General features: G+C 41.0%; 3 protein-coding genes across 4 annotated transcripts; 1 reads left to right on the top strand and 2 right to left on the bottom strand.

The window, feature by feature from the left end:
* Positions 1–18,094: 18,094 nt before the first annotated feature.
* Positions 18,095–88,782, bottom strand: USP45 (ubiquitin specific peptidase 45). 2 transcript variants are annotated; one of them, XM_063124857.1, is made up of 18 exons: positions 88,721–88,782; positions 80,004–80,113; positions 78,779–78,948; positions 76,599–76,702; positions 76,054–76,154; positions 66,775–66,926; positions 64,263–64,358; positions 63,218–63,348; positions 47,771–47,858; positions 41,253–41,334; positions 38,878–38,969; positions 35,796–35,852; positions 34,425–34,568; positions 26,015–26,708; positions 23,333–23,430; positions 21,008–21,094; positions 20,125–20,278; positions 18,095–18,942 (listed from the first exon to the last, which is right to left on the bottom strand). In XM_063124857.1, exons 2-18 carry the CDS (start codon positions 80,101–80,103, stop codon positions 18,812–18,814), a joined length of 2,481 nt encoding a protein of 826 aa, XP_062980927.1. In that variant the 5' UTR covers positions 80,104–80,113; positions 88,721–88,782; the 3' UTR covers positions 18,095–18,811. The 2 variants fall into 2 exon arrangements, with proteins under 2 accessions (XP_062980927.1, XP_062980928.1); XM_063124858.1 differs by lacking the exons at positions 78,779–78,948; positions 88,721–88,782 and having other exon boundaries at positions 80,004–80,108.
* An 11,050-nt stretch (positions 88,783–99,832) lies between these two features.
* Positions 99,833–106,868, top strand: TSTD3 (thiosulfate sulfurtransferase like domain containing 3). The gene is made up of 4 exons (XM_063125462.1): positions 99,833–100,010; positions 103,468–103,641; positions 103,911–104,070; positions 106,409–106,868. The coding sequence occupies exons 1-4, from the start codon at positions 99,833–99,835 to the stop codon at positions 106,470–106,472; spliced, it is 576 nt and encodes a 191-aa protein (XP_062981532.1). The 3' UTR covers positions 106,473–106,868.
* Positions 106,869–107,520: 652 nt separating this feature from the next.
* CCNC (cyclin C) lies at positions 107,521–126,816 on the bottom strand. Its single transcript, XM_063124860.1, has 12 exons — positions 126,698–126,816; positions 124,550–124,656; positions 121,140–121,224; positions 120,923–120,992; positions 119,644–119,695; positions 118,088–118,143; positions 116,383–116,418; positions 113,035–113,126; positions 112,372–112,439; positions 111,892–111,971; positions 109,804–109,922; positions 107,521–109,209 (listed from the first exon to the last, which is right to left on the bottom strand). Exons 1-12 carry the CDS (start codon positions 126,727–126,729, stop codon positions 109,155–109,157), a joined length of 852 nt encoding a protein of 283 aa, XP_062980930.1. The 5' UTR covers positions 126,730–126,816; the 3' UTR covers positions 107,521–109,154.
* Between the last annotated feature and the right edge of the window lie 2,024 nt (positions 126,817–128,840).

Here is a 128,840-nt window from a genome sequence, read left to right as displayed (position 1 = left end):
ACTTCCACCCCTAAATTAGTTGGAAACCTTTCCATCATTGCCACTGGGGTGAGTGGAGAGTCGACCGGCATCAACTCCTTTTTATATTTCGTCCAAATCTCCAACACGTTCCTCAAAAATGGGTTTTCTATCTTTTCTACCCAATTCTTTAAAAAAAAGAATCTTTAAAAAAAAATAATCTAATTTGCTTTCCATTTCTTGTGAATCCAGTTCCATCCATTCTAAATCACCATGCCCCACTGTTGCCTCTATAATATACCTTATCTGATTTGCTATGTAATATAGTTTGATATTGGGCAGACCCAGTCCTCCCTTTTTTTGAGATCTGTACCACCTTTTTTATTTATTCTGGTTTTCCTATCTCCATTACAATAATTATTCAATGCTCTTTGCCAATCCCTTAATACTGCCTCTGAAATTTTAACTGGTAACATCCTAAACAACAGATTAATCTTAGGCAGTATCTTCATTTTAACTGTGATGGATTTTGCATTGGTGTCATTCACCCTCATTTTGAGGGTGGGAGGAAATGTAGGATAACCCACTGGAGGCAAACCAGTGGTGGCGAGTCCTCTTTGTGATGTATCTTTCTCTGTCAGTAAAGACAAGCTGTGAAATGGCACATGTCATTGTGAGCTGTGCTGTGCAGGTCACAGTGGAATTTCCTAGGGCTGAGCTGGGCACTTGAGAAACTAGTTGAAAACTGGGACTGCTCGGGACTGCTGGCTTTCTTGTCAGCTCTCTGTCTCTTTAAAAAAACCCACCCCTTTTGATTCTACAGAAGTGATCCAGGGAGTTACATAGACAACACAGAAGAGTGCTGAAATCCTGCCTCTCCAGGTATCTCCTTTCAAGAAAGTTGAGAGACAGCAACTCGCCAATCCATCTCCAAGTCCCCAAGGCATTTCCCTTAGGACCCCCACCTGTCAAGAGTTCTCTTGCAATTTCAGGGAACCTCGATGTAGATGATCTGGGCAACAGAAAGGAACCATGAAGTTTCTTCCCTGTCAAGGAGTTCCTTGAAATCGCCTCCCTGCGCCAGGGACCGAGAAAGACAGACGTCAACAAGGGCCCTGGAACACGTGAAGGGAGCCTGAGAAGCAAAAGGCACAATAGACAAGAAGACTACCACCAGCCTGTCTGCCTGTTTCTCCTGCCTCCAGCTCCTTGCTCTATCCATCTGTCAAGAGATTCCCGACTATTTCAAGACATCTCACCTCAACAGAGAAGGCCGCAGTGAGCTCAAGGTGCCCTGGGATTTCTCAAAGGCCTCAAGCTGCCCATGTTAAAACTCCACCATCAACCCTGGCTCTAGGGAGACCTGTGCATGCTTTGAGCTAAGCCCTAAAAGTCCCCTTAAGAACATCAGAAGAGCCCTGCTGGAGCAGACCGAGGGTCCATCTAGTCCAGCTCTCTGTTCACACAGTGGCCAACCAGGTGTCGACCAGGAATCCACAAGCAGGACATGGTGCAACAGCACCCTCCCACCCATGTTCCCCAGCAACTGGTGTGCATCAGCTTTGTGCCTCTAATGCTGGATCAGAACATCAGAAGAGCCATGCTGGATCAGGCCAAGGGTCTATCTACCAGATATGAACCTAAGATCTATGTTGCTTTTTTCACCAACCAAGAACATTGCTCCATTCGCCCCTGGTTCTACTCTCCCAGTGGAGCAGTTTTACTGCCAGTTTTCAGGATCAATCCCTCCCTCCCCCATTCTCCTTGCTGTCCTGGATCTTGGACTCCCCTGCAGGTGATGTCACACAACACTGCTTTGTTTCCCAGCATCTCTCTAGCACTTGGTGCCTTGTGGCCTTGAATAGGAGGGAGACACCCACCAGAGCAGCAGCCATGGGCCAGGGCCTGGATTCGCTGCATGTGGTCAAGTGGGGACAGACATATAGCTGGAACTCCACAGCAGAGGTGATAGGATCCCTTCATTCTTCAGTCGGGCTGAGAGTTCGAAGCTCCCACTCACCAAATCTTCCGTGGCAGGTGTTCCGGGGGGCGGCAGTCCTTGGCACAGCTCCTGACACATTTCCACAGCAAACTCCACAGGCCTCTGTCCCTATGCTGACTGTAGACCCTCGTGATGATATGCACAGTCCCAGTTCCTGCATGTGTCAGCTCCGCATCATGAAACGAAGTCACCTGTTGAAGCCCTGAGTGTACAAGAGATCCAGCCAGTGACACAATGGCCAACAGTTTTCTTTGGCTGCAAAGGATGTTTCCTTTGATTAGGCCTCCCTGGTTTTCAGGCTCCACAGTACCTTGAGAAGGACTCCGGTTCAGACAGGTCACAGGTAACCAGACGTCAGTGGGAGTCCTCAGCACCCTTTCCCATCTTTTCCTGCTCGGCCCGAGACTGTTGGTCTCTCATTGTCAGATTCTGGGGACGACCTCGCTGCAGTTTCCCCTGTCCCTCAGCCATGCAGGAGGATGGGACTACAGGAACTGGCGCCGGCCCTTTCACACCTGGAGTCGGTTTCGAGCAGCAGTGGAGCCATGTGGCCAGAGAACATTTGCAGTGTGCTGCAGTGGGGCCAGTGAAAAAGTTTGGGGAATTGGAGGATGGCAAAATCCGTAAGCTGCACTGTGATGGACCCCACAGCAGTTGGATCAACGTTTAAGAAGCCACCAATCCACAAGGAAGAGTCCCATCTTGGTGCAGCCACTTTTTAAACTTTTAAAAAAAAAATTTGTGAAATTTCAACAAAAGGAAAAGAAAAAAGAAGAAAAAGGGGGGGGGGGAAACTACATACGTAATACAGAAAGCAGACCAGATATCCAAATAGGAATCCATTTGAAGGCTGTGTCTATAGGTCACCCGTTCAAATACTGGAAGTGTTGGAAGGTTCTCAGTCCATTTATCCTTCTACTGCCACAATACCAGTCTTTTCACTGATCCCCTGTCAGGCCACTTTGGACTCTTTAAAACACTCCACCGAATAACCAGAGATTTCTGGTGGTTAGACACATGAAGAAAGACGCACTATGTTATATTACCTCGTGTGAATTGTGTGTCCATGTGAAGGATCATGGTGGGAAAGCAGAGGGCCTGGTACTTCCTGTGACAACTCCAGATGGGTCCTGGGAAACAGTTCATACAGAGCTACCTAAGCCTCAATAACACACAGTCAACCTAGTGGTAGTTGATAACTTTACCTTATTTTGTACCATGCACAGGCTCTTCTACACTAGAGGGAAAAGAACAACTCTATTTCCAACTAGTATTTTCACAAGACATCCTGGACCATCTGGTGGATCTTTCAGCCATTGGATTTAGGACAGCTCTTCTCTGCTCATCAGCCTCCAACAGATAGGCAGATGGAATAGACAAATCAACCTCTGGAACCACATCTGCATTGATATACGACTGATCCACATGACAACTGAGCCTCACCAACTCATTTAACCCATGACTAAGTTGGCCTACAACAATGGTGTTCATGCGTCTATGCAGTGAAGCTCATTCTTCTCAAATGATGACTTGTATATATACTCTAATTAGCTGAATGATGATGCATTACACCTTTTTGATTGCAATTTGTATGTCTGGTTATACATAAGGTTTTTAAAGTTTTTTTAATTAGATATTAGATATATTTTTTAAGGTACAGAAACTTGTAAAATGCCTCTAATTGTAAATATTAAGATACAAAGGACTTCTTTGTTTTTTAGATAACAGCCCTGAGGAAGAGCGCAGTTGCATTCGTAACGCGTAGGTGGCACCTTGGCACTTTAAATAAACTTTTGCAAATATTTGTTTTTGAAGATTGCTTGGTTCTACCCTTGGCTTTTTTTACACATCCTACTGGACCAGCAGATGACCAATTCCTAGAAGAGTTGCACGTGTCCAGAAGGGCCATAGAGAAGAATGGGAACAAGCAGAATAGTCATATAAGGCCCAGGCTGATAAGAAGCAACCACCAGACCAACCCTGAAAAATCAGAGATAAAGTTTGCCTCTCCACCAAGTATCCCAAAATTGTTCATCCCTGTTGAAAGCTGGATCTTCACATTCTGGGACTTACTCTCATAATCCAGATCATCATTCCTGTGACTTTCGATCTCCACCTTCCCAGCTCCTTCACATTCATCCAGTGTTCCATCTTTCCTTATTCCCTTCACAGCTGACTCAGACCCACATCAGTATCAAGCCCTCCAATACAAATCAATAGAGAAGAAGAGTTTGAGATCCAGGATATTCTTGACTCCTGGGTACAGTGGACTGACTCCAATATCTGGTTGACTGCAAAGGTTATGGATTAGAAGCACGCTCGTGTGAGCCTCCCTGTATTTCCAAGGAAATCAACGCATCCAGAAATTTCATGAATGATATCATCAAAGCCTGGATGAAGTCAATCCAGATGGGGTCTGCCTAGAAGGAAGTGACTGGTCCCCTACTTTTGAGGCTCAACAACACCCTGAGGATGACACAGATTAAGACAGACTGCATGCAATTCCAGCTTGGGGGGAATCCTCATCACCTGCCTTCTATATCTGTTCTTCAGCCACCAAGAGCACGAGAACATATAAATTGAATCTGACCCGTTAAAAACTGCAGTTAGTATGCAAACTGGCTGCAGCCATTGAAAGATCTGCCTCAGCCAGTTTTCTTAAGGCCCATCTTGACTGCAGGCCTTCATCCAGTTCATGGGAACACCTCCATCCTCCCCCCTCAACTCTATGTCCAAGTGGCACAAAGACAGGTGCTTGGACTAGGAATCTGCTGAGCCTGCAACATGAGACGGAGAGGGGAGGTCAAGTGAGTATTGAAAAAGGCCATCTCACATCAAACTCATTCTCCTCTGCACAAGGCTCCTCCAACATTCTTCTAGCTTCTCTTGATTGCAGACCTTTGCCTGAAGAACAGCTCAGAGAGGAACGTCCAGCCAGCACTTCCTGATCTCCAAGGCCCTGCCCCACCTTGAGCCTGAGCTTATGTGGATGCTGCCTTGCTCAAAGTAACCCAGAAGAGACAGGGGTCACTGGGTGATGACCTCTTCCCTGGGGCCTGGACTGGAGCTTCAGGGGAAGGATTCAAGGCAAATGCCCCCCTCCCATTCATCCAGTTCATGGGAACACCTCCATCCCCCTCAGTCAACTCTGTGTCCAAGTGGCACAAAGACAGCTGCTTGGACTGGGAATCTGGTGAGCCAGCAATGGGAGACGGAGGGTCGAGGTCAAGTGAATATTGAAAAAGGCCACCTCACATCAAACTCAAAACCCACCATGCACCCATCTTATAGTCAGGTGGTTTAGCCCCGCCTCTGCCAGAAGCCCCACCCCATCCCTGGAAGCCCCACCCACATGGAGGCATCTCAAGACGGGGGCCATGTGCCTCTTCTAACAGATTTGTCCCTTTAGCCCCCTGCCATACATGTGGGGGGCTGGAAGCAGTTCGATAAAGAGGGTTAGGGATGTCTGCCACGACACAGGCTCTGAACACCAGACCTCACGTCTGCCACCACTTATTATGGGGCGACACAGGCTCTGAACAACAGACCCGGCCGAGGCTACTCCCTGCTCAAGCCAAGCACCACCACTTGATACGCCTGAGGCAAGGGATAAAGCCCACCTTCCTCTAAACTATGTGGAGAAAGGGGTTTAAAATGGAGAATGGATTTTAATATATATATATAATAATGCGCTGTGAGTTATATCTGCTTAGGTGAATGACTGTCAGAGTGGGTGTTAAATGTGTAAACTTAAGATGATAAATGCCAAACAGACACGTGGGATTTTTGTGGTAGTTTTAAAACAAACAATCAAAATTTATTTTAAAAAGTTCATAAGCTTTGTTTCAAATAACAACATTTAAAAACCTTTTTGAAACCTTCCATACAATCCGGTCACTCTCACATTCGTGCTTTCCTTTTTCTCACACAATCACTCTTGAACTTTCTTTATTATCAGTATTGATTAATATACTTCCCCTACGTGCACACCACACTCTAAAGACACCACTCACTACACTGACTCTCAAATTTCCCAGAACTTAAGTACCATAAATACAGAGAGCACTACAGACTCTAAGAGTACCTAACAAGTCTCCCTGAAAAGGTTCTCCTGAAAAGAACAAGAACAAGAACAAGCAATCCCCTCAGTCATTCCCTTATATATATCACTCCTCCCCCCTCCCAAGACATTCTAACTCCGCCCACTCAGGCCAACATTCTAAAAACCACAGACTTACACACTGCAGACATACATTTGGAATTGACTTGTGGGGTGTAACGCCACAATCTCCAAGTCATGATTTGTGTGAATTGCACATCTTTGCATAAAATTGGCAGAAATGCTTTGTGCACCAAAAAAAGCAAAATTGCAGAAATTCTGCCAGCTGGCCTGTCTTCTTGCCACAGCTGGGGGATCAGGGAGCAGAGTCTGGGGGGCGGAGCTGACAAGAACGTGTGGAGCTCCACCTCCCAACGGGATCCCTCCAACATCCGTAACGGGTTCAAGCTAAGGCAGGAGGGGTCGACACAGCAGTCAGAGGGCAAAACACAGCCAGGCAGTCACACACATTACACAGCCCGGAAGCAGAGTCACAAAGGTGTTCAAGGGCCAGTAGAAATTAGCAAAAGCCACAGGGCAAGATCTGGGAGGGAAGGCAGCAGGCCCTGGATCATCCCCCACCCCATTCCAAGATGTCCCAGATACAAAAGTCCTTCCCTGCATGGATGGCGTCCCCGATGGGATGACGTGACCCCTCTGTGAACTCCTCATGCTCTTCTGGCTGAGGAGGAAGAGGCTGCATGATGGGTTTGTAGACAGGTCACCTGACCTCATCAAGTGATCTCTCCCTCCAGAGTAGGGCTTCTTGGCATGGGGTTGGAAATGACCCATATGGGGTCACTTCCAGTCCCCCACATGTACAGCAGGGGTCTATGGCCTCATCCTATTGGTCCATGGGGTCATGATGAGTTCCTTGAGGAGTCACATGACCCCCATCTGGTGATTCCTCCTTCCGGGGCAGGACTCCGGATGTGGGACTTGCGGGGATGGGATCAGACTTCTGGCAGGGACAGAGTTAACCACCTCTCACATTAAAATAAAGTGCAGGGTTTCCAGTTTGATGTGACGTCACCTTTTTACCTCCTCTCATGTGTTTGGTGTCCAATGTGTGGGGAAGATGAGACTTCTCTCTGCCCCATTGCAGGCTCAACCGGCCACAGTGATAGTGCCCCTATAACACAGTTCAATGGGGCAAAGCAGAGAAAACACCATGGGAGTCCAACTCCTGGGATGCCCAGGCCCTCTGAGCCATCTCTTCTAGGATTGGAAAGAGGTACTGGGCTCAGCAAGGCAGCCATTTCTGCAAAAGGCGCAGTCTGACATGGAAGAGTCCTCACCGCCGATGCTCCAGACCAGACAGGGAATAAGATTTGATGATCTTCCAATTCCAAATCTTCTGCAACAATGGAGAAAACAATTTTTGATTATATCAATGGAAGTATATTTCCAAAAACATGCAAGAAAAGAGCTACATTCTCCTCTGCACAAGGCTCCTCCAGCCTTCGTCTGGCTTCTCCTGACTGCAGACCTTTGCCTGAACAACAGCTCCTTAGAGAGGAACATCCAGCCAGCACTTCTGGCTCTTCAAGGCCCTGCCCCGCCACCAGCCTGAGCTGATGTGGCTGCTGCCTTGCTCAGCATAACCCAGAAGAGACAGGGGTCGCTGCGTGACGACCTCGTCCCTGGGGTCTGGACTGGAGTGAGGAAAGCCATCCCTAACACTTCAGGGGAAGGATTCGAAGCAAATGCCTCCTCCCTTTCATACAAGTGGGGGGCTGAAAGCAGTTCGATATAGGGGTTAGGGATGTCCAAGTTGAGATTTTTGCGAATTCGGCTATGAATTGCACATATTTGCATAAAACTGGCAGAAATGCTATGTGCACCAAAAACAAAATTGCAGAACTTCTGCCAGCTGGCCTGTCTTCTTGCCACAGCTGGTGGAAGAGGGAACAGAGTCTGGGGGGTGGAGCTGACAAGAACGTGTGGAGCTCCACCCCCCAACTGGATCCCTCCAACATCCCTAATGGGTTCAGGCTAAGGCAGGAGGGGTCAACACAGCAGTCAGAGGGCAAAACACAGCCAGGCAGTCACACATGTTACACAGCCCAGAAGCAGAGTCACAAAGGTGTCCAAGGGCCAGTAGAAATTAGCAATAGCCACAGGGAAAGATCCGGGAGGGAAGGCAGCAGACCCTGGATCATCCCACACCCCATCCCAAGATGTTCCAGAAAGTCCTTCCCTGGATGGACAGCGTCCCTGATGGGGTGACGTGACCCCTCTGTGACCTCCTCATGCTCTTCTGGATGAAGAGGAAGAGGCTGCATGATGGGTTTGTAGACAGGTCACCTGACCTCATTGGGTGATCCCTCCCTCCAGAGTAAGACTTCTTGGCATGGAGTTGGAAATGACCCATATGGGGTCACTTCCAGTCCTCCACATGTACAGCAGGGGTCTACAGCCTCATCCTATTGGTCCATGGTGTCATGATGAGTTCATTGAGGAGTCACATGACCCCCATCTGGTGATCCCTCCTTCCGGGGCAAGACTCTGGACGTGGGACTTGCAGGGATGGGATCAGACTTCCTGCAGGGGCGGAGTTAACCACCTCTCACACTAAAATAAAGCGCAGGGTTTCCAGTTTGATGGGATGTCGCCTTTTTCCCTCGTCTCATGTGTTTGGTGCCCAATGTGTGGGGGAGATGAGACCTTTCCATTGCAGGCTCAACTGGCCACAGAGATGGTGCCACGATAGGGGAGAAAATACCACAGGGGTGCAACTCCTGGGATGCCCAAGCCCTCTGAGCCATTTCTTCTAGGACTGGAGGAAGGTTTGGAGCCTGGGAAGGCAGCCGGTGCTGGAAGAGGCAGTCTGTTATGGAGGAGTCTTCAGAGGCTGATGCTCCAGAGAAGGCAGAGAGGAAGCTTTGGTGATCCAGCAATTCCAAATCTTTTGCCAAAAGTGCAACAATGATTTATTTATTTATTACATTTATATACCGCCCCACAGCCAAAGCTCTCTGGGCAGTTTACAACAGTTAAAAACAATAAAAAATGTTTTAAAAAGTATACAAAATTTAAAAAACCATCAGAAACATAAAGACAACAATATAAAAACATCCATTTAAAAACAACAGTTCTGGGGTCGGTTAAAAACAAATTTAGCGTTGTTAACTGCTATTAAGTGCCTGTGAGAAAAGAAAAATCTTGAGCTGGTGCCAGGCGAACATCATCGAGGAGATCATTCCACAGTCGGGCCCTCTCCCTTGTTGCCACCCTCCGAACTTCTGATTATATCAATAGAAGTTCCATTCTCCTCTGCGCAAATCAGACTTCACTTTAGAAACTGTCCATATTTGGCATCACACTTGAAGAAGGCTTGAGATAAATTGGAATGAGTTCAGAGAAGGACAACAAAGAGGATCAGGGACTGGAACCTGAGTCCTACAAGGAAAGATGGAAAGAACGGGAAATATTTAGCCTCCCGAAGGTGGATATGGTGGCACTTTCCAAGTATCTAAAGGGTTGTCTTGCAGAAGAGGGCTGCAACCTGTGCTTTTCTCATCCAAGACAAGAAATAACAGGCTTAAGTTAGAAGAAGGCAGACTTCGGTTGAACCTCAGGAAAACATCCTAAATGGTCACAGCCATCGGACAACGGAACGAGATGCCTATGGAGGTGCTGGGCTCTTCATCACTGAAAGTATTCAAGGAGAGACTGGACATCTGTCTGTCATGGATGCTTGAAACCACATTCCTGCGTTAAGCAGGGAGTTGGCCTCAACGGCCCCTTCCTGGTCTATGATGCTAATTCTTGATTCTATCATCAAGGCACGGAAGAATTTTACTCGCAAAATGGCCATGGCTGGGTCTGGCAGTGTCTGAATGTCAGAAGGGATGGCCATTATACGGGGGTTTCGTGGGGACTGTAGACCTGCCCCAGTTCCCAAGATCCATTGGAGAGTGGCATCAGTGGCACGCAGACTCCCATCTTGCCATGACAGGAGAAGAAACAGAATGACCTCCTCCAACACAAACAGTTGTTGATCTACCTACTTTGGGGTTTTTTTTTTTGGATATTTTATTGATTTTCTTGTTTTAATAATTTCATGTGAACTGCTTTGTGAGGTCAGTCTGTAAAGCAATGAATAAACACCCTTCATAACGTAAACTGCCCAGAGAGCTTCAACTGTGGGGCGGTATATAAATGTAATAAATAAATAAATATCCAGTTGTTCATTGCGTGAATGATGTCATGGCTAGTTTTGCCCTTAGATAGAGTGTTTCTGGAAGGCCCTTGTAGCTGCAATAAGTCTAATCACTGGGTTTTCTCTCTAATGTAATCTCACTTTCCCTACCTACAGTCCTGTGAGGTGGTGGAAGTTATGGGACCTCCATTCATATAGGGGTGAAATGGGTGAGGGAGAAAATTGCTGACCCCAAACCAGACTGAGCAGCCCCTCTAGAGGAAGAAACATTAGAGGACTGTCCTCTGAGGGACCTTCAAATAGAGGACTATCTTCAGTAAAGTAGCACTTGACCGAGCATTTGGAGGTGTTTAAGAAAGCTTTGAAAACCTTTCTTTTCGAATTTTTAATTTTTTTTTTTTTAGAATAGAGGAGGTTGGCTGGTTGTTCCTGAGATAAAGCATGCCGATGGTTTTTATGGTGGCCGCTACCCATTTTATGCTTTTTTAAAGGTTTTATTGTTCTTTTAATTTCATTTAAGGCCTTTTATTAGAATTATCGTATTTATTCCGTTTTTGTAAAGTCCTGACCTATTTCATCTCATGTACAGCACTGCATTAGAAAGCGCTATATAAATACTTGTTTTCTTCACACTTTTGAACCAATATGCAAAACGAAACTCACTTAACCTTTGAAATTTACATTTCTCCTGATTTTGCAATGGGGTTCTCCAATCAAACAACGCATAGAAAAATGCTCAAAAGGTATGAACAATAGCATTTTAGATTTTAGTTGGGACTGTTGTGTTTAATATAAGGATTTTATGCATTGTATCGATACTGTATGTTTTTATTGTTTTGTTATACTGGTCTGTGGCTGAAATAAACTATTCATTCATACACACCTACAAAAATGAATATATTAGGAGAAAGTGCTCACAAAAATGCATATATTACTGAAAATAATGTTTTAAATGCATTATGTTGGAAAACCTACTTGAAAAAAATGTGAACTTTGGGCCAATCTGCATAGAAAATGTGCCTGTACTGGGAGAATTGTGCACATGAAATGCAAACGAATGTTCATCAATTTTATTTTATTTTTAATGTCAATGTTTGGGGTGAACCAACTTTAAGATTGGAAAAATTCTCAAAGTTCAGGATGAACTGTACCTAAGACAGGAAAAGTGAGAAAATGAGAACAGCTAAAATTGGGAGTTTCATCCATCCCAATCTGCCATAAACATATCTTGACCTTATAGGCCCCTTCCAACTCTACTATTCTATGATCTGTACTTCAAGCCTTTTTTTTTTTAACTGCCACTCTCTGAGACTCTTTGACATGGTTCAGACGGACACGCTAAGCCATGGTGGTTAAGCTGCGTATCATGTGAACTTAGCGTGTTGTGTGAACCATTCCTAACCATGGTGGCAACATAACCATGGTTTAAACATGTTCACTAACCATTTGCTGCAATAGGGTTAGCAGCCTAACTATGGCTTAGCGTGTTGTCTTTATGATCAGAGCATCCATTTCTAGCAGGGATTATTCCCAAAGGGCTTGCTTTGAGACTGAATTCAAATGGGCTAGCTTCAAATTGATAAACATGATCCCACACACTAAAATTGTAGTCCATTTATGAAAGTGTCTAAAACTATAATGTAAGATTGATTATTGGTCTGTACCAAAATCATCTAAGAAATCTCCTGGCATATTTCTATTAACTTACCACCGAGATCCTTGCTTTCCAGACCTTATCTGCATATTACAACTGAAGCTTCCCAGCTGTTGGAGAATCTCCACATCTTTAGTGTACTAATAAAACCAAAGCCAAAAGGAAGAGATTAGTTGAAAAGGAAAGTCTGGAGGATCAAATTATATAGGACACTTACAGGCCATTTAAAAAGCTATAAAAGAACTAAAGTATAATGTATACTAGAGATTGAAACTATACTTCTATTGTTGCAATCTAAAACTGCATGTGTGTTGACATTCTCAAAGGACTGTCACGATGAGGCAGGACTTCCTTTGCAGAAGTTGTGCTGATTCTTCTTTAGGAAGATAGGCAGAGCAATCCTATGTTGGTGGTGGTGGTAGTGGCAGTGGTAAGATTCTGTGATAGAGCAACAGCCACATCCAAAGGAAAGCTGGGGGAGAGTTTTCTGCTTTGATTTTCTTCTGTCTGTATTTTCCATTCATTTAATATAATGGGAAAGAATTAAGGGTTGGTATTTGGGGGGGGGCTGTTTGAGGGCCTGTTAGGGCAATAAGGATCCTCATCCTAAACTAGGACACCATATCTATATAGCCTGGACAAATAACAGTTAAGAAATGGGGGGGGGGGGAATCAATGAAATATTTTTAATAAATAAATCTAAACAGAACACTTTCCTGAACATGTGCAACGACTTGATACTTTATTTTGAAAATCAAAAATAGACAGCATGTTTTGTATTTGTATCCACAATGGAATATATTTAGCAGTCATTTTCATAGGTTGTCTCAATTCCAGTAAGTACATATTCCTACAGAAAAATTTCTATACATTTTATACATACTATATGTAAAAATACAGTAACAAGTTTGTTTATTGCACATATGAAGTAAATACTGCTTGCATTTTTCTTTGCTAATCATTATACAAAGATAATTACCATTTGCAATCCATTACCATTTACCATCTGCCTATAAATTACCTTATCAAATATAGTCCAAGTCTACTAGTACTGAAATGCAATAGAAAATACAACTTTTTCTTAGTGCATTTTAAGCTCTTTTTAGTATCATCTGCCTCACAAAGTCCCATAGATTAGCTTTCATATGTCAAAAGTGCGGGGGGGGGGGAATTAAATATTTAGTTTTGTTATAAATGGAATAGAAATTAAATATGTAACTACAAATTAATAAACTATTTAAATAATAAAAGCTGAAAAAACTAAATACCTCGATTTGAACATGTCCCTATCACATTGACAAGCCAATGTGGGTTGTTGGGGTTTTTTTACAAGCCAGAGCCACAAATCTAGAATTACTTTTCAGAAAAGCCATTTTAGTAAAAAGTGGCATTTGTTATTAAAGGCTGCTACCTTAAAAGTATCAGCCAAGCACCTCAAATCTGGCAAGAATGACCCAGTACGATGGGAAACTCATGCAACTACATCCCTACATTCTACAACTAAGGTTGTACATATGGATATCAGCCTTCCCCAATCTGGAGCATTACAGATGTTGGACTGCAACTCCCATCAGCCCCAGCCACAGGGCCAGGGCCAGACTATTTTGCGCCCTAGGCAGGTGAGCTGCTTTCACCACCCACCCCAGCGTCCCTACCCCACCCCAACATACCCCACCCCCACCACAATGTACCTGGGCGTGGGGCGCCATCTCACCCACCCAGCCGAAGCGAAGTCAAGACACTGGGGTGGGGGGACGGCCGGCCAGCTTCAGAAAGGCGTGCCCAGAAGCCACTCTCCCAGAGCGGCTTTTGGCCAGGTGCGCCATTCCGAAGCCGCCCGTCCACTCTCCCACCCCAGCGTCCTGGCTTCAAAGCCAGCACCCAGCTGGAAGCCGCTCCTGGCTTTGAAGCCAGGATGCTACGGTGTGGGGGCGGGAGGCTGGCCGGCTTCAGAAAGGCGCGTCCTCCGACCGGGCACGCCGTTCCGAAGCCGCCCGCCCACTCCCCCACCCAGCATCCTGGCTTTGAAGCCAGCACCTGGCCGGAAGCCGTTCCTGGCTTCGAAGCCAGGACACTGGGGTTGTGGGGCGGCTTCGGAACAGCCCCCATTACCTTGGCGCTCTAGGCCGCCGCCTGAGCTGCCTCTATGGCAGCGCCAGCCCTGCCCAGCCAGCATGCCAGTGGTAGTGGGAATTCTAGTCCAAAACATCTGGAGGGACCAGAGTGGGGAAAGCCGCCTTAAGTGGATTGGGAGTGCTCACACAGCACTGCTCACCTATCACTTATTAGCAATGGAGACAACATCTAGGCTTCTTTTCACCTTCCTCTTTTTCTCAAGTACTTAAAACACTGTCTTTGCAATAATTGCTAATGCTCCTGTTTTAGTAAGTACTCTCCAGATACTCACTTTGTAGCCCATGCCCCAATAATATGAGATTCTAAGGTATGCAGTTCTAAGACAGAAGGTGGTGCTACCTGAACTGTTGTCCAATTAGTGATGATCTATCAGTTTCTATCTTGTGGTCCTATTTAACTGTGGTGGCTTTTTACAGTCATAGTGCTGGAAGCACTACAGGTTGAACCATGCTATTTGCAGGCATGTTACAGAGAGAAAAAGGTCCAAAGATAGGGAGCCATTTATGAAAATGTTGGTTCTGTGAGAATGTAAGTATGGGAGAGTGAGGTAAAATGGCCATTTTATTAAAGGGGAGTGGAGATGTGTATGGTATTGGTGCAGGGAATTCTAATAATGCGACTGAATTTAAAGAAGGGCGAGGTGGGATTCTCAGAGGTACTACTAAATATCAAAGAAGACAGGAAAAAAGACTCCTTTTCCATAATTGCAGAACTCACTATGATAGCTCCATCTAGAAGCAGTAAGCTCATTAGGCAGCACAACTAGTGAAACAGGACACATGTATGTCTATTTGGTATCTTAGACCATGATCCCAGCAAAGTGAAGTACATTTAAATCCTGATTTAAATATATGATCAAAGAATGCAATTCATTCTTTCCCCTTTAAACTGATGGGATTTAACTTCAGTTGGATTCTGCAAATGGTTTTGTTTTACGCTTTTGTTTTATGTCATTTCTTAGAAAGGCACTGCTGAAATTCAATGAAATCATCTCTCTGATATAAAACCACCAAAACCCCATTCCACTGCCATATGTATACAGGTGTATGTACTCAGACTTCCTATACTAATGGGTGTGAGAAGCTCTGTGTAACTCCCTTTGTGTGCATAGCATTGTCCCCACTATTGAAATGGATGAAACCCCCATAAAGGCACAGGAGTCTTCAGGTTCTACCCCCCAAAATGCTGGAAAGAAGTCTCCTAAATGAATTATCCAAAGAGATAACGACAAGCCACTACTCGTGTACATGAATGAGGAATCTTGTGACACCTTAAAAACTAACAAATTTATTTTGGCATCAGATGCAATGGACAGTGTTCAAGAAAGCTTATTCCGAAATAAATTTGTTCATCTTTAAGGTGCCACAAGACTCTTTGTTGGTTTTGTTGCAACAGACTAATGTGGCTACCCCTTTGGAAATTGTACATAAAGTGTACTATTGAGTAATGTGCATTGCTGTAAATATGCATTAATGAGTAATGAAACCACTGGAATTAGTACACATGTAGAAATAATTTAAATTGATTACTTGTGTCATTTTTTTTAATTATCAGCTTTATGCTGCAATCCTATAGTCATTTACCTGCAGTAAACTCCAATGAATTTAATGGGGCTTACTTCTGAGAAGACACATATAAGATTAAAGTGTGGATTATCATGGATTACTACAGGTCACAATAACCTCTTGATAGTTTTATCTCCATTGCTGGCATTATGGATGTTCCAATGCCTGGCCCCAAGCCCCAAACTCATTCCCTAGAACCCTGAGTCTCCTTATTTCTAAGCACTTAACTGATAATTTAAAAATAAGACTAAAGTAAATCAAAGTAATCAATTCAAGTGACTGGTCATTTTCACACGTGTACCAATTCCAGCACACCCTGGCATATTGTGCCCAGAATCTACACATGGATGCACATAAGCAAGACACACTCGTACATACCTCATACCAATTTAAAAAACTAAACAAAAAAGAGGTCTATTGTAACCACTCATTCACAATGAGCTGGATCCATCCCATAGATAAGAGAGAAGTGAAATTTCCTGCCCCTTCCTCCTTCATCAGCACCCAACACTCCCCCGCCCAGCAAGAACACATTGAATTGGAATGGCTATGGAAAAGGGAACCAGAAGGGAAATCATGGAGAGCCACCTTTCATGCTCCCCTTTGTAGAAATTGTTTCTGCCCAATTTTCAGGGACCTTCTCCCGTGGCCCACTCCTTTCAACAGGGGCCCTGACCGTAGTGTGGTGGAGCCAGGGCTCTGAAGGTCAAAGTGCTGGGCCTTTTTGATTACCATGGATGAGGGGGGTCTGTCTGTCGCCGCCATCCCAGAGTTCAAGGAGCATAGCTGCAATTCTCACAGTGGCTGGGGGATCATTGATTTTCACAGTAACAATATATTGTTACCAGCTATCTTTGTGGTAATAGAAAGTATTTTGGGGTGGCTTAATGGGAAATTAAGACCCTATTGGCTTTACAAAAAACCTCTCCAGATGGAGATAAAAATTGGCTAGGACTGGTTTGTTGACTTTGAGATCAAATGTTTCTCCCTGGTGCTGGGAAGAGAAACTCTTAGAAACTCTTGAGCTGGTGGGGAGATCAAAGGCAGAAAGCCTATATACCCCAGTTGTTGGGGAACATGGGTAGGAGGGTGCTGTTGTATCGTGTCCTGCTTGTGGGTCCCTGGTCGACAGCTGGTTGGCCACGGTGTGAACAGAGTGCTGAACTAGGTAGACCCTTGGTCTGATTGAACAGGGCTCTTCTTATGTTTTTATGAGACGTTGCGTCCCTCTCTTTCCCTTTCTCATTGCATGGAGAGGCCTGAGACTGCATAAGTCCAACACGCTAATCACCACTAGCTCACTAATCTATGACTGTCAGCTGATCAATTGCATGTTATGCTATGTACAGCTGCTCTGTGTGTGTGTGGATATACATGTGTAATGCTTGCACACACATAATGCACATACACACACAAATATATAGGTCAATGCAGCTGCCTGCATTCTGGACTCTTCTTCAGGCATGGCTATAAGGACTGTCATGAGTGCCTGCGCTTAAAAATTTATCACAACACCATTGGTGCCTGGACTATGGGAAAGAGTTCGGGGGATTTGGGGGCTGCTGGCGGAGAGACAAACAAAAACCCACTTCTACCAGCTCCCTTTGGGGTGCTTATCTCTCCATACAACACAATGGATGCAACTCAAAGAACCCCTTTGCATATAATGGCTTCAGTGCTAAGTGAAGCCTTTGGTCCTCCTTGCCCTGAACAACAGCACCTTAGAAAGCAGCTTCACATGGGGCACAGTGCCTGTTCTTCAAGTCAAAAGCCACATTAGACATGGGAAGTTAGCCTAACCATTCAGTACTGTACACATAAATGCATATATATTGGGAATAGTAATGAAGTAGACCTGATTTTTATAAGACACTGATTACAGCCATTTGTACAAGCCCCACTCCTATTTTTAATACAAAAGCAATCAACTACAATAGGTAATGCATATTGTGTAACCATACAAAGGCTGAGTTCGTTACGAAAATGTAGAATTATTTGAAGGTATCTAGTAGTCAGCCCCAAACATTGGGTGTGAAGTAAACCAGCATACTTGCAATAATTTGGAATTAGCTCTGCAAATACATTCCATAAATGGCAGTGAATATCATGTACCAGTAGAAACCATGCATTGATTTGAAAAGTATGCCACATTGTCCTCCAAGGGTGCAGGTGAGAGAGTTTGCATGTTTGAATACACCCCTTAAGCCAAGAACTCCATGAATGTGAAAATTGAACATATGAGGAAGAATTCTAGGTAGCTCTCTGATGAGCTAAAGCAGAGTGGGGAACATATGGCCCTCCAGACGTTTTGGCCTACAACTCCCATCAGCCATGGCCAGCAGAGCCAATGGTGAGGGGCCAGGGGAGTCACAGGCAGAACATCTGAAATACCACAAATTGCCCAGCCCTGAACTAAAGTTTCCACAAACAGCAACATTTGATCTGGAAGCATATTCAAATATGTAAAACCCACATGCATTCTGAAGCGGATCAGTTCTGGAAGAACAGTGCTATATGCCTTTTTTGAATGTATTTATTGTTTAATGCATAGTAGTATATCTTAGCATTTTCTCATGATGATTTTGTTTCTTGAAATAGCTTCTTTCCATTTATTGAGTTTGTAACTTATCATACAGCAGTATTTTCAAGAAAATTCAAGTACCAAATATGCTACCCAGCCATAGTTATGAGCCAGTAAACTTGCATTAAGGAAAATCCAAGCACTACTCAGTCTTACCAATATAATTTCTCCAATGAATGTTTTTAAAAAGCATACTGATGTTGCTGACCAACACTGAAATATAAATTTTCAGTTTCAGAATGCATTATTACAAATTATTTTGGGGGAATTTAAATAATAAACACGTGGGCTTCAGATCAGAGAAGCACGATGTTCATTCCCTCCCTTCTAATGGCAACCCTACACAATCTTCAGAAAAGCACCAAATACTTAGGGACCTACTGAAGCAGCATCCTCTATGGTAAGATAGGTGGCTGCCAGACAGCAAAGTTGGCCATCACACCTGTGTAGGCCTGAAAGTGCTTTGACCCAGCTCATACAACACACAGGCTTTTCTGGATCCAAGCCATAGTTATAAGAGTAAGAAATCATAGTGAATTTTATATTACAGAAGAGAAAAAGGCACAACATTTAGGTGTACTGTAATTTTCTGATGCATTTGACTAAGCCTAAATAACAGGTATCATTTTCATGTTTTCAGTCTTGATTTAACTACAGCATTCTTTCATAGAAAAGCAAGTAAGCTTGTGAATTTAATACTCTGGATTCTGGAACCACTTGTACATGGGTATCACTGACGTATACCCACTGTCCTACAGATGCTCCTACAGATTCTTTTACACCTGTAAAGCAAAGAACATAGTTATTATTTATTAATTACAATGAAAAAGCAGGAGAGAATACAATGTGTCCAAGTATACAATCAGGATTCAGAAGCAGTTCAATTCATTTGAACTTTGCATGCTTCCAGATAAAGAGGTCCTGTTGCTAACAACCAAAAGCCCTTGTGCAACTATTCTGTTTTTTGTTTTGTTTTCTTCTTAATGGATTTTGAAAATTAGAGAAATTGTTTATGGTGGTAATTCCCAAGCTGTGTGATGGAGCAGACGAGTGTACTGTGAAAAAGGGCTGAAGTGTGCCTTGAAAAATGAATCCACTTTGTTAGATACCTCCATTGCTCTATGCTTGGGCCAAGAAGCCAGTAGCTGAATGCAGGGGAGGGAGGGAGATGGACAAAAGTATATAAGACACCTCATCCCTCCCCTACATACACACTGTGAACTTCCCCTCATTTATGGCCTCTGAGTTTTCATGAGAAATGTGCTCACATTACAAGTGCATCTCTGCAATTTTACACAAGGCTAGCACATTTGATACTTTCAAAAACAACACTTTGTTTCTCAGGGTGCCCATTTCTATGCCGGATTCATGCATAATACAGAGTCCTGAACAACATTACATATTACAAGCAATGGGAAAGAAACTAATTTTCAGCAGTGATTACCATTTGCAACTATAGTTGGGAAAACTGGAATGGGATGCATAAGAAACGAATCATAAAAAAGTTAAAGGCCCAGTTTGCACAACACATCAGGCTCATCAGGGGTTGTTTATCCTTTGATGAGCCATGGTGCATGCCGAGCAACATTTTAAATATGCAACCTCCCATTGAGGGGTTGCTGTGTTGTGTGAGCCCAGCCACTATGGAACCCTCTCCCCCAATCACCCTAATTGGGGGATGAATATTCAAAATGTCACTCGACACACACCTCGGCTAATTGTGGATTAAACAACCCCCAATGAGCCTGGTGTGTTGTATGAGCTGGGTCAATGTCATGTCCATCCTTTTGTTGAAAAAAGGTGGGGTAGAAGTCTTTTAAATAATGCTTTGTTGTATGGTGTTCATGCATTGAAATTGTAAAACCTACCGTGTCATATTGAAAAAGTAATAATTTACTGTACACAGAGTAACTAGATGTGTTTGACCCAATAATATATATATATATATATTCTTAGGTACATACCTTGAACATTTTTGTTGCTAGAAATGTGCTCCAAAACCTTTTTGGATGGTGATCTGACTTTCACATATGCTGCATAATGACCTCCTCGCATTGACCCGCTATGCTCCACTATACCATAAAGAGCATAGAAAACTTTCCCACTATCCATCACGTTCTTATTTGCAAACCGAGAAAAACAAAAAGGGGGAAGAGAAATGTCATTTCTGCACAATGCATTTTTCAAAAGTATTCAGGCTCAAAACACAACTAGTCAAACCAGCAACAAGACTTAACTAGATTCAGTTTGGTGTGATGCAGTCCAGTTGATTATATTTTCAATTAGAGGGAGAGATTCTTGGCTATTATTCAATCAAAATTACTGTCTTGACTCAACTGAGTGATTAGGCTGTATCACCTGGTTCGCATGTAATGACAACCCATTGGTTAAAAACCACAGGTTGTCGTACACAAGTGGGAGACCGCTACCTGCAGCATACTTGCTACTTCTGTTTTTACGGCTCCTTCACAGGGTGTTGAGCGTGATGTCCAACCCTGGTCTAGTAGTTAACCCATGGTTTTCTGTTGGGTTAACTGCTGGGTTGTTTAGCCCCTAAGCAACCCAATAGTCCAAGTTTGGACATCACATTCAACAACCTACAAAAGAGCTGATCATAGGTAGTTGAGTAAAATTGGAAGTGGAGGATGTGCCGACAGCCCATGGTTTATTTAAACCATGAGCAGTCATTATGGGCGAACAGCCAACACACACACATTTAAAATATTTATTCTCTTTAAAGGGTAAACATTGTGGCTCATTTAAAAATAGCAACAGGTATTAAAAACTTCATCCTGACAGAATCATCTTTAAAGTATAATCTGAAATTGTGCTTCTAATATGCCATACCTTGCAGGACACAGAACAAAATGGAGCCAAGTCCAAAACTAGTGGGAAATCCACATGTCGGTTTACTTTCCTAAGACTCACACCAGCCTTAAAAAGGAATGAAAAATATGTAATATTTCTCCATAGGTGCCATTTGAATCCTGAACTGAAAAAGCATAGTACTAACAATTTTAAATACAAAAAAATCACCATTTACTGTAGCAGCAGAATACACACACTTACAGAACATACATACAATTCTTTTACATATAAGTAGAGTTGTTAAATTCTGCTATACACAAAAAGGCATTACAGAAGGGTAAATTGCATCTCTCCACCTGCTGAAATTGTGTCTTGTACATAACCAATTCAGGCATGATGGGCTTTTCTTCTTTGGTAAATGTGGCAACTACAGTAAAGTGCAAGAAGAATTATAGTGTACTTTAAAAAAAAAAGCAGCACAATGACTGAATTCTAAAGATCCGTGATAAAAAATGGCTTTCTCAGTTCTAAAGACAAACATCCTTCTCTTCCTATGTATAACAGGACCAAGTATGATCCAGAATGATAATTCTCTTTCTGCAGTCAAAATGCAGCAGGGGTGGTGGATAATTTTCATCAATCATTTGTCATTCTGAAGTAATTCAGCCTATATTTAGCAGGATCAAAACAAGTATCAGTTATATGTGTGAAGGAGGCGGTCAGTTAGACTGCTCCTGCAGCGGTGTGTTAGAGGTTAAGGGGTTTGGGGTAGTTTTAGCATGACACTTTTTAATGCATGCCTCGTGTGGCGCAGAGTGGTAAAGCAGCAGGTTCTGCAGCTGAAACTCTCCCCATGGCCTGAGTTCGATCCCAGCGGAAGCTGGTTTCAGGCAGCCGGCTCTGGTCGACTCAGCCTTCCATCCTCCCGAGGTCGGTAAAATGAGTACCCAGTTAGCTGGGGATAAGGTAATAACGGCCAGGGAAGGCAACAGCAAACCACCCTGCTATAAGGCCTGCCAAGAAAATGTCAGCGAAAGCTGGCGTCCCTCCAAGAGTCAGTAATGACTCAGTGCTTGCACGAGAGGTTCCTTTCCTTTCACTTTTAGAAAGAAGGGCACCGAGCTGCAGATTTATAGCAGGACACCTGGGGATGGGAACGGACCTGGTAGGAAGACCTTGGCGCTAGCCAAGAAACTCCATATCAGTCCTCAAAGACAGAAACCATCAAGGATGGAAGGAAGGTGGTTTGCAGCTGGCGAGGTGTGAAACTAGGCCTCCAGGGTGTGCCAAAGGGAGGAGGGAGACTGGGAGAGGAATGAGAGCTGAAGGGTATAAAGTTGGGGGGCTTTTCCCCAGCCTATTGTCTCACCCCTCCTCATGGTGGGCGTGGAGGTGTTCGTGGTAGCGGCAGTGGTGGTAAGGCCCTACTTTGGAGTAAATAGTCTCGTTAGGTTTTATTATTTTTCATGGTTACTGGGTTTCTATGCTATCCATGCCTGTGTGTGTGTGTGTGTGTTTTATTCAGCGTTCTTCCCTTTAGACCCCTACCCCTACCATTACTTGTAAATAAGCTCCTCCTACCTCAACTATTCATGCTGTTATCTTGTTGCCTGGGTGAGTGCTAAATGTAGGGGCCAGTATTCTGGTGTCCTTCCCCAGAGGCTTCGGGTGCTAGGGAGCCTCTGGGAAGGTGGTCACAGCGCAATGAAGGGGGCAGGTGCCAGCTCTCTATAGACCACCTTTACAAATACTTACCCAGAAGCAGAGATGGGTGAACATCTTCTGATGCTCTCCTTGGATTTTTCCAAGTTTTTCCCCAGCAAAACAAGACAAGTTTGGAAAATTTCCTGAGCTAATTTGAGTGGCTGGGAAGGTCCGCCACTCTTTCCCCTTTCTCAACCATCTCCCTGCCCCTTCCACTATCCCCATCACCCTCAACAGAGGAGCAGCAACAGGAGAGACCCTTTTCCTCTCCGTCTGCCTTTCTCCTTCGACTCCATCACCCTTTGTGTACCATGAGAAAAGCAGTTCCTTCGGCAAGCTCCTCTAAAAGAACTACCATTCTTCCGACAGTGCACCACATCCTCTTGTTTAAATGGAATCATGGAGCGGAAGGGGAGGCAGGCAGAAAGAGATTTACATTTGAAAAAAGTTGGGTATTTCTGATATTAAGCATCATTATTTGCAAAGTTCTTCTGAAAGCAATGGGATTTAATTCCATTAAGTGTATTTAGAATCCAGTTACAAAGTCTCTTTTCTGTGCTGTTCCCAATAACATAGCAAATCTGCCATTGGAATAATGTTATTCAACTTTAGATATTGACGCTCCATATAACCCTCTACCCCCAACCTGGTGGGCTTCACCTGATGGAATCTTTTCAGATGCAGAACAAGAACGGCTGGAATAGAAGAAATTAGTAGCTGCTTCCTGGCGTTTGTATATATACCTTCTATCTTCTTTTCTGTACAGAGAAAATACACCAATTTAAAAGGCACAACATAGTATTTCTGTAGCACATTATTATGCAGTACAATTCCCCACAAAAATCCAAGAAGATTAATAGAGGCATCACCAGAAATGGCGGCTTCCATAGCACTTGCACTGTTCTGTCCTTTCCTCCTTCCTGCCTATATCTGCTACCTATTAATATTCCCTCTCCTGGAAGAAGTGAGAGAATGGGCCTTCTGCAGGGGTCAGTTTTTATATATAATGGCTGCGATGATAGTTTTCATCTCCAAGATGAATCCTGTGACTGGTAGGGCTACTTCTTGGAATAAACCCCCCCCCCATATATATATCAATAGCTTGAGATTTCATCTCATTATTCCATTGGATTAAGATATAACTGCTTTCTCCAACTCCTGGTGCCCTCCAGATGTTTTGGATTACAAACCCCATCAGCCTCAGACATCATGGCTATTAGGTTAGGGGAGTTGTGGCCCAAAACATCTGGAGGGCACCAGATTGGGGAAGGCTGGGATGCAAGGTGACAGCCTAACCACATGACTACGAACTCAGATGGCTTTAAAAATAGATCAGAGCAGGGGTGGGGAAGCTTTTTCCTGCTGAATTCTGCATTCCCCCACCCCAAAACCTGCCAGGGTCCGCATTCCAGCAGTGGGATGGCCAAAGCCACAAGTGGGCAGAGTTACAGATGCAACCTTTACCTTGGTTCAATACACAGGAGGGAGAGAGTTATTTATATCCAGGTATTCTCCTTTCCCAACTCATATAAGGTCCCCTCCATCAGCTTTATAGCTGGGAGGCAAAGTGAGATGGAATACATGATATCAATGATTCAGATGGGGGCAATGAGTGGGTGTGACCTGGAAATAGGCCACAAGTCTGCACTGAGGCTTGGACAAAGTCCACCTTTGGCCCAAGCTCTAGAGGTTCCCCATCCCCAGATTAGACAAACCCATGGAACAAAGGTCCATCAATGACTACTAGCCATGAAAGCTAAAATAGTAGCTCCATGTACTGTGGCAATACGCTAACAGCATACAATAAAGAGAACCCTGAATTAGAGAGAGCTTGGTCTGATCCAGTAAAGCAATTCCAGGTTCCTATGCTACGTTTTTCATAGAGAATTATTCTGGCAGACACAAATGCAGCCAAACATTACCTCTTGGCCCCTACCCGGCTGCATGGATAATGAATGAGACAGCTCTGGTGCTGCTGAAAATGGTTAAAATCTTTATTAATTCTTATTCGTATGCAAAATGCATAGGAATAAGAATTATTAAAGATTTTAACCATTTTCAGCAGCACCAGAGCTATCTCATTCATTATCCATTCAGTGGTGCTTCTTTTCCCTGCCAGCCACACACACACACCCTACCTGACTGCACCACTTCACATTTTACAAATCAGCCTCATTATCTTCCAGATAATGTTACGAGAAGGAAGTAGCACATGTTAGTTGTAAAGGAAGTTTGCAACTAACAAATTTCTTGTGCGTATTTTGGCCACAAGAGGGCATTGATACAATACGAAATGACAGGGACAAACATAGCAAACATTGTATTATTTAGAATACTTCAATAACAAAGCAAAACAAAAACAAAAAATCCAAAATAACACAATTGTAATAAATGATATAATTGGTGAAACTGCATATATATCATCAATCTAAAAGCTTTGGACTATCTGTCAATTTGGTTTAAGGATATATATATATATATATATATATATATATATATATATATTTATTTTAAAAAGGAATTTGGAACACATTGCCAATATTAGCAATGAGTGAATAATTTCACAGTGGATTCAGGTAGAGGTGTTTCCAGTGGTGCTACATGGGAACACATGGGAGGATTACAAGTGGAAGACAATGGCATCTGGATGCCTTATTTGGCGGGTTGGTGGTTGGGGACCCATGAGTGCCAATACCAGGGGTTGCAGAACCTCAGGTCCAGGGGCAAATCCAGCCCTCGTGGGGGAGGGGGCAATCTAGTCCTCCCTCCATGAATCCCCAAAGCTTGTCCCTTCCCCTGGTTCTACCCCATTCCCTGGGTTTTGTGCAGTTTCCCCTCATTCCATAAAGCTGAAATGCCTCTCCTAAAGCTCTAGTTACTGCCAGTAAGAGCGTGAAGCTAAAATATGTGGGCATTTTTGGACCGGCCCCCTTTTGCCTTTGGCCCCACCCACCACTGGTATGTGGCCCTCGAGAGCTTCTCCAAAATGGAAGACACGACCATCCACACACAAGAGCGAGGTATCAGCGCAGTCACAGGAACCCCCAAAGTTTGCAGAAGTGTAAAAATAGAATCAGAACCCCTGGGTTATATGAACCCCAATCCAAAGAACTACTTTAGGCCTGACCAATAGGAGTTTTGCCTTTTATCTTTGACCAGCTGACTCCCATGCCAGAGGCCTCTGAAATTTCCGCAAATTCCAAAAGTAACTCACCCATGCAGCAGAGAGGGGAGAGGATGCTTTTTGAGGCACACACCCATATCAACACCCCCTCCTTGAGTGTGCCATTGGGTTGAAAAGGTAAGCGAAACGAATCATATAGTCAATCGCCAGCACGTTACCTGCGGAATTCACTTTCTTCTGGTGCTTCTGTTTCCATTCCGTACATTTTTCACACAAAAGCTTGTTGTTTCCCATTAACAGCTCCACCGACGTGAACTGGTAGAGGCACGACTGAACGGAACATTCTTTAGAACTAGTTATATAACTCTGGGAAAGGGTCTGGAAAGCATTTTGAGGGCTTTGCAACAACAGGGGCTTCTCTTCTGAAAAGGCGACGCCGTTGTTTGACAAGCTGCACAGCGAATCCCGACCGAGGGGCCCTTCAGCCTCACTGGCTGCGCTGCCAAGGCGGAGTTTCGCTAAGGCACTAGCAAGCGCCTCTGTCTTGCCCTCGCTTGATCTGCCGTATTGCAATTTAAGATTTGCAGGTAAGTGTGGATGCCCGTCGGCGCACAAGGCAGGTGTGCCACCTGTTCTGTTGGAAGCGGTTTGTTGAGAAGCACTTTCGCTTTCAGAGGCCTCGCTGTCTGCATCGATGCTGCTTTCCGAACGGCTGGCTTCTTTTTCACTGCCTTCAGTCTGGCTTCCGTTTGCTGCAGCTTCCGTTACCGCCTTGCCATCTCTAGCCCATGAAGCACTCGCTCTGCCTTCAGCTGCAGCGTTTCTGATTTGGTCACGCATAATAAGAGGGCTTGTTCCTTCTTCACCGGAGGAGGATTTCTTGGCAAGTCTTCTTTCATGATTGACCTGGTTCTACCAATCGCCATGTCACCAAAGTATCGAAGGAAGGAAAAAGAAAGACAAATCTGTTGAAAACCCATAAAAACATTGCAATAAACACTCACTTTGACATTCGGGCATGATAGAAATCCACTATGTGAGCAGGAATGGGGCTACGGTGAGTATTCCTGCCCTGATGTCACATTATAGCCCCACCCACTGGTGTCCACATTTACAGTGCAAATGCCTGCAGCAGGGAGGCCCTTGCACATACAGCTGTACATACATAGGTTTCCATGTGATTCAGAACCCTAATCATGCCAGGTTCTGAACAGCATAGAAGCCTACATGTGCACAGTTGTATGCATGAAGGCCTTTGTGTTGTATACATAGACACCAATGAGCAGGGCAATGATGTAACGTGACATTGCGGGCGGGGCTGTTCAACACGGTGAGTTTCACCCTTTTTTTATAACACCTGAATAGGGCTGCTGTGTCTCTCGTTTGTGTGTGTGTGTGTGTGTAAGACACAGTCAAAACAAGCATGCAAACACCACATTCTCCTGAAGAAAATCTAGTACGTTTAACTTTAATACATTCAGGACGCCCCCTTTAGAGCAGATCCAGAGATGGTCATTGTTGGGACCCTACCTGCTCACATTGTGGCGCCAGCATTTCTGAAGGAGAAAGTGGTCTGGCCCTCCCAGAAGAACTTGAATCTAGGCCACAATGAGCCTAATCGTTACTGGCCAATACTGAATGAACCTGCTGTTAGATGGCATGTTATTCAAGGGTGTGGTGGCATCTCAACTCTAGATACTTTTGAATGCAACTGATTATATGGAACTTCTGAGCCTGGATTTAAGCCTGGCTCTGACAAGTGCTCCTCCAGAGCAGGCAACTTGCCTGCTTCTGCCCTAATTTCTTCCAAGCTGGATTACAGAAACACTCTCTACATGGGGCGGCTTTTAAAGACAGTCCAGAAACTTCAATTTGTGCAAAATGCACTTTGCACCAATTGGCACTCAACAATTAAGTTGCCCATTGGTTTCCAAGTGGTGATATTGATCTTTTAAAATGATAAATGGTTTATACATGCTCCTGGATGAACCTGCCTGCCCTTTACAATTGGCTTTAGAGACCCCACTCTCTGCCCGTTTTACAGATGAGCTCAGGACGGTGGTGGTGCCACAATTGTGGGACTCCGTCCAGGATTTTTCTCTTCTTAACTTTTGATGGATTTTAAAGTATTTTTGTTCTTAAACTAGTTTTTCTTCTTCTATTTGATCTTTTATTCATTTATTAACTTCCATCGTACATTGATTCGTAAATACAAATAACAAAGAGATAAACATAATCAAACTCATACCAGTTAAATTGCCCATAACAATACATAAGGTTCTACTGAACTTTGTTCCAACAGAAAATGAAGAGACTCAATTTTTCTATTTAAAAAATTATTTACTATCGTCCCTCTCTGACCGTAATCATATTAGTTAATTTCATCATCGAAACCATGTCCCAAACCCTCATACACCAACTATCAGTTATTGGAGGAGGGTTAACTCTCTTCCACCTGTACCGCCATATGGGCAGCTGTCAGTAAGTGAATAGTCATTCCCACATCATCAACTGGGGCTATTATCTTTAACATATCTAAATAAAAATATCAACGGGTCCAAAGAAAGCTCAACACTAACAATTTTCATAATGTCATCCTTTACCATCCTCTAAAATCTTACTTTTTGGTGGAAGTACCAAAAAAATGGCATATATTCAATACTCAAGTAGCCTTTAATCACTGACCTGATTGTTTTATATTGCTGCCTATTGTCTTAGCTATTGTTGTTGTAATTACTATTTTCATGAATATATAATTCTAAGGTTCTGCTTTATTATGTTGTATTGTATACTATATTTATTTCAAACAGCTAAGGTTATTATTTTAATAGAAAAGTGGAGAATATATATAAGGCTGTGCTGAGAACGATGAGAAGGAGAGCAGGGCCATTCCACCAGACTTACACTTCCCTCATTTCTTTTTCCTTTTGAATTGTGTATTTTAGGATGTAAGGTTGTAGGCAGGTATTGTCTTCTTTTATAGATTATTTGTGTGCCACTCCAGGAGCCTTTTTGGCTGAGGAGCAGGATAAACACACTCTAAAGAAATAAACAAATGAACAAAACTGGTATCACCTGATTTAAGCCAAGAAACAAAAATCTGTGCCGATTGGTCTTTGTGTGTGCCTTATCAATGGCAGAGCCTCGTGTGGCGCAGAGCGGTAAAGCAGCTGTTTCTGCAGCTGAAACTCTCCCCACGGCCTGAGTTTGATCCCAGCGGAAGCTGGTTTCAGGCAGCCGGATCGGGTCGACTCAGCCTTCCATCCTCCCGAGGTCGGTAAAATGAGTACCCAGCTAGCTGGGGGAAAGGTAATAATGGCCGGGGAAGGCAACGGCAAACCACCCCGCTATAAGGCCTGCCAAGAAAACGTCAGCGAAAGCTGGCGTCCCTCCAAGAGTCAGTAATGACTCAGTGCTTGCACAAGAGGTTCCTTTCCCTTTCCTTTCTATCAATAGCAGGAGATCAGTTTCATACCACCTGCCCCCTTTCAGGTTCCTGATATGTATGCATTGGAGCCGTGGTTGAATAGGGGCCTGTTCACATTGGTCCTAACCCCCAATGCTCAAAGTTAATGGTCACATGAGTAAAGTTTAGACATGTTTAACTCTATGTACATAGACAACCATAGACTCAAATGCATGAATATCTGAGCAGGCCAGTGGACAAGATGGGCACAGCAGGGGATAAGATAGGGGCAGGAACGGGGACATTATTACCCTGACCCCTAACATGTTTGGATTACAAAATGCTTGCATAAGGGTCAAGTGTTCCAGTAAATTTAAATATATTTTTAGAGTATGGTGGATGTCTGAAGCAATTATATAAACTTTAATTTAGGGTTTCAAAATATTTAGAATATTTAGAATGTAAATCTTAGATTAATAATAAAACTGAATGCTTAATTCACAGTTTCGTTCCCGTCCTGAAATCTCCTATATTTTCAAAATCCATCTATTGCAAGGGCTTGTACATTTCCACAATTAAAAAACAAACAGTGGCAGCTGCTCCTTCTCACGACTCCAATTCCACAATCTTTCACGGATGGATTATTCTTAAGGGAAGGCAATTGTGGCTGCGTTGGATATGGGCAGTAAATGGGATTTGAAACCATTATGAAAATTAACGTGTACAAATCTGTTAATTTTAAAAAAATTAAAAATAAAAATAGTGTTATTAGTTCCTGTTAGAACTCTACCAATCATTTCTTGCCACTGTGAAGTTTAACTCTGGTCAACAAAAGCATTAGGCTTGGCAACAAAAATTTAAAAGCCTCCCTTCCAACTGAGTGTGGATTTTTTCCAAATGCCCTTGGATATTCAGATAGAGCTAGCTTTCTAGCTGGCTAGGGACGCAGCATCCCAACACATGGTGTTTGGAACTGGCATCCCTCCTTCAAGCAAACCTTTCCTATAAAATATAAAGATGGTAAAAATTGCTTAGGTATTACTCCAAAACTATCTCAATTAGAATTAAGGTCCACTGAAATCAGTGTGACATACATAGAATTTCATGTGAATTGTTATGGAGACAAACACAAACTTCCCACTCAAGGAACTATCCACATACAGATATGGGTTGTGAACCAGCCAGAGAGCTTCAGCTATTGGGCAGTAAAGAAATGTAATTAATTAATTAATAATAAAATAAAATGAATAAAATAAAAATACAGACTTCTTTGGGCCATTTACATCTACTTCCTCAGCGAATATATATGTATTTCCTATTGTCTTAATCTTGATCTTTAAATAATAATTTTAAATTCATCAGCCTCTCTACCTTATTAGAACATTTCTAAATTGGTCTAGAAGAAAAAACGGCTTCTAATTTTGATGCTGCTATTCACAACTTTGTTATTATGTGCTGAATAGAAAACATATAAAACACAGTAATATCCTAGAAGTGTTAGTATTTTTTTAACCAATGTTTCTTATTTAACTCCAAAAAAGTTGCCTACTGCAGCTGTAGTAGGCAAACACAGTGCCCATGTTATCTCACTTACAATAAACCAGCAAAGAACAGCTACAAATTAAACATGGAACTTTAACATGGAAGACACAAGTCTTAGAAGTGCTTTCAATATTATGATTTCCATTTAGAAAGTTTATGCAAATCTCCCATAAATGTCATCTTAGAATAGAAAGGATATCTAACTTGCAATCAATCAAGGGTCTAAACATTACCAAAATAATAATCTGTATTATGGGAGGAATTTACTTTGAATAAAAGTTATAATGTGGAAAGCTATTTATATCAAATTGTATTAAGAGTGAGATCCTCATCCCATTGAAAATGGGAAGAATTTCCACTGATTGCAATGGTTCAGAGATTCTTTCTTTCTTTTTATCTATTTACAACAGTGGTTCCCAATTACCTAAGTACTGCGGACCCCTTGTTTTTCAAATGCCAAGCCATGGACCCCCTACTTTTGAATTTTTTGTTATCTCTATGGTAGGTACCTGTGCGAAGCAATTTTTTGGAGAAAATAAGGGGTAGCCCCTAATAAGCAAAGAATTTTAGGTATACTAAAAAACAGACCATAAAATTTGTGATACTTGTGATATTACCATGCAAAAATGACAATGATTTAGTAAGGATTCTAAAGACGAATTTAATTTTACTAATGTCTAGTTTACAATTGAACAAATTATGACATGTCTTGCAGCTACTAAACCTAAACGTGATGGGAGAAATCATGCCTCTTTTTGTCCCAAACAATCCCTTCCACATCCGGTTCAATATTTCCTACTTTTAATCTCAAATCTGGATCAACACTGAGCGTATTTTCTTTTATTAAAATGCAGACCTTGCAGAGCTAATATTTGAATGGTGCCGCGGACCCCCTGGATGGGTTACGCAGACCCCCTGGGGTCCACGGACCCCCAATTGGGAACCACTGATTTACAATATTTGTATACCGCTCCACGTCCAAGATTTTGGAGCAGTGAACAGTAGCAGACAGGAATAACAATAACAACAACAACAACAACAACATGTTAAAATTACTATTTTAAAAAGAAGCACCCTTATGCTAAACAATCAGTTAATACTTGGGGAGGGAGTTCTGTTATTTCACATTTGTTGTATGGGATCCTAACATCTTTCCTTAAGGAAACACTTCTATTTTAGCTATATCACATTTTACTAGTGCTCAAATCTCAAGATATTATTGCTTGAAAAATACTTTCTTTCCCCAGCAAACAAACCCATTGGATTGAAAGTACTGTTTGGAATGTGGCTGAGTGGGTGTCATGGGGACCTACTGCAGGGCCAGCATCAGGGACTGGCATTGTTGGGCACCTGTTGAGACCCAGATCCCAATAAAGGGATGACAGTCAATCCCCTGAGCCACCTGCCCTTGCTGCTTTTCCTTCTTGTGGTTGCTTCCTGTTTAATTGCCATCTCTGAGTGAGGAAGCAGTGAGAGGAGCAATGAGAAGGAGCAGTAAACTCCACACACCTTGTTGTGTATCTGGGAAGTAGTGCTGATTGGATCCATTGGGAGAGACAAGCAAAAGAGCAACAGCAACAGTAGCAGAGGCAAAGGAGGTGGTGGGCCTACATGGAGGGGAAGGCACCTCAAACCAGCACCTGGAACCAGCACTGATACTTCTGATGACATCACTGATCATGACCACCACCACCATCTCATGACTTGCTTTGTTGATCAGCCTTCTTCAGGCAACACACAGAGAAGCCCCTTGTCATGCTGGCCTCTAGCACCAAACCTTCAAACTTTGTCTTGGCACTTTTGATGAACTTACTCCTCCTCAAAGGAGGAATCAGGAATTCCCTGGAATTCTGTTGCCCTAGGCAGCTGCCTCCAGGGGTTGTTATGTTAGGCGTACTCTGGAGTCATCTACATGCAGGCTGAGCACTTTCGTATGTCCTGCCTTTTAAATTTGGAGGCAGGAAGAATAACTACTATTCCCCATCTTTTGTACACAGACTTCATATACTACCTTACCACCACCTTGAATAACGATGGAGACGTTTCCCATAAAGGCTAAAACATTGTATGGGCAAACTATGGATTAACGTTTCCCACTATTCCTTAATGAACTTTGCCACTATGCAATTTGTGGCTGGAGTTTGAGGGAGGCTTTATGTGCCCGTTATTCCAAACTGCTCTTCAGGGATGCTCTATTTTTCAGATGAGGTCTGGAAACATAACTAAGGGCAGTGTACAACAGTGACATTCTGCAAAGTCAAACAGTGCTAGTGGAGCTCTGCTGGATCTTTCTGTTGCACAAGCAGTTGCCCATTATGCTTGCCCAACCAGTTGTGTAAGCAGTTGCACAATGCATTGCACAAGAGTTATGCAAAATTGCTTCTGCAACCGTGCTTGCAAAAAAATGTAACTTTAGTTGAATTCTTTTCTTACGCCTAGTTCAGAACATAGTTTCTGCTAGCACAATGTTCTCTGCACTAACAAAATGACAGAGTTGACTACTGCCCCATAAGAATTCTCCAGACTTGCATGAATGCATAGAAACAGGAAGTAGGAGATGTGCTAAAAAAATTTTGAAACACACACAAACAACAACATATATTTCCAGAAAGGAACAAAGAGGAGAGAAAGAGAGAGAAGGAACAATGGTAGGGAGTGAAAAATCAAATTTCACACACCACAATGGAAACTATAATGATTAATGCCATCCAACTATAAGGATATGCTTCTAGACTGCAAGCAACAGTATTTTTTAAAGTTAATAGAATTTTTTTGGGTGGGGGTAGGGAATGAAGAGGAGATAAGAAATACTGCCAGACTGCCCTAGAGGCAGTATGCTCACTACTCAGCTGCTTAGCAAGACACTCTTTCATCTGTTAAATGCTAAAGGATATAGGTTACCAAAGTTCAATAATATAAAATGGCCGAAGGTATTACATTTTCTCAATAAATGACGTAAACATAAAAAAATGTCTTCCTTGTAAAATAACATGGAATAGAATATTTGCAGCAGGTATATCTCAGCATCTCACCTACTATTAGCCCAGCATATCTGCAGCATGCTGTGCCACCATTGGGAAGAACCATGTTAAGAAACTGAACTATAGCTCCCAGGCCCTTGGGCCACTGGAAGCTGAGCGCTTCATGGAACTCACGCTCCCAAGTCTCCAGGGAGACCGTGCTGGCTGTACTTCTCCTGAAGCACACCCTGCCAACTGATCCACCAAATGGCACTAATGCTGACTTGTCTGCTCTCTTGGCCAGCTCTGCCCTGCCTGCAACTGCAGCCAGAAGCAAACTTGGACAACAGTGGAGGAAAGGGGGAAGGAGGGTAGACAGAAAGGAACATAGATTTTAAAATATTTTTTTAAAAAAGCCAAGATCATTTTAAAGATTTTTTTAATAATGAAGCCCATTCCACATATGCATAACTACACACACACACACACACACACACACACACACACACACTTTAAAACCATGCTCATTATCAATGTGATATTATGAGCCCTGGAAGAGTAAGGTTTACATATTTCAAAAAAAAAATTAAAATGTGCTACAGATTCAAAGAGTGCTGTCCAAACTGAGCCAGCTACGACAGATTCTCCCAGAGGACTGTGAGATTTGTCTTAGGAATATTTGAAATAATGCACAGAACCACCATTTTGCTACATCCATACCTTGTCCTTTGTTAATGAATGTTTTCTAGATCGTTTTGATTGTTGATTATTCAGGGCAGTAATAGAACAGCTGTATTGATCAAGATCTGCTTCTTGTATATGTTTACTTTTACTTGTCCTTCCAAAAGGAACAGGTTTTGAGATCTGGAAAATAAGTGTAGTTTTCAAGGTACAATATACTGTGTCTATACATTTCTATATAATGAATCCTTCCTCCCATCCACTCTAAACTGGGCTGTGTTGGTTTATATTAAGGGAGGGCAACTTGTCGCTATCCAGATTTTTTTGGCCTACAGTTCCCATCAGGCCTAGCCAGCATAGCTAATAGTGGGGAATAATGGGAGTTGTAAGGCAAGACGTTTGGAGGGACACAAGTTGCCCACCCCTGAGCTAAAGAATGCATTTAAAATTGTTCTCTTCACATTATAAAAAAATGATAAATATATCTGTGTATACATATATCTACCAGATATCATCCAATCCAAATCTGTCCAGTGGCCACTAGCCTATGGGACAATCATGGTGGTGAAAAGCAGGACAACCTCAGCTCTACAGGTTATACTCAGGCATCTGACAATGCTCGAGATGTACAGAATATCAACAGAAGTTGATTTGGATTTAGGTTATTTCCAATGTCAGGAAGCTGTTCAGATCTCTAGCTAGCTGGGGACCTGTATCTATTAGAAATAGCTCTACTATCATGTTTGTCTAAAGTACCACAACATCAATATCATGCACTTCCCAATAAAACTGATTGTTAAATTACCCGATAATCTGAACAAAGTATATATTCAAAGGCCAACATAATATCTGAGTACTTCCACTAATTTCTTTAGCTCATTTAGCATAGGAAACCTGTTGCCCTCCAGATGTTGTTGGGCTCCAACTCCCATGAATCCCAGCCAGCTTGGGAGTTGTAGACCACAAACATTTGTAGGCCACAGATTCCCCACCTCTGCTTTAAGATGGAACAGATGTGGATGAACATTTCCCCCCCCCCCTTTTCCAACATGGAACAATGTCAGGATGCTGAAACTTGAATCTATGAGAATGATGCCTCTCTCAGTAATGCAGTTCAGCTACACCGTACAAGTTTACTGTGGTTAACTGCTTTCTACCAGAGAATCACTGAGAACTATTTGCCAAGCATGGCAACAAGTCAGTACAGTGGTCAAGTGAAGGCAGTTTTAACCGTACTGATAGATAGATTTAAGGCAGGCAATGGGTTGCTTGCCAATGGGTCCCAGATACAATCTCGTGGTCAACTGCTCCAAAGATCAGTTCAGTGAAAGTTCTGTGATCCTCAAACACAGCAAATTCATGAAGTAAAACTAGCAATTGTGGCTATTAATTAAATATGTTGTTGCTTACCCTCTCTTCGATTATAGGGAGTGAAAGATCAATGAAAGGTTCCTTTACTGTGGAAATCTTAGAAAGGAATAAAAAAAATCAAGTGGAATATTCAGCTTTTTTGGATCCCATAATATATTGAAAGTAGTATCCAGTTAATTAAAGTATAGAACACATTTTAAGCTTTTTCTTTATACAACCAAGAACTTCACGAAAATATTGTTTTAGCAATGGAGCAACTGTGATTTCATTTTTTTAATTTAAAAACAAACAAACAGTGAAACAGAAGTATGAATACTATGCATGGATTGATTGATTGATTTTTGGCTTGAGAACTAATTGTCAGGCATTTGGAACATTTTCTCTGTGTATTAAAAATAGTCAGACACTTAAGATTGTACACAATGGGTTTTATCCAATGTTAGTCTAGCTTAAGTCCCTTTCATTTCAATTGTTCCATTCTCAGTAGGACTGACATTGAATACAACCCTTAATTTAAACATATAAATCTACATATATTTGTTTATTGGATCCTCCTCCTCCAACCCACCAGCATCTGTCTAGGCCTCACCAACACAAAATCTCTGGCTATGGGACTATGTTAATAAGAGAACTTCAACTATTGGGAGGTATAGATGTGTAATAAATAAATAAATAAATAAATAAGCAAGCAAGCAAACATGGAAGGTGGAATGAAATGTTCATGTTTCTAGGTCAGACTCAAACATTAAAGTGTGAAGGTGGGCATTGTTTCTTTCAAAGAGATTTGAGTTTGGGGAAGCTCTGATAAATTATTTCCAGATACTGAGGGTCAGGGTGAGGGGCGGGGGCGGGGGGGAATCAAAATCAAAAGTCCAGCTACAGCTGTGCAAGTGTGGTGACTGCCAGCAGGATTCTAGAATTGTTGCCCATGGACAGGGACTCTGCATGTCCAAAATGCAAGCCAAATTCTGCAGTTCAGGGCACCGGCTTCCAGTAACTAGTCCCTGCCAGTGCTGGCAAGGGTCTCTGAGCTGGAAACTTGCTTACCAGGACTGTAGCTAGCAAATGCCTGACACCAGCACGAACAGGATTAAAAGGATGAGGCCATAATGAAACAAAATAAACTGCTAATCTTTCTGGCACCCCCAATCCTAGCCATATGCATGGATCAAGCTGTTTGGAAGACTCTGGCTTAATGACATGTTCTGCAACATTTTGTTGATGAAGTATTCAATGCACATCAGACTCAGTCATTTCAAGTATAATAAGTCTTAGGATGCATTTTATTATTTATTATTTATTTTTAATTACATTTCTATACCGCCCAATAGCCGGAGCATTTGCCACAGTTGTTGTCCTAGGAGATATCCTGGGAACAATGGTGCAGTAGTTTACTCAGTCGTTGCAGGAAGGTTAAACTCCCATTAAGAACAATTCATTTTCCAGTGATGTTTCAACATTTCAAGGAAAGTTGCCCAATTCTGTGGGAGTAGACCTGGCTCTGGTCTTGTCATTGTGTGTAGCAGGCTAGCAGCCTCCTATGCCAACAGTCATAGTCATGACTATCCTGCCTCGACATGGCAGACTGGAGTGCACGTTCACAAATAATTCTTATACTGCTCTTCGATGGTGCAGCATAAGAATATTCCAAAAAGAGGCAGAGGGGCAATGATCAAAATTCTCCCTCATCATGCTGGAAAGGAACTTGGTTGTGTGAACAAGTTTGCAGGTTAGGGACAAAAGCTATAGAAAGGGGGAAGTTCTTCATTGGTATCAAATGATGTATTTAAAATTGATATTATACATAAAACATGAGGCCTACTCAAAATTGTAATTAAGTATCTACACTGGGAATATAACATATATCTAAAACACTGTATCATCCAATTGATGCCACTCCACTGATGGAAGGCTCTTTGATCCATCAGAGGCATCCATCATATTCCTCCTCTTCCTGAGCCCCTTTCAAATCTGTTCCAGAGGATTGGGGGGATACTTTGGAACTGCATTGGAGATGGTGCTGCCTCCCTCCCTCCCATTCTGCTGACAGAAGCCTCCACAGGATCAAGGAGCCTTCAGTCAGCAGGGGATCACCAATTGGATACAACCCAAAATATGCAGCAAGGGGGAATGTGCTGGCTGGTAAACTAGGGAGGCCATTCAACAGAGCTATCTATCTATCTATCTATCTATCTATCCATCCATCCATCCATCTATCACCCAAAGCCAGAGTCAGAGGCCAACATAATTGGACAATGACAGAGGCCTATGGCCAATCCTAGAGCCGCTTGGCCCTGTTGCTACCTATTCATCTGCCCACTTCAAATAAGAAAAAAAATGAGGGGAGCAAGTAGAAGGAACAGTAACCAGTGCATGCCTCGTCCCCCTTCCTTGTCCACTCCCTGGGAAGTGATGTAAATAGGCCAGAGGCAGTAGCTACGGTCAGTCCACTTAGTGAGAAGGGCCTACTCAGAGCACCTTACTCAAGGACCCGGAAAGCCAAGAACCAGCACTGCCATCACCATATCAGCTTTTGAAATATGGCCTGATATGGTAAACCTACATACACTCATGAATCTTTCAAAGGAAACTTTGCTCCCCACTCCTGCTCTTTACATATTGGAGCTTGGCAGAGCTAGTAACCTTAGTTCCAAGTTATACAAGGAGGAACTAGACAAGCAACTAGGAAGAGCACACACAAAAAGATCTGTCAATCTTTGTAGATAATGTGTCAAAGCTTCAACAGGATTGATGAGAATAACATTTATTTAAGCAAGGAAGCAGCAGAATGGAAGTAAGGGACAACTGGGATGATAAGCTATGTTTAATGCACCAGTTTCCAAATTTTAAGTAAGTTTTTAATCTATACTTTCTTACAGTGTCAGGATACAGATCTCTAGTCTAAAACCATCCAGGTCAAGTATTTTGTTCTTTTGTATTCAATTCCCTACTATGTAACAGGAGCGGGGCGGGGCAGGGAGGAATATACACTTTGAAATAATCTGTTTTCCTATATTTCCCTATAAAGGCAAGAATGAAAGACAGTTCTGATTTTAACGCAAAACACAATACATTCAAAGCATTAAGTGATCATTTTTTAAAAAAAATCCAGAATACCTACGTTTTCACATTCCTCACACATGATAGTGCTAGTCAATTCACCAACAAAGATCCTATCTATGAAGTTCATCTTCACACCTTCTTTTCCATAGGCTGAAAAAACATTGCCTTTTTTAAAATGTGGAAACACATATATCCATTCTAAATATAACACAATTCATTCTAGGATTTCCCCCCTGAAAACATTCAGTCTATTGTAGGTGAAAATCTGTTATACTATCAGTAAATAATGAAGTTATAGTTTGCATTCACCAGTGCTTAGTAAAATTATTGAGAGTTATTCATGGATGAAGTCATTTTTATTTCTGTTTCTGCTAGTTAGGTAAGGTATATCTGTCAAAACATGAGAGTAAATTACATAATATGAATACATCTCCATTTACCCTTAATACAATGGATATTTTAGTATGTGATACAACACATCAACAGCACTACTGTACTCCCTCCGCCCCCAAAGTACTGTACTCCCCTCAATCCTCCCATCCTTAACTGCTCTAGAAATATCACAAGACTATTCCAGGAAAAAAAAGTTCTGGATTTCAGTATCCCAATCTTAAGATTTTTTAGTAATCTATATGTATAAATCGCTACAGCTGAGCTATAAGAACTTTGTGTTGTGTTGCAATACAATAAACACAGCTGATCCAGCTGGCATTGAAACATATCACTGCCAAAGCAGCCGAACCGATTCGGGCTGATTCAGCCCAACGGCCAGTCATTGCACCCTGCCTGCTCGGCTGCAGGACTTCCCTGGCCTCCTCTCTGGACTGCCGTAGATTTAGAAATTTAGTGTAGAGGAGGCCGAGTGTCTCACCAGCACGAGCAGAGGCCTCAGGTAAGCCCCACAAGTCGGTGGATGGGTGGGCAGCAGCTGGGAGTGAACGGGGGCAGGGAGTGACTGGGAGTGGGGAGTCCAATGGATTCCCAGTCAGCCTCACGCCCAGCTTTCCCAGGCATCCACGGGTGCACAGAAAAGCACAGCCACCGGCTCTGTGTGTACAAAGACATTTATAATACTGAGCAATAAAATAATACTGCGCAGATGCTCTCTGTGCAAGTCAAGCTAGTTTTTAATAAACTGACAAATACAAGTGTTTTAAATGATAAAGCTAATGCAGTCTTCCTCAACCTGGTGCCCTCCATCATCCCTAGCCAGAAAAGATATTTTACTATACATACTTTGATCTTCAACTCATGCAGTTAGTTTCATCTGAACTTGTTTCAAAGTAAATGAATTTAAGGCAGATATGGACAAGGTTTGGTTCTTCAGATGTTTTGTCCTAAAACTTCCATCATCTCTCAACCATTGGCTATGCTAGCAGTGGCTGATGGGAGTTGTAGGTCAAAACAACTGGAGGGCTACAGGTTGCCCACACCCCTGGTTTAAGGTTACAGCCTTATAGCTCTGCCCTACAGGTCATATATTGTATATTTATTATGTACAAGATTTCATCGACAAACCATAAAAAAGGAGACTGCAAAAAAGGAAGGGGCAGTTACTAAAGACTGTAGCTATAGTAAACTTCCTTCTACTCCCTCCCCTTCTACATTTTCAGCTCTCAAAACCAGGCAGAGGTTGTGGCACTCACAGTACAATCCTATACATGCCTACTTAGAAGTAAGCCCCATCAAATTCAATGAGACTTACTTCCAGAACAGTGTGTATCAGACTGCAGCCTTGGTTGATTTCTTGCTAACTCCTCTGACCCTCTCCATTTTCGGTCTGGTACTTCAGCATCTAATTTAATTATTTTGGTCTGGATCCAGATTTAACCAAGGAGGGTATCTAATGGGGTGGGCTGTGGTGTGGGAAAAAGGGGAAGAAATCCCTGAAAATCAGGTGAAAATTTGTGAGCTGATTTTCAGGTTCCCTCCCTTCCTCCATTCACTGCCTACCCAATTAACAGGGTCCCCCAACTCTGTGTAGCATTTTCATGGGTCTGGAGGAGCTGTCATGGGGAGGAGGAAGCAGGCAAGCCCACTTTTACCACCCCTGTTGAACATACCTAAATCTGGGTCCAAGTCAATATGTACAGTCAATATGCAGGATTCCCCTCACACATCTAAAGTCCTAGAATGTCCATTTTTACACAGGACTACTAGAGCCATGAGCAAACCTAGCTGATCAAGATATTGTTGCATAATCAATGGAGTGTTTTTGCATGTGCACTAGATGGCACCAGAATAATAGGCACAAGCCCTGTAAAAAGCAAACACCACAAACTTCAGGACTTTAGAACTCAATGGGATTCAATTTGAAAGGGAATTAAAAATTCATGAATATACCATTTCATAAAGACAATTCATTTGCACAATCAAAATTAAATCAGGCTCTATGCAAATAATGTGGAAGAGCTTTGCTGAAGGACAGCATACCTTTGACTTTTCTTTTTGTCTCCTCATCAGCCGTTTTGGGGGTTGGATTGTTGAATGCTTTTAAGATTGCAGCCTGTATGTGCTGCAACATAAATATTGGGCAGTGTTTTACTTTACAGAAGTTCATAGAAGTCCCTTAAAAATATATGAGATAGCAGCAGATGTTGACAGGCAAGGAGACTGCTTGATAGCACTGTTTAAAACACAACCTCATATAGTTACTGACAGCATGTAAAGTGTAACTTTCATCATTAACATTAAAGGTCTCCTCCTGTTACTCTTAATTTAAAGAGATCTATGCTTTATTTTACGTATTTGAAATATTTTAGATTACCTTCAAAAGCAAAAAACTTTCTCAAAGTTGTTTAGAAAATCAAAACATAGAAGAGTAAATATATAATACAATTAACTAAAACAACAGCATTCCAGTACAAATAAAAAATGAAAATATTTTTGAAACCTGTAAACCAATTACAAGATTGTTGAATGGCTATCTTTTTTCTTCCCCAAAACATCTGGAGAAACCTTGAAATGCTATGTAGATGAAGAAAATGAAAATCCTAATTTAATGTTTTAAAGCATACTGCTGTGTTTACCAAGTCTTGAAATACATTGTTGCCAGCTTTCTAACATAAAGGGCAGTGACCTGAGTAATTAAGATTAGCGAGGTATCTTTGTGATGGGGCATCTGTTACAAAGTTTTAGACTATGTGACTTGCTGGTGTGATGTAGTGGCTAAGACTGTGAACCAAAAAATCCCCAATTCAAAAGTCATTGCAGCCTAAGCAGGCCAAACTAGATGAGAAGTTTAAATATATTAATATATTTAACAGGTTTAGTGGAGGTGGGGAGGGAAGGGGAGGGCTAATCAAGACTGTGGGGAATTGGGGGCATTAACCTTTCACCTCACTGCAATCCTTATGGAGATCTTCCATCCACCAACACCAGCTGCTATTAGCCCTGATGCCAACGGAAATTTCCCTGTTGGAACTAATATAGCTGTTTCAATGGGTGATGATTTCCATTGGGCCTGGGTTTGTGTGTCGGGTGTGGGGGGAGTTAATACCCCCTCCCCATGTGACATGGTACCAATCCTGAAACCTATTAAGGAAATTGTGTGAAATGCACACTCACATCACATCTAGTTTGTTAATTGCATGAGTGTAAATAACAAAATAAGAGTAGAGTGGCCCTATTTGGTTATTTTCACTCATGCAATTAACAATTGTTTAAGGGGGAGAGAATAGGGCTGCACCCTCTGGTTCTGCCCCATGTTCTAACTGGCTCAGTTTCCCCCCCCTCCCTATTCCCTCCCTATTTCCCCCCCCTCCCTGTATGCATGTACAAGTCCTCCCATGATGTAGAACACTGCACAATAAGAGGAATTACTGGAGAGAGCTTGTCTTTCAGCCTTATCCACCAATTTGCAATGTAGGGACATTGACTAAGGCCTACCATACAAGGCTATCAAGGATTACTGAGATAATGCATGCAAAGTTGTTTGAACACTCTACATTATTAAAGTTCATGTGATCTGAAATCCATTTTTCAAACATATTGATTCATCCATGCATGGTGCAATGTGTACATTTTGCCAAATTTAATTCCCTCTTTCCTGGCAGGGCTTAACATGGAAGGATTACTACTTGAGCAGAGCATACATGGAGGCTGTTGATGAGGGGAAGTAAATAGGGTAAAGAACAGATGTACACATCAAAGAAGGAAAACAAAATTTAAGACAGAAAGTGAACAAGACGAGAGACCTTTTCTGAAGGATAGAATACGTCACTTTAGCTTTATTGACAGATGTAATCACTACAAAGCCAAAACGGCATAAGTGAATTATGGAAGATGGGCTGGAATTCAGTGTGTTCGTTCTGGCCCCTCTTATTTTGGTTTGAAATACATTAAATTAATATGGGTATTACCTCATCTTGAATTAATCTTATTGGGAAGCTAATTTTTCAAAGAAACTGGTTAAGAACATTCACTTAAGTTGTAAGAACAGCAAACTGTGAGTTTTAACTTTGCACCTGAAGCTAAAAACTAGAGTTCTAATATGATATATTGATTACTTTTAGATCTCTCCTTTTTTCCTTGAAAGAACCCAAGGCAACTTACATGATCCTCTTCTTCTCCATTTTATCCTCACAAAAACTCTCTGAGGTAGGTTAAGCTGAGAGTCAGTGACTGGCCTAAAGTCTCCTAGTGATTTTCATATCTGAGTGGGGACTAGAACCCAGATCTCCCAAGTTCCAGTCCATCATTCTAACCACAAAACCAAACTGCATAGTGATGTGTGTGTGTGTGGATTGTAAAACTACATCTGAATAATGTTAGTCTTAACATGGGTCAACATAGCATTCAACGAGGACATAGTTAAATAGCACATATTTAGCCAAAGATTTAACAACAGTATGTTTCTTCCTACCATTAATTCAGCTCAGTAGTGATTTATTGCATCTGTCAATACAATATATCAGACAAGGCAAAAAACGCAATCACATTTATAACTTAGAAATGTTTATGAGTGTACCTTCTCCATTTATAATCAGGAATCAAAAGAACTGTGATGAATGCATTTTGAAGTATTAACTCTGCAAGAACGAATATATCAAGTGATGGTTTCTACTTCACGAGTTTCTGACCTGTCTAGTGCCTCAAGCCACTCTTTGTTCATCTTAAATCCAACAATATATTAAAGAGGGCTAATCAATAAATAACTCGGCAAGTTGGATACCATAAATGGGTTGAAGGCCATACGCGACTCCCTTTTTGTTGGGATGAGTGCGTTGAACCATTTATTTAGGTCAAAGGAAGACATAGTCTTTGAAGGGTTTGGGTGTGCTGCTAACAATGGCATCAGACATTAATCAATTAGCAGCAGGGTTCAAATACTTCAAGCCCTGGTGTGAGCCATCTCCAGTGCACAATGCTGGAAATAGCAAACACTCTGCAAGTATTGACTGTTTCCATTTAAAAAAAAAGATTCACTTACATGCATTAATGTAATTCAGAAGGATGCAAAAACAAAACACACACACACACACAGAGTAAGACACAGGAGCATTTCAAGTGCAAAAATGGAATATCAGTATGAGCAAAAAAATTAAAGGCACCTCAGAACTGTCTTACAGGTTACAATAAGCGCAATTAAGTAGCAATAAATACCCCCCGGATGACTTAATTAATACACCTTAAACAAATCTTTCTATTTCTCTTTTAAAGGATCAAAAAGTGGTGGTATCACAATTTTCTAATATGTATTTCAAGTCACACAGAAAATTAAGTGGTTTTCTATAGGGGGAAAGTGTATGTGTGTCAGGGGGAGTGGCTATTTGTCATTTTAGGAAGACCGACTTTAACTTTACACTCAGAATAACTTCATTTAAGAGCAGCATGAATAAAGGGAGGTTAGTGGCTGTAATAATTTTTAAAGGATTCTGGTGGCAGACAGATTGCTGTAGGCTTCCTTCAATAAAAAAAAACACATGGTAGTGACACTCCCTAACAATAGCCCGATTAACAGCTGTGGCGTTCCCAAGACAGACAATGTTGCTCGTGTTTGTTTCAGACTGGCACAACTGTCACTGCTCACAAGATTGACCAGATCCACAAATCTGACATCCTCAGTTTGTCACACCGTCTATAGATCTGAAAGAGGGGGTGCAGGGGTGGAGGGAGCCCAACAGCTTTTACTAGTAATGTCCTTGCTGTGAAGCCTGAGGTGATAAAGCCCCTGTTCATAGTATTACACCATTATGGCAAAACATGGATTAAATGGTTATCAAGGGTGATGTCAACCTTTGCTTCCCATAGATAGAAATGGACTGGGGAAGGACCACTCAGCAGGTTTTTTCTAGTTTGAGTAAGGGTAGAATGCAAAATTATTGGCTTGTGCTAACACACACACACGCACGCATACAGCAAAGCGTAATTGCGTATGCAAATTCTGATTTATTTATTCGAACACAGTATTAGCAAAACGTACTTTAGAATCAAGCATTTTCTTGCTACAGAGTTACAAAACAGCTGAACAAGTGTTTCAGACATTTAATGTCTGAATGCCATTTTTCTCCCTCTTCATAATAATAGAACCCCGGGTTGTCCCACAAAGCTGACTGGTAGGAGATTCAGCACAGATAAAAGGAAGTACTTCTTCACAAAGCCCACAGTTAAACTATGGAATTCACTACCTCAGGATGTAGTGACGGCCACTAATTTGGTTGGCTTTAAAAGGGGGTTAGAAAAATTCCTGGAGGTGAAGGTTATCAATGGCTACTAGCCCTGATAGTTGTGTGCTATCTCCAGTATCAGAAGAGGTAAGCCTATATACACTAGTTGCTGAGAACCTAGGTGGGAGAGTGCTGTTGCACCATGTCCTGCTTCTAGGTTCCTGGTCAACAGCTGGTCAGCCACTATGTGAACAGAGTACTGGACTAGATGGACCCTTGGTCTGATCTGGCAAGGCTCTTCTTATGTTCTTAATGCTGCAAAAAAACTTCATTCATTCATACCCTCTTTTCACAAAGCAGCTTACGAACAATAAAAAGGGTTTGACACAAGCACATAAGAATATACAAAAACAGTACTACCAAAACAGGAAATTAAGCCACGTTTTACACTGCTGAGAGTGGAAAACACATATTAATGTCCTACTCAGGAAAGGCCAGTTTGAATCACCTTTGCCATTTGAATAGTTTTTAACATTTCTTATAGGCCTGCATCATAGGTAAGGAGCAAGCAGCAAGAAGGGGGTTCCATAACTGAGAGGTCACCACTGGGAAAGCCCTGCCACTTGTACTCACCAATCTATCTGTTCTAACTGGCAGGCACAGTGGCATATGGGCATCAAATGAGTGAAGGTAGTTCTTTAGAAAACCTAGTGCCAGACTATTCAAAGTTTTAAAGGTAATAATTAGCACTTTGAAATCAGCCTTCAAACAAATTGTTAGCCAACATACCCAGGTTTTCTGCTCCTACCAGCATTCTGGCTGCTGCATTTTGCACCAATTGGAGTTTCTGAGTTAGCCTCAAAAGCAGCCCAATATGAAGTGCATTACAACAATCCAGAGGGAGGGAGTTACTGTGAGTATGATATAAACAACACCATGCAACATCCAAAGAACTACTCTTTGTTCTGAAAGCAAAACATTGACAGGTAATAATAAATAATGTCTAAAATGTGCACACAACAACTAGTGGATGCCATATTAATAAGAAAAGGATGTAGTACAGATACTTTCTATACTATAAATGGATACTGCTGTTTTATACGGTTGTTTTTATATTTTTGATGGTTTTAAATTTTGTACACTTTTAATATTCACTGTTTTTAACTTTTGTAAACTGCCCAGAGAGCTTTGGCTATGGGGCAGTATATAAATTTAATAAATAAATATAAATAAATAAATAATCACATAGATCCAAAGCTGAACAACTTAGTAACCAGAACATAATCAACCTTGTTTCCAGGAATGATCTGTTAAAAGCAAAACATGTTCTTTTATGGCAAATCCATAAAAGGACTGTATGCATCCCATTTCATTTGTTTATTAACCAGCTTAACCAGTCTTAGAGGAAGACCCAAGGATGAAGCAGGCAACTTCCACATTGACTCATGCCACATAAGATTTGTCTTACTGATAATCTGACAAAGTCAATATCCCTTGGCACTCTGGCAAGTTTTTGCTCCAAGCCTTGTTCATATTTGCACTGTACAAAGACATCTAAGGCCTCGAGCTACAATTCAAGGATTCTGCAAGCCATACACAGAATAAGTAGATAGCCCAGTGAATACCCAGGCATTGCTGAAGCTAAGCAGGTGCGAGCCTGATCAGTGTCTAGATGAAAAACCATGAGAGCCCAATGTAAGGCACTCTCAGAGTTCTACAGAATAAGTGAGATATAAATATAATTAAATATAAACAAAAGGAAGTGTTCTATTCAAGAGACACATTTACTACTATTACATAAGTGTACTACTGAATAGGACCTCGCTGAAGGCAATATTTTAACTTCAGCTATTCCTCCGTCGCCTCCACCATCATATCACTTATCAGAGCATCCACAGCTAACTGTTTCTGCTGCTTCTGTCTCAGGACAGGAAGTGAGAAATGAATTCGTAGGAACATAAGAAGAGTCATGCTGGATCAGAATGAAGGTCATCTAGTGCAGCATTTTTTTCACACAGTGGCCAACCAGCTCCCCACGGGAAACCCAGAAGCAGGATATAAGTGCAACAACATCCTCCCACCCATGTTCTCCAGCAACTAGTGACCACCACCCACAGAAGGTGGCATTTCCTCACCCTCAGCACCTGATGAACTGACCATTGCAACAAATGCTTCAGCTGACAAGAATACCATACAATAAACCACAACTGATCATGCAGAAAAGGGCAAATAATTTTCTTAGTATAAACATAAAATAGTGCAGAGTACGTTTCTTTCTTTTTTCTTTCTTTTTAAAAAAGGGAATTAAGCTACTAGGTTCTTATTGAAATAGAAATGCTTCACCTTTGTTTCTTCTATTCTCATTGCATCCAGCAAATAGTGGAGAACTTCTTGGCTGTCCTGTTGCTGAAATCCCTTAAACCGAGGAGCCCTGCAGATGGGAGGGAAAAGGGTAAGTCTCTGGCAGAGGAGGTTTTAGACTTAATAATAAAATCATGTGCTTTGTAAAGTAGTTCACATACAAGAGTGTGCTTGTTAGGGGGGGGAAAGAAGTAACACCAAGAGACAGTGATATACACAGATGAAAAGAGGCAGGGAGGACAAAACATAAGTCTGCCTTAGTTTTCACAAAGGCTGCATCCTGGGACCTGGTTGAGAGGGGGGAAACCTAACCTTCACCTAGACAGTAGGGCAACCTTCTCAAACCTGAATACAACTCCCATTAGCCTCATCCATCACAGCCAACAATCAGGGATGGTGGGAGTTATAGTCCAAAACATTTGGAGGGCACCAGGCTGGGGAAGGCTAAGGGGGGGGGGGGTCATCACCAGTCTCAGGAAGCTAGTTTAGCCCCATCACAATGGTGCTTCAGTGGTGTTACTTTCTCCAATACAAGTGAATGGCTGCCAGTCATTCCCGTTGATAAAAAAATAAAATGCTACTATGGGTCAGAACTAAGTGACCCTATCACCCCTGAGAGCGCATGGCCTGACCCAAACCTACCGAGAGCTAATGGGAATAGAGAATCACTCCCAGATTTTCTAACCCCTTTTTAAAGCCATCCAAACTGGTGGGCATCACTTCCGTGGTTTAACTCTCCACTGTGTGAAGAAATATTTATTTATTTATTTATTTATTACATTTTTATACCGCCCAATAGCCAAAGCTCTCTGGGCGGTTCAGTACTTACTTTTATCTGTCCTGAATCTCTGAACAATTGGCTTCATCGGATGACCTCACTGGATTCTTGTATTTCGAGAGAGGGAGAAAAACGTCTCCCTACCCACTTTCTATGTTTACTATGGTCAGCCCCATGAGTGTGGTTGCTAGAGTGTGATCTAGCACATTCTCTAACAGCCATGCTCATAGCTAGGACTGCTGCTAGAGCATTGCTCTCTCCATCACAATTGTGTGGCAGGCTGCAAAATCAGCAGCAGTAGGAGCTTTGGGTGGGGACAGGTTGGCTAACATACACAGAGGGCCACAGTATAGGCCCTTCCCCCACAAGGGCCTATACATGTAGCCCATATATGTCTTAAGTCAAGCAATGCCTCACATCACCTGTTTTTGGTTTTTATGGATGCAGTCCATCTGTAAAATGCACCCATTGTTTAATACAGAACTTGCTTTCAAAAAACAGCAACACATTTTATAGACAAGTCTAAACTAATATTGAAGAGTGTACATAGTGCTAAATTGTAGGTTGATAACTCTGCTAGTAACATTTGTCCAAGCGAGACTATAGAATGCAAGTATAATAAATATGCATTGTCAAGACCTTAAAGTAACAACTCACCTGGCCACTGTGGGGAAATAAGAATTGGCTCATAGTGACCAGGCAGGAAAGCTTTATGAAGTTGACTAAGATATGTATCTGCGGACAGGTGGGCAAGTAACTTCTGTGAATGTTTATTTGCAAAACCGAAACATAGTCAGAATCTGACCACTTTTAAAACGGACCATAACACACACTGCAGAGTAGCAGACATTCCTACCTAAGCTGTCCCTGTAAGGCTGAAAAGCTATCTCATCGGAATCCAAAAATCAAAATTGCTTGTGAATACCAGCAAATGTCAGTCACCACTTCTTTGTACTTTGAAGCGGAGTGGGATACACACAGAACTGTTGTCTGTCCTACTTCATATACAGTGCAGAGTATAATTGACAGAACAGAGCTTAGGGTGATGTTTAATAAAATCTGAATATGAAGAGAAAGAACGTATTTCCTCCATTGCTCAGTTCTATCTTTTAAGAAAGTTATAAGAAGGGGTTCCAATTTTTATTTGCAGCCTAAGGAAAGATATTCTGAACAGTCAGAGGAACACAGGAGTTTTCAGTGTACGTCAGCAACTTGCTCTGTATATACTAATTTCATTTGTCATTTGCTCAGACAAGGCCTTTTCAGTCAAGACCTTATACATCTACCCAAGTTAGTGAATGCAAGAGGGAAAATATATATACAAAAGGACTGGGAGTGGAGGGAAGTGGAGAGAATGGGGCAGAAACAAGACACCACACCTAAAAAAGGATATCACAGAGCTGGAAAAAGTACAGAAAAGGGTAACTAAAATGATTAAGGGGCTGGAGCATCTCCCCTATGAGGGAGGGTTACAACAACTGGGACTGTTTAGCTTGGGAAAAAGGAGGCTAAGGAGAGACATGATAAAGGTGTACAAAATTATGCATGGTATGGGGAATGTGAAGAGGGAGACTTTTTCTCCCTCTCTCAAAATACTAGAACCAGGGGTCATCCCATGAAGCTGATTGGTGGGAGATTCAGGATGAATAAAAGGAAGTTCTTCTTCACACAAGCACATAGTTAAACTATGAAACTCACTACCACAAGATATAGTGATGGCCACCAATTTGGATGGTTTTAAAAGGGGGTTGGATAAATTCCTGGAGGCAAAGGCTATCAATGGCTACTAGCTCTGATGGTTGTGTGCTGTCTCCAGTATTCAAGGCAGTAAGCATGTGTGCACCAGTTGCTGGGGAACATGGGTGGGAGGGTGCTGTTGCACCATGTCCTGCTTTGTTGGTCCCTAGTCGACGGCTGGTTGGCCACTGCGTGAACAGAGTGCTGGACTAGATGAACCCTTGGTCTGATCCAGCATGACACTTCTTACGTTCTTAATTTCTAGAGACCAAAATGGGCCCCATGCTACTGAACAAATGTCTGTCACATCGCCCGAGCTCTCTGAAAGCCACTCATCCAGCACTCTCGTGAACACTAACAGCAACTCTACTTTAAGGGGTTGTTTAGGATAGGAGTTGGCAACTTGTGGTCCTCAGCCTAAATTTCATGCTACCTTTGGCCTAATTACAATTATTTTCTGCAAGCATTCAGTTCAGAACTCAGGCATGAGTGATCTGTTCCAACAGCAGCAGTCCACTGGCAGGAAGAGAAAAGAGGTGGCAGAAAAAAGCTCCCACACGCTAGTGGCTCATAAGAACATATACTGGATCAGGCCAAAGGCCTATCAAGTCCAGTAGTCTGTTCCCACCATGGCCAACCACATGTCTACGGGAAGCCCACAACTGGACATGAATGCAATAGCACCCTCACACTTGGTTAGCCCAGAAAGTGGCATACAGAGGCAGTATTCCTACAACAATGGAGAGACCAGGCTGTGCTTGGGGAAAGGCAATGAAGTTCTGTAAGTCCAATGCCAAGAGGAACATGGCATCACAGCTATTATTCCATTTTCATAATGCTCAAGCCGAAAAATGATGGAAGTGCTTGAGTGTGACTTTCATACTTATGAGGGTGGGGTGGGGTGATAATTCAGGCAGCAATCCTAAGTAAGCCCCACTGAATACAGTTTACTCTTCTGAGTAAACTTGCAAAGGATTGTGCTGCCTGACACCTTTTCTTTAATCGTATCAAACCTGCCAAATAGTCACTCGATAAAATCTGTTCATACAGTGCACCAGCTCAGAATTCACAAGGGAGATCACCTGGATGGAAGTCCCTGTTACCATCCATGTTAAAACAGACAAGTCTTTAGCCTAACCTCCTTTCCAATACATTAACTTCCAAATGGGGCAAAAATTCATACAGGCAATCAATTCAGTAAATTCTGAGATAGTACAAATCTTTGAATGAACTTTCCCATGAATTCCAGCAGAGTTTAGTCATTTCTCAGTGTATGCAATGTTACAAGCTAAACTGTGTCTTAGTATTGGTTTTTCTTACTATTTATTTAAAGTAGTAAGCCTGTTTTATTACCAGTGCACAATTCTGATGCACTAGTCCATAAACAGAGACACAGTTAAAACATTACTTAATGTAATGTTAAATGTAACATTAACATTAACATTAATGTTAAATGTAATGTTAATGTTAAAACATTACTTAATGTTTTAATATGTGAAATAACAAAAGTCCAATGATTTAAAAAATTAGCAAAGTCATCATTAGTCAGTTGCTAAACATAAATGGGTAATATATATTGACAATGTCTGTTAATATATTAAATTGCACTGTAAATCTCCAGAGGTTCTAATGGAGAAATGAAAATAATTTTACAGGAAACCTTTGGCAGAGAGAGAGAGAGAGAGAGAGAGAGAGAGAGAGCATAGGCGTGCGCAGCACATTTCATTAGGGGGTTCAGCCAGGGGTTGGTTTTTTTAAGGTAAACATTGATTAAATATATAGTAATAAAGGACTTTTTTCCATTCATCAAACAAACAAAATAAACGAAAACTGAAGTAAACTGTATTTTTTTTAATTAACAAGTAATCTGTACTTTAAAAATACACATTTTAAAATGGAGACTCTGAATACTGTTTTTTGCTGTAGTGATAACCAGGCATATATAAAGATATAGTCAATTTTCACCATCTTTAAATTTAATCAGATAATGACCTAATCCAAACTTACTAAAACAGATTCACATTTAAAACAGATTCTATCACATTAACAACAATGAGTGTCATCTTAAGTTCCAGCACCATACATAGAATACACCATACATCAAATGCCCTAATAATGATTTTAAAAGATTGCCCTGTGTGCTGCTGAGCAAAGAATTTGGAATGAGGTCCAGGAGAGAGACTTCTGGGGTGAATATAGTGAGGACGAGGGGTGGCTGCGAGCCTAGCATAAGAGAGGGCTGGCTGGAAAGATTTGGAAAACTTGGGGGAGTGTAGGAGATCTGGAACTAGGGGCATCTCTGGAAGGCCGCGAAGGGGCTATTGGCAGAAGACAGGAGATGAAGGAGAAAAGAGAGGATGGGAAACCGTCACAAGGGCACATCAGTCTTCTTTACTGATCAATTGTAAGCCGCTCCGGGAGACTTTTAGGCTGAGGTACGGGATAAAAATACTCTAAATAAAAATACTCTAAATAAAATAAGGGCAAAAGAAGAGGATTGGCGTAGGGGGAGCCCTGGGGAAAGAAGAGAGAGAAATGCCCCTATGTGTGGGGCTAGAAGAGGGAGAGAGGGTGCAGACAGGAGAGGTATGAGTGTCCCGGAGGGGAAAGGAAACAGAGGTAATGTTTAGCCTTGAGGAGAAGCCTGAGGGGAGACATGATAGCACTCTTCAAATACTTGAAAGATTGACACACACAGGAGGGCCAGGATCTCTTCTCGATCATCCCAGAGTGCAGGACACGGAATAATGGGCTCAAGTTACAGGAAGTCAGATTCCAGCTGGACATCAGGAAAAACCTCCTGACTGTTAGAGCAGTATGACAGTAGAACCAGTTACCTAGGAAGGTTGTGGGCTCTCCCACACTAGAGGCATTCAAGAAGCAGCTGGACAACCACCTGTCAGAGATGCTTTAAGGTGGATTCCTGCATTGAGCAGGACTTGATGGCCTTATAGACCTCTTCCAACTCTATTATTCTATGATTCTATGAAAACAGTAGTGTAGATCCTGCCTGAGACACCTGGGCCCTGTACACCTAGGAAACCCAATGCATATTGTTCAGTATCTAAATTATAGCCAGCTCTTGCCAGGGCTGGTCCAAGACATTTTGCTGCCCAAAGCGGAATAGCAAATGACATGACCCCCCACCCCACCCCTAAACTCACAGTGCCAAGCCAGTAAAGTCATTTTGGCACTTGAGGCCAGTGGACAACAGCTTATTATGCCATAATAAAGTTGTGAGTCTTCCAGATCTCACAGGATACTTTACAGCTTTTAAACACAAAAGAAGAAGAGGACTATACCACAACCTGGGCTTGTGGGTCATGTAACCAGCAAGTCCAGTCCAGAAAGGAAATCCAGACACAAGCAATTCAAGCCAAACCACACCACATACCCACATACTGTATAAGAAGTCCTACAATTCTCAGCATACCCCAGCCAGCCATGCTGGCTAGGGGATTCTAGGAGTTGAAGGACTTTTTTCTGTCTAAACATGCATAAAATTGTGCCTTTAACTTATCATGTCACACTAACAGGAATACAGGAATCAAATAGGATTTCCTTCTTCAGTGGGACACACTTACTTAGGAGTAAGTACCATTTTGTTATAGGAAAGGATAATATATTTTTAATTAAAATTTAAAAATAACTATCACCTGGTACAGAGTTTTCCTATGGAAGACCTGGCTGGTTCACTGTTGTAATTATTTGATTGGGACTGAAGTAGAAGGGCACTAATTTTGCTGTACTTATTGTCTTTAACTATGGTTAAATATCCCAGTGTGGGATGTACTTACTGTCTTTAAATATGGTTAAATATCCCACAGTTACCTTGCTATTCTATTTCTACAATTCTTTTTCTCCTGTCCTTTCTTCATCCTCTCTTCATTTTCAGGCTGCATCCGGTGCACATTTACCTCAGAGTAAGTTTTATTGATCTCAGTGGGGCTTACTTCTGAGTAGACATACATAGGATTGTGCTGCAGCTCTGTTTTAAAGTGACACAAGAGACACACATACCATATTTACCAAAAGAATGGCTTGAAAAATAAATATTGTAGAGCTAGGAACAGTGTAGGCCCCTGACTGTAAGCCCCACCGCTGGCCGGCCTTCTCCCCCTCACCTCCTTCGCACGTGGTGCTCTTCTCTTCCTCCTCGTTGCTGCTGCCAGCTCTCCTCTGTGAGGAGAGCTGGCAGCAGGTCTCTTCCAGTGGTCTCTGTGAATTGGAAATAGGAGAGCAGCCCTTCTCCCCGAACATCTGTCTTTGCCCCTGAAGGAACGTGCCTGCCTGACGAGTGAATTGCGGAAAGCGCGGCAGCCCCTCGCCCGCCGGCCACTCTCCCTGCTCTGGCCCTTCGCAGGGAAAGAGAAAGGCGGAAGGAGGTAACTGGGGAAAGCAGCGGAGAAACGCACCCACAAAGGTCTCCGCTCCGCAGGGAAGCCCAAACGGCACTTACTGGCCCCGCCATACACCTAGCCAGGCCCCGCCCCCGCCAGGCCCAGCAGCAGGAACCGCAGCTGCGGCCACAACGAGGCGCGGAGCCGGAGGAGGAGCAGGAACCGGAGTGGGGTGGGCGCAGCCGCTGGAGGCTTCTGACGGGCGGCACTGCACATTTCCCTCTGACCCGTCTCCAGAGTGACGGCGCCTGGCTCGGCCCGCAGCGGCCTCAGAGGGGGTTCAGCAAGGACGGGGCAAACATGGCGGCGGCGGCACATTAGGGGGTTCAATGGAACCCTCTGCATCCCCTGTGCGCACGCCAATGAGAGAGAGAGAGAACGAACAAACACTGGGGAAGGGGAGAGATAGAAGCTCTAATCCACATTGATATGTTTGGATTTGACAACTAAAAGATGTGCATTCTTCTCTCCTTGAAAATATGCTTCAAGCAAGATCCTTGGCGAAAGTGGAGGACTCTTAAGATGGTTGGTTGAACTGACCGCTCACAGATGTGCTGACATATGGAAGCCAGTGCCAATGCGCTACAACCTGTTGTACAGTGTCAGCGGTATAAATGACAGAACAGGTTGAATTCCTGCTAATGACCATAAGTATTGAAGGACAACTGTGACAGCTATGTCACAACTACTCAAGTCTATTACCTCATTGCTCAATGAGGTGCAAAATATAAACTGTTTTATAAAACACCTAAAGATTCAATTGATCTTTAGATAATGTCTATTCATTTTAAGTGGAATATATTTTGGATAACCTTAGTTTGTGGTATAATTTCATTAACACTGTCATGATTTGAATGTCATTACATCTAAAAATGCATGCTCTAAAAACCAAGTAAAATTAAATGTGAAATGTAATTCCTACTTGTTCCCCTACAGAGGCCAAGAGGGCTATAACTAGATTAATACGAAATGGGAAAAATGTGAATGATTTTGTTTATTAAATTGTAAGTGTCCACTCTTTTAGAGGGAAAAGCCATCTTTCATACCTTTTTTCATTTACAGTAACACAACAAAACCAAAATAGCCTAAAAAGATGAGCAAGTATAACTGTAACCCACCGCCTCAGCAATTAAAATTTTGTTCTCACAATTTTTTAAAAAAACTATCTCTCATCAACTAATTATCCTAAAATGTAGTTTATTAACCTGCTTATTAAAGTTTATGCTATATTGTTCAGAAATCAAACTAGAAATTCATATGCAAAGACATAGTCTGCGTATATAACCTAAATCCAATATAGGCATTTAGCTTGGAAAAAAAGGAACCTAGGGTGAGACATGATAAAGTTGTACAAAGTTATGCAGAGTGTGGAGAATGCGAAGAGGGAGATTTTTTTTCTCCCTCTCTCATAATACTAGAACCTGGGATCATCCCATGAAGCTGATTGGTGGGAGAATCAAGACAGAAAAAAGGAAGTACTTCTTCACACAGTTAAATTATGGAATGTGCTACCACAAGATGTGGTGATGGCCACCAATTTTGATGGCTTTAAAAGGGGGTTGGATAAATTCCTGGAGAAGAAGGCTATCAATGGCTACTAGTCCTGATGGCTACGTGCTACCTCCAGTATCCAAAGCAGTAAGCCTATATGTGCCAGTTGCTGGGGAACATGAGCAGGAGGATGCTGTTGCATCCGTGTCCTGCTTGTGGGTTCCTGATCGACAGCTGGTTGGCTACTGTGTGAACGAAGCACTGGACAGATGGACCCTTGGTCTGATGCAGCATGGCTCTTCTTATGTTCTATATGTCCAAGCCTAAATTTCCCCAACTGCACTGGCAGAGACATAGAGTAAAGGGATCTATTGAAATTAGTCTCCAGTGTCTACTAAACAGGTAATCAGAAATCTGGGACTAAGGCCTTAGCTAGACCTAAGGTTTATCCCGGGATCCCCCCCAGGGTCATCCCTGCCTGCTCCCGGGATCCCCTGTGTGTCATTTACATGACAGGGATGATCCCGGGATAAACCTTAGGTCTAGCTAAGGCCATTTTCTAGATAAACACACAATCCAAGTGTGGTACTGACCAGGCCTGTCGTGTGCTTTAGTACACACCTCCCTGCAGCAAAAGATTACAGGAATAAGATTAGTTGTTGCAGGAAAACTGCCTTTCATAGAAGTTTGTCTACCACTGAGGAATCCAGGAACACCTTTGAAAGTCACTGTATACTGGTCTGCCACACAGGTGGAATGAGAACAATACAATTATTGATGGAGAAGAATTCCTACTCTAATTTCTCCTTAAAGAACCAGGTATGCTGATTGATGTTAATTATTAAATAGCATTATATATTTTTAACAATTATTTACTTTTAAAGAAAAGGTTAGTCACCTTGAGCACCATTTTCTTTGGTGGAAAGGCAGGGTATAAATCAAATAAATAAGTAAATAAAATATCTGAGTCTTAAAACTATGAAAAAGCTGCATCAGCAAAAGAGAAAGAGAGAGAGAGAGAGAGAAGGAGATCTTATGCATATGTACTTCTGATGTTGGTAAAAACAGTAATAACTTTGTACACCATCTTAAAATGTCTTACAACAATTAAGTTCAGCAATTTACTTTTGAAGTACATCATTGGCAAGTCAATAAGCACAGACTGGATGGAGAACAAAAAATGACAGTACATTTCTTATTTATTAATTGAATTGATACTACATACGATGCTGACAATAATAAAATACCAGATAAAATACAAAACTATAACCAAAACATAAAAGCAAACCAGTTCAATACACATCAATACAATTTAAAAAATAAATAGCACCCACTACTCAAAACCTATTTCATTGACTGACAAGTCAGCTTAAGGGACAAAGGGCTGTCTGAATACAAACATTTTTTTGCCTGCTAGCAGAAAGGCATAGAAGATGGAGCCTACCCTCCCTCGGCAGGGAGTTCCAGAGCCTGGGTGCAGCTACTGAGAAGGCAGTCCCTCACATTCCTGCCAAACATGTTTCAGATGATGGCGGGACAGAAAGAAGGGCGTCTCCTGAGGATCTTAAAACCAAGGCAAACTCATATGGGAGAATACAGTCTTTTCAATAGACTGGCATTTTGAATTGCACCTGGAAATAGACCGGTAACCAGTGAAGCTGTTGTATCAAGGGAATCACATGTTCCCTGTAACCAATATTGGTTCTCCTAGCGCCAACATTGTTATAATTTCGGTGCCAGGTGAAGATTTTCTCTTCTCCCAGGTTTTTAACAGCATATGTTGAGCTTACTAACTGACCCCAAATCAATATCCGTTTAAACAGATACTGTCTTTGCATATTATCTGTTTTATGTTTTTATGGGATTTAAATTTTGTATATTATTATTTGTATATTATTGTATATTTGTATATTATTATTATTAATTGCATTTTTATACCGCCCAATAGCCGAAGCTCCCTGTTTTCTTAAATGTTCAATGTTTAAATCTTTGTAAACTGCCCAGAGAGCTTCGTCTATGGGGCTGTATGTAAATGTAATAAATTACAACCACCACCACCACCAGTTCTGGTCAGTAGCCTGCCTGCAGCATTCTGGACCAGCTGGTTTCTGAGCGCTTTTCAAAGGCAGATGCATGTAGAGCATGTTACAGTAATCAAAACAAGATGTAACTAAGGCACGTGTTGCCATGGCCAGATTTGATATTTCCACGAATGGGTGTAGTTTGTGCACTAGCCACCACCAAAATCTGGCCATCCAGGTTTGGGGCAAAATCCAGGAGTACTTGAGTCTTCAAGAGAAGTGTAACTCCATCAAAGACAGACTGAGTCCTTACATCCTGATCTACCTTTTGATTGTCCAGGAGAACCTCTGTCCTGTCTGGATTAAAATTCAGTTTGTTCACCCTCATCCAGTCCATTACCAACATCTGACAGCTTACACTAGTCTTTTTTTAGCTACATTTTTGTGTACAACCTGCAAAAATAAATTTCAGACGTTGCCAAAGAGAGCAAATCGGTAGACATTTTTATTTTGCCCTCATTCTCTCAAATACTTCCCCCTCTAATCTAACAAAAGAGATTGTGTGGAAGCAGTCTTCTATGCACGTATCACATGCTGGATTAGGAATCACTTGCACATCCAAATGCACATGTAAAAGAAGATGCTGTCAATCCACATACTACTGCTTTCAATGGTATGCACTTCCAGAATGCATATGGGAGATGCACATCCCATTGAAAACTGTGCACTGCAGTGAGGCACCATCTGCACTGGGATGCACATTTGACTTACTCTTAGGTCCTGATCCATCAAGGGATACATGAACTGTTTCTGTCCACAGATCTTACTTGAAGCTGAGTAGCTGCTGAAGGACTTCCTAGTCAATCACTGGATTTTTATCACGATCCCCCTCAATAGGGTCAGGTACTTGGTGCTTTAATATTACTTTTAATTCTTCTGTGGTTTTCCCTTCATAAGCAATCTTTAAAGCCTTGCACCTTTCAATTAGGGCATCCTTTCTCAAAGCCCAGATTTCTGCCATTTTCTGAAGAAAATTATGTTTACTTTATTGTTAATTCCTTAATTGTCTCCCCTGAGACCTCATGTGTCTTAATCTTGTTCTGAGATTCTTGTCAAAATTCCTTTGTGTTTCCTATGGCCAACACACACGGATCACTGTATTCTGCCAAATAGTACTGGATCTCTTTGAATCCCACAGCTACAGCCAACACCTGTGATCTCCTACACGTACTGATCACTGTAGTCTGCCCAATAGCACTGGATCCCTTCGTATCCCACTGCTATAGCCACCATCTGTGATATCCTGCCCACCTGTGTCGCCTTGGCTTCACCTGAGACACCCACAAGCTACCTGACAGGACTATCTGCACCACTAGCACTCAGGACCACTTCAATCCCCCGTGTGCTGATGACGTGTATGAGGGTTTTGACCTACTGCTGCTGCTCCTGTTTCACCTTTATTCTTTAGGCTCCACAGCCCAGCAACCTAGCCCTCGGTTTCCCATTCTGCTGCCACCATTAATTGTTCTCGCCTCAGTCACTCCTCCACAGACCACACCAGTTGTTTGAAAGTAATTAGAATTTATTGGTTTCCTCAGTTGAAATGCGCATGGCTAAAAGGTTCTAAGCGTATTGGTTTTTGTCAATTCTTTCTCTTAAAGGTTCCACTATATTCTCAAGCACAATAACCCACACCAAACCTTCCTATTCAGTATTTGCCTCTCACCGAATCATACACTTTAACTCGCTTATAATCGTCCACTTCTCTCATATATTCATACACCTTCACTCAACTAACTTCTCTTCACAGAATCCTAAACCACAACACACACTCAACTCAGACTATATATAGCTACATTTCTCCAGCTCCTCCCCTTCTCACACAGCCAACCCAAGCACTCCCCCTCCACCATCCAATCAGCACTCAGGCATTCAACCCCCCTTCTTCTACTTTCATACTCTACCAGTGCATAGAAATTGTAGGTACATCAAGGCTTATTTATTTCCTGGAACTTTATGCATAATATAAACCATTAACTTTGCATATATTTACTTTTAATGCATATTAATGCAGCTGATCATCACAGATACATGAACTGTTTCTGCCCACAGATCTTACTTGAAGCTGAGTAGCTGTTGCAGGACTTCCTACTGGTACAGTTGGAGAAAACTGTGCTCTGAGTGCATCCATTATTGAGCATTCATTCCTTCCCCCTCCTTTACACTGAGAGGTAGCATTCAATGTTTTGTTCTGCTCCTATAACTGAGTAAACATTAGCCTTCACTGTCAATCAGGGAGATGCCCATATGAAGCTGTAGCCCAGTATTGTATAATATGAGTGGCAACAACTCTCTACGGTCCCAGAAAAAAGTCTTTCCAAGCTGTACTACTGAAGAACCATTCACTATAGATGCCAAGGAATGGACCAGGAACCCCACACAACGAAAAAAAACGTATTCTACTACCGTCATATTTATAAAGAATTTATGCGAGAGTATCTTCAGCAAAATTGAGCCAAGATAGGTGGTGGAGATATCGTTTAGTTTGGCATTGCCATTTTAAAGCTTAAACAGAGATATTTAACAGTACTTCAAATCATTTTATTCACCATCAATATTTTACTGCATCCAGCCAAAGATCTTCGCAGTTCCCACTGGAGGCAAAAATTCACATAAAGAAATAAGGTAAATTGAGAAAGTACCAGAATGCACTGATCTCCAAAACAAGAAACAGTGATCCCAAACATAGTTTGGAAACATAATCAAATTAAATGATTTCTTAAGGACGGTTAGGTGAATTATAATAAATATTCTTGTAAACAACAATCATTATTGTAGTGATAGTATTATCACAAGAAACAAGTGATTTTGATTTCCCCCAGTTCTAATCTAGTATTTAATCTAAAGATCTTATCTTTGGGGGGGTGTATTTTTTTTTTTTTTTTTGGCATGATGCTTGATAATTCATTTTACCAGCCCTGGTAATAAGTTATATTCCAGTACGAGCTTCTCACACTGTATAACCCTCTCATATGCAAATGTTTGTGCTAACATACATATCTGTCCTAGGGTTCCATGAGAACAGTATTATTATTATTATTATTATTATTATTATTATTATTATTATTATTATCTCTTTTCTCGCTCATGGCATTTTTTCTAGACAAACATGACTGGCTCTGCTAAGTTGTGCTGTCTTTACTGATTGAGAAATTTCCTGACTATTGACCATGTTTTAAGTATGACTGCTGGTGTGGATGTATTTTGGTAGGCCTAGTTTCTGAAGGTTTTCTGTAAAAAAAATATGATATGATGCTGGTGAGTAATGGAATAATTGTTAATGGAAGAATTATTATTATTATTATTATATAACTTTCTTGCTCATGGCATTATTTCAAGATGGATATGATGGGCTTTGCCAGGACGTGCTTTTACTGATTCAGGAATTTCCTGACAATTGAGCATGTTTTAAGTATGACTGCTTTCTGGATATTAGTAGTAGCATTAGTAATAGTATTTTAAAAACCTGTGGCTCCCAATGAAGGTCAGCTCTCAACACTGTACCTGGAAAAGACAGAGCAGGAGCTTAATGAACTGAGCCTGAAAGGTCTCAACAAGATATAAAGCAATAAATCCCCAGGAAATCCTTTTCCTACCTCACCCTTCCTCTTGTTTGGCCAGTCAGCCAAACAGATAATCTTCAGTGGCTGTCCATAACCATGTAATGCAGAGGAGTGTTGATCCTTTGCTTCTGAGCTGGGCACCATATGGGCAGCTGAAATGCGCAATCTTATTATCTGACCCCCAATAATGTTTAAAATTTACCAGAAGAAAAACAAATTGTGCCTTTGACAATGAAGAAACATCTACATACAATGGGATGTAGTTGGAAACTCCTTTGAATCTTTGATAATGTACTTGGATTACCATGTTAAAACATAAGTAAGAATTTTCTTTTTAAAAAATCACATTTTGAAAGCCTAAGATAGTTCTATACTGTCAGGCCCACCCATATCAGTGGTGAGGGGAAAACACATAACTATTAATTTGTTTAGAACCAGCACAAAAGTAGTCTTATAAAGCTGCAGGAGTGTAAGCATATGCATGTCAACTCTGATGTAAGTCCTACCAAGATCAATGGGACTTACTCTCAGATAAGTCTGTGTAGAAGTACAGATCTAAAGCAAAAAAATATCTATCCTAAGTGGTTGTATTTATCCAGATTAATTTTCTGTGAACATCTAGAAAAGGAACAAATCAGGAAAAGTTTATCTTTTGTCCACAAATTAAATTGCCTATTCTCTCATTAGGAACTACTATCTTGTCTAAAATGCAAGTTCAAAGAGAAAGAGATATAGTATAGTGATTGCCTACTTAAGAAAATCTTTGCCTGGTGACACTAAAGTAGAATTTAAAAACACACATAACTATTTTTGTGAACATACCATGCAAATGGAGCAGAGGAGCTCCATTTTCCTAATTATCTGCTAATTTGCCCAATAATAAGGAGTATGCCATAATACCTGGCTTCACAATTTCTTCCACTGCTAAAATTACTCAGCCATAACAAATCAAAGAATTATTTATGTCCTCTTAGTACATAAATGTTGTGTGAGCCACTAAGTCTCTAGATAAGTCAAAAGTCTGCATCCCTAATATTCAGAATAGTGGAAAACAAACAGAAGGGCCCTGTAGCTATGCACACAATCTGTCTTAGCAAAACGTCTGACAGCTGCAACACTAACAAAATTAACAGTGGATGAATTAGTACCAGACGCTAAACAGTTGCTATGGAAAGAATCATCAATTTCTTTCTTTTTTCCTTAATAACCTAACTATTGGTGGGGAAACCTCATATATTAAGATTCTTTTGTTCTAACACAGTACAACACAACACATTTCTACTGATCTAAATAGAATGGATTTTATTAAATGAAACAGTTCAAATTTAGTGCATATGTGTCATCCACATGAAACATGCAACGGAGATGGTTATTCTTACTTTTGACAGAGCTGGCTGAAAAGAACTTTGGGAGAAAGAGGTCCCTTTGCAGTCTCTTTCATGCTGTGAAGGAACAGGAACATAGCTGAAGTCAGTGACCCAGGGCTTGAAAGGTTCACTACCAAAGGGTCCTTTGGGATCAAAATAAACATCAGGATTTAATACACAGTGCTTGCTCTCAGCTGATAAATGCATACTAAATAGTTGGTGGAATTTCTAATTAAAATTTAGGAGGCTGGGGAAAATCTAAGTTTCTAAGAGCTTCAGGTTCATGAGCAAAGAAAATAATGTGTAGATTTCTATATTCAAAAGAGCCTGGAAGTTTGCTTGAACACAGTCTATTTGGTGATAGTTTTCAAAAAGTGAGCAAAAAAAAGAGAGGTAAGCCTTGCCGTACCTTACAATGTAACAACGTATGGGGAATTTATAGGATGGTACTGACTGGACACTGAAAATGATAATGATCACATTCCTTCCCCATCTAGTTCCTACCTCCTGCCCAGTATTCTGACCATATGAATACTGGGCAGGAGGTATTTTTGAATCTGACCATACTTCACTTTATAGACATACGGTTGAATCCAGAGTTCCTGTGGGAAGAATTCTGCTCCCTGGGCATTTCTGCTAGAGGAAGAAGATGGGAGGCATTTTTGTTGATTCCTTTATCTCCTTGTGCCCCCTTAAAAAACTGTTTTGTAGGGTTTTGGAGGTCCCTTAAGAATATAGAGGGTTCCCCAAATCCTCTGGAACAGTGTAACAGGTGATACAGGGGGATGCAGGAAGGAATCTGTAAAATTGGCTCCTCCCCCTGCTTTCCACCAGCGGGAGCCTCTACTGGATCTTGTATGAGTGGAAGGAGCCCTTTGGCTCATGGAAGGGACACCTTGGATCTAACCTTATTTTTCTACAAAACCACTGCTCAGAGTATGGTTGCAAAACAGAAGCATGACATAAGCCCCATTTCTGAAGGAGAAATTAATGTCCTTGTTGTTTTTCTTCAAGTACAATTTCAGTCTGCATATCCAAAATGTGTGACAATACTTACCAGTTGAGATGCTGGACTCTGTCCAATTTTTAGCTTTGTCCCCTTTTCTTTCATTTCACACATTAATTCATTTAACATGTGTGTCTGGGCCAAATTCTAAAGGGAAAAAGGCAAAGACTATAGATGATACTGTAGAAGGCATAATCTTCTTTAACGTTAGCAGCATGACAACAATCCAGAGCACTCCTTATGTTCAGCAAGACTTCTAAAACGCAGCTGCCTGGGCTACATCACAAATTGCTTTTGAAACTCCTTGAAATTTCAGAGACCCCAAAAGCAGGGAGCTGCCATTTGTTAAAAAGTAAAATTCTAACTAGGCTTACAGAGACATGCCCTGAATTGAGAGAAAGGCTACTTTGACACCAGCTCTTTAGTGCATAATGATAGTTTGTTCACTTACTTTTTTACAAATTAGCCATACTAGGGGTGGTTCCAAGCAGAGGGCTCCTATCAGCCAAAATTATTATTATTATTTATTTATCATATTTATACCCCGCTCCTCAGCCAAAAAATGCTCTCGGAGAGGCTTACACTTAGCAAAAAAGACAGTCCCTGCCCTCAGGCTTACAGTCTAATAAAAGGTATCTTTTTAAAGATTTTTTTCTGGTAAAAAGAGATGGAAGAAGCAATTGGAAACCACAGGAGGGTTACAAGACAATGTTGTCTGGACCTCCACACCCCCAGTAAGTTTCTGTGAACGAGGCAGTGCAATTGCATACTAAAGCCTTGTCTAGAAGCACCATCTGACATCACATAATTGTCCTTCAGTCCCACCCACCCCAATTCTGTTCCTTTTTGGAACTCATTTTTCTGACTTTTTTTGGGGGGCGGGGGGAACCACCAGTAGAGCAACTGGCGGGTGTAGATAACTTTAGTGCTATAGTTGCATTACAGCCAGTGTCTGCCCCTTGCACTTCCTTGTTTTACTGATACACAATAGTTTTTATATTTTCTTTGTTACACACACTCCTTAACCCTGGGAGACAGGCAGTGGGGGTGGAGGGATGGACTGTGCTAAGCCAGAAAAACATTTCACTGTGTTTTGTAAAGTTCTGGGTGCCTCAGTTCAAGGGAAAGGAATCCCCCTCTCCCTTTTTCCTAAACCTTCTCTAACTTGGTAGTAGCACAAAATTTCGAAAACAGCAAGAGGTTATGCACTACATTTCCTCTTCTCAGACTTGGAAAGCACTGATTTCAATGTTCTGAAGTTCCACACAAGCCAGAGAAGGCCTGGGAGAAGGGAATACTCTTCATTTACACTGTGGCTCCTTGAGCTTTGCAAACCAGTGAGACATTTGCAAACCTCTTCAGCTCAGTGCAACAAGAAAACCTTTCTCTGCCCACTACCACACACACACACACACACACACACACAGAGAGAGAGAGAGAGAGAGAGAGAGAGAGAGAGAGAGAGAGAGAACACTAAAGGAGTATAAAACACATTCATGGATTCCATTACTTGCATTGTAGCGCAAGGAAGTGTACAGGTGGGGAGAATTAAATTTTCCTCCTCCTCTCCTTTCCATCAGAATTGCCCCATCAAATGACATTCATCTCCAATTCCCACCCACCCCCCATCACCATATGGATGGTTATTGCACAATATTAAGTGCAGTGTGGAACCACCATTTTAACTCAATTTATACCTGGGAGTGGAACTTAGCAACATTAAGGAATACCATCGTGGAAGCAGCTGAAGCGTACTGTTTTTGTTTCACTTTTACAGATTAAAATGGGATCATTAACATCAACTGTGTAGTGCATTTGTGTGTACATTGTACACTTAATTTATTACCAACTCTACTGCCCAATAAAAATGAATTCAAAATAGAAAAGTAAACATAAGTAACCATTCCAAAATTACTAACATGTTTATTCCTGGCATTAATTTGTGAACTTCATGGTAAATTATCCAATATGCTGGTGTTTCATGTTTAAAATACAACTTTGAATGGTGGCTTTCATAGAAACCTACGATGACTTAGTAAGAGGACTGCAGGATGGCACCCAGTTTCTATACGCATAACATATGAGGATGCTTTGTTAATTTCAGCTGAAATTACTTCCTCATAAAAATACTTTGAATCAACAACTGAAAGACTGTGTCATGAAAATATTATCTTCAAACAAGCCCCAGAAATAAGAATAAGGGCCTGGATTTACTGTAAAATACTAGATAAAACTTGAAAACATGAGCCAGTATCAGCTGAAAACTCAGAAACCAGGATGGAGCTCTCTATGTTGCAGAAGGAAAGAATTGTGCATAGCCCTGCAGAAATTTTATCCACTTCTTTCAAAACTTGGGACAAGAATTAGTGCAAATACTAGTCTTATTTCTGTAGGTTGTATCTAATGTTAGTCCTATGTTATGTATCTAATGTTAGTCCTATGTTAGTCCTATGTTATAATGTTATGTACTATGAATAGTACATAAGTTAAACTAACATTGGATATAATCCTTTGTTTTTTCATAGCTCTCTTTCAGGGCAGGTAGAGACACCTTTAGCCTTACCTGCAAGACAGCATTAAAGAAGCATGTGTTTCCTAAATTATTAATGCCTTTAACTGGAACAGATGCCCAACTGGAACCGATGCCTTTTTCCTTTAATATGTCACTTGCTTCATTGTTTTCTTCATGTAGCCTTATAATTTTTGATGATGAACCTTTTATAGGGGGAAAGAAATATTAGCAATATCAATAGTTGATATTGTGGTTCAAAAGTTAATCCGTGTATTCTTGACATAGGAAGATTTGCTAGTCAATGTCTGAAAATGTACTGTATTTTCATATTAGCTGTTTGCAAACTCATAGAGAAGCATGGGACATGCTTTTCTATGAGTTTGCAAACAGCTAATATGAAAATAAAATACATTTTCAGACACTGACTAGCAAATCTTCCTATGTCAAGAATACACAGATGTAGTCATCACATATTGTGGTGCATACATCATATTCATACTCGTACTTTATGTGGAAACAATGGCTAGGATCCAAAGAACTTCTAGTTCATGGGAGCTTTAGACTTCTTTAACAGGAAATTTAAAATGCCCTTTCAAAAGCAATCTGAGATATAGTACGGCTTCAGCCGTGCCACAACATTTCAGATGGGCTAGCAGGAGCACCTTAAATGAACCCAGTCTATAGCTCTTTAGTCCCCATCTATAATGATATAGGAACACTATTCAGGTTGTCTGCTATGGCATAATTGTACTTTTCTCTTTACCTCAAAATAGACACACATTTTCAAGTTCTATCTGCTTTGATGAGGGTTACAGCACTTCTAGATGTTAGCAGGGGTAGAAAAATCCAAAAGTTGTAATATGAGCTTGGCTGTACCATACAGGCCAATTTCTGTCTTGAGATGATTCAGGTTCTTCGGTAAAGCGCACAGATCATGTACTGTGTATATGACTCCTATTTTCAAGATGTGCATAGCAACTGGCCCAAAGGTCGCATATATAGATATATCTATGGCCACTGATACAAAGGGCAAAAACAACCCACATTTTGTTACTACTACTAAAGGTATTTAAGACAGAAAAACTATTATTCAGCAAGGGGTGCTCCAACTAAATTATTACAACTTCATAGGTTAAAAAAAAAAAAAAGAACTATTTTCTACATGCCAATTTTCCATCATGAAAATTGAAACCACTGTGCAGTATCCTCCCAGAGTGCAGGACACGGAATAACGGGCTCAAGTTAAAGGAAGCCAGATTCCAGCTGGACATCAGGAAAAACTTCCTGACTCTTAGAGCAGTGCGACGGTGGAATCAGTTACCTAGGGAGGTTGTGGGCTCTCCCACACTAGAGGCCTTCAAGAGGCAGCTGGACAACCATCTGTCAGGGATGCTTTAGGGTGGATTCCTGCATTGAGCAGGGGGTTGGACTCGATGGCCTTGTAGGCCCCTTCCAACTCTGCTATTCTATGATTCTATGAACTAGCAGGACATAACCGCAGCGCAACAGGAAGCTAGCAGTTCAAGAAGCAATTAGAAACACTACTGTATTTCTTCAATTGTAAGACGCCATCGATTGTAAGACACACACTAATTTCAGTACCACCAACAGAAAAAAAGCTTTGATTCTAAGATATAATAAACGCACCCGCGATTCTAAGACGCACGCTGTTTTTAGAGATGTTTATATGGGGGGAAAAGTGCGTCTTAGAATCAAAGCAATACTGTAGTTTCAGAACGGAGCACATCAGCAGAGCTCACTGAAGGAGCTCCACGGACCTGTCTTCTTCTGAAATGAATGTTTACATTCATTTCTGGGGATGCTTTAGGAAGTTCCTGTTGCACTAGTAGTCATCCCATGGGTGCAACAGGAATGAGCAGAGGTGCACCCTACTGTTTTCTAAAGCGATCAGACACCTGTTTTGTGCTGCTTCAACAATTCAATGATAGAAAACACAACCCGTTTTCAACAGCCTTAAATATGTGAACCCTTGTATTTGTTATCTGTAAGGAAGAGCTTTACTTTCTGAAATAAACTGGAATATTCTGGGTTGGTCTGAGTTATGTGCACTTAGTCCCCATGGAAACCAATGGGGCAAGTTAGTAATGACGTAAGCCCCAGTAATTTCAAAGGAAACTAAATTCAATTAAAAGCCTGGATCCAACCTTCTGTATTTTTCTTAACACATACAAGATACTTGTGTTTCTTCTAGATGTTATCTTTGTGTCTCATCTTTTTCCCCTCCCTGCCCCCAACTGACTACTATGCTAAATAATATGGGCAATATAGCCTGAAGGGCCTTTTATGGAAGTTTTAAACTTCATAATATATTTCAGTTTCTAGAAAATCAAATTTATAAAGATAATATTCCAATGATGGCGGCAATGAGAATCATGCAGCACAGTCATTTAAGCATATCTACCAGAAGTAAGTCCTATTAAATTCAATTAGACTTACTCCAGGTAGGTGTGTATAGTATTGCATCCATACCTTCCTGCCAACCAAGTGAGCAAGAGTTCAAATTAGTTTGTAGCACATCTTCAATAGCTTGAATAGGTATTATGTTGTCTCCTATGACATATTTGTACTTCTCTCTGCCCACTGCACACAGTGTGCTCTTGGGCAGTGGATCTGTTAATCTGGAGCTAGATGCATAAGAGATTGTTATTTGCTTTAAACCTTAAAAACCAAATATATTTAATAAACTGTAATATAATGCGCTACCAGTACAGTGTCCTTGTATTTTCTTATTTGCCTTATTGCTTAAATAGATACGGGGCAGTGAAGTTAGACAGCCATTAACTTGTAGCCTAGAGGTAATGAGAAGACTTGAGATACACTATTTAGCCTAGATTTCTACTAGCAACTTTCATATTGTCATGGTTGCTGTACTAAATATGAACATTACTGACATCTACAGCATTTCAAGTATTGATTAACAATGCATGTCAATGTGAACAAGTTATGGACTTAATGGATGCCAAGAGCTGCAGTGCTGCAATCTACATTTTGACATATGAATTCATATATTTGTCCTAATGAGTTACATACTGAGGACTCATTAAGTGTTCTTGAGAAATAACTAAACAGACCTATTTACATTAATGGAACGCTCATGCCGAAAGATTTCTCTACACATTATCCTTAGATACTTGCATCCTCTCTTGAAAAATGGGGAGAAGGAGGGGGAGTGTGGGAGAACTATAATTAAATTTTGATAGATAGAAAGAAAATAAATACAATTTAGAATACCTATTATAGCTGACATCAGACTGTTGGCATAATTTGCCTTCCAGTCAAGACACATTTCTTGAAATTTTGCCTGGATTTGCAATTCAATTTTTGAACCCACCCCCATTCCTTCATGTTCATAACGATACAGTTCATACAGAACACTCCTAGACCACTAATGTGAGCCAGTGAAAACCAAACAAGACATGCCAAGAGACTCAGCAGCTGCTTCATCTGTTACATTTTTCCGCATAGTGAGCTAGACTCCGAGTATGTAAATGTATATACCACACAAGTAACATGCATCAACTGCTGCTTCATGGCTACCATTCTTTTCAATGGGATTCTCAAAAGAGCACAACAGTAGGGCTGTCCCAAGACATTTTGTTGATTGGGGCGAAGGATTGCCCCCCCCACACACACACACACATTTCCCTTTCATACAGCAGCCGACAGAATTGGCAATCGAATCTTACTTCAGCACTGATTTAGGGACTGCATACCCTACCACCTGAGGGAAGCAGGCTAGCTTAGAGGGTGTAGGGTAGGCCATATGGCACACACAGCTCCGCCTGCCCGCAGCATCAACTGTGCGAGGTAGATGCCTCAATCTGCCTAATGATAGGGCTGCCCTCTTGATGGAAATAAAGGATGCAGTCCAAGATCAGCATCCTGAAGCATGCGTTTTCCAAAAGTTGTGCCTATAAAAATCCCATTCAGAATGTAAGTTTGAAACATCTCCAGCAGCATAAGACTTAAAGCAGACGTGGGCAGAAGGTAGGTTGCCAGATGCTTTGGACTTCAACTCCTACAAGCCTGTTAGCATAGCCAATGGTCAGGAATGCTGGAAGCTGATGTTCAAAACATCCTTTCTGCCCAGGATACCCAGATAGAATACCCAGAGCATTAAGCTGGCAATGAGGAAAGAGAGAGATGCTTTCAACATTTTTAATTAATTACAGTTGTATTTCAGGAACTCAAGGTGGCACACATGGGTTGGGTTTCTGTGAGATACGGTTAGGCTGAAAGATAAAGTAGCCCAATGTTACCCAATGAGCATCATGGCCTGGGAAGGATTTGACCCTGGGTCATGCCAGTCTAAGCCCAACATCTATCCACTATCCCACACCGATTCTCATCTTTAAAAAGTGAATTAAAGTACAGGGCATTTTCAAATACACACACACGTAAACATATTGGTTACGTTTTTTAAAAGCCAAAATTGTGTACATAATTTGCATACTGGCCTAGCACAGTTGTTGCATTTATCCATCGGCATTCAACAACATCTGGGACAACATCTTAAAGTAAACAATGCTCACAAGGCCATCTGGACAAAACTGCAGGCAAAAATTAGAGCAGAAGCATATGGAAAAGCAGATTTTTCTCTCCCCTTCAGCAGTGCAGGATGACAAATGTCAAACCTAGATCTGTCCACGCTTCACTGTGCTATGCTTTGCAGCACCACCTGGCTCTCCTTGCACAGCCACCAAATATGGACAGCCCTGCCACAGAGGACCATATCTGCAGGGCAAACTCAATAAAAGCATTTCATTTCATGGTTAAATGACAGCTTCACACAAGTAGCAAGGTTCTGTTTACTGAATCTCAAATGTGAATCATCAGGGGGCGGGGGAGGAGAACAAAACAAAACCCACAAAAAAACACAACAACAATGAGCAGGACAGCTTTGTTGCTAGACCTGAATGCTCATATAATTAAAAAAAATGCAGGAAACCATAACTATGCATCTTATTACGAGATTGGGATATTAAGAAAAACAAATCTTACCAGTTCTTAAATTCCAATCTACTACCCAGGCTGCAATGCTAAGCATGCTTTTCCTGGGAGTAAGCAAGATTTACTTCCTTCTAAACATGCATCTAATTGCATTGTTAGTTAACTGAAATGTGTGTAAGTCAGCTAAATAAAGCTACAATCCTATGCATACTGGGAGTAAACCACATTGAACTCAATAGGACTTAATTAGAATAAACATTCATTGGTCAGCCTTTTAGTTCACCTGCCTTGAAAAATGAAATCTATGTTCTTTTGCTTAGCTGGTCTCCACATAAAACGTTTTGCTATTAATTAACATGAGAAATATTTACATGTTCATAAGTAATTAGGCATCTGGTGAACTCCTAATGCTGGATGGTTCAACATTCTCTGTTTTCTTCCTTGACCCATTTTATATATTTATTTAAAATTCACAGTGGGTTATATCCATTGCAATATTCACACAAGGGTGCTTGTGCACAGGGAATTCTACAGCCCCTCCTCCACACTGCAGTCCCTAGTGCACCCCACAAAAGTCCAGAGACCCCCAGAATAAAACGCAAGAGGGGAGACTGTAATGGGGGAATTGGGGAAAATTGCACAGAGAGAATGTACTTCAGAGTAAGACTCATTGACTGGGTTCACACAACACGATAACCCACACTCAAGGATTGAGTATGTTGTTGTTGAATGGTGGGGGAGGGGCACCATTTCTATCTCAGGCAGTGAAGTATCTTGGGCTGGCACTGCTACATCTAGTCCTGACAATACCCCCATCTTCATCCTCCAAGTTTAGGTGACCTATATGTAGTATTGCTTATTTCTTCAATTAAGAAACATGCATAGAAGGAAATATTTAACTGAAATAGTTCTTAAGGGAGTCAACCTATCTGAAGGAATGCTTCCTCCTATATATTCTCCTCCATGCATCAAGATCTACCAAAGAGGCTCTTTTTAAGAGTGCCTACACAACTGAGGTACAGCAGGATGCCTAGTTAGTGGTGGTGCCCTGGTTATATAATTCCTTGCCCAAAGAGGTTCATTTGGTTTTCAGGAGGCAACACCACACCACCAACACCACTTTATCATTGAGAACCTTTATATTCTAATTTAAGCCAAAGAGTTGTTTTTAATTCTTGTCTGTTATCTTTTTGTCTTTATTTGTTGTTGTTTTAAACAGTATTGTTATGTTGCAATATTTATAGATTTTAGCCACCATCCACAAGAGAATTAGCTGTGCTTAAGCCCATTGATTTCAGTGGCTTAAAGTATGCATTGCTCCCTACTGGAGTATGGCTTTTATTAGTTATTCTGGTGTTTTTTAATTTTGTACTTTATTGTAAGCTGCTCAGAGAGCTTTTCACTAGAGTGATGTAATTTTGAAAAAGAATAAGACTGGAGATGGTTCTGTCAAAAAATAGTCCAGTACCCCAATTTTCAACAGTAACCAATGACTCCCTTTTGTCTAAGAATACAGGTATATAGAGCCTCCATTTTGCTATCATAGGAATAGCAGTTCACAGACTTATTTTCCAAATACTTGTCTAATAATCCCTTTTTACCAATTTGTTTTATATTGTCCTTGACGAACTTAAAATTATGACCACAGTAAAAGAAAAATAAAGTGGAGTATTTGACAATATAATACAGTGTTCTGCTTTTGCAAAACACAATGTGGCCAAGTCTCAGTGCGGGAATTTGCAAGTCTTATGTTTCTGGATCAGTTAAGGAAAGTTTTTTAAAAGTGGGTTAGTGAATACGATACAGTTGCATATGAGTACACATTGTGCATTACAGACAAAGCCTTTGAGAAAAGAGTTCCTAATACCATCAAAGTTATCTAAGATGTTCTTTTTAAAAAATGTCAGATGTTCCTTTATATATCAAATCCAATAGTTTTACTATCCAACTGTCTATGTATGGAGGAGTCATTCTTTTCTGAAGCCACCTAAGGTACTGTCCATCACCATATCATACATTAGTGAACTCCACAGTTTAACTGTGTGTTGTAAGATGATATACGTTTGTCTATTCTAAATGTTCTGCCTATCAATTTAATTAAGGGCCTATTCACGTGCTATCAGTTTGAGACTTTCCCTGGAATGTAGTCATCACACATTTTAGTCTCTTCACCACGAGGAAAAAGTTAACAAATGAGCTGGTTATACTATGTCTTTTTTAAAAAAATACAGAACTACAAAGAACCAAATGTACAGTATAGCATACAACTACTACTGGAAAATAACTGACAAACCCCCCATAGAGCTTATATACACACATACAATATATCTACAAGCATAACTAAAACTAGTTTGCAAAAATGTTACAGGAGTGTTCAATATATTAGTAAACCACCCAGTGTTTGGAATTTACATAATTTTACATAAACTCTCCCACAACCAAAAACTGGTTTTCCTTCTCCCATTCGGTGAAAGAAAAGATGCAGAGAAAATCAGCCATGTGGGCTGTTTCCAGTGATCAAACACACCCTCATTTCTAATTACCTTCTTTCCTAGAAAACAGACACTCAAAGCAGTAGCAACTCAGCATGGTTCTTGTGTACATGTTCATTAGGTTCATGTGAAACTCACAAGTGTGCCATCATGACAATAATGCACCTGCTTTCCTGGCAAATATAATTTAATGGCCTGCTAGCCTTTTCCACAAAACTGCCGGGTGGTTATTCCTTACAAAGCACTTGCTTTATTCTTCCTATTGTGCCAGACATGACCTGTTAACCAAACAGACTACTTTTAAAAAGGAAAAAAAAGCAGGGAGAGAGGGAGAAAGAGCACACACACTGCTGGGCAGGGTAAATCACAAGATCAGATGTGAAATCCACACAGCTGCAAGCATTCTTTTGGGAACCACACACTTGGGCTCATCTCAATCGCTTAATGTAATTCCCTAAGTCAGCCATGTAGAAGTAACATAATTTGCACATTTTTGCAGCTAGAAGTTGAATTTGTATGAACTGCTGAGTGAAAATGCAGGGATCCTGCTACCATGCTAGTCCTTCACATCTATTCCAATGACACACATTTTTGCTTCTGTTTATCTCCCAATATATTCTTTAGTAAATCTGTGCTACTTTCCCATATATTTGCCTTTTCTTCAAAAGCATTCTCAATCAAACTGAAACCGGGCAAACATGCCATGCCCCACATCACATATTCTTGTTGAGCATCTGGTATTTTAGAAAGTCTTGCATGTAACAATCTTGTGCAAATGGCAAGCCATTTTCCAGCAAACACACCATTTTAAAGAAGACCTTTTTTTAAAAGGTACCAATGTCTCATGTATACCAAAGATAGTCATTTTTCATCTAAGGGTGGGGGAGAGCTATTCACAAAAGATAAGCTGAATGAATATAAATGAATAACAAAAGGCTGATGAATCCATATGGAATTGTTGTTTTCACTGTAGCATTCTGTCTGCTGGTATCCCAATATCTCCTGTGTTAAACCCCATGTTAAATTATGTGCAAACCAACTCCAGTTGATTAAAGAAATCAACTGGAGTTTGTCATGGTTTCAACAGAAAGAAGTATCCTTTGGTTATAATTCAAAGGATCTGTTTGCATATACACATGGCAACAATAAGTCTATATCTATATCTAAAAAACTGTTGATTGGCTGAAAATGGTGTCTCTGATCAATTGGGCATCTTGGGATTGTTGCTGTGCTGTTATTGTTTTAATTAAACTGCAGATAGCACATGCACCTTATAGGAGGCAATCTCTCTTCTCTCACACACAGGAGGAACTGCCTCTTCTCAGATGAATCCTACTAAGATATATAACATGCATCATCTATAAAGAAAACTTTTACTAAAAACCTATTGTTAGTCATATGCAAATTTATTCAACTGTAATCTGTCAGTTAAAATGCATACAATTGCTAGACTAAAGGCTGATCTACACCAAGCAGGATATTCCACTATGAAAGCAGTATGAAAGCGGTATATAAAAGGCAGGAGCCACACTACTGCTTTATATCGGTATTGAAGTGCACTGACAACTGTTGGGGCCCGCTGACACATACCATATATGGCTTTCATACTACTTTCATAGTGTTATATCCTGCTTGGTGTAGATGTGTCATCGCTAAGATACACGCTAAACCAGTTAGGCCGCTAACCCCTTTGAATGAAGTGGTTAGTGAGCGAGTTTAAACTGTGGTTATTAGGTACTTACAAATAAATTGATGAGGACAAGGGAAAACCCTAAAGGGCCTTCTGGGCCCCTGGACCTCATACCTCTGACATATTTAAATAGGGCTATATCAACTTCAGATCCATATTCTTTTTCAAATAACTTACTTGATTCATTCCTGGTAACATGTCTTTGGAGGAAGTCAACTATCTGCGCCAAAGCCTTCTTATTACAATGCGTTGATAGCTCTTCATTACATTCATAACACCTAGAATAAGAATTTAAATACTGTAACAACTGCTCTCAATATAATAAGTAAATTCTTATGACACTCTCCAAGGACCAGAGGATTGCTTTCTCAATAAAAATTATTTGTAGTATTCACATAATCAAATTTTATATTCCAACCAGTTATTAGTCTGACCTATGGAAAGCGTCATGAGCGATATAACAAATATCTTGCTTGTATCTTCTTTTCAATGACTAAACTATATATGCAGGATGGTAGAACTCCAGGAAGAATTACTTCTATAATGCTGTTTTGTATCTTTAATTCATAGCTAAATAACCAAAAATAAACCTGTAGAAAATTTAATTACATACATGTGTATACTACTAAACTTACAAGTGAATATTTTCACTCACAAACACACACAACTCTTCTCCCCCGCCCCCCCCACCCCCCGCAAAAAAACAAAACATATTAACTTACCATACGATCCATGTGCTGAGGTTGATTACAATGCAATGAGGTTCTGCCCGTGCAGTTTGGAAATGCTTTAGGGAATGCTGACCTTCTGAGTTTTGACTGCAGCCCTAGGATTCATTAATAAATGTTAAAATATAGCTATCAAAATGATTCTGTTCCTCAGTAAACTCAGCTAAAGTGTTTTCTTCTACAAAAGAGTACTTTTGCATATTTCCTTTAAAAAGCACTTCAAGAGACTTTAGTGTGAAGATTGCCCATTTACATTTTTCTTGTCTGAAGGTGAAGATCCTGCTCACCCTCATCACACACAGAGGACTATAAAAGCTGCTATAGCCCTCTCTCCCGCAGAACCATCTCCATGCCAGGTAAGCAGCAGCATCACAACCAGGCCAATCAGTCAAAGGGAAGACTCTTCAGAAACACCCAGGAACATCCAGCAGCTTATTCTTCGCCAGGTTTCCAGAGATTGCTCCATCTGGCTTTTCCCCAGAATAGCAAGACCAAAAATCCATGGTGAAGAAAAAGCTGCCGGAGGTTCTAAAATGTTACTGTCCAGATCCCACAAATCAATTACATTCCAAACATTGACCCTGTTCAGATGACACACTAAGCCAAGGTAGTTAAGCATTTTGAGCTAAACATTATGGCTTAGCATGTTGTGTGAGCCATGACCCCGTTCAGATGACACCATTAACCACGCCGTTAACCCTTTTGTGGTTAGTGTGGTTAGGGCGGCATCGTTAACAGTGTCATCTGACACGTATTTTCCCTAACTATGTGATGCCACTAACCACAATGTGGTCAGCCTCATTAACCATGTTGTGCAACATGGTTAGAGGCACTAACCATGGCTAAAAGTGTTGTCTGACATGTGTCTTTGGTTAAGGGCTAAATTTTATTTATTTATTTATTTATTACATTTCTATACCGCTCAATAGCAGGAGCTCTCTGGGCGGTTCACAAAAATTAAAACCATTCAAAATATAAAACAACAGTATAAAACCATAATATAAAATACAATATAAAAGCTCAACCAGATAAAAACAGCAGCAATGCAAAATTACAAATTTAAAACACCAAGATAAAATTTATGTATAGACTGTTAAAATGCTGGGAGAATAAAAAGGCCTTCACCTGGCGTCTAAAGGCATATAATATAGGTGCCAAGCGAAGCTCCTTAGGGAGCTCATTCCACAGCCAGGTGCCACAGCAGAGAAGGCCCTCCTCCTGGTAGCCACCTGCCTCACTTTCTTTGAGACATAGAGCTTCCAGTACAGAGCAGCCTAACTAGGTGGGGCCACTCTAGCTGGCGGGCTCTATCACTGTTCTGGACTGCCATTTGACTGATAAACACGTTGCAGCCATTTCGTGCTTTCGCTTTAGTTTTTTGGAGCGATATTTGATCTTCATAGCAGAACGTGATTACTGTGTAACTTCTTAAATCCCCACTGGCAATTTCCCAATACAAAGCAGCCATTTCTCCTACCTCGTTGAAGCGCCATTACACCCCTCAGGTTTTGATTACTGCAGCAGCACTGCTTGATGACATGGCTCACATGTGCATTTCGGAAGGCTTCCGCCTCCCCTGTGATGACTGTAGAGGTATAGCAGGCTTTGAAATTTACTACCCTTTCAAAATGGTGGATGGAATCACTTACTAAACAGGCCGATGCATGTAAGTAATTGCTGTTTACATTGCTGCCTGCACTAAAATGGCGGGTGCAACTGCCTAGGCTCCTAGCGCTAGAGCTGCTGGGATATGGACCGGATTATTTGGAGGACTCAGGTGCTCAACTAACCAGCTTGTGGTTAGCATGTGCTTAAGGAATCCTTCACCACAAAAGGGTTAAATGTGTCATCTGCTAGCATTCTGCATGTGGTTAGCTAACATGGTTAAGCTAACCACAAAGCTCTGGGTGTCATCTGAACAGGGCCAATGTGTATTGTGTTAACCATTCCTAACCATGGTGGCTACATAACCAAAGTTTAAACACACTCACTAACCATTTGCTGCAAAAGGCTTAGCGGCCTAACCATGGCTTAGTGTGGTGTCTGAACTGGCCCACTGGTACATTAGCAGAGCTCCATAAAGTCAATGAGACGCAAGCCAGTCAATGAGACGCAAGCCATAGTTATCAGAGCAATATAATAATTGAGTTCTGTATATTAACAAATGTATTTACCTGTGTACCACATTTGAGGCACAGCCATATGTCAGAAGGCATTACTGGCTCGCCATCATGTAGTCTTCTTTCCTTTAAGCACTCTGAGCATATTGACCAGACATTTTGAGCTACTGCCCTCTTCACATGATGCACATCTACTGCCTGGCTTACATGCTGGCATGTCAGACCTACAGAAGTTTTAAAAGGACTAAAATGATTAAGACGGACATTGTATTGTGGGAGTGGACATTTAATAAAATCTTTTTGAACCTTAGGAATAAGAAGCAAAAACCACAGGACTATGAGACTGCAATTCAAGGTTTCCCAGAAACTTAACATCTGTGCACCCCATCCCCTTCAGAACATCAGCAGTGATAATGTCCACAGATGGAATTGTAGCTGTTGTATAAGCCAACAATCTTTCTGCATTGTGCTTCCATCTTTACAAATAAGAAAATCCATCCTCTCCAAACCTATTTTGCCCTTTCTTCCTTTCCCCCTCCTTTTTTTTAAATGTATTGTCACTGCCATTCAAAATTCTCTTATTTCAGTCCAGTGTAGAGAGATGCAATTCTACAAGCATGTAGAATAACCCCCTGAAATAAGAGCACTCTAAGGATAAATTCATTTCATAAATCATCAGGCCATAAATGTTTGACTGCAAGCATATCTGCTGTTGAAATCTTCCAAACAAACTAGCAACATCCAATTCCTTATTGGATAACTGAAACCATATGGACAATGCTTTCCTTTCCTTGACAGCCAAGGGAGGAAGCTCTTTGTGTCCATCCGTTGATGGAAAAGTATCCACCAGCAGAACAGATTCCCCCTCCCCCCTGCAGCCCCTGGTGCTCCTCCAAATCTGCTCCAAGGAACAGATTTTGGGATTGTGTGCAGCAAAAGAAGAAGACAGAGAAGATCTGTCGTATGGGCAGGATTCCACTCACACAATCTGGGTATAGCCCTAAGAGCTGAATCAATCCATCCCTAAGCATGGTAGTGTCTTAATATTACCTCCCTGTCTGTGGTGAGGCAACTGCATGCAGGCACCACCTTGATGAGGCTTCTTGCAACCCATATTAATAAAGTTTACTGGAGTGGAGGTGTGCATGCACTTTCCTGGTGCATGGTAGTAGTAACTCCACATAACCTGTTCACCAGAGTCAGGAACCAACAGCTGCAGCAAGTAAAAGTCACTACCACATACCTACATTGGTTCTGACCATGACATGGCTTTTTTTACCTGCAATGTCATCTGAAGAGTCTTCATCCTGATGCTGATTTAACTTTTTGTGTCTCTTGGTTTTGTCAGGGATAACCCGTGCTGGATCTTTTACCCGCATCTGTTATTTGCTGAAAAAGGAAAGAGCAGTGAGATAGGTATTGGTAATACACAAAGGCTTGGCTACCATAAGCAATTCTTATGATTCTGCTTTGTGTTGACATGCAAATGATGAAATGAGCCCAACCCTCAGTTCAAATAAAGTGCCTGGAAAGTTCCCTAGCAGCAATTCTTCCCACTGCCTTGCTGACAGTGACTCCCAAATACTTTTTTTAAGCCACATCTATGTTGCACTAAGCATCATGCTGTGCAATGAGAGTTAATCCTGCCAGAAACACTAGGAAGGGGGTACATCAAAATATAACAATTTTAATATAACACTGGCAACATAATGCAGACTCCAACTAAACAACTCCAGGCCTTTTGTTGGAAAATGAATGCCTGATGGCAAAATGCCTTACAACTAGCCATCTGGTAGATACTTCTTTTTCAGGCAAATAGTAAGGCATTCTCCCCCAATATTTGTCCATTATTTATATTTTACATTTCATTCCATCCTTCTTCTAAGGAGCTCACAGTGGTACAAATAGTTTTCTCCCATCCATTTCATTCAAACAGCCCTGAGAGAGAGAGAGGGCTGAGTGAAAGTGACTAGCCCAAAGTCCTTCAGTGAGTTTCATGACCAAGTGGGGACCTGAATCCAGATATCCCAGCACATCAAATTGTTAAGGTGGCCAAAAATGCTCTCTCCACTATGACACAATGGCTCTTGTCACTACCTCCGCTACCAGACGCAGTACACCTATGTATACCAGTTGCTAGGAAACATGGGTAAGAAGGTGCAGTTGCACCCAAGTCTTGCTTGTGCGTTTCCCGTAGGCAGCTGGTTGGCCACTGTGTGAACAAAATGCTGGACTAGATGGATCCTTAGTCTGATTCAGCACAGCTCTTCTTATGTTCTTATTAAAAACAATTTTAATGAAAGAAAATATTTAATCTGTTTTATACAATCATGAATGTCTGATTAATACTTAGCTCAATGGCTATGGTAGGAGAAAGCTAAATTGCAGTATCATACTGCCCTTATACAAATCTGTGGTGCGACCACAGAGTACTGTGTACAGTTCTGGTCACCCCACCTAAAAAAGGATATTATAGAGCTGGCAAAAGTGCAGAAAAGGGAAACTAAAATGATTCACAGGCTGGAGCATCTCTCCTATGAGGGAAGGCTACATCAACTGGGATTGTTTAGCTTGGAAAAAAGGAGGCTAAGGGGAAACATGATAGAGGTGTACAAAAGTATGCATGGTGTAGAGAATGTGGACACTCTCTCAAAATACTAGCATCCAGTGCCATCCCATGAAGCTGATTGGTGGGAGATCCAGGACTGATAAAAGGAAGTACTTCTTCACACCGCGCATAGTTAAATTATGGAACTCACTACCCCAAGATGTATTGATGGACACCAATTTGAATGGCTTTAAAATAGGGTTGGATAAATTTCTGGAGTTAAAGGCTATTGATGGCTATTAGCCCTGATGGTTGTGTGCTATCTCCAGTATTCGAGGCAGTAAGCCTGTGTGCACCAGTTGCTGGGGAACATGGGGGTGGGGGTGCTGTTGCACCATGTCCTGCCTTGTTGTTCCCTGGCCAATGGGTGGTTGGCCATTGTGTGAATGGAGTGCTGGACTAGATGGACCCTTGGTCTGATCCAGCATGGCACTTATTATGTTCTTATGTAGGTTACAAAGCATAAACAGGTTCCAAAGCCTCTTCCTTCCATTTCTAAGAACGACATATTTATAAATGTGTTGCTTTTTCATAGGAGCTGCATGCAGATGCATTTCGTAACTACCTGTGGCATTTTGGCTGTCCAGAGCTAGATCAACTGTCATCCAATTACTGGCAAAGACCACATTCATCATGACTAGCAACTGGACAATGTCATCAATCAGCAGATCAGATGTTTCAGCGTGGTGACAGCTCTGAAAGCCTTACAAGCATACAAGCACTTAATGCCTCCTAGAGCAGTAAAAGAACCAGAACTACAGACTGGTAGTGGCAGCAACATTGCTTTCACTCCCAACTGCCATTTAAAGTTCTCAATGTGTCATAACCATGATATCTTATACTAGAGGCATGTCCCACACACAACTGGCACATCATGTGAAACCTTATTGGGAGGTTTAGAAAAGGTGGTGCTGGTGGAATGGCTGTTCCTCTCCATGGAAATTATCCTGTAAGGTTCTGCAGAAATCTATCAGTGATACCAAAATAAAGGCAAAAATGAACAGGGTCAGAGCACCCAGGGTAGCCACTGGTTCTTCTTGGACAAGAAGAAGTGTAGACAGACCTCCTGTTCCAGTTAAGCACTGCCCAAACAACAGAGTCTAACCTTTGGTGTGTTCCTGTATCCTTCTGCCTTGACTTCTGGCTTTCCTTGTCTTCGATCCCCTGCTGCAACTCCAGACTCATCCCAAACTACCGCCTACCTACGACTGTAGACTCTGAATCCAAGTCCAAGTGATTTTATGTACAAAAAAACTAAACAAACAAGAGCTTGCCAATGTTGTCACAGTGGGGAACAGGGAGGTTCAGTTTCTCTACAAAGAAGGGGCATATTGAAATAGGCCTTTAACCGTTTAGCAATGTTCAACTGGACAAGCTCAGCTGGACATGATGGTGGCAGCAGTGCAATGAAGTAAGCTTTCAAATGGGCTCAAAAGCAGTGTTCAGTCAGATTACTACTCTTCCTCTGCTTACTCTTGAGCCATTGTCTGGTCTGCCTCATCACTTATAGTTCCCCAGCATACCATTAAGAGGCCATGGCTGTGCCCATGGGAATAGATGTCCAGGAACAACTGTGTCAACTGGCCAATTCAGTTCCCTATTCCAATCATCAACTAGGGCTTGGGCAGACATTGTCCAAATCAGCTAAAGCAGCCTCCCCCAGCCTGGTGTCCTCCAGATGTTTTGGACTTCATCTCCCATCAGCCCCAGACAGCATGGCCGATGGTCAGGAATGCTTGGAGTTGTGGTACAAAATAACAGGAGGGCACCAGGTTTAAGAAGTCTGAACTAAAGAATGCCTTCAGACCCACTGGAAACCATCTGAGACATACCATCTTAGTAATCTACAGACAGACACACATGCAGAGGCTGTAAGATTCCAAAATCCAAACCTTCACCAAGTAGTAATCCATCCTTGACAAAGGACAACAAACCAAATCCCTGTTCAGAATGAATGACCAAATTCCCAAGTATGACCTATAATAGGCATTGGACCAGATGCAAATTGGCGTAGGCCCTTTGCAGGTATGAACAGCTGAATTGCATCTCTTAAAGCAATCTCAGCATACAAGTGGAAGTCACCCAAGACAATATAGGCAGTGGGGGAGGGAGGGCAGATAAATTGAAAGAATCATTAGTCTATCTATTGGCCCAACAGAAGGCATGTGCATTTGATATGAATGGCACAGGTGGGTACAAGAGATAGGGCCCTTTTGGTGGTGGCATCAATTGCGCAGAAAGTATACAATATTTGGCCCAAAGAAGCTTCTTTAAAAAAAACTGATGCTACAGAATACATTTCCAGATGTTTCTATCCAAAGTAGGAAAGTCAAAGAAATTTGCAGTAAGTTCAGATTTCTATGAATCTGACCTGCAGATTCCACAGCTATTTCCAGGTCAAATTGATTCTATAGACTCATAAACCCATTTTTTAAAAAAAACTTAGGGGGGGGGGGGGCAGATTTGTGCAAATTCGCACTTATGCAAGAGTGTATTAACACTAATGGGAGCAGGCAGAATGAGATTCTTGTACATCCCTAAAAAAATCCCAAATGAGTGGACGACAAAATGAAAGATGCCTGACAGTCCACAAAACACAGACAGAATGGATTTAACAAAGCAAAAACTTCCCTCAGCCCCAGAACAATAACATACATTTCAAAAGAACATCAATGTACATCTATACTTGAAGCTATATAAATGAAACAGTTCGGATTACATAATACATCCCTCCATTTCACACTTGCTTGATTTTAATGTGACAGATAAGAGACGAAGGCTTTGTCAGACACCCAGGTCAAAATTCAAGTCACTTTTGTTAGCTTTCCTATGGTGTGCGCTGAAGCTACCATACACCCACATAACCATGTACAGAATTCTGCACCAGTGCACACAGTCCACCTTCTCCAAACCTGTTTGGTCATGTGAACTGGGTGTAATCACCATGTAAAAGCCGCATTATAAAAAAACAAACTGGATCGTTACTCTGCTGCAAGTTGCTAATGTCATTTATAGGTTTTGCTACTGTTCAGCTTATTTCATAACAAAAGCAGTCAATAACCCTCCACAGAATTAAAAGTTATGCTAAAAAGAGAAAATATTTGCTGGCCATATTTTATGGTCCAATTTATAGGTTGCTTTTACAGTCAGAATATCCACAGAGTGGATGTGCAGCTTTGGTATAGCTAAAGGAAGAGGAAACATACGGTAGTTGACAAGGCAGTAGAATGTCAGGCTGATGGAATGACTAGCACTTTCCCCCAGAAATCCAGTGACTAACTGCCGAGAGTGTAATATTATTTCACTTTTTCTCTACATAGCAGGGCTGTCCCAGTTTGTTCTTCATGACACATGTCAATCTCAGACCAAGGACAACTTGCTCTGCTCTGGACACTACCAGCAAAACCCAAGAGACAGATGGTGTGCTGCTGCACTACTTAAGGGGAAACAAATCTACAGAATACCAGTTTTGCAATATTTCCTGAAGAAATCTGACAAAATCTTTACAAGTCAAGTACATTATAGATAACACTTCTCGAATGAACAACACAGTAGACTACTTGTGAACTGCAACACTGACTCCATTTTGAAGTCAGAAAGAGAGATCTTTAAGAAGCTAAATTACAGTAACCAGCATCAATATTCTAAAGCGTCAGCTCAATATAGCACACACCAATAACATTGCACAAAAGTAATTGTTATTTCATAAGAGGTGTATGGGAGTTGGATGGTCCATGTTAATACTTCAGTTATTAACAAGATAAAAATGAATGTGTTCTGAAAATCCTGAACCAAATCTACAATATTTGATTGAATGAAATATAGGTATTAGGATAGCTAAATCGAATGTTAATGGTCAGTGGCAGTATACTTCTAAGTATAAGATGCTGGAAATAAATAATAGGGACTGCTCATCAATATGCAAGTGTTGATGGGCATCTGGCTAGCAGTTGCTACAAACAGAATGCTGAACTAGATGGGCCTTGGTTTGATTCTGCAAGTCAGTTCTTTTAATCTTTTAATCTTATAGTCATCAAATTATTGGAGGACAAAGAAACTACAAAAGCAAGTCAAAGAAATGCTCCATTAAAATAATGGGTTAAATCCAACGGTGTCCTTCCCCTGGCAGAATGGACACAACAGGTGTAATGAATTTCCCCTCCCCCCTGCAGCCGCCCCCCACCTGCTCTGAGTGTTGCAGGATTCCCAAAGCAGATCTGTAAGAATGCAGAAGGATGTAAAGGAAAGGAAGATAAGGGCAACTCCTATTGCATGAGTCGAAGTTCACTGGATTTATCCCAATGTTTTCTCTCTTGCAGTGGCAAGTACTAAATGTTTACCATGTACACTGCTATATAAATAAATAAATAATAATAAATGTTTAGAGAAAATGATTTGTTATGCCGAACACCTGAAACATCTTTATTTACTAGAAGAAATGCATAAATACATGATATCCTATTAGGAATGTTCCATTCATCATCAAGCATTCAAATCCACTCAGAAATTGTATGCATTACAACTAAGGAGAAGGTCCCCAAAATACAATAAACTAACAACTGCAACCATTTTACTACAAACAGCAGCTGTTAAAAGTAAAATTGAAATAAGCTGGATTTCAAAACAATTTCCAATAATTTATTTTGATTCAGAAGGAAAGAGATAGCTACACAATCTCTTATCTATAAATATAATTTATCCTATACTCTTCACTCTCCAACACCAAACTATGTAGCAAAGGGCAAAGCACATATGACACAAAGATCTACTGATATAACTTGAAGTGACAAGGCAGAAAGTTCAGTTTTGATAACTGCATTTCTGATTATATGCCTCTCCATAGTAGTAACAAAAATACATTTATATCAAGGAAGCAAAGTAAAGCCTAATTGAAATACTGAACACCCAATAGACAAATCTACGAGTGACAAAAGTACTCTGATTAGCTTGAAGTAATGAACCATTTTTCCATACATATATTAAAAATAGCTATTTGTACCATACAGAGACCTACAAAATATAGAATAGGCAACTTTAACAAATCCAACTTTCTCCTCTCATCCCACCTTTTCTAGAAATATTTTTGAACAAAGAACATGACTGGGCTGATGGGAAACACCAAAATCTACATTTGTATACCATTTCAGGCTGATTCAGCCTCACAGATTCATGACCAGGTCCTTTCATCTGTTGATTGGTCACTTTAAATTTCCATCCCTGGGAACTGCTCATCCCTACAGAAATACTTCCGGGGTGTTTGAGATTTTCCTTTCTTTCTAATGAGATGGCAAAGAGTGAAAACAAGACCAGGCCAGGCTTGGAACCCAAGTGGGCCTCATCCCTCCCCACCTCCACCCCCAGCCTTGCCCTTGAGTATTCACAATGAGGAGATGGTCCAGTGCTTGGTTTCTAATCATTCTAGATGCACAATCAAAATCATTTAACATGGATTGCCCTTTTAAACATTTCAGAGTTCTTCTAAGTGGATATACATTTTAGTTATTATTTAACATTGTGTACATGTAACAGGGAAGGATAAAGGGTGGCAAAGACTAGATCCCCCCCCCCTTTTTGGTGTATATTTACATACGGGGTCACAATTCTAAACAGCCTCAGTAACAATAAACTTTAATTTACTGTGGATAGTAAACATAGTTGTCATTACACATACAGTTGAAGACACTGATAATGGATAAGAGGAATTCATTAATACAGTTAAACACATTACTGAGTGAAGTTAGGAATAATGATGCTTTATTCTACAACTTGCATATATTTTCACCAAGAAGAGGTTGTCTTATAAAAGGGTATTTTCTTCTATGTGTTGTATCTTTCAGTCACTAGACAACGAAGCAAGAACCCTCAGTCTAAGGCCAATTTAGGAAATGTGCAAATACTCCCTCAGTGTTAGGATGTCAAGCTAGCAACAGCAGAACTATGAACGGTCCTTCCAAAAGTACTGCAAACCTGGAGAACAGATACAAGTGGAAGGAAGTGATTCACTCTGGCCAAGTTTATAGAATACACTTGAGATGCAAATCATACTTGCTTGGGAGTAATCCCACTGAAATTATAGGATTTACTCCCAAATTCAAAATTACAATTTGTAATTATCAAATTCAAACAGAGGCAAATAGCCCCAATCAAACAAGAATCTATATGTATTTGCAACCTTTAACTAATTTCCCTTCACAAACCTTGGAACTCCAAGTTGCTACTGAAATCTGAATGGTAAATATTGATAATTTACAAATGCTGAGTTGTAAGTGTGCACAATTCAAGATTTATTGGCAAAACATTGTTCTGTGCTATTTACCTTAACAATTTCAAGTCTTTTTCCCTACACACTTCCTCTCTAGCCTAGTAGTTAGCTCTGATTCTGTCAGATAACCAAGAGCTCTATGTAACTTTACACTGTAAAGGCTAAAGCCTGCATAAGCCTGCATCAACAGAAGATCAGCTTACCGATTTTGTTTCTTTTTTTCTAGGACCAATGTAATAACTCTCTAAAACCGTCACTCTTGCTATTGAAAAGGACCGCTCAGAGTGACTGTAGACATATACAGAATACATTTTCTTCCAGCTTGGGTTCTATGCTTTTTACGTCATGCTCTCAGGAACAAGCCATAGCCTGAAACATGTTTACTTGGAGGCTAATCCCAAGATACTCAAGGAATCAAACCCACAGGAGTATGATGTTCTGGTAAGGGGTTGGCAGAAGGGAGATCTCCAGATGTTCTGACCTTCAACTCCCAGAAGCCCCTGCCAGCATATCCAATGGTCAATAATGTTGGGAGTTTAAGTCCAAACCATCTGGATATCTACCCGTAGCTAGTGAAACTGACTTCCTTCCAAGTACACATGTATCGGGCTGGACTGTTAGAAGGACAAGGAAGGAAGAAGTTGACAATCTTGGCCCTGTTTTGCCAATACTTCCAGCCCGAGGACCAAGTAGACGCTGAAAGAGGTAGCACAAATCCCAGAAGTGTCCCAGGGCAGGGCAGGGCAGGACAGGACAACGAACAACTCTCTGCCTAAGCCATACATTCAAAAGGCGGGGCAGAAGGACAGCTCATTCCGTCTTGGAGCCTCCTCTGGCGCCCAGCCCTTAAAAGAGATCCTACACGTTGCGCTCTCCTTAAACGGAAGCTTTTATAAGAAGCTGCGCTTCTCCTGCGGCCATTAACCAGCTTAAACACGGCCCGCAGGGAACCCACCCCCCTTCCCCCAGCCAGGTTCCGTCCTCCCTCAGTAGCGAGTCGCGTAGCCCCAGCTGCGGTTTCCGGCGTCCCCGCAAAAACAAGCAGGCCCTTCCCACGGTGCTCTCCGTCCCCCCCGGCTTGGGCTCAGCCCGGCTTCCTGCCTGTTTTCCCCGTCTCCTCACTCACCGCGCTGGGCGACTGCTTCGCCCTGGGAAGGCAGCAAGCTAGAGCGACGGCAGAAAGAGGAGGAGCAGGAAGCTGCGAAGGAAGCGGAGCTTTTGCCTGGGCCGCTTCCCTTGCCGGCCTGGGCTGTCCCGTCCCGCCCCCGTCTCGTCCCGAGAGCGGGCCGGCCTCCGTGTAAACTCTAGTAGCAGCAGCAGGAGCTGCTGCAACATAGGAAATCGAGAAGCGCAACACATTTGCATCCATGTAAACCCCATTAAAACGATTGAGGGCCAGTGTTTGAGATGCAGCCAAGCCCTCTTGAAAATGCGGGCGGAGTTCGTCCTAGTGGCTCCCCTGGACACGCGCACGCTAACGTTCATTCCCACGTCTTCGCCTCCAGAGAAGGACAACCCGTTCATTCCTCGGTATTTTCGACTCCCTCTCCTCCCGCCCTGCTTTGGAGACCGGCGTGGCTGTTTCCTTTGTGGAGAAGTTTCTGAGTGTGTGAGTTCCCCCGAGCCCCATCTCTTCAGACTGAAGGGGTGCAACCATTGGGGAAAATCCAACGTGAGCCCTCCTTAGAGAAGACTTATTGAAATGAATGGGACTTAAGTTAGTCATGATTTAAGTCCCATTCACTTTAATGGGTCTACTCTAAGTAGGACTCACGTTGGATTTTACCCACACTAACAACCATCAAGAGAAAAGTAGGAACCTGCCTTATGCTGGTTCAGACTGTCCATCTCATCCAACTACACCTTGGCTGGGTTCGGACTACACGATAAGCAACGCGGTTGATTTCAATGTCCCTTCTATTATCCCCCCCCCCCCCCCCGTCCCCGTTGATTACCATGTCGTCCGAACTCGGCCCTTGTGTCAAATCATTACGAATGTGGAATAAAAAGCAGGTTATAACAAAAGTTAAAGAGCTCACTCTGAAAATCACTCACAGGTGGTATATCACCCCTGTTAGACTGCACCATATTAGTGCTAATATATCCCCGCACTGTTGGCGTGGTTGCTCCGTTCCTGGCACTTATATTCATCTTTGGTGGGAATGTCAACAGGTCAAAACTTTTTGGTCAAGCGTTTTCCAAACCATTACAAACATTATTCATGTTGAAGTAGAAACTGACCCAGCACTGGCTCTACTTTCTATTTTTAGGAATGCCAATAGAAACATTATTCCCAAGGCCTTGGTCACCCATTTGCTGGTTGCAGCCAGGTGGGAAATTGCCCAATTTTGGAAAAGCGACAGACCTTTTGACCATCAACGCTGGTTTGATAAGATTTGGAAACTAGCTTTAAATGATAAATTGACACAACATAGCAGGTTAGCAAGAGGAGAAATAACATCAGACACATTTGTGGAAAACTGGTTGGACTTTTTCACATTTATTAATATGAATCCTGGCGAACCTAGACCCCCAATGACTCAGGAATCCTTTTGGTCAGAGGTTCTAACTTAACCTGCATTTTTTTCTGTACCAAGTGCTTATTGAAGGAATGAACACCCATGTTTTTTTATAGTGGTGCTATGGGAACATCTATATTGTTGTTGAGTGTTTTCTTTTACTCTGTGTATTTATTGTATTTGTCCTTACTTGAAAATCAATAAAAATAGTATTAAAAAAAAACAAGGTTATAACACACTCCAACAGTTATTGGTGCAGTTCAATACCACCATAAGCAGTACTGTAGATCTAGCAAGTCTGGAGGACCTTTCTTCTATGGAGGGCTGCATTGGGGGCGGGAACACTGTGTGGTGATGCTAATGATGGGCAGGGCAAAACCCCAAAACGGTCCCAAGCCGCCCTCCTCTCACTTTTCTTCCTGCTGTCCAGGGGACTGCTGAAGAAAGGACAAATTCTTCATGCCAGACGTCTGAACTGAAGGCTTGCAGAGGACTTTTGAAATTAGGCCAAGGGCCATATGCAGCCCTGGGGACAGTAGGTTGCCCACCCCTAATTCTAGCCCAGTATTATCTGATAGCTCTCCATAGTCTGCCCCATATTTTGGTGCTACTGGCAGATTTTCTACTGCTTTTACTGTTTTATCGTTTTTAGTTTGATAATTTTATCTTGCAGTTGGCATTTATTTTAAGCCACCATGAATATTTTCAATTGTAACGTGGGATATAGTCTTCTTAAAAATAAACCAAAACCCTTGCTTCGTGTGGCTAATTAATGGGATTTACTTCTGAACAAACAGGATTTGCAAGGCTTAGCTTAAACCAGAAGAAAATATTTTCAGTGTCATTTTGGAGGCTTAGAACATGTACTACTAGTAGTAATTGTACTTCTGAGCATATGCAAAGTGCCTTTCCTTGTAACACTGAGAAACCCCAATCATGCACACACTGCATGCTGCATTCTCCAGAAGGATCATCAGAACACACCTGCAGTTACAAGTCCTACTCACATTTACTCAAGAATGAACTTCAAGGAATACAATAAGTCTTACTTCTGGGTGAACATTTCTAGGACTGCACTGTAACTTTATATGTCAGGCTTCTTTTGCCTCACTATTATTGTCCCACATGAAATGGGAATGAATTAGAGCACAACCAGTGCTTTCAAATGGTTGCACAGGATTTGAAAACTAAATTCTCCATCAGAACAGATGCCACGGCTCTATAAAGTCATTCTTAATTTTATTATTTATTAAAACATTTGTATCCCGCCCTATTATCATTGGGATCTCAGGGCAGCATACAGATAAAATCAGAACACTATAAACAAATAATTTACACAGCTAAAGATGTATTAGATTGTTAACAAATTAAAACTATTTTTTTTTTAAAAAAAAAACCCAATAAAAAATTAAAATAAATTAAAACTATGTGTAACCATGGAGAATTTAGCCCTTGTTTTAACTTGGTGCCAAAATGAAGCCAGTGTCAGCACCAGTCAGGCCTCCAAGGGGAGGGCGTTCCACAGTCCCAACCCTCCCCACTCTCCCACAGAGCTTCGACTATGGAGTGGTATAAACATGCAATAAACGATAAATAATAACAAGCGGGGTGCCACAACAGAGAAAGCCCTCTCCCACATCCCACCATAATGTATGTCTTGCATTGGTGGGATGCAGAAGAGGGCTCCTCCAACAGATCGCAGATCTCAGGCAGGTAGATATAGGGAGAGGCGCTCCCTCAAGTACCGAGGTCCCAAGCCATTTAGCACTTTGAATGTCATTGCCAACACTTTGAATTCTGACCAGAAGCATATAGGCAGCCAATGCAATTCTTTTAAGTCCAGTGTTATATGGTCTTCATAAGATTATTATTATTATTATTATTATTATTTATTTATTTATTTATATAGCACCATCAATGTACATGGTGCTGTACAGAGTAAAACAGTAAATAGCAAGACCCTGCCGCATAGGCTTACATTCTAATAAAATCATAATAAAACAATAAGGAGGGGAAGAGAATGCAAACAGGCACAGGGTAGGGTAAACAGGCACTGGGTAGGGTAAAACTAACAGTATAAAGTCAGAACATCAGTTGCAACTTCTGAGTTGTCTCCATGTAGAGTGCATTGCAGTAGTCTAATTGGGAAGTTACCAGCACATGGACTACTGTGGCTAGGTTGTCCTTGTCCAGGAAAGGCCTTAGCTGGACCTCCAGTAACAGGGATGGATCTAGGAGCACTCCCAAGCTACACACCTGCTCCTTTACAGCCTCCAGGCACTGGTCCAGCACCACTGCCCCAGCTGACTCCAACGACAAAGAGAAATAGAGCTGAGTATCATCAGCATACTGATGGCACCCAACCCCAAAAAGCCCTAATGACCTCTCCCAGCGGCTTCATATAAATGTTGAACAGCATGGGGGATAGAATAGAACCCTGTGACACCCCACAGCTTAATAGCCATGGGGTGGAAAAGGAATCCCCCAGTGCCATTCCCTGGAATCAGCCCTGCAAGTAGGAGCGGAACCACTGTAACACAGTGCCTGCTACTCCCATCTCACAGAGCTGATATAGTAAGATACCATGATAAATGGTATCAAAAGCCACCAAGAGATCCATGAACATCAACTCCCTCTGTTTTTCACATAGAGTAGGTCGTCGTTCAAAGCAACCAAAGTTGTTTCAGTGCCGTGCCTTCAGGGCCGGCGCTACCATAGAGGCCACTCAGGTGGCCGCCTAGAGCACCAAGCTAAGAGGGGCGCTGGGCGCCGCACAGCGCAGCACTCACGTGCGTTGTTGGCTGTGAGCCAGCCCAGCCCGAGGATTCAGCTGGGCCTGGGCGGGCGAGATGGAGCCCTGCACCCGCCCAGCCAAAGCAAAGCCAGGGACGCTGGTAATGGGGGGGCCCCCCTCCACATTCGGACCTCCGCCGGGAGGCCACTGCCAAAAGAAGAAAAAAAAGCATGTGGCAAGCTCGACCCTGGCCCAAGCCAGCCTCTGCCTTACTCCCGAGGAAAGGGCACCGGGTCGTCTCACCTCTCTCCTCAAACAGACCACGATGTCCAGGCAGGCAGGCAAGCGGGACTCCGTCTCCCTTCCCCCAGGAAAGCTAGGGACTTGTGGACTCCTTGCAAGGCAAACTCTCCTGCTTTCCGATCCTGCGTGCGTTGATCAACGGGACTTGCATCCGAGAAAGCGTTGCACCGGGAGGCACCAGTGCGGCCCAATCCGCCTATGCTTCCTTACTCGGAAGCCTTATTCCCCTAAGTAAATGTGCAGAGGGGATCGGGACACCAGGCTGCATAACAGATTGCGTTCACACGGAAGTAAGTCCCAGTGAATTCCAGACGGCTCGGTCCCAAATCAAAGTGAACCAGTCCCAGCTCTCCACTTGGCGCACACGTTCGGACTTCTGCACAATTTGGGTGTGTGTGTGCAAGTAGCTCGCCTCTCCTAGGGCGCAAAATAGTCTGGTACTGGCCCTGCGTGCCCTGGCCTGAAACCAGACTGAAATGGGTCGATAATCAATTTCCTCCAAGAATGTCTGAAGCTGCCCACCCACCCCATGTTGAAGCACCTTGCCCAAAAAGGGGATATTAGCGATCGGATGGTAGTTCTCACATACCTCTGGGTCCAGAGGTCCTCTTCAGTAGAGGGTGCACTACAGCCTCTTTCAAGGCGGTAGGCACCACCCCCTGACAGAGGGAGGCATTTACCACCCCCTGGACCCACCCAATCAATCCCACACATAGCTCTTTATTTAACTCTGCCCGTTTCCTTCTTGCCATCTTTCTCAGTAGGCCACATGAATAGGCATGTTTACTAAAGTACACAGATAATCAAGCCCATCTTCAGGTATAGGAAAAGTTAGTATTGTAAGACTGAATCAGAAAGAATATTGTCACCTACAAGAACTTAAGAAGAGCCCTGCTCGATCAAACCGAAGGCTTATCTAGTCCAGCATCCTGTTTCCCAAAGTGGCTAACCAGATGCTTATGATAAACCCACAAGCAGGACACGATGGCAAGAACTGTCTCCCATTGTTATTCTCCAGCTGCTGGTCTTCTGAGGCATATTCCCTCCACTCCTGGACGTCGTATATAGCCATTGTGACTGGTAGCCATTGATAGCCGTATCCTCCATGAATTTGTCTAACAACATTTATAATATAATTTTATATTGAGGGAATATTGCATCACTAGATTTCCCCCCCTTTTTTTTAAATGAAGCTGTCATAAAAAGGTCATTTTGAAATTACGTGTAGAAAAAGGATGCCATATGGACAGGCAAGCAGCCAGCAACTAGTGAACCAGTTTGTATGCCAGCTTAAATTTGTCACACTTTCCCATTTAGAGAGATGTTTTAACCTTGTTTTAATTCAAGCCAAGGAGAAAGCCACTAATGTGTTTCTTCAGAATGCATCTTTTTGAGTGAAAGACAATCACCCTGTTCAGATGACACGCTAAGCCATGGTGGTTAAGCATTTTGAGCTAAATGTTACGGCTTAGTGTGTCATGTGAACCATTCCTAACCATAGTGGCTAGATAACCACGGTTTAAACACGCTCACTAACAATTTGCTGCAAAAGGGTTAGCAGCCTAACCATGCTTAGCATGTTGTCTGAACAGGCCCAATATGTTTGATCAAAAATTTTCAAGAGCTGGGTTAAACAATATCAAAAAGAGATAGTATCCCCCGCCCACTAAATTTCAGAGCCACTAGCACATTTCTTTCTGTGCACTGATACAAATAAATAAATGCATGGAGATGTTCCTTTTATTTCATTGATCTGAATGGGAAGATTTGCACACGTGGGATCTACCCATGTGTATAGGAGCTACTGTATGTGCAAGAAGTCTCTGCATGGATCAAACTAATTGTCTAAAAAATATGCTACATTGATTTCAATGGATCACAATGGAGCCCAGTTCACAGCAACCGTTGGTCTGGAAGCTTCAAGCAAATTAATAAAGCTTGTGGTAGAGCTGTCTTCAGATGACTGATTATTTATGATTGATTATTTAATGGTATTTATTAATTATTTATATTTAAAAAAAAATCTAAGCGGTGTATAGAAGACAAGACTACATTCCTGGGAATGCATATTGGAAAAGGTATGTTTTTAATCAATTAAATGTACTTTATCATTTATATGTATTTTATATAATACATCAGTTATATGTATTTTATTGCATTTGCATTTCTGTTGTACCCTGCCTCAATCCAGAGGGAGAGGCGGGTAACAATTATTATTATTATTATTATTATTATTTGCTGAAAACCGAGAAAGGCTGGCACATGCCTAATTTTTAGTGGTAGGGAATTCCAGAGGGTTCTATACATTCAGAGCTGTAATGGACCAAACCTCTCAAATCTTGGATATCACCAAGAGGGTATCTCCTGATGAATGCAGCAACCAAGAAGGCTGGTAGAGGAACAGGGGAGCTCTTAAATGGATCATAATCCTAAACTTATGTGTGTCCGTCTCTCTGTGTTATACATCCCACCCTCCTAGTGCCACTCAGAGCAGCTCAAATAATACCATATAAAATTATACATTCAATAAACAAATACAGAAGCAGAGACCATAGATAAAACAAACTTTAAACAAAACAAACATCAGGCAAAAGCCTGCCTCTCTAGATGGACAAAAGACATCTAGAGAGTAGACCACAATTTAGCGTTGTACTTGCTGGGACTATTCTGGAGCAAGGCACTGGCAATTCCAGCACAAGACTCTTAATTCTCAATGTTTGCCTTAACCTCTAAATATGTTACCTTCTGTTTCTTCAGCTAGAGCTCAGATAACAGTTTATGAAGTGCCATACTGTAGCTAGCTATCATATGACATGACTGGTTTGTACCAGTGATAGGTCTTGCATGTGGAAATGCAAAGCCACCATATGCTACTGGGTTGGCTGTTAAAGGCCTTTCAAAATATTGTGAAACGTTTATTTGAAAAAATATTAATTTCTTCTATTATAGATGGAAAAGCACTTTGAAAAATGGCAGTTGTGACTATTTGGTAGTAAACTTGCTGGTAGTCAGGACTGCATATGAATGACTAAGCCTCAGTCCTTTGTGAAAATATATCTTCCCATTAGATCAATACAATTTGAAACATTTCTGTGTAAGGAATTTCGTCATAATGCTACAGGGTGAATCACCAGTCTGTAGTCTCAGCTGGTAGCACAAGGTTTGCCATGTGGAAGGCCCAAGTATATGAGTGATCTTTGCTCCTCAAGACTAGCCGAAGGGTAAATATAGAATCTTACACTTGTTTTTCTTTTTAAAAAATAATTATTGAGAAAGTATACAAGTACAAGATAGCTATAGCATACATTGAATATACAAGTACATATAACGTGTACACAAACACACACACAATCATTTAGATAAGAACCATATGATAGAGGAATTTTATCAAAACATAAAACGGTCAACAGCCTCATGGGATCATACAAGAAGTTTAAAATAAAGTTGGTCTCCATATGAAGCAGTGGTCCTCTGATCAGCAGTTAGTTTAATTAATTTAAGAAGATCTCCCAGTTAGGCAGCTTGAATCTCATTGTATTCCATGGGATAGAAAAAGTCTAACTGTGCACAGGATTGCAGCTGCAGGAACACTACAGCAGGGCTTCTTATTTTGCACTCTTGTATTATTAATACATTTATTATTTTTTAAAACATCACTGTCAACACTAGACACTAGTATTTTTTAAACACTATAAACACAAAAACACTAAAAACTCTTACACTTGTTAGTATATTTTAAACAACAACAACACAGCAACACTTAAAAACCAACAGATTGAGATAAGAACAAATGTTTTTAAAAAATAGAAATTACATTCAAATGCTCTAGGTTTATTTTTAATTTAAGCAGTTTATTTCCTAGGAGTAGCACAATGGACTATAGACACACTCATCCTCAACTTTTCGCATCATCCAATATTAAATAAATGAAAACCTTGAGTCAGACATATTAAAGTGATAAAAGATGCCAACTCTTATGAGATGTCTCAGCATCTTTCTTTGGAACAACTAGTGTTTGATCTGTGTAGAGAGTAATCTTTCAAATTATGCAGAACTTTTTCTTGAGCTTTAATGTACAGAGAAGTTTCCTGTCTTACAGGAGAAAGAAGTAAGAGTGCATTCACTATACATTCAATTGAGCTACACATAGGCCTGCTGGTATAATTCAAATTACAAACAATTCCAGGGGAGCAATTAAAGCTGCAATCCTATACCCACTTACCTGGGAGTGAACCTCACTGAAATCAATGTGACTTTCTTCTAAATAAATAGAATTGTACTATAAGAGTTAAGGCAGGCATGCCTGTATCTTCTGTACCATTTAGACCTTGAAAACCAGAAAACAAAAAATACTAGCACAGGCCTGTACAATTGCAACTTCTTCAGTGTCTATGCACTCTTTTGGAGGTATTCAACACCCATTGTTTGGAATGCCTTTTCCAACATTTTTATGGGAACATCTTTCTAAGGCCACCCTTACCCATCAAAAGTGGTGATGAAGAATAGGCGAATCATTGCATCTCTGAATTCCAAGGCAAATGGTAGAGTTGGAACCCATTTTTCTAGTCTATTGTTACAGCCAGTATTTTTGAGATTCCTTCATTGCTATGAATTGCTGGAAGAGTGAAAGACTTGTGTGCTGTTGCTACTGATTTCAGGAAGGAGGAAGAGGAGGAGATAAGGATTCGATTACAGAAACAGAGAAAAGAAAGACACTGGAGGAAGATAAATGGGGAGAACGGAAAATTGGGTTGCAGAAAGATTTCCTAGTGGAGAAAGAAAAAAGGTAATAGAACTGGGATTGCAGAGATATGTTTAAATGCAGATAGAATAGAGTGTGTCATGGGTACTCATAAAAAGGGATAACAGGTGCAGTGAAATCTATTTTGGGGGAAGCAAAGTAGATAAGAGTTGGGGGGTTATTGTGTTGGGGGGTTATTGTTATTTGACTATATTTTAAAACTGATTTAGGTACTGTTTGGGCAAGCAAAAAACACACATAGCTAACAGATATGAGGTGCAGAGAGACCTGTACTGGTGCAGAGAGAAAAAGAGAAAGTAACTGAGAAATAGGGCAGCAGAGATACCTGTAATAGATAAGAAAAATAGGTACCTGAATAGGTAAGAAAAAAGCAGGTGTAACAGAGAGGAGAGTACAGGAAAAGAGTAGGTTTTATAAGGAGGAATGAGAAAACAAATATTACAGAGAAAAGGAAAAAGGTTAACAGAGAGATTTGTAAAGATGCAGAAAGGAAAAAGAGGGCGCTCTAAGGAGCATCCGAGGGCATCATTAACAGAACATGGGTTGTGGGGGGACGGACCAAACATTGCCAGCACAGCTATTCAAAAGTAAGTTCCATTGAGTTCAATAGAACTTATTTCCAAGTAGAGTGCAGCCTTTGTCAACAGTGCAGCAAAAAAACCATTCCTTTTTTAATCAGGTGAGTTAAATATTAAAGTAGCGTTTCTCAGAGTGATTTGAGTTGTAACTCCTAGACTAGCATGACTGTTCGGTGTAACTGTTGTATTCAGAAGAAGGAATTTTGGCAGATACAGTTTTTCTCATTTCTGTAGCACTGCCATGATAAAACACATTTCTGTTTTTCTCCATAACTATTAAAATACATCTGTGACAAGTAGAGCAGTCTTGTGTTCAGGGTCTGAGCACTTGCGTAGACACATTTTTCCTACATGGAAAATGTATAAGTATCAGAAATAATGTGCAACCTGTGTCTGTGGTCATGTATGACTATTGCCTACAAGTACATTTCAACATAGACTTTTCTCAGGGCTATTTTTTGCAAAGTACATTCATGTACAATCATCACAAGCCTAGCTGTCTATATGCATATGGTACATTATTTCTTATACAGAAACGTTTTTCACACACACAAACATCTTTGCTGCCAAGTTAATATGACTGCTAGCCTGCACTTAATCACTAGGTTGGTTTTTAAGGGTTAAAAATCTGTAATTGGATTACTAACACTTCAACTAGATTTCTATTTGATGACTTTAAGTATCTGAGCTCCAATCTTAGGCATGCTTACAATGCTGTTCTATGCATGTGTAGTGTAGTGGCTGGGCTGTTGGACTGGAGTCGGGAGATCCAGGTTCTGGTCTCCACTCGGCCATGGAGGTGAGTTTGGGCCAGTTGCAGACTCTCAGCCCAACCTACCTCACAGGGTTGTTGTGAGGATAAAATGGAGAGGAGGAGGATGTACACCGCCTTGGGTTCATTGGAGGGGGGGGGGAAAGGCGGGGTATAAATGCAATAATAAATGTCTATTGGGAAGTAAGTCCCATGGAGCTCAATAGGACTTGCTCTCAGGTAAGTGTCTGTAGCAGCCTTCTCCAACCTGGTGTCCTACAGATGTTTACAGCAGAACAGCCATCAGCATGGCCTGGGTGATGGGAGTTGTAGTCCAAAACATCTGGCAGGCCCCAGGTTGGAAAAGGTGAATGTCTAGGACTGTTGCCTTAGTAAGGAGGTGTAAACCCTACTGACATTTTAAATCAATGTGCATAGGATTGGGCTGCTATTGTTTAATTCGTCACTGATGCGAAAGCCGAGCCGAAGAAGACAGGCAAGTAACGCGGCCTACTATTGGTCGGGAAGCCCAGCAAGACTGGGAGGAGATAGCTTCCAGCCGGCAGATGCCTGCGCGCACTGGTAGGAAAGATGTGGGGTGGTTTTGCGCGGCTGGGCCGGACAGCCTTTGTTTTACTTACACAGCGGACATCACTGCGGGCGAACGGCGGCGGGCGAGGGGCGAGCCAGTTGGCCTGGACCCGCCGGAAGAGCTTCCTTCTGAGACCGGAGTTGGCGGTAGGCGATGGTCCTCTCTGCAGTTCAGGCTGTAAGTGCCCCGAGGTGGGTGGGGAGAGATACGACGGGTCCGTGGTGGGCGTGTTTGGAGGGGGGAGTTTCCCTACTCTCTCGGTCGCTGTACGCAAGCTGCAGCATCCTCTGAAATCATGGCGAAATTATTTTGTTTCGTTACACTCTGATCTTACACTAATTTTTATTTTTAATGCCATTTATTTTATGTTCGTAAAGGAAGCTCCCAGTGGACGGATCAGATCCCTTCTTTCTTAACTTCAGCAATTCTGCAGCATTAGGTGCCCCTTGACCATTCACACTGTGCCCCCTAACCCAATTACTTAATAGCAGTTGATAAGAGGGGCATATCTTGGTGATGTGTTTAGGATTAAGAACTATTCTAGTCTCTAGAGACCAGCATACTAGATCTAGGTCCAAATTCCAAGGTGTGTCTGTGGCTTGGGCGAAGTTGCTGTGCTATCTTTCAGCCTCAGTTCTTCACCTGTAAAAGTGGAATAAAAATGAATGTCACACCTGAAGAAAGGTATAAAGAATGTTGTATATATGGACATGTTAAGAAGTGGCAGATCAGTGATTTATTTCAATTATTTCTAAATTGGCAGGGAAATGATGAGAACATACCTGAGTGTTATAGCAACGTCAGCAGCACTAATGATCTGTTGATGGGACTAGTGAGGCTTGAACAGGATCTACTGCTTTAAAATGGCTTTTAACAGTAGTGACAACTGTTGGGGCCCAAGACACACGCCATATACAGTTTTCAAACCGTTTTCAAAGTGTCATATCCTGCTTGGTGTAGATCTGGCCATTCCAGAGTTAAGCTAGTGCACACTCAGTAAGAGGCATGTTTGAAATGAATATGAGCATCAGGTACAAAGGAAAATAGGGTTCATGTATATATTTAAGTTATAAGAAAAGCAGGGATAAACATACACAGTCTCTAGTAGCATATGTATCCTTATTTGGTAGGCCAGTTGGCAACTATTATGGAGTTAGAATTGGTTCATACAACTGCATAGTGAAGGTCAGTGCTTCTGGCTACTAACAAAAGTTAGATAATGCACAGTGTCTGCTTTGCTTGATGTTCTCACCGATAAGAAACGCTCCTTTCTTTGCTGGGAGAAACTTTCTTTCCTGCCAAGAACTTAACCCACCTCCCATTCTCTACCTTGGTAAAGGAAGGGAAGTGTGTGCGTATCTTGTGACAGTCAGTCTGAAACTCAGTGAGACAAGCCCTATAAGATCGGCCTGCTACTGGTTCTTATCTGAGAGTGAGAGGCGCATCAACTGCTCAGGAAACAGCCCTGAGATGATGCCCATGCAACACCAATTGAGGGGAGTGTGTAAGCTTTTCTTTTCTTTTATTAACTGCATCCATTTTCTATCAATAAACTACAACATTATTTCACACAAGTGGATTTGAGTCACTTTGATACCTTCGAAACCGTTTAATGTGGTTCCTGGCTGGATCAGGCACTAGGATTAAGACAAAGCTGCACTTGTTGAAATTATTGCTTGTATGTAACTACTATAGACGAAGACACCCAGAGTTCTTCTAGATGAAGGGTTCATAGTGCAACAAATCTAAAAGCATTGTGCAATTATTCCATCTTTTCCTTCTTGACTGGTTTTTGGTTGTTGTAGTAACAAAGCCATGGGAAAGCACAGAAAGATTAAAATGGAAAATGACTTTGTCTGGGGCCCTGTTCTGTGAATGAGGCAGAGTGATTACACAATAAAAGCCTTGTCTACCAGCACCTCCATCTGATGACCTTAAAAATGGGATACATTGAGCTTTAAATGAGCAATTTATAGCGCACTCGTTACTGGCTACTCATGGATGTTCGAGGATCCTTTTGATGACGCAGTCAGCCTCTTGTGTGTCTCCTGCTCATTTTCTCAGTTTTACCGTCACAAAATAAACCTCAGAAAACCAGACTCTTCTGAGGTTGTGCTATAAAATGCCCACTAGAGGGTTCTGTCCTATTGAAATGTACAGGCCACTTGATCATTGCTCTCTTCTCTGTGTAATTGTGCTCATTTCAAATGCAGAAGAGAACCAGGGAGAAAGCGATGGTAAGGAAACACAATCCCCCCCTTCTGAAGAGACCCATTGAGTTCATTAGCAGGAATGTGTTTCTGTGTGCATGTAGTAAGTGCATTAATGGTAGGGACAGAAGTCTCACTACTTCGTGCTGTCTGAATGTGCAGGGGAAAGGAGATACAGGGGAACGTTGTTCATTACCATTTCTGTGCTGAGGTCTGCTTGCTAGTCAAGAGAGAAGTCTGAGGAAGCAAGAAGGCAAGCACTACTGTGGATGGAGACGTGTGTAAATAAGTTTGTTTCATCTGGACCATCACCATGGTGAAATGCAGACATTTTTACATCCCAGTGCTGAAATATTTGAGACCAAAAACACCTTATTCACAGAAGTGTCCCATTGGTTAAATCCAATGCTGTGAGCCAACATCCACTTACGCCTTCATGCTCTCCTCCTCATGCAGCCCCCTGCCTATGTCCCAAGTCTGCTCCAGAGGGCTAGAGGACCCTCTAAAATAAATTTGGAACACATGCAGGGCAGTAGGGGGAGAAGGTTTCTGTTCCACTGATGGATAGCCAGCACTGGATACAATCCATAGAGTTCAGTGACTCTCAAGTAAGTGTGTGTAGAAGTGTAGCCTTACTGGATCTTCTGTCTCTGCTCTAATGCCCTCTCAAGTGGGCAATGCTTGAAGTAAAAGTTTTAAAAGTGGGATGCTTTCAAAGTGGAACAAAAAAAAGTGGGATGATTAAACCAGACCAGCTTATTTCTGCCACTCCATTTGAGCACTAATTCTGGGTGGGAAATGGCTTTTCCTCACTGCAAAATATTGTGGGCACTTCTGTATGGCAAAGCCCACGTGCAACATTCACGTGAATAGATTACCAATGAATTTAGTCCCTAGGACTATATAAAACACACAGCCCTAAAAACAAAGTGACTTCTTTTTTGTAAAGGGGCCTGAGAAACAAATGAGAGTAGGAGGTGTCCAGAAGACACCAAGATTATTTAATCTTCACCTGGTGACCTGCAAAGTGATCACATAAATTTCCCCAATGGGTGCTTCCAGCAGAAACTGTTATCATGCCAACATCCTGGCTCATTCTGTTTTTTTCTCTTTCCCTTGGAAAATCTGGTATGGAAGAAAAGATGGATTAGCTGCACAATGTCTTCTTGTTCGCGCTAGGACCCCTCCATCTCGAAGCACCTTAAGATGCCTGTACAATGGTCCTTCTCTTAGGGAGAGAAAAGAAATATGTAAAACTGTAATTAGGGAAGTCGGGATTTTGTTTACCCCTTTTAATGCTTTTCTAAATTGGCTTTTAACTGGGAAATGTAGTAATGGAATCACTAGAGTAAACTGGTGTCTCAATTACCAAATTAGAATTTGCAGTACTGCTTATTGTGGTGGTTTTTCCCCCGCCATTACAGATCTAAACCCCGAAAGAGTGATCATTTGCCACTTTTGCAGTTCTGAAGATCTTAATATTGCTTACAAAGAATTCAAGGACTTGCTGGAATCAAAGGCCATTTTGCTTATTGATGTTAGAGAGAAACGGGAAATTCAAGAATATGGGAAAATCCCTGGATCCATCAGCATTCCATGTAAGTTACAACACCTGCTGGTCCTGAGCAGGGAAAGGGGGAAACAGAAGGGTAGCTGGTTCAATGCTTTCACAAAGGTCAAGTCATATGTAACAGGAGATGCATATGATTCACTCACAATTTGATTATATATTATGATACTTTATGATACTGGATTTGATTACATGAGATACTGGATTTAATTACGTGTGATACTTTATCTTATTTCATGATGTTTTGTCACAGAGCAAACAAACTCAATCAGTAGTGGATCTTGATTTTTTTTGCAGTGCGTGAGGTTGTGGAGGCTTTACAGATGGACCCAGAACATTTTAAAGAAAGATACAATCAAGATATGCCTTCTAAATCAGACCATTTAGTCTTTTCCTGTCTGGGAGGCGTGAGAAGCAGCCAAGCTCTGGCTGCTGCAAAGTCTCTGGGTTTCCACAGGTGAGTATAACACCATTGGGAGGACTATAACACAGATCAATTTTCTTGGTAAAAAGAACAGAAGTAGCATATAAAAATTGTTTTAGGGTAGACTTAAAGCAGAGATGGTAGTCAATGAAGAGAACATATAGTACATCCTTTGATAGTCTACTCTTGAAGTGCAGCTAATCAGTGGGTGAAATTCAAAATGCGTGTGCTTAGAATAGACCCATTGAAATGACTAACTTAAGTCCTGTTTATTTGAATGGGTCTACTCTAAGTAAGACTTACACTGGATTTTACCCATCAGCTTTTGCTCCATAGACCTCATCTTTGTTTCTGAGTTAAGTTAGAAGAGTCTGAAGTCTTGTTTCTGAAGATCTAGGCCTCACACAAATGAAGTGAGCTGGAACTCTTGTCACCAACCATTCAACATTTTACACCATCCCTGAATCTTTCGTGATTACAGTTGAAAGCAGCTGAACTAATTATTATGCAATTCACCATAGCTGTAGCAGGGCCGGTCAAACAAGTGCAATTTCTTTCTTTCTTTTACTAGTTGTTTAACTGGTTTAATTGTACTTTGGAATGCCACAGGTATTTCATTTGAGGGAAGCTATCAGAACAAAAATGAACATTCTTGTGCATGTAGGCTGATAGCAAATCACCTGAATGGTCTGCTCTGAAAACAAGAGGTGAAAAGGGTATCTTAAGGGAATCCTAAGTAATCTTGCCTAGACAAGCGATTTTGGGTTGGTCAGCCGTATAGGAATGACATAGAAATGCAACACAAAGTAACTGTAGTTCTTCATGAGTAACTGTTTAATTGAATAAAGTTGAATAATGTGGGCTTTGCTGCTTTCCTCAGTACTGCCTTCAAGGGGCATAAGTCCTTCGTGGTAATATACTATCCATCAGAAAGTTTGGCATCTGATTTTCCTGTAAAGAGTTGTTTTGATTGGCTCAATTCAGATGATTATCCAAAGCAAATAATTTGCTTCCTTTGGGTGAAATAGTACATTAGAAATGCTGGTACATTAGAAATGTTGTCCTCACTTGCGTGTATAAGCAAGGAGTAGAAGAAGTATAAACCTAAGGCTCATTCACAATGTTTATATTCATGGTTTAGAGAATGTCAGAATTAAGCCATTCATGCAAAAATTGAGTAATGCAATTCATGCATTTACTGTAATTGCACTACAAATAGTCAAGAAACCAGTCCAGCCAAGTTCAGAACTTAAAGCTGCAGTTCTGTTCATGCCTATTTGGGTGAGCCCCATTGAACTTTAGTGGAATCTGTCATGCCCCCATGGTAAACTCAACTGATGGGTATCCTCACTATCTATAGTTGTACTGCCCTTATTAAATGGGAAATTATTAGAAAAACAAAATGGTATCAAGCTACTAGTTATGAACAAAGCCTTTCCTCTAATACTTGAAAATATCTCCACTTTTCTAGGAGAAAGAATATTGACTGGTAAACAACTGATTCAGGACAATGTGTTGTATCCATGTTCAATAGGTCCACTCTGAGTAGTAGTAACATTGGATACAACCCAATTAATAGACTCACAATGTTTAGGCAAGACAAACTTTGGATTTTTAGTGAAGACAACATTGTGTAAAAGTCAGTAAATACTTGAATTTCCAGTACTTTACACTTCCCAAAATAGGTATGCTTTCTTCAGTTGGGTGTGACACTGGTAAATATATTAGATCTTCCTTGAGGGGAAATAAAATGAAATTGCCAGCTGACATTTTATATCTTTTCTCTTTGAAACAAACCTCAGTTGCAATTGAAGGACACAAGGCAATGCATTATGCTACACTGTCACTTTTTCTACAATCTACACAGATTTTTTTATTGAAACCTTCAGTCTTTATCTTAAGCTGTTGTTAGGCAACAGAAATCAGAATTTAAAATTTTCTACTTTACTAGCATTTGTCTGCAGCCCAGAAAGGTTGAAGTAGTGCAATATGATTTTGAACTAGTTTGGTTTGAGTTTTAGATGCTTTTTGCTTGATATCAAAAACATTTTAAGTCAACAGTAGTGCATCTGCTTTGAAAAATAAGATATTGGCTTAGGATTTTGTGGTTCATGCTGTTTGTGGACATTGTGAAAGATCCTTTGTCCCCTCATTTAAAAGATAATTGCTGCACCAGCACAGCAGATAAGAATTTGCCTTTGGATGTGAAAGGTTAACATCACTGCACAATTATGAGCTCACTGAGTGGCTCCAGGCCAAATCTGAATCTCCCCTTGATCTTACCAGTGTGCTGTAGTGAGATAACAAAAATAAACTATAAAATACATTATACAATAAGAAAAGTTACAGAAGTTGACTTATGTGCTTTCAGAGCTCAGCATTATGGTGGTGGCTTCGAAGAATGGGCAAAGTATGAATCTTCAGGGGGAAAATGACTTCTGGGATTATTCAGCATCCTGAAACTGTACAGGGCAATGCCTAGCATCCCTTATCTTAATGTTCTATGCACATTGAGAACTTTTTTATGTCTTAAGACAGCAAGAAATAATTTATGCTTGTTTCCAGTATTTATTCTGACTTTTCAACATTATGGAAATCTTTTTCAAAGATCCTGAAAGTTTGAAAAATTCCCTCTTAAATAAAGTTCTTTAACTTAAGAAGTTTGCAGTGGATCATTCTGCTAGTTTAACCATAGTAATTCTTTGTTTCTCTTAACAGTGGAATGGATTTTGCCTTTAAATATATTAGGTTGGAATCAGATTTTGTCAATCTTAAATTGGAACCATTGAAATCAATGAGACTTAAGTTAATCATGGCTACCTTGAGTCTACTCTAACATTGACTAAGGCCGTTTCTACACCTGCCTCTTTTCCAGGGATCATTCTTGTGCATGCAGATGACACACAGGGGATCCTGGGAGCAGGCAGGGACAATCCCTCCATTTGCCTGGCATAATCCTTAGGTGTAGAAAGTCTATATCCAACCCATTGGAACTGAATTTTGTGTGGGATCTCTTTAGTCATGATCTCAAATGATTTTTTTGTATTCTAAAACTAGTAATTAGATAAGTCAGCAAGGAAAATATATTGCCTCAAACAACTTTAATTGACGTGAAATGAAGATCAAATGTTTAGCCAGTGTTTCAGCCCTTGAGAAGTTGTTTACAGCTGGATTAACATCCCAAATCTTCTTTGCCTTGCTTAGAGTTTTTTGTAGTTTGACACGAAATGTTTGTGGAAATTTGTGTAGGGATATGCTTTTCTCCAAGCAGGGGTTAGTGGGCCACAAATGTAACATGCTACATCCACAATCCAGAGTTACTATTCCCTATAAGCTAACATTAAATAAAGATGCAATGAACTTCTAATTAGACATCTTCCATTGATTTTTAATATGTCAGTTTTTCATCTGTTTATATATCTGATTTATGTAATATCAGAAATATGGAGTGCTTTTTTCAGATGTGAAAAAAAGTAATCAAAGTTGTCAGTTTGCGTTTGCTTTTATTCCTACACAGCTAGTCCATATTACAAATAAAGTATAAACCCTCAAGGAAACAAAGTAATTTTCCAGCTACTACAGACATGGCATCTTCAACCAATTATGTTAGTAAGGGTTTGGAATAAAATCATAGGTGTCAATAAAATAAGTAAAACAACTAAGGGAAATGGGGAAAGGCTAGAGACACATCACTTCTCACAGAAATGCTTTTGTAAGTCAGTACCCAAACACACACTTTATAAAAAATAACTTCGACAGTTAAGTGCAAAGAGCCCAAGTGCTTGCATACAAAAACACTTTGGTTACACTTAGTTGAAAGACAGATCAAGTAGAGGCAGGCATTACTGCCTTTTTAAAATCAAGTTTTAGAACAAGCACCATGTGACAAGACTCTTCCAGCCAAAATTCCCCTGTTTTTATAGCAGTGGAATGTTGTTCTCCAGAGCGAAGAGAGCGCTTAACTGAAATCCAATCATTATTTTTTTACTTTGTTTTAAGATAGGATACAAAAACACTTACTATGAAATGCAAAATCTGTTCTTTAAAATCTAAGGTCTTTGGACCAAGTCCCACTTTCAATAGGAGGTCTGCCTGAGTGAAGAGCACAGGTATGACCCTCCAGTTAAAAAAGCAACTTAGGGCACAACTCTGTGCATGTTTAGACAAGCTGGCTGGGGAATGCTGGGAGTTGTACCACTTTTTTCTGTCTAATCATCCTTAGGATTGCACCCTAAGTTTGTGTAGTTAAATTCTTACAGTATTAAATATTTTACTATTGAGGCAGGTCTAATCTTATCAGAATATTTGCTGCTTTCTCAAGTGGTCCCTGTTACAAACCATAGCAACAATGAAGGCATACTAAATTCTAGCACACAACACATTACCAGTACAACCTCAAATATATTGATTCTTTACTTCTCAACTTGATTACAAAATTTGAATTTCAGTTTGTACAAGAGCTTACTTGTTTAGCATTTGTAAAGAGTGAAAAGTTCTTCCCTCTAACAGCCGTAATTTTGCATTATATATATATTGCACTTTTTTGGGTATGCTGGATTTATTTTCCACTTGCAAGCTGTAGGTACCAAGAGCATCTCACATTGTCTAACTCTCATTTTTTAAAGGAGCTTTCCGCCCCGCCCCCTGGCATTTACTAATGAAGTACATTCTCCTTGTACAATATCTACTGGCACTCAAGAGTATATATCTAGAAAGTTAGGATCTCACATTCAACATTTCAAGTTACCTCCTGTGGTTGAACTAGTATTAGGGCAATAAAGATTCACTTACACTCAACCAGCTTCACGTTTACAGGGTTACTGAAACTCTTCACTATTTTTTTAAAAAAGTTTTTAACTCTGTCCATACTGAATTGAACCATCATTTTTTCTGGTGTTATCCAAGGCTTTTGATTTGTTTAGAGGTTTGCTTACGTATTTGTGCCACAATTCAAAAAGGTGTATGTCTAAGGAAAAGCTTTCAGTATGCTTGACAGAAACGTTCAAGTTCTTTCTGAAAAGACATTATTGAAAACTTCTGTCCATGTCTTCCACACAGGAAAAGATTCCAACGTGTCTTAATCCAAAGTGGTCCACAATGAATTTCTTTGGAATGTCTTAAGACTGGCTGTAGCTAGAATTCTGACTTCCATTTGGACCTTGGTCACCTTCGCTGTTTAGGATAAAGCAGACGTGAACATATGATACATTTATTATTTGTTTTACTTCTCTGAAGCTGCACTACAAAGGCATCTCGGACTGTTAATATGCAAGCAGAAGAACACAGCCTTTGCTATGAACACTTCCACAATCTTGAAAACACAATTTGAAGCCTTCAAGGTCACAGATGATGCTGTGGTCAAGATCCACCTTTCTGCAGGTCCCACATTCAGCCTACTCCTGAGTGGGCACACTTGGACAAACATATATGGGGTAAATGACCCCAGGGAAATTGCCTCAAATTTTGAAAATCCTTCAAATTGGGAGACCTGCTTTAATCATGAATGCAAGGAAAGGGAAATGCTCTGGTTTCTGTGCCCTCATTCTTTTTAATTTTCATTCTTTTACCCACATACGTTAACTATTTCTTGTGAACAGAGGTATGTCTGCCTGCACATTAATTTTCTCTTACTGTTACTAAAGCTGAAATACACATTTACACATACAACTAATTCAGATATAGAATTTAGCCCACGTGGTACCCTGGGAGCTTCTCCAAAACTACTACATAGCTGCAGTGGGAGAAACAGAGTTTTAAGACACCTACCTGTTTGGAGGTGGTTTTGGTTTAGGCATCTTACTTAGAATAGTAGCCATTTCTTTCCTTTCATCGAAGTTCTTCCATTGTTCATACAGTTTCAAGATAACCCTGATTATTTCTAAGATCTAAGGAAAAATATGCCTAGATGACAAACATTTATAGACACATTTCTGTGTGTCTATCCAATAAGCATCCATGCTGGAGGAAAGGCCTGAGACTATCCTGTCTTCAATAAACTTAACCTTCCGTATCTTTGGATACTATGAACCCACCCTCAAACATTTAACACCTCAAACCACTGGTACGTGGGATTTTTTTAAAAAAATTAGAAGCTTCAGGTTTGGGCTTCGTTATTAGGAATTAACGTAACTAACATCTGTTATGATCTTGAGATATACTTGCTGTCCCTTCAGAATTATAGCACATTTAGGGTATTCTCCAGTTTCATCTAACAATCAGGAGTGTGCCCCTAAAAAAATTAATAAAGAGCAGGGATCCTGCTGACAGGGATTAGTCCCCCTCCCCTCAGCTCTCTCTTTCTCATCATAGGGAAATTTTAGCTTTTCAAAAAAAAGAAAAAAAGGCTACACATGAATACCCCTGCTTGCTCCACATGCACTCTGAAATCCTTGCCTACAGGTAATCCAGAGCTCTAGGAAATCACCATAATATTCAGTAATCTCAAGGTAGAAAATAAGAAAAGCCCTTTTTATTCAGGCTTAGCCTTCCTTGCTTTTGATTTATATGAGTCAGTTCACTCCCAAGCCATAGAGGGCTTTGAAGGTAAGCACCAAGCAGTTCAAATTGCATCCCAAAATGGGAGTGAGAGTCAGTCAGCTGTTTATGGCACAATCCTATGCATGTTTAGACAAACATCTTACAGCTCCCAGCATGCCCATTCTGGCTGGGAAGTGTAGGACTTTTTTTTTTTTTGTCTAAACATGCAAAGGATTGTGCCCTTAGGCACCGGTGAGGTGTGATTCCAATACCTAGTCTAAACTGCAGTTTTCAAACAGTCTTTCAAGCTAGCCTCATGTACAACATGTTATTTAACCTGTGCATGTGCTGAAATTACATGTGACATAAGTAGCGTTCATTCATTAGCATTTTTAAAACCAAAAAGTAGTAGCCATGGTAGACTGCAGTCTTGAGTGGAAAACTGGATCTGAAAGAAGGGGCAGCTTAACGCTCTCCACACATTTACACACACACTTTTCCATCCTTGGGGAAAGCTACAGGTAGAAAAACAATCAGCGGTGAAATATTTTTGAGGGGAAACATAGTCAAGAACAAAAAGGGTCAAGGCCCCCCTACTCTGAGATTCACCAATCAAGACTGCAACTCCTGTGGGAAATATACATGCAACTGAATGTCAAATGAAGTTTCAGTCTTGGAGAACTTTTTCAATTAAGATTGCATTTGAGCTGCAGAACAAAGAAATGTTATCAGCAGGAATTAAATACTGTTCCACATACAAACACATAGAAGCTGGAGACTACCAGCTAACTGTTCTTTAGAAGAAATGAGCAAAAATATTAAAAAATATATCTTAGTTGGGTTTTCTAAGAATTCATTTTAAAAAGGAATGCCAACCCCACTGGGGGGGGGGGAGGAACCAAAAACATAAACAAGCAGTTTTGATTCTATTGAAGAGCATGCAAATCCAGCAATATTTCATACTAGCATTTCTTTAGGAGAATAAAGTTCCAAATAACTATAAATGCTGGAAGGCAATTTGCTGGAATACTTGCTTCCTGGGGGCTTCTCATGCAAATCTGGAATAGATTCAACTGTGTGAAGTTTGAAACTGTTAGCAAAACTGGTGCGATCTCTTAACCTGCTGACATATAAACAGCTAGTAACTGATTTTGCTCCTAAGCTCAGGGTTGACTTTCCAATTCCAGCTGAAGAGGTTTATACATGTTTTCAGCTTTCTACCAAGAGATGTTGGGCCAATAAGATGTTTTCAGCCAGTCCAGTTTCTTCAACACTCTAAGGCCAACAACAGATAACTTTATAAAAGGCCTAAGTGGCTAGCATACACATTTCCCCACGCCTTAATAAATCTGTAGCTATTAAATAAAATGTAACTACCTTCTCCATATCAACAGAGAGCTCAGCAAACCACTGCCTAGCATCCTTTTGCTGGACAACACAAGCCACATGTAGGCAAGCTGCAAAATAAGCATATATATGTAGTATTAGTAGTATTTGTAGAATATGGGATAATAAACTAGTAAAGACAAAGTACATTGCCAGGACATGTTCTCTGTACTACCATCTCCCTCCCAAGAGTAGATTTTCCATTATGCCATTCTAGATATTTAAAACTGCTAACACTCATTTAAGATAAACATTTTAAGTTTAATTTACCAGTTTTTTATTTTCTTTTTAAAACTGTATGTCTGCACTATCAAAAACATTGAAATATCTCTGTTATTAATTGAAAAATGAAATGGTTGGGGTTTTGACATCAACACCAGAATCTCTATGAAGATGGCCAACAATGGAACTCTAATCTACACCAAATTATTCCATTCAAGTAGTGATAAAGCACATTAACACATTACCTACCTAGAGCTATCATGAAAGGAGGGTACAGCAGACAAAGATCAGTTCTATATGTGTCATTCACTATCCTCCTGCACAGACAAAAGCAAGAAATCACTATGCTGTCATTCATGACTTCACATCAGAGACCCAAGGTAACATGACAGAGACAGGAGCTTATTTTTTCTTTAAATATTTATGGAATAAGGGTGTTTGGTACAATCTAAGCCAGGGTGATATAACTGTTTCTGTATCTTTTTCCATTTGAAACATCAGTTTAAGCCCTTGCAAAATAATAGAGCGGTATTCAGAGATATGATAAGAGGTTATCTTCCATAGCAAAGCAAATTAAGTAATCAGGTTCTCCTATTACTCTGTTCAGCTTGAATATTCTCCAAAAAAGGCTATACAGTTTTTTGGCTGGATATCCCATATATAAAACAATCCTGTTGTAGCAAACAACAACAACACATAAATCCTGGTTTCATGAATTTTCCCAGGTGGATTAAACTAGAGCAAATCCTTAGGCAATGTCTATTAACTCATGTTGATTTGGCTAATTGGGATAAAGTTGAATTGCTGACAAAGCTGTGTCTGCAAAGTCATTCTGAAATTCAGCTCAGTCGTTTCCCGTCATCTTCTACTCTTACTCAACTGAAAGGACTCTCTGACATTTATCTTTCTTACCAGGCAAGAGGCAGCAGCATGTCTTCTTGGCCCATATCCTGCACATACTGGAGTAGAGGTCTGTAAGGATGATATACTATCAAACAGCAGTCCTAGAAAGATTGCGTTTTAAAAAAAGGAAAGTTAAAATTAAGCACAGTGCAAAGGTCATTATCATTAGCATGCATTCAAAACATTCAGCTTCAAGTTAGTTAGGTGCTTCTTGCCTTCCTTTCATGTTTATTTTTAAAAAGTCAGTGTGCAGCACCCTTTACTCTGTCAAAATGAGGCAAATGGTCTCCTCCTTAGAGTATTTCTCGTCAGACTGAAGGACAGCCTGTCAACTTCTATCTCCCCTGGAGACATGAAGTGACACATCTGCAGCAAACAGAAACCTTATTTACCAACAAACCTTTGATTCCTCATTGGAAATCAACGCTGCCAAAGAACAGTCTGTTACTTAACACCATAAACAAGAAGCTTGCCAAAATAACTGAGGCTAGTTTGAAATTTAAATATGTTCTCACTTCTCATCTTGATGGACAAATGCTGAATCACGCCAGGGGAAAGCCCTGCCATGAGTTAGGAACAAGATGGAGAGTGCTGCAAACCACACTCTTCAAGCTCCCAAACCTTGTTACTCACAAGGTATTCCTTGGAAGGCTATTTATTATAAATATATTACCAGCATTAAGGTTTCCAAGGGAAATATAGCTTAGCTGTATAGATCAGTGTTTCAGCCCTTGAGAAGTTTACAGCTGGATTAACATCCCAAATCTTCTACAGCATAGAGCCTCAGGCACACATTGTAGAATGTATCATTCCAGATATCTACTGTGTGGAGCTTCAATCTCTGGCTCTTTGCTCTAGTCTCTCAAATCTTCAGAATTTTGGTGGCTGTTATCATAACAAATGCTACAAAAGGAGTGACCACCTTCCCATTTTGGAGAAGAAGGTCTGTCCCTGTACTGGTTAGTGGAATTGTTGGAAGAGCAGCTGTGCGTGTATGTACACAGCAACCAAGAGTGTATCTTTTTCCAAGAGCAAGACTTATGGGGCATTGGAACATGATCTGAAAAAAGGATCTTATGTTCTTTGATCTGGATCCCTTCCAATAAAAGATAAGTCCCTCCAATCCTTAAGATAAAGCTGTGGCGAATGTTTATAGTACTTCTCACAAACTGAAAATTGCATAAATCCAAATGCTGAGGATGCAAATATCTATATGGGGGGGGGGGAATCAACTTTTAAATATACTCCTTTTGCAACCCTAATTTTAACTCACTTTCCTGACTTTCATAAACTAAACCAGACTTCCCCAATCCAGTGCCTTCCAGATACATTAGACTACATCTCCCACTATCCCCAACAAGCATCATCACAGTGGCTGGTGATGATGAGTGTTGTAGTCCAACACATTTGAAGGGCACCAGGCTGGCAATGGCTGAACTAAACCATGAATTGCCATGAAATGGTAATACTAATTTCCTAAAGAACTTTCGTAATGCAGTTGGGTAGAAATAAAATAAGATTTGTCTAGGTCACACTGCTTCGGCACTGGCAGCCCTCCAGAATCCTGTGCCCTCCAGAAGTTTTGGACTACAACTCCCAAAACTCCTGACCATTTACCCACGCTGGCCTGGGAGTTGATGTTCAAAATATCTGAAGGGTTCCAAGTTGGAGAAGGCTGGCCTAGGCTCAGGAAATCCCGCAGAAGGATGCCTCCTCTGTCCCCAGGATCAGACTCTTAAGATGATGACAGAGAGCCTTTGACCACTGTTTCAAATGAAGAATAAACTCCGTCTTAATCCTGAACCGATGCAGCATATGCTGTATCAGCTATGGCAGTTGTGGCACTTGTATCTTGTTAAGCAGAAATAACAATACGACTTCACACTAAATATGGTTAAGGAATGCTCTGTATTTCTAGGACTCTGGCTATTCAATGCATTTCACTTCCAATATCAAACTATGGGTGTGTCCAAGTCAACTATTTTCCTCAGAACAGGTCCCAGGATATCTTGGGAAAAACACAGCCCACCCTCTGGCTTTTGTTGCAGGTTAGTTAATACTTTCTGAGAGAGGTACTAACTTTCTGGCAATTTTCCTCATAAAGACTGAATGAACAGAGAAGGGAACATTGTTCTCCACACGATTCCCTTAGTACAGCAAGCTGGGGCATTCTTTCAAAATCTGATCTATTCACTGGTAGGCGGCCCAGCAAGCCATTTCAAGCAACAAGCCACACCACTGGCAGGGCATTCGACACGGCATGCCAGATATCTTTCCTTCAACAGAGCCACTTGTGTAACCTCCACAGCCTGCTTCTCATCACAGGAAGCTAGAAGCATTTTTCTTAATGTTCATTGCATATATGGGCTTCATGTGCACAAGAAGCAGTACAGGAATGTATGGGGACAGCTATCCTCTTAATCATAGAAAATAATCCACCAGGGCCAACACAGTGGAGCTGTTCATGCATCATGACAGCATTCAGCAGCAAATCGTGGGTTATTTTACACCCAAGGTTTGTGTGGATATGAGTTGCTTCCGATTTTCAGAAACAACCTACAAACGCCCCATTTGTAGATGTTAACATGATATCCAAACTCAGACACATTGGTTGTTCATGAGTTAAACAATCCAAAGTTAATCTAAGCACAAATTGTAGGTTAACTCTGCATTGGGATATCATGCTAACAACTTACAAATGAGTCAATCGTAGGTTGTTGATTAAAAATAGAAGTGGTGGGCACACAGAAGGCAGTGTGCCCACTGTCTCCCCACTCGTGCACAAGAACCCATGGGTCGTTTAAACTATTGGCTGTTGTTACATGTAAACCAGGTCAATCTGAACATTTTTGTGCTGCTTTTACAGTTCTTTGACCATTACAGAACACACTCTGAGTATTCACGCACACAAACACACTATATTCAGTGAATACATGAGGAGGAAAAGGATTGTGCATGTTAGCTACTCCAACACTGAACATGTGGGCATATCCACTGGGCATGATCCTGCTCCTCCCTCATGCATTTGCTGAATGTGTGGTGCATGCACATAGGGACAGCCCTACAGATTTGTAGAATGAAAAGCCAAAAGTTACAAATATGTAACTTTTAGAACTGCTAAATTTCTTGTGCTCGCCCTGCTCTTGCGCACAAAGGCCAAGGGAATGAATGAATGTAACACATCTATGTGAAACTGTATAATGGCTGGTTGCTAAATACAATAAACTTGACTTGGACTTGGAAAAGCCAAAGCCATGCATGGCTGCTCCCTACATCCCATTTCTCAAATGCAGAAGGCAGGATACTTCTGCTATATAAATTAAACTGATGCAGTAGTAAGTAAACAGAGGGACTTACCATTAATTCTAATAGATAGAATTCACATTCTAGTATCTGCAAGGACATAAAAAATAAGTTAATCACATCAATCATATATCTTGTCTAAAAAGGAAGGAGAGGGACATGTTTGGAACAGACATCCACAAAAACAAAACTGGATGAGCTGGGGGATGGTACTTATGGCTGTAGGTATGACTGAGAAGATGTGCACATCATTCCCATGAAGCTACATCTGGTGGTCATATTTCACCCTGTTACACAAGCGCAAGTGTTCTCTACATTACGCACAACCAACAAATTCCTATACATTGCCATCCAGGAATCTTTAGCCCCCAGCTTAGACCCTATAAGGGACAAACAGAACACAGAACTAACAACAAAATGAAAACCTCCACATCGGAAAGCAGCCCTACAATAGAATATTCTACTTTGGATATTAATACAACAAAAAATAATGCACATAGCATACTAAGCACCAGTTTGCTTCCGATGCTTAGGCATGACTCTAGAGTATAGATGGTAGAGATGTGGGCAGCCCATGAAACTATATTCTACATTCAATTACAAAAAGAAGAAAAATTGCAAACAATTTGGAATAGCTTCCTCGAACTACACGCCAAATAAAAGACATGTGTCAATAATAACTGGAAAATACCACTCCATAAGAGCCAGTGAACTACCACCTCACTTCTTCCTTTCCTGTCCTTTCATATCTTTTCCCTCCTGTATAACTTTTTGCCTTTAGACCACCTCATAAAAATGTAAATTAAATAACACACTTTACTGTGCTGTTGTGTTTAATCTGAACATTTACACAGAAACAAGATGAAACAGACTGAAGGAGCAGGGGATTCGCCCATCCCTACTTAAGCTATGATACTAAATCCACTTATTAGGAAATAAGTTTCATTTAAAAAACAATGGACCTTTCTTCCAAATAAATATGTTTCATGGTGGTGGTACTTATTTATAATTCAGAGCGGACATGCTAAAGCAGGGCCAAGAGGCACATTTGTAAATTTGAGAAAAAGTGTCATAGGCACCATCACAAAATGGATGCCATTGGTGGGCAAGACCATTCACAAAATTTGCTACTGCAACAAATCGCCCATCTGACAGAAGGCAGTGCTGAGGCTCAGAGACAAGGAACTCCTCCAAGAAACCAAATACAAGCAGATTTGGGATCTGCACCCCAAAACACAAAAGTTCACCATTGAACCTAATTTTCTGCTCCAGCAAAGCATCCATTTTGCAGAAGTGAATTACGTTTTCTCATTCTCTCGGCATGCACACACTCCATTTTTCTCTGCCAACTCATCCACAGGATTGCTCTGCCACTCTCAACACCCCACCAGCCTTTAGCCAGCCTTCAGTTTCATTTCCCCAAAATGCTTCTAGGCCTCACGTGGAGCCCAGAGGTGTTCTAGAGAAATGAAGATGGTGCCAGCAGTTGATACCTGTATGTAATGTGCCCAGTTTCTCACAGGATAAAAAAAAATATTTTAAAAAAATAAATAAATGACAGGGGCAGGGGGCTTTGAAGGCACTGAGGGAGCTGTTTGCAAGTCCACATCAGGGAAGGCACCTGAGTGCCATTGGCCATTTTGAGTGCTCCCCCCCTTTCTTAGTAGAAAGGCAGTGTATAAATCAAATCAATAAATAAGGCAGTGCTAAAATAATCCATATCGCTACAGATAATGGTGCGTCTACGCAGCATACTTACATGGTTCATCCTATAAGGAAATTCCTTCGGAAAGGCATACGAAAACCTAGTTTTCACTGCAAAGAAGAGAAATCAAGAAACCCTTTTTCAAAGTGATAACCACTACGCCAATGTACTGATCTCCCTCTCAGCTCCATAGTCTTAACTACAACACTGGATGTTGAATGAAATGAAATGACATTTTAAAGCACACGAGAAGAGCAGGAAACTATGTCTGTTGAAGCATACCAGCTTAGGCTGATATACCAACTATGCCCTTATCTGACCAGAGACAGTCTAGCTAGAGTTATCCATGCTCTGATAACCTCTCTTCTGTATTAATGCAATGGGGCTGTCTTTGAAAACAGCCCGGAAACTTCAGCTGATCCAAAACAGGGCAGTGAGATTGTTAACAGAGACTGGCCAGAGTGATCATATTATGCCAGTTCTTTTCCAGCTGCACTGGCTGTCAGTCTATGTCGGGCCCAATTCAAAGTGCTGGTATTAACATTTAAAGCCCTAAATGGCTTGGAATCAGGTTATCTGAAGAATCATCTGCTCCCATATGTACCTGCCTGGACCCTAAGATCATCGTCAGCGGTCCTTCTCTGGGAACTCTTGCCAAAGGAAGTGAGGCAGGTGACTACCAGGAGGAAGGTCTTTTCTGCTGTGGTTATGGAATGAGCTCCATAGACAGGTACGCCTGGTACTTACATTGTGTTCTTTCCAGCATCAAGTGGAGACCTTTTCGTTTTCCCAGGAATTTTAACATTTAATTTAAAATTTTTAATTTTAGCTCTGCTGTTTTAAATTTGTAACTGTATTTAAAATCTCAGAATAGATTTTATTCTGGTTGTACTTTTATACTGCAGTTTTAAGCTTTGATATTTTATATTGCTTTTATGATGTAATTTTATTTTTCGTGAACCGCCCAGAGTTTCAGCTATTGGGCGGTATAGAAATGTAATAAATAAATAAATAAATAAATAAATAAAAGAGTTTTATTTAGAGTTTCAGCTATTGGGCGGTATAGAAACGTAATAAATAAATAAATAAATAAAATATGGACTTTTGAGATTAGATGGCAAGATCAGCTGCGATGAGCAGTTAGAAAACATTGGTGAATGAAGTAACATTACAAGGGCCAGGGCAATTATATATCTATTTATACCTATATCTATATCTTTCAGAATTCTGTAAAAGGGGAAATAATGTCAAAATAACTTAAAGAAAATATTAAAGAGCCTCTATAAGTTTGTTATTTGTCTGAATTTTCTACTAATGTGGAAGTATCCATGATCTAATGGAAATTAGTTTTCTGCTAATAACTAAACAAATCACTAAGCAAGACAAATCTTAACAAAGTATCAGGTATTTTAAAAGTGGAATTCATTTTCACCTCTGCTGGGATTGAAAACTAAGTTTTGGAAGTGTGTATATTAAAACAAACAAACCCTTGCATCCTATTCTTCTATATAGCATCACTACGGCAAGCGATATTTGACAACATCTACCTGTGAAAGACAGCAATTTTATCTATGAAACCCTCACATACAAAGGACTTAATTTACACTTACATACTGAAGTAGCAGCAGATATCAACCTTGTATTTGAAACCACACCAAATTCCTAGAGCAAGAGAAGAAGTTAAATCTTATTGGATGGGGCACCACACTAGAAGTACTCTGTGACAAAGAGACAAGCTGCTTGTCATTACGTTGGGTTAAAGGGGACTGGGGCTGGGGTTCCCTTTTGATGACAGTGGGGAAAGGGAGAGCAAGGGTACTTTCCACATCTGGATGGCGGTGCTGTAGGACAGCCATGCGTAACTCCACAGCAGCCCATGGTCAGCTGGTGCGAAAAGGATCTCTGCCTTCACCTCATCTGTTGGAGGAGCCCTTCGCCACATCCCACCAACGTAACATATATGCTATGATGGGACAAGGGAGAGGGCTTTCTCTGTTGCGGCACCCCGACTGTGGAATGCCCTCCCCTTGGAGGCCCGATTGGCGCCAACATTGATTTCATTTCGACGCCAAAATAAAACCATGACTTTTTAACAAAGCCTTTGATGGTTAAATTCACTAAGATGGCACATTGTTTTAACTGGTTTTACGGCTTTTAAATTATATATTGTTTTAACTTGGTTTGTGGTTTAATTTGTTTTTAACTGTGCATATTTATTGTTTTATACTGTATGCTTTTATCTGTACGCCGCCCTGAGATCTTAATGATATAGGGCGGGATACAAACGTTATAAATAAATAAATTTGCCCCATTATAGTTACGACAACATTGCAATACTGCTGTCAGGATGACCTTGGTCTGTAACCACAAGGCAAGAAAAACAACCCACAGGACAAGCCCTGGAAGCCTTGTGTGATCGAGAGACAGAGGCCATCCACAGGATTCTATAAATGACCAGGAAAATGCCCATAGCTATGAAGGTAAACCGCCCTGTAAACCGCCCAGAGAGCCCTGGCTATGGGAGCGGTATACAAGTATAATAAATAAATAAATAAATAAATAAATAAATAAATAAATAAGCTAGCATGGGGGGTGGGAAACCTGCCGGAATCCCTGGTGGGAGAAATGCTATTTACTCTGCTAAATCCTTACATCCATTAGGACTGAGAGAAGTCAAGCCAGCAACTCAGTAAATATGACAGATTAGAACTATTAGTTGGCAACTATTAACTGGCACTACTATTAATTGGCACCATTGGAACGTCTGTCTCTCCCAGAAGGACATGGAAAAAGAAGTCTTCCAACTTAAAATGTTATTTTTATGGTTAAGATCTATTCCCCCTCTCCATCTTATCAAAAGTTGCATATAAAAATGAAATGTCTACTTACCTCTACTTTTGATGCTAAAAACACACATGTGGGAGCCATAAGTACTGGATCTATACTTTTTAGGGAGTATCTGAAAAGTTATAATACATAATTTTAAAGTGAAAGCACTGCTTTACAGAAAAGATTTATATCACAGCAATAAAGAAAATTATCTCATATTAAAGTTTTAAAAAAGAAGAAACCACTGTTCTTCAACTAATATTGCTCAAGGTCCTACCTGGCATAAAACCTCTTGAAATAGACAGTAGCAGTAGCAATAACTTGTTGTCTTAATTTCAGATGTTCACCTAAAGCCTGGATAACTTCCAAACAAAAACAAAACTGAGTTAAAGTTTCAAAGTGCAACCTTGCATTTTATCAGAAGTGCTGAAAGTAGGCTCGTAAAATGATTATTATTCCAACATTTCTGCATCAGTATCTTACGCATTACTATTCAGAAGTCAGGCCCTACTTATTTCAATAAAACTTAATTCTACATTTACAGATGCATACAAGTTTAACTCATTCATCCTCTCAGGCACCTTTCAAGAACCATCAATGACATTTTTTATTTTAAAGATTGGGGAACTGAGACAATGTACATTGGCCTGGTTTGGACATTCAGTTCCCATATTCCTAAACCATAGTATCAAATCATAGATTAAGATCCTATTTAATAAGCTAACATTTAAACTGACATTTGGATATAAGTATAGTTTAAACTATCCAGGACTGATGAACCAAAAAAGGAGGAATACATGATCCCAATGATTGTTTCCAAATGCTAAACTATGGTTAAACAGGCCAGGAAATACAGTATGTATCCTAGTTTGGCCTGTGATTTCCCCATGAACTCCAGTGTAAATTCCAACACACTATGCACTAAACCAAACTAGTTAAAATTCAGACAGATGGTACTTATTTTCAGCAAAGATTGTTCTATCATATTTATCAACCCTATGAAGGACAGAGGAAATTAGTGGTATATGTGGACGTGGTACCACAAATGCAACAGTTTGCTCTATTATGTACAACTTAGTGCAATTCTCAACTCGTCACTGCTTTAAGAACTACATCATGTGACTTTGGGAGGCCCAGAAGCCCTTACCTGAACTTTCAGTAGTCTGCAATGTGTAAACACATCACAGAATGGATGCTATTTGTCCGATGACAAGCTGCCAGTATCAGCATAGTTGCTGGATTTGGAAGAGGCAGCAGGTGTTTGAAGTATGACATGTTTAGTCTAGGGAAAGGGAGTGGGTTGCGGGGGGAACAGAGACCAGAGGAACTCATCAGCTGCTCCATCACAAGCTCTGCCTGCCAGTTGGCCAAGAAGCAGCCCTGGTGTCAGCTGTGCAGGTAGCTCCTATTTGGCCTTCCAGGCACAGGAGATGTGCCAAGCATGTTAGAAGCATCCGTCTGGGATACTAAGCAGAGGTGGAAGGACAGAATGATGGAATGAAACATAAGGTGATTACTTGGTATTTTTCCTGAATTCCCTCATCCATTCATAATCGGAACATGGCAGTGCTGTAATGTCATTCTGCCATTTTCAGACAGCACTGCAAGTTCTGCTGTTTCAATTCACACATCTACGCACAGATTTAAAAAGGTTGACAGCCAAATAAGGCATTTACACATGGGCTGACTGTCTCAAGGAAGAACCATTACAATTGTGATCAACCTGAAGCCACATTCTAATGTTCTCAGTATATGGTGTATCCTGAGTCAAAGTATGTTTCTGCAGAGTACATTCAAGATATCACATTATCACGGTACAACAATCAGCAGCACTTTGCAAGCATTTTCCATTCAGTACTACCTATTCTCCCTAGCTTAACGTTACACAGAGCTGTTTTAATGGTTAAGAACTGGAGCAAAAAACCAGGCGGTCCCAAAGGAAAATCTTAACTCAGCCTTATATGTATCTTACGTTTTGTATAGCACACTAACTAGGTATGTTTAAGTAAGCCACTGTTAACCTGGCCCCCACATCATCTTGCCATCTTCAATACAGGAATAATAATTCTGACGTATCTTAACATGTTGTAAGGGTTACTAAGAAGCATTTTGAATACTTGAAATGTGATTTATACTCTCTCTCTCTCTCTCAAACACTATTGCCATCATCATACAAAACACACATATGACTGAGTTCACACATGCAGGTTCGTCGCTTGATGACTGCAACACTGTTAATTTGTTCTTAGCTGATGAATGACAAAAGTAAGAATATTTATCTCTATCCTGAAACAGGTTAACAACTGATCTGAGTTGAGTGAGATTCATTTATGAAAAACCTTGAAATGTTTACAAACTGTGACCTTGAAATGTTTACAAACTGTGATTTACAGAATCTATTACCATTGGAATTCATAATTAAGGAAAGAGGTGCCTCAATTACCAAAATTAGAGCCAACTAACTACAGTTACAATTTTCCTTATTTGTATCTACGCATGTGTTCTTCCATTACAAGACTTTTGCAAGAAATAATTTAAGCTACTGCAAACAAAACCTTCCTATGTATGAATTTACACATATTTACTTGGAATTAAACTCCACTGCTACCAAAGACATTTCTTTCTGTATGTCATTCAGTCACAGCCTTAAATTTTGATTTGTTTATAAAAGCCTGGTCCTGCAGGCTCTGATGGATACAGTAAAATATTTAATTGCCTAACTTTCAGAACACAAAAACTACTAAAATTAAGCACACACACAAAAACCTTTCTAGATGATAGCCTAATTGTTTACTATCTTGCAGAATTGAACTCCAAGGGTTTACCTGAAGATCAGTTTATTATGCAGTAATTGGTGCATGGCTTCTAGCCTTCAAGAAAATGCATCAAGGATTTCACGTAATTACACTACACTACAATGCTGGCTAGTGTATGGTTGCATGAGGATCATGAGTACTTAATAGATACATCCATGACATCAGGGATGATGAGCAACAGAGTCTATCTCTCTCTCTCTCTGCCCTCCCCCACCTCTCACAACACACTCCAATCCAAGCACCGGCAGTACACTTTCTATTTATAATCAGTGCTCTTTCTGGAGAGGTGGCTCACACAGAAGCTGAAAGGTGGAGATGTCCCTTGTCAGTATCACAGCAATTACCCAGTATTGTAGAAGGGCCTGAGAAGGACCAAGTACTGAAGTGACAAACCTAGGAGCAGGACAGTGCAGACTTTATCTTTAGGCTAATCAATTTCAGCTTCCCTGAAAGTTCCATCTTTTCAGCCTGTGTGCACATGACATATAGACCAAATATGGTGTTACTGCCTTTAAACCAGGAATTGCAAGACTTTTGTATGAAGTCAACATGTTCTAGTGGTAGAGCACATGCTTTGCATGCACAAGATCCCAGAAAGAAAATATATGATGAACTTTAGGGGGAAATGATCAATCTCAATATAAGTATTATATTTAAGCTGTATTAAGGCTTCTCCTGGAAACATGTTAAAGGACCTGTACAGTGTTCATGTCACTAGATGCCTAATAGATGTGCCCTATAAAAATATTTTATGATTAATTTTAAGTATCTTGAGAAATTAATACAAACTCATTCAACCATAACACACACACACACACACACACACACACACACACACCAATGACACAAGTCAGAATTGAAACCATTTTACCATTTGTAAAAAATATCTGCAATTTCCAATATTCTTCTTCTGTCAAAAATTTTAAGTCCTTTTGGCGTTCTTTCAACAGATCTTGTTTATCCAAAATCCATTGTAAGCTACAAAGGAAGAAAGGAACGGGGAGAATAATTTTCAGAACAATTTAGATTATCTTCACTAAATAAACAGGAAACAACATATTTTTCAGCTTTCATTATACAGCCTTATGTCAGAGCCACAAACTTTCCTAGATATTCAGTAGTAAGAGGTATTCAGTAGTAATTTGTCCCCCCAGAGTCTCTTGTGTCTGCTGCCAGAGCCAAAAGCTGTGAGAGACAGCAGCACAGTAAAGAAAGCCTGGCCTATGAGGGACTAACATCTGGCTGCTTTGGCAGCCATTTCCAGGCCAGGATTGTTTCATATGAGATCTGCTGTAGCCCAGAGATTCAGCTGCAGAGCGGCCATTGTGAAACACCTGAGAACTAGGGGAAAACTTGTATGCACCTGTGCCCTGCCCAGGTAATTTTTGTCTATTTTATTGTATTAATATATTGCAAGCTGCTTCAAGAACTTTGATTAGTAGTAGGGCATGCATATCCTAAATCAGCCTTCTCCAATCTGGTGCCCTCCACATGTTCCAGACTTCAACTCTCATTGGCCCTAGCCAGCATGGCTAATGGTCAGCAATTCTGGAGGTGTGGTCCAAAATATCTGGAGGACACCATGTTAGGGAATACTGCCCTAAATAAAGACTATGCAAAACATACAGATGTATTAGTCCTAAATATTCAGTCCAGCCTTTATACCTGCGATACCTGCACAAATAGCATCTTTGTAGCATCACACTTTGTAATTATATGGTTGCGTAATGTTTGAGTTTTATCCAACCTAGGCTTTAGTCTCCTAGTGTAACAAGTGTTGGTATCTGGCTCTTACCAACTAGACCTTAAAATGTCCTCCTTGGACATATTTCTTACAAATAAATGTGTTTAGAACTCAAGCAGTGGTAATTTACATGCAAAACAGTTCAAAAAGAACTAAACTGACTGCTGCAACCATGAGAATTATTACCAGGCAGAAAAGTATCCCCCCCCCCAATTTGTAGGTTCTAATTAGCATTAAGCTGAAAGATGCACCTTCACTTTGTTAGATACATCTAAATTTGAGTTAACTCATTTCATGAGTGATACTTGTTACTATTAGTTATCTATTGCAGATTCTCTAGTATTATAGTATCACAATGCTTTATTCAACTTAAACTTCTTGGGAGGGCAGGGAGATAATGTGGTAGAAAAAGCAACCCAATTTAGCAATATTTAGTTGTGCAAAATATGCTGCATGCAGGTGTGCCAAAATGTGCCTTCCTTCTCATATACAAAACCCAAATATATCTCAGAACATTCCATATTTTCACCTTATCTATTTCCATGCAGATTTAATTACTGCTGCCTTTACTTTTGAACAAAAATTAAAATAAAAGTAAGACTGGTTAACAATAGTTTGTGGAAGCTGTCTTATAGGCAAGGTGATATCTTTTATAGATCCAAACTACTGAGTGAAGACAAGATGGGCATTGCTAGAGGTTCTTTTTTAGTTATACTAAACTTTTTGGTGGGGTTCAGCACAGAGTTCTGTAAAACACACCAGGCAGCACACTTTTATTACATCTAAAGCACCTGGTCCTACATGAAATATCACATTACTGTTGTAACAGATCCATTATGATCAGCAAGCATAATGCATGCTCAAGCTGAAGAATCCATTATACATACACACCATCAAGTTCTCTTTCTTACAGCTAATAGCAGTCAGCTTTTCTGGCACACATCATACCCTGTTTTTAAAAGTATTCTAGTTCTTGAAAACAGTCCTAAAGTATACATTCTATATATATTTTAAAACCCCAACCTCCACACACACCCCTTCTACCTCTGAAGTAATATCTCACTACACACAATACTGCAGCCCACTGGGAAGGATGGGAGTTGTATTCCAACACATCTGTAAGGCTGCAATATTCAGATCTCCATTACCTATCCTCGCCAACCTACACGCCTTCCTTTGCATCTCCTTAATTGCCCCCACCCGGTAATCTGCACAATCTTCACCTCCCACCCTGGAGACATCCAGACCCGCGAGAAAGAGACGACAGCAGCTTACTAATGCGAGCTCTGCCAGAAATTCCCTGCCATGTAGAGGAGTCGGGACAGGAGAGTTTTCTTTTCTGCTTGCCCAAGCAGAGAATGTCAACCCTGGTGCCCAGTGCAACCCCCTCTTCTTTCCCCTATTCCAGGAACAGGAACAGCTTCAGCAGCAGGAAGAAATCTGCATAAGCGGCGGCGCTCATAGAAGCGGCAACCTCAGTCCTGTGTGCTCATGCTCTATCGTCCGGCAACTCAGTTCCCTCGTAGACAAGTTCCTCCTGTGGAAATGAAAAACCAGCACACCGCCTAGCTTTCGCCTTATCTGCTCAAGGGTGGGTCGTTAGACCGTGCACCATGCCGAGTCATAGAGGGTCTTGAAGTTGTTTTGCTCAATAAATATGCATTCGTTTCTCATTTATTTATTGTTCCCTTTCTTGCTCCCAGTAACCCTAATGACACCTCAAGGTCCAACCTATGGAGCCGAATTTGAATGTCTGCAAACCCCTCCTCCCCCGCTTCATATTGAGACTGAACATGAAGACATTGTAACTTAACCATCAAGTTTTCTTCCCCTCCCCACCTGCTTTTTGTAACATCTTGCCTGATGAAGAGATCTGGAGTTGTCACATTTTTTTGTAATCCTTTGGTTGGCCCAACAAAGACATTACACTAAAAAGGATTTTGGATTTATTTTTGTAAATTCAATATGATACCTTTGCTTTAAAAAAATAACATAAGACAGCCTTTCTGCACATAGTTTTCAATGCAGCCTGCAAACAAAATTAAAGCAGTACAAATACAATAAGGCTGCAATTCTAAAGATATGTTACTAGTCCTACAGTAAGGCTTACTTCTGAGTAAACATCTATAGAATTGCACTTTAGAGCAATTAACAGTTGAAATGGGATCACATCTAAAAATCAGCTACAAAATAAACAAGGAAGTTTGCCGTAGTTGCTTTATAGCAATAAACCCCAGCAGATCAAGATGAAGCCAATCCAAAAGGTTGGGAAAATAAAGCAATTTTCACTTGGCAAAATGATGAAGTAGAATGTGACTGACAGTCGATACTACGACAGCAAAAGTCCTGGCTCTAGTAACACAAAGTCAAGATATCTTCCCTCAAGGGTGTATGTCTGCTGTCACAGCTTTACCATGTTTTCTCACCACTTCAATGGAAATTGTACCTCTGAAACTGGGAATACTAGTCCTTATTTTTTAAATATCCCCTATGCACATCCCTGAAGTCCTCCAGTCCATCACTATATGTAAAAACTCCACCCCTTATTCACTATACTGAGTAACATAAGTCCTACAGAGGGATCAATTTGTCTAAAGTTCTACAGAGAGATCAGGGGTTTTTTTGTAACAGAAATGATTTGCTTATTAAATTATTTCTTAGAATCCAGATGATGTTACTCCTAAACCAATACATTCAAATGTTTTTCCTTTTATCTTCCCATTTTCATAGAATCATAGAACAGTAGAGTTGGAAGGGGCCTATAAGGGCATCGAGTCCAACCCCCTGCTCAATGCAGGAATCCACCCTAAAGCATACTTGACAGATGGTTGTCCAGCTGCCTCTTGAAGGCCTCTAGTGTGGGAGAGCCCACAACCTCCCTAATGGTTCCATTGTCATACCGCTCTAACAGTCAGGAAGTTTTTCCTGATGTGCAAATGTACATTTGTAAAAAATAATGTTAGTATCAAACAATGTGCTGTATTGAGGTACAAGTCAATTAACTGTACACGGTACCCTTAAACCAGAGATGGGCAACCTGTGTCCTTCCAGATATTTTGGCCTTCAACTCCTATCAGCCCTAGCCAGCATAGCCAATGGTGAGGCATTATAGGAGTTATAGGCCAAATCATATGGAGAGCAACAAGTGGTCCACTTCTGCGTTAAGCCTACTCCAACCAGACTCCTCCCTCCTTATTTTACCTTAAATTAGTGTTAGGGTTGGGAAACATGTGCCCCTCCATATGTTGGTTGGACTGCAGATTATTCCATCATCCCTGGCCATTGATTGTGATGGCTGAGGTTGATGGGAGTTGGGGGCGGGGGTTTCTAACATCTGAAAGACCAGATTCCACACCCTGTCACCTCAAGAAATCCTGCTGTAGCCTGCAGGATTTCTTTGTAGTCTTGTATAATATGA

Source organism: Elgaria multicarinata, chromosome 4 (genome assembly GCF_023053635.1).
Source record: "Elgaria multicarinata webbii isolate HBS135686 ecotype San Diego chromosome 4, rElgMul1.1.pri, whole genome shotgun sequence".
Taxonomy (NCBI): Eukaryota; Metazoa; Chordata; class Lepidosauria; order Squamata; family Anguidae; genus Elgaria; species Elgaria multicarinata.
Note: the sequence above shows the minus strand (reverse complement) of the source record. Positions and strands in the feature narration are given on the sequence as shown.

Coding starts and splice junctions, on each gene's coding strand:
- USP45 (XM_063124857.1), bottom strand. CDS start 80,103: ATGCGGGTAAAAGATCCAGCACGGGTTATCCCTGACAAAACCAAGAGA. Junction 35,853..38,877: donor TGTGTGAGGAATGTGAAAAC/GTAGGTATTCTG, acceptor TTCCTTTCTAAG/ATTTCCACAGTAAAGGAACC. Junction 21,095..23,332: donor ATCTGAAAAGATTCCATCAG/GTGAAGCCCACC, acceptor TTCCTTTTTAAG/GCTGGTGTGAGTCTTAGGAA.
- TSTD3 (XM_063125462.1), top strand. CDS start 99,833: ATGTGGGGTGGTTTTGCGCGGCTGGGCCGGACAGCCTTTGTTTTACTT. Junction 103,642..103,910: donor TGGATCCATCAGCATTCCAT/GTAAGTTACAAC, acceptor TTTTTTTTGCAG/TGCGTGAGGTTGTGGAGGCT. Junction 104,071..106,408: donor AAGTCTCTGGGTTTCCACAG/GTGAGTATAACA, acceptor ATGTGCTTTCAG/AGCTCAGCATTATGGTGGTG.
- CCNC (XM_063124860.1), bottom strand. CDS start 126,729: ATGGCAGGGAATTTCTGGCAGAGCTCGCATTA. Junction 119,696..120,922: donor TTTTAGCATCAAAAGTAGAG/GTAAGTAGACAT, acceptor CTCTTGCTCTAG/GAATTTGGTGTGGTTTCAAA. Junction 109,210..109,803: donor CCAAAACCACCTCCAAACAG/GTAGGTGTCTTA, acceptor TATCCTAAACAG/CGAAGGTGACCAAGGTCCAA.